Here is a 107,861-nt window from a genome sequence, read left to right on the forward strand (position 1 = left end):
TACTAAGTTAGTTTGACGAGAGACCCCAGGGAAGGGAAGTTTGCATGCCAAAGCCACCGAGGTGGCAACTCCCATGCTCAGGGACAAAACAGTTTCATTCTTTCACCTACAGGGATTCAATAAAGCAACCTTTTGTTTACTAGTCAGATGCTTTAACCGTCCGGCCACCTGATGCACCAATGCTGCCAGGTAATTTCATGTATTCACTTTTTGGCCTAAAGCTCACAAGAGCATCCGGCAGGTGGAGTTACTCCAGTCAACCTTATAATATATCTCTCCACACTGTCACATCATTGCAACATGGGGACCAAGGACTTAAAGGGCAACACCTGCCAGACTTCAGTTCGTCTCAGCAGTAGCCAAAGCTCTAATAACTCCTTAAGCCCTGTCCTGTGCTCTCCCTGCACATGGCTGAACTGAAGACGGCATGTCCAATCAGAAATAATAACACCAGAGCAAAAAGGAGCTTACGTATGTTGGTAAAAGCAAAACTAACGGATGGGTGCAAGTCAATTAGAGTATGGTCACACGACGTCTCTGTGTGTGTGTGTGTCTGTGTGTGTCTGTGTGTTTTATGTAAATCAGAAAATCACAAATGCAGAGCCATGGGCCCTGCTATTAAATTAACATTATCTCTCACACAAGAACATCCATATTACCCTGAATGTTTGCTGAAAAATGTGTTTAATGGATCCATAAAAAGTGGGTCATTTATGGGAAGTGATGTACTTAAAAAAAAAAAAAACATAAATGCAGTGTTGGGTCCATGTTTCATGAGCTGAAATTAAAGACCCAAAAATGATCCATTCGCACAAAAGGCTTCTCTCAAATTTTGTGCATAAGTGTGTTTACATCCCTTGTCGTGCTGTTAAATTAGTAAGCTGATTTAACAGCGCGTTTATTGCACAGGTGCATACTGTGCTGGGGAGAATAGAAGGCAACTCCACTGAACAATAAAATGCGCAGTCTTGTCACAGTGCCGCTGATTTTTTGAGTCTTGAGTCTCGTGTAAATTCCAACGAGAAAAGGAGAGTGTGTAGAATCTTAAAACAACTAGCCTTCCTCCAAGATTTGCAAATCTGGAGGACTTAATAACACTCTTAGCAAAGCTCTCGATCCAAAGTTGACCTCAGGCCTGTATGCACTTAGTACAGCCCCTTCTGTGATAACGTTCCCCTCCCATGCGTGTTTAGAGCGCATGTTTCAGAAGCTGTTCTCCTGAGATCAGCATAACAAGATGCCTCCAGCCATTGAGAAGTTAGCCGAAGCTTGCTGTTGGAATATCCCGATCAGTTAGGAGAGCAGAAACACGCAGTGGTCTTACTCATTTACTTGATTATATTTCGAATTTCCATCTACCAAGGTAATAGGCAATAAGATAAGTACATTTTCCATCAAACAGAGTGTGCAATTGGCTTCAGGAACATCCGCCAAAGCTTTTGCCAACCAGCCTTTAAACCACAGACCGCATGTAACCAGCAGCCCGGATACACATGCACAATCATCCAAGGCCAGCAGCCTGGATTGCTGAACAAACTGTGTGTTTTGCACAACTGAAGAATGTCTACAAAAACAGTCAGAAACCTTTTCGCCAAAGCTGATCTCTACATGCTCATTGTCCTCATCCGGGCCTTGACCCAACTGCATTTGGGCAGCGTAACCAACCAGTGGGCAAACACTCACCTCCGGTTGGCACACAGAGGGAGTGTGTCCTTCCCGGTGAATCCCGGTTCCAGCTGTAATGAGCAGATAGCCGACGGTGTGCCTAGTGTCAGCTGGACGACCATGTCTGCTTCATGAACGGAGAGACCCATGGTTGCTCTGGGGTTAGGTTATGGTATGGCCTGGTGTCGTGCCATTCATCTGCACGTTATGATGCATTATAATGCCCTGTTCCAAGGATATGAACACAACTCCTAGAAGCGGAAGATGAACTTTACATGTTGTCCACCACTAGTAGTGCATTTACATTAGATACACTAACAATATTCTGATTCTGACGTTGACCTCCCTTGGGGTTGAAGGCCAGTTGTTAGGCACTTCAACCAGAAACATTTTTAGGAAAAGGTTTTGTAAAGTATGCAATTAGGATCATAGGGGAAACATTTTCTGTAAAGTTAACCTTTGACACAGTTTAATTCCTACATTGTCATCGAGAAGTATTCAGACCCCTTCACTTACTCATGATTGTGTTATAAACTTAATTTATAATTGATTTAATATATATTTAATATATATATATATATCTCAATCAACACACAATACCCCATACTGATAAACCAAAAACACATTTTTAGAAATTTTGCCAATTATTATTATTATTTTTCTTTTATAAATTGCTAAAACACTGAGAGTTTCCAGGGAGCACTGTGGGCTCCATCATTGTGAAATGTAAGAAGTTTGGAACCTCAGTTAAACTTCCTAGACCTGCTCAGTCATCATAACTTAGTAACCAGCCAAGAAGGTGCTTGGTCAGTGAGGTGACCAAGAACCCAATGACCAGAGCTACAGTGGTTCTCTTTAGAGATGGGAGAACCTGCCAGAAGGACAAGCATCGCTGCGGCACCTAACTAACTAGGGCTTTATGGCATAGTCACTATACAGAAGCCTCTCCTGAGTAGAAGGCATGACACTGACATCTAAAGACCTCTGAGAACATATGGAAAAATAACATGTCATTATTAGTCCTGAATGCCAAGCACTGCATCTGGTGAAAATAATTCATCACCAGGCAAATAGCATCCCTTCGGTTAAGCATGGTGCTGGGAACATGGGTAGTGGCAGGAACTGGGAGACTGGCCCAGATTGAAGCATGGACGATCAAAGCAAAATGCAAAGAATTCTTTGAAGAAAACGAAGTACTTGTGTTCATGAGGTAGTGGGAAACAGTTTTTGATTTGTCGTCATGGATTACTGTGTGTGAATTGATGATGATGATGATGATTGATTGATTGAAACAATGTAAACATAAACTGAACATGGGACGTGACATACAACAATATGACCGACCAGGACAGGGACAAAATGGATTAACTAAATACACCGACTAACAAGGATAACAGAAACAGGTGGGGGTTAAACACAGGTGAAAGGAATAAACTGATTAACTGAAACGAGAACAGGAAAGACCAAACAAGGACATGACAAATCAAGAACACACAGAAACCACGAAGCATAACGGTTCCGTCTGGCTGGGACCGTTACAATAATAACACAAAGGTTTTATATGCAAAGTCCTGTAAATATGCAAAGAAAATACATATTTTGAGGACAAAAAATGCCTTCTGCTGACCTTTTAAAAGTGACCAAAATACAACGAATATTGTATATTATATTGTGAGAGCACTCAATTATATTTTGGTTTCTATGTGATGTTGGCTGCATTATAACTGATGTTTGAATTTTGCTAATCTCCCATATACAGTGAGGGAAAAACTTATTTGATTCCCTGCTGACTTGGAGAAGATCTGCAAAGAGGAGTGGGCCAACTACAAGAAACGTCTGACCTCTGATTGCCATCAAGGGTTTTGCCACCAAGTGCTAAGTCATGTTTTGCAGAGGGGTCGAATACTTATTTCACTCATTAAAATGCAAATCAATTTATAACATAGATTATGACATGCGTTTTTCTGAATTTTTTTGTTGTTATTCTGTCTCTCACTGTTCAACTAAAGCTACCATTAAAATTATAGACTGATCATTTCTTTGTCAGTAGGAAAACGTACGAAATCAGTAGGGGATCAAAAAAACGATTCCCTCACTGTATAATTTGCTAATATTGCTCTCTCTCTCTCTCTCTCTCTCTCTCTCTCTCTCTCGCGCGCTATATATATATATATATATATATAATACACATACATACACATGGTCATGCTGATGGATTGAATATAGTATAATGAATAAATAGCTGTAGAAATAGATATAAGAAATAAGTATTTGAGGCAATTAAAATGCAGTCCTTTGCGCAAGAACAGATTAGCAAGAGGCCTGTCTCTCTGAGTGGGAGATTAGTTGGAAACGGAATGGCAGCGGGCTGGGCTGTACACAAAGCTCTTCACGTTCATTGCCATCCCTGACACTGCACAAACCTGTCCCTTTGCCTAAGCACATTGCAATTAACCTCCAGCAGCAAAGGGTCAGACAAAAGCCGAAAACATGCAACAGTCAAAAAGTCATTTCCGTAACTTCAGGATGATGACGACGCCAAAATCTTAATTTCGAAAATGCTATTGCCCCTTGTTGGGCTCAAACACGCTGAAAACTGAGCCAGTGGTAGCGATATGTGCATATGCAGCCCAAGGCAAGGAACAAGTGTTCTAAAGGAAAATAAAGGAGAAATGGTATTACTAGAATTTCAGGGGGGTGGTTTCAGAGTGTGCCTCATAAGGGAGAGAGTGCTAATGCAAATGACTGGAGAGTTATGTTGTTTATCCTCGGTAACCTAGCAGTTCAGCACACACTGACACCTGGATGATTTCAGCGGTTTGGAGTATTTTTCCTAGCCATCTTTCTTTTAATTTTAATAACCCAATCATTCTCAAAAGACTGAGTTCTGTTGCTCATCATCCATAAGCTAGCTGTTCAACACCTGCTGACACCAGGATTACTTCAATTGTTTGGACTCTTTTTCTTCTGGTTCTTAATTTCTTCATTTATTTTTATAGCCCACAAATTCTCAAATGACTGGAGTGTTCTGTGGATTATCATCAGTAAGTTAGCTGTTCAACACATGCTGACAACTGCAGGCCTTCTGTGGTTTTTATTCTTTTTCCTCTGGTTCTTTAGTTCTTTATTTTTTACACAAAAATGGTTTGATAATCAGTTCCGATGCTGTGTCCTCCAAATGGCCCTCCCTAGAAACCTGCACTAAATAACAGCCTTGTATTCTGCATGTACATACAGTGCTCAGTCTCGTTTTAAAAACGTTAGCCATTTAGTCAAAGCTCTTATCCAGAGTGACTTAAATACATTATTGATTGCATTCATTTAACGCCTAAAGTACTTTTCATTTATTTTTTTTGCCAAAGGGCACAGGGGAGAGGATGAATGAGTCAGTTGGAAGCAGGGGATGATTAGGTGGCCGTGATGATACACTATCATGTCCAAGACACCAGGGTTAACAACTCTTACCATAAGCGCTATGGGATCTTCTCTGGCCGTGTCTGGAGTCCCCTGTTTAACAATTGGACAGCACCCTAGATAGGTTAACAAGCTGGGGTATTGGGATAGGATCCTTGGACCTGATTGACCGTAGATGTCACCTGTTCTCCTGTCCATAGACCGACCCTGTTTAGCCTCAGAGGCCAGCCAGCAGTGGGAATCAGGGTGCTATGCTGCCGGGGCAGGGCAGGAATGGCTCGGTGGCAGGGTTTGTGAGTAAAAGCCGGCTTTGAGCTTGGCGGTCCGAGACCTGACACCCCGATGCATTTAGAACAAGTCCAATTAGAACAAGCCAAAAGAAACGCTATGGGGAGAGTCAAAGGTCAAACTCCTAGTCAGAATCACATATTCTGACCAGCACCCCTGTCAGAGTTGGGTTGTCAAGGTAACTCGTTTGTATTCTCTGAACCAAGGGCACTTTATCCTAGTGGAACTTTTCAGTCCTTGAACCTACATCTCTGTATCCTGCTGTACACACTCATTTAAAAAAATCACAAAGAATTTTCAAATGCCTTCTTGTATTCCAGACACCGAATCAGGAAAGGGCTGTAGTCATAATTCATGGACAGGTATTTAACTCCGAAATGACACCTAATCAAGCTTTTTAAAAGCGGCATTATGTTAGCTCAACATTCTGGCATCCATATTAGAAACGCTCAAAAAAAATTCCAGACCCTTTTTTGGCACCATAGTGCCACTTTAACAACCAGTGGCAAGAGATCCCGGAATGATGGTTGTAATTCAACGCTTTTACTTTGGAGTTGGAACGGTTCAATGCTAAAACATTTAACTGCATGTTTTCTCCATTTACCCAATGGGCAATAGGGCTGCCAATCACTACTCACCTGGAAGCTACATTGCTAGCCCAAAGTTGTTGCCGTGGCGATCCACCTGACAAACCTGTGACAATCCACTGTCTGACCGCATAAGTGCCGGGACATTGTTGTGGCACTGAAAGGTCTGACACAGGGCTTTCTCCGCCCTCCTCCTCGGATTCTTGGATCCTGCCACCCCCAAGGGCAATTTTGCTGTCGCGGCACAATGAAACTATCTGTGCCTGTGCAGCTGTCGCAATTCATTCTCTACGGCTGCCGAACGCCTCGGGTGCAAACACATATATTTTTTGCTCCATTTATTTCAGCGACAACATATTTTACCCCGTAGAGGTGCCATCACACAATAATAAAGTTGCACGTTCCGTTCTTGTGTGCCTCCATACCAGTAATCCACTTCAGAACATCAGAACACTCAGAATCCTTTTGCCCCAGTAAAGTGTATACCAGCATACTGCCTTGTCATTGTCCTTCAGCGTGAATCTATATCAGTACAATGATGAAATCACTTTGTTTTCCTGTCCAAGGCTTGGAGGATAAGGCTGTCTTGCATTCTTTCCCACTGGACTTCTAAAACATCACTGCTAACCAACAGAGGACTGGGGTTAGCATGGAGCCCATATAGCTAACATTTATAGCCCTGAGACATATTTACAGAGTTTGGCCACCACCACTGAACGTTCTCAGAACATGGCTTTCTTCTCCACGGCTGTGGCTAAGTGATAATTCACGCTTACGCGTCCAGCGTTTTTGATTTTAAAAGTTTGAAAATGTCCAGTGAAAATGCGGTTTGCTATTTCAATAATATTATAACGGAGCAGGCTACTGACTTGGAACATTGTGCCACATTCTAATAGATCAAAACATCAGTAAAACATGCTGCTCGGTTTTGCTTGTTGATAGCGGTGTGGGTTGTCATAGGGGGCTGCTCCCAAACTGTTACCATAGAAAAAGCACTGATATGGTGCCTTGGCCCCTATGTTATATTTTAATTGGCTTCCAGTTAAAGGCTTGTTAGCACATGGTCCATGAGCATTTCTAATGATCAGCAATTTGTCCTCCTGGACACCGACACATAACGAAAACTAGTCTTCCTGTGGTCCGATACGAAACGCAAAAGGCATTAAAGGCAAACAAAACTGCCCTATACAATACAACAGAAAATAATAATTTCCATGCTGATATTACAGATAAAAGTACACTACAAATGAATGTGACAATTTTCCCACACCAGAGGGGACTGACAGGATTATTGAGCTGGACAAAACCAGAGCTGCATTCCCACTTTACTGACAGAACTCCTCCCCAGTGAATGTTTTTGTTACTTACACAAAGGTAATATGGAGAAGTTGATATGACTTTTCCGTGATGACAGTGCAAAAACACAGTGACAACACAATTAGTAAGGTAACAGCTCGACAACATAATGGTCAATGTGATGATGTAACAACAAGACGATACAATCACCAAAGTCAGGTAATGTACTGTTTCAGTATTGATATTGTTAAATTAACACCCTTGTCTCAGGTTAAAAACATTGGGTTGACATCACCTTCCTCCCAACTTTCTGTGTTAACCTTCACTCCCTAGCCCCCCTGCCTCCACTGCCCCCTCAGCTCCTCCTGCCCCCCCCCCCCCCCCCATCCCTGTCCCCTGTTGGTAACCACCTTGGAATGAAATAATCACCTAATGACATCCTGTCAGCGGTAGATCACATTAATCTTGGCATAAACAGCACTATCGGCAGAGCCATTTTTAATGAAAGGCAGCAAAAAGGGAAGCCAGGCGGCAGTAATTGTTCTAATTTGGAGTGGATCAATGGATTTGGCAGTGTAGAAATCACCTAGCCACACAGGCGTGCAGAAATCTGATGGTCAGGGGGCCGAGCTTCCACACCAACGGTCATTCAGCTTATGCACGGCAGCTGGCACGTTTCAGCTGGGGTGAAGGTCTCTCTTCCTTCCTGTATATGTTCTGATGATGTGATAGGTCAAAATAGTTGTCTCAGCCTGTTGATCCGGCTGTTCTGTAGGATGGGCCCTGATGTTTATTGATAATCACACAGCGATTGTTATGGTAATGAACAACCTTTGCCACAGTACGCAGGAGAAGTGGAGTGAAATGGATTAGCTGTGTATTATATTTCCTTTCGACTGCCATATTTCAGTAGGTTTTTTAAGAACGAGCCAAGCTCATTGCTTATTCCATCAAGCACATATGGTGTTTTATTAGAATGTTTGAATTAAATTCAAAGTTAGGGAGGCCCAGTGCAGCAAAACAACTTAATGTCACTCACTAATCCAGTTGCAGATGTTCCAAAGGCTTAATTACCTGAAATTGGGTTTCACAGATTTATTCAAATTAGTTTAGAATCACACCAAAGTAAATATGCTTACCTGGGCAGAACGCATCCAGGGTTGTTGTTTGTTTCACTCAACACGGAGAGGCTCCCGTCGAGGGCTTGTTGAGCAAAAAAAAAAGAAGACATTTAAAACAGCCTGGAAACTGAAACCTGGTTTGGGCCCGTGTAACCCTCAGCCATAATCAAAGCTTTGATATGCTGTGACGGGCTTCACGGGGTGTTGACATGCATCTCAAGAGAGGAGGAGGATAATCAGTTGTTAATACACTAGCCTCCGTTTAATTAGACTGCAAACATTGACTTCCTGTTCCTGCAGAGCTCCAGCCCACTAAGCCAATCACATCCGCTACCCCTTCATGGACAATGCACACAGGACCGGAACCAGCATGGGCCGTCTCCTAGTTACTTGGCAGCAGAAAAGATGTTGTATAGATTGGCTGTGTTTGAACGGCCAAGACCAAAGCAATAAAAGTGACAATATGACATCTGGTAATTCAGAACCAGCAGCATAGCTGCACGCATCCGGATCGGTGCTTGTCGGTACCTGAATGGGAGAACGGACGCTGCAGGAAGTGGTGTCGGAGGGCCATTAGGGGGTGCTTTTCCCTCTGGTTTTATTACCAAATCCCATCGCTCCTGGGCAATGAAGGCAGCCTTTCCCAGCACGGGGTCCAGGCTGTGGGAGGGGCTGTCCAACTGGTGTCGGGACTCGGCACATAAGCATGGCTTCATTAACCGTCGGTGTCCTGTGAAGATTTTCAATTCTACCATCATGGCCATCTAATTATCCTAGGCTTCCAGTTGATTCATTCTTCCCCTCAGCTCCCATCTGAATTATGCACAGCTTTTTAGACAACAACCCAGCGTTTTATTAAACACGAGCTCAAAGCTTTTGAGAAAAACTGAGTGATTGTTTATTTACAGTGCCAAGTATTTGCCCCTTTCCTGATTTGATATACTATTGCAGATTTGTCACACTGAATGGTGTCAGATCTTCATACATACAAGTGTACACTATGTAATATAAGACAAAGAGAACCTGAGTTAAAACAAAATAAAGTGAAAAACAGACTCATGACACCAGATTCTCCAGACATTTCTGGTAGAGAGCATAATTTGTGCTTCCTTCACTGATGGCAGGTCTGTCAGGACCTGAGGCAGCAAAGCATCCTCAGACCATCACACCTCCACCACCATGTTTGACTATTGGGATGATGTTCTTATCAGGCGCAGCGTAACACCGGGCCCCCTCAAGCATTTTAGTATTCTAAAAAACTTGAACCTCCGTACAACTCTGAAGTCATGAAAATCGTATTGGTCAAGCTGCACCTTATAGCTGAGAATGAAAGAACCCTGACGCCATTCCTGGATCTTATTGTGAAATGCTGTGTTTGCTTTACACCAGACCTAACGGGGACTGTGTCTGTCCACAGAACATTATCCCAGACGGCTTGGCGGTCATCAATGGAATTTCCTGCAAATGTGAGACAAACACTAATGTTTCAGTTAGTTAGCAGTGGTTTGCCCCTTGCAAGTCTCCCATGAATTCCATGTTTTCCCAGTCTCCCACTTATTGTCAAATCATAAACATTGATATTTGCTGAGGCTAGATGTGATTTATGATTTTAACCCTTTCCAGGCAGATACATCTCAACAACTTTTTTTCTCATCACTCAAATTTCTTTCGATAGTGGCATGATGTACTGCTTGTTAAGATCTTGTAGCCTAATTCACATTGATGGTGAGGATCTGTATAAGTCATGATTAGATTTAACAGGGCTAACAGTAATCACGCCTGAGTGTGTCTGATGTAATTGAATCTAATGATCAATTGAGTTTGGTTAATGTTTGATTGAGTAACCAAGGAGACAATCAAGGTATTCCTTAAAAAAATACAATTATCACAGAATTTTGTGTTTACAGTGTATTAAGTTTGAGTCTGAACTTTTTTATGCTGGTGTTGATAGGTTTGATAGTCAAAACCTCAATACTATGAAGGATGAGCTGTTGTGTGCAAGACTATCTTCAGCACAAGTGGAATGTCATTTAGCTACAGAGGATTCATATGGTAATAGAGTATTAAAGCATCAGTGAACCAAGCCTCTGGCCCAGATAACATCAGCCACCATGTTCTGAAATCCTGTCACAAGGAATTATCAGGTGTCTCATGTGAGCTGTTCAATCACTCTCTGAGATAGCGCGTAGTCCCAACTCTGTGGAAATAACCAACTGTATGCCAAGTGCCAAGAAAGAGACGTCCATCTGTCCTCAATGATAACAGTTCAGTTGAATTAACATCTGTGATAATTAGACCTTTTGAATGCTTCTACCACATACAAAACAAGTTATGAGACATCGTAAACCCCCTTTACTTTGCCTATATGAAACGGAGAATGGTGGATGATACTTGTGTTACTACTAAACCTGGCTCAGTCCCATCTTGAGAAACAAAAGACCTAAGCCAGGAGGTTTTTGTGAAATGTTACAGAACTTCTAACTTCCATTACTAATTAGTCAGATACCTTTGGATATGAAACTTTTCAATACAGTCTAAAACATTATTTGTTTTTGTCAAATAAACCAAAAGGGGTAAGACAATGGTGAGTGAGACACAAAGAAAACTATCTCAACCAGATCACCACATGATTCTGTCATTTTTCCAATTTTCATGATATACTGACGACTGTAGAAGCGCCCGACTTAGGTGGCATGGTCACCGGCCTACTGTTGTTACCCCATTATTTCTGACCACATTCATTAATTAAGGTTACAAAATTCAACAAATCACACAAAATGAATTTGAAACCATTTATGCAATTAATCAACCATAATGAAATGTCATCATGCAGAAAAGGTATATCACGTATGCATTTAGATTTCAAGAAAATGTAAAACTAAAGACTAAATTATTTTCACTGATACCCCAAACCCTCATCCAGCCTATTGATTCAGCTTCGCAAGGATTCCTGGAAGTCTCATAATGATGCTTCTTTGGGTTTCAAAACTGTACAAATATCTTCTGTGACAAAAATATTCCGAAGAATCCCTTTAATTTTGCTACTTCATAATTTCCTTTCATGTGTTCACCCCTAGAGAGCTGCAAAAACATACTGCGGTATTGTCGGTAGAATTCTAATTTGGCTTATTAACAAATGATTTAGAGCTGAATCAGTAAGGGCTGAAGTGAGAGAAGATTAGATATTGAAGTCTGGAGAAGATGACGGCAAATTACAAAGCTGACCGTGTAGACACAAAAAACGAAAGGCTAAAATGCAATCAGAGAAACTGAAGGGGAGGGCGTTGATACCCCTTTCAAAGGTTACCAAATGGCGAGTTAAGAACGACAGTTGATTAAACCATTTACAGTGGGGTTTACTCCTCATTCTTGAGCCACACTCTGGCCCACAATCTCTCCACTAGAAGCTCAGCCGCCTGGTGAATAGGGGCTCAGCGGTTGGGAGAACTGTGGCCTATCGGGGCCCTTTAACACTAACCAGGTATTTTCAGCCAGGGCGGCTGATAGACGTGTGGCCAGATGAAATTTGCCACAAACTCCTTATATTTAGATCAGGGAAACTACACTGCTGAAAAGTGTTAAAAAGAGTTGTTCAAGTGCTTCCTCTTAAGTCGACTTGCCGCGTGATTTGTCACCTCCAGTGCACGTTCTCTGTCCTCTGCGTTCGGAGTGCTAATGCATCCATAACCAAGCTCAGCCATCGCCAGACGCTGGGTATCTCTCTTGGTGTTGCGCTGTGTTACAGATATCATACAGTACAGGTGTCCTGTGTGTGTGTGTGTGTTGTCCTAACCACAGGTGTCCCTTATGCTCCTGATTGTTGCTGGTAGGTGTTTTCCCTGTCTTTCAACATCAGTTCACTTGTTTAGTTGCTTCGTTTGTTTACTTCAGAATTCATTCTGCTGATGCCATCAGCAGTTACATTTCAATGAAAACAAGTTACTTTTTGGTACCTTTTGTGCTAATGGTAACCCGGACAGTTCTTGAGACTTACTAGTGAGTTGCATCTTCTGCTGTATCTTCTGAAATTCTGTTAGTGTAATCTGTGTATGTTCGACACACCTATGCCTAGCTCGCTCAGAGTGTTCCTGATCTGTTGGACTGTTGTCTGTCATCTTCTATTGGCCTACCAGGTCGAATGCCATTACTGAGCTCATCAGGGCTTTCTCTCATCCTAATCTACCACACTGTTGACTTTTGCACTAATGTTTTGGCTTTGTCTCTGGTCAATTTATTCTGATTTATCTGCCTCATTATGGCCAGTTTGACTCTATGAAATGTCTTTGTCCTCACATTTTTAGTCTCCAATAGCTGACTCCAAATGCAAAGCCTAGCACTTTTGTGCATGCATTGATACACACCCACCTAATAATAAACAGCTGTTGAAGCCAGGTGTCTAAATATTTTTTTCTACACCCCAGAAGAATATTATATCACCCCAGAAGAATATTATAACACCCCAGAAGAATATTATAACACCCCAGAAGAATTCACCGGACCCTAGATGAGTATTACACTAAAATGGGACCTGACATCACTGTGCACATACAGTATCTCCAGGACAGTGCAGGGTGCCAGCTGTCTATACCAGGCCTTATCGACGTTTTAATAACTTCCTAAATGAAAGGGTTGTACTGTGGATAAATGCAGCCATGGGAGTCGTAACGAGCAATTTACTAATAAAGTGGGTGTATGAAGAGATCAAACGGTCACATTCGTCCATGCACCAACACTTGTTATCGTTTGTTGATCCATGTAACTGGGCCAAACTGTGTTCCTCAACAGTCCCAAGTCTTTTCAATCAAATTATTCAATGTAAAGACATTGGAGGAAAGTTGTGAACAGAAGCTCAATAACTTGAGCAAATGTAATGACATGTTGTTGGTTTTTCTGGGGGGGGGGGCTATCGCATCGAATTTGTTAGTTGACAAACAAATGTCAATAATTTGTAAGTCAACATAAACTTAAATCAAAGCTAGATGTTCAAGTGGCATCTGTGTCCAGTGGGATAGTCTGACCGATTCGTCGATTTCATCGTAGTTTACAGGATTTGTCAAAACTGAAAAGAGACTGTGAGAATGCCTTTCAGCATGTCTTGATAGAGATCAGACAATAGTATGTCACTGGGTTAACAAGAGATCAACTATCCAGTGAGAATATTCTGGACAGGTCCGTAACATCAACCCATCCATTAAGATGATTCTGTCACAATTTGCAGAGGTTGCAGGACACAGGCGCAGAGGTGGTGGAACAAACGAGAATTCATTTCCAAACGCTTGACATGACAAGTATGACATCCAACAAAGACTGACAAAACACCCTGGGGCAGGAGGAACTTAAATAGGGACATAACGAGGGGGCAAACAAGACACAGGTGAAAGCGATTACACTGACGAGACTAAACTGAACATAGATACAGACAAACTAGAACTAAAACACATAGAGCATAGAAATGGAAGGACCAGCATGGCACAGGCCATCACCGGCCATTACAGATTCAGACAAACATGGGTGTGCTAACAACTCATATGGTATATGCAGGAGTTGGTTAAAACTATTACACATATGCCTGTGTATCCCTACTTAAAAGTTTTTAAAGGAATTCAAACATTGCTGAGGTTTCAGTTTCCCCACATGACCTCCAGTGACCTCCATTCTGAGGGCTTATTGTAATACACTGATTTAGATTGCACTTTTCTGGGACCAAAAAAACATCTATTTAGAGTGTTTTACAGCAGCTTGCATCACTTTATGATGATAATAAGTTTCAGCAAACTGTCTGGTTCTATCAAGACCTATTAGTATAATGGGAAGGTATGAGAGAACTCCTCTCATTCGGATGAGAGGAGTTCTCCAAATTCATTACAGGTTATCATGCATGTCCCCTTCTTACGCATATCACAGGTTTGCTTAGATTCAGTGATTTTTATCCGATCTTATTAAGCTTAATCATCAATCACACCTGCCAAATGCATGAGAACCACGCAGGCCATATAACATACCTACCTGCAGAGGATTCTCTTACTGTGTCTTTGCTCCAAAGTATGAAACAGCCCAGTACGTTGTCAAGCATTACATTCAAGGACACACACCTATGGAAGAATCCATACAAAATCACCCACATAATGGGTTTCAACCACTGAAGGACGTGTACATCATCACGTCCACTCAGAAGAATAAGTTATTCCATCCATTGTGGCTAACCAATCGGTATCTTTGCAGCCCAGTTGTAACCAAACCTTGGTTTGGGTAACATTGATGGGTTTCACACCAGAATGTCTCTTACAGAGGAAACAGTGAAATCTGTGCCACTTAAGTCACTCTACTATCCATTAAGTCCAATGATGATTCATTATCATGACAGAATACTGACGTTGGGCTCCTGAGATTGTGTCCTCTCTCTAATAATCTTGATCGTCCTTGGAAGAACGACGGTCCAATCTGCTAAAGGACAGAGGGAGTTTTCTATGTTAGGCCGAGTAGGCCACCAGCCTGGTTAAGTCCAAGAACTGAGGCTGCAACTCGGACAGAAACCCATTTTGAAACCCAACACCAATAGAAATGTATGGAAGCCCTGAACCAAATTATGTGTACAAATTAAAGTAAACCACTAAGTTTATCTCCTTATAACAAGGCAGCTATTTCCTAAAATAAAAATATCTATATTGTTATAACAAATTGCTATTTTATAATAACAACACAGTTATCGTATACATGCTTGTCCCATTCATTTATATTCAGAGAACACTATGCACTGATCATGTTTGAAGGACTGTATACAGTGGACGTGTTATCACGATTCAGCAGTAATATGTCTAATGAAAAGCTGCTGTTTATAGACCTGTCAATTATTTTATTCTCTGTTTATCATCTGTTTTTCTGTGTACATCTGTACACGTGTTCCATATGATGCATTGCTTTTCGTTATGCTTATTTCATTCTCGATCACTAAAACTATATGCAGGCTGTTCATTCACCCAACCTCTCCTCAATCAACGTATTCAGCTTTTTAAAACGTGAGAATACTGTACTTTGGTGATACAGTTTCCAAGAGCTCAGACAAGGGCCTGAATTGGAACAGAAATGAATGCTGTTGAGACAGAAATGCGTATTAATTACAATGTAATGTTTCTAAAGAGTCTATCTAGTGCATAGTATTGGGTGGGTGGTAAGTACCGTATAAAACATATTATATCATATTAAAAATATTAATATAAAGTGCGTTTATAATTAACTTAACCAAACGATTACTTAAAATGTTCTACGCCAGCCGTGTCATTTTAACAGGACAGTCTTGGTGGCGCCTTTTTTTTAACAGTTCAGGGCTTCCGTAGAAATCTCCTTTTGACTGCATCTGGTAGGAGGATGAGGAGAATTATGTAAAAATAGGGTCTGGGATTCCCCATCGGCGAGAGCCTACAGGGACCTGATCAGTGCTTGACTTGGGCCAGAACGGTGGATCTGATGTGATAGATGAACCTGCATGCCCTTCAGGATGTTAGTATTTTAACCAAAACATCGTAAACAGACAGCATGAAATCCATATAAGATTAGCTGGTCTGTCCCCTATCCTGATGCTGCAGTTATTTTCTGTCCGCAAGTCTCACGGTCTGCATTAGAGCTGCGCTGTGACAAGGCCACATCCATCACGTAATAAAGTGATGCAAGTTACTGCAAAAACGGCATAAATGGATGTCAACCCTGAATCCCACCAATTGGAGAAGAATTGTGACTGCGTTGCTGCCGCACAGCCACGAGTGTTGTTTGAACTTCCGGTAGTGTTTTATTTTTGGCCTGCCGGACCCGTGTCATTTTCTGACTGTGAGTGCGGGAAACTTGCCGATTCTGACAAGCAGTTTGCAATAATGCGTCTTCATGCAGCCCTGAGTACTCCGTAGGTGATGCGTGATGGGTGTTTTGTCAACTCTATATCGTTCAGGTGTAAAGCAGTGGGCGCTTTTTTCTTTCGAGTGTGTGCGTGCGTGTGCGTCATATCTGTGCCACAGTCCTGCCGCTCTGCAATTAGACTGGACATTAAACTGCATCCGACAGGAAGATTCATACGAGGAACACTGGTGTCGTCAAAAAAAACACCTCTGGCACCCACATCAAGCTCATGCGAGGATGAGGGGATTAGATTGGTATAAGAATAATGGCACAAAAACCTCACAGCCAATCACAGGCCAGGGGATGGAACTAAGGGTTTTCTCAGGCCACGCCGTCTCTTGACAGTCACAGCGTCAAATACATTATAACCCAGTTTACAAAATGCTCTGAACATAAAATTTGCTTAGAGACGCTGATTTTTGGCCACTGGTTATTTTTAAGGGGTGCTGTCGAGCCAAAAAGGGTCCCCGAAAATGGTTTATTCGTGTATGTGCTAATTTGTGATTATGTCATTAGAACCACTCGCTTTAAAACTTGAAACTTGAGTGTGATAGGGTTTATAGTTTATGCATATGTAAACAACATATTACAGGTCAACACCAGGATGGGAGGTGAAAGACAATTATTTTATTAATGCCAAAAGACACAGACTGAATCTTTAAGTGATATATTATGTAGGCCCAGAGTAATTTAAACGAGTAATGTTCAAGACAGTTTCAGTTTAACTGTAATTGACTCAACCAAAACAGCAGAGGCTTTTCACCCTTGCAACATCTCATCTCCTTTCTGGTGTTCTTCCAGTGCTATAAAAAAATGACAAATTGATTTCCCATGTTAAATCACAGACAGAAAGCATCTGTAGATAAACAAAATTTACAATACTGGAATGTGGGTTCCATAATATATTGCCCCCCGTTGGCTGTGGTAGATTCCAGAGGTATCCACACAATCCAGGACTTACATCCAGTGGATTTCAGAACATTAGTTGACAGTGTTTTATCAAACCAGTTTGTGTTGTTGGTCAGCCTCGTGTTATCATATAATTCTCCAGGTTTTCAGTATCAGGTGAATTCTAAATGTGTGCATGGGTATTAAATAACGGCACTTGCAAACACACAGGGTCATCTCACATACGTTTTAATAGAACAAAAAGCAAGTAGGGAAAGTATGAACCTAACTCTTTTTCTGAAAATGAACAATCCACTGCTGCCATCCATAGGTTTCACTGGAAATATACACAGATGTGAACATCGAGCACATCAGTATTTTTAAACTTTAAAGATCATACACAGAATGGCCTTGAGTCACATATTTCTGTACCCAGCGGTGATATTATATCAAATTTCTGCTAAATTTAAAGGAATTTATTGTGACAGTAGAGCAGATTCCTTTACATTTTAGTCATTAAGCTCTTATTCCGAGTGCGTTGCAGTAAGTGCTTTCAACAGAGGATGGCTATTTGGGACAACCATACAACCCACTAACAGAACATTTTCCTCAAACAAACCACAATCAACAAAGGCAGTGCTAACAGGGAGCAAGTTAAGTGCAAAAGCATTAGTTCGCGGAAGGCAATGGTGGAAGAATTAGCTGTGGAATTATTTGACATACACTACCATTCAAATGTTCAGGGTCACAGAAAGACCCCCAAACTTTTGAATGGTAGTGGACTTAGAACTTTTCAGTCACATGAAAATCCCTTCTTCAGTATCACCTATAAATACAGCTAGTCTTTCCAGAGCGCAGATTATCACAATTGTCACATCTGACAGAGTCACAATGGGAAATTATGTTTTATCAATCAGCCAAGTTCCTCAAGTCGAAGTTCAGAACGTTGTTAGCTTCCGACCAGGCTGCGTGTTGCGCCCCATCCATCTCTGACGCCACAGTGTTGCCACTGACCAGAGCATGGTTGGCCCCTCCAATTGTCGCTTTGCACTCTGGGCAGCTACGACTCTCCATTGCGCCGCCACATTCCCCGATGGCATAGACATGATTGTTGGGGCACTTGTACCAGTGCCCTTTGGGCAACATCATGGCCGACACGATCATTTGTCTCTCCTCGTCGGTGATCCCCAGGCCAGTCTTTGGAAGCTTTTGATCCAGGTCTTTCAGGGCCTGCTTTACCAAGCTCTCGTCTAGCTGACTGAATGGTGCCATTCTATTCAGAATGGTCCTTATGGCTGTGACCTCAGCCAGAACTTTGACATCACTGGCTTTGTTTCCAGCATTCTTGCAACGGATGTTGAGCTCGGCCAAAAAGGAGAGTCTCCGTAGCTCATTCTGCAGATCTGATGCCTGCTGCTCTGAGAACTTCTGGTTATGATCCATCAGCCACAATAGGAACTCCTCCACTTTCTCTTCAAAGTCAAAATCTTCTAGACTTGACAGGTTTCCTACACTACTCTTTAGCTTGTGCAGCTTCTCAAGGAACAACATCTGGTTCTCTATGACCCACAGCTCCTTGGCTGTCAGGTGGGACGCGTTCAGCTTCTCCGTGATCACCAGGTACTCCGTCAGTAGGAAATGTTTCAAGTCTTTGTTGTCGCTCCATTGCTGCTTAAGGATCGATTTCTGTCCCTCAATATCTGACTGAAGCCCATTAATCTTCTCCTTCACTTTCTCAATTTCCGCCAGACTCTGATTGACATGAACCCCATATCGGAGATTCCGCCGAATCGGGGTGCGGCACCTGGGGCACTCCTTTAACTTTATTGCAATCTCCTCCCGGGCGTCCTGTTGTGTGTAGTCGTTCCCCATGTACCTGTCCATGGCCGTGGATTCAAAGAAGTGTCCGCAGTCCTCCAGCTGAATGAAGCAGGCATCGGCATCGTCCTCCGTACCGAAGAAGATCTCCCCCACCTCATCTGGGTGGCAAACACGGCACTCGTCCGGGCAGGTGTCTCCGCATAGGCCGATGCAGAGGTGCCCGCACGGCAGCCGTTTGTTGCAGGGCTGCGTGCACGGCAGGCGGTCACAAGGCTCGTGGCAGAGCTTACTGCAGCGCAGGTGCGCGCATTGCCAGGCGCAGGGCTCGATGCAGGGGACGCAGGGTTGACCACAGGGCCTCATACAGGCGCTGTGGACGCAGCGGTTCCTGCAGGGCATTGGACAAGGCGGGCATTCACGCGTGCACGGCTCCTGGCACTCATGAGAGCAGACTAGGAGGCGGCTACATCGGTGGGAACAGGCCACGTGGAAGCGACCCTGGTGGCACCTCCGACAGGAGCCGGGACAGGGGTGGCCACACTTCAGCGTCTGGCGGCAGGTGGCCGTGCATTCCGGCAGTGTCATGGATGTCTTGTAATGACAGGGACATTGTTGTTGGTGACCGCACTTGAGCTTCAGGGTGACCGTCTCCATGCAGGCGGTGGTGCATGACTCCCCACACACCGAGGCGCACTGATGACCGCACGTCAGCTTCTTCTCACAGGGCTCCTGGCACACAAACGTCTCTGGATCCTGGTGACAGGGCACCATCTGTTTATGCTGGCACTGTGGCACGATCTTCACCAACCGCTGCCTGCAGATAGGAGGGCACTCCTGATAGCACTGTTTGGGGCACGGATGGCCAAGCTCACAGAGGATCTTTGGGCATTTCTTGATGCAGTTGTACTTTTTGTGCTCTTGGTCGTACGGGTGGCAGACCCTGGTACATACGTGGCCACAGTCCAAGCGAAACTCGCAGAGCAGGTTGCAGCCTCCCTCCGGAGCATTTTTGAAGTCCTCTGCGCAGGATGCTTTAGTGAGCCGCTCGGGGTGGTTCTGGCAGCACAAGGTCAGGGCTTTACCCACTTGGTCTTTCTCTCGCAGTGTTTGCAGGATGTCAGTCCAAGGCTTGACCTTTCCCAACATGGCCATGTTTCCGATGCAGTAGAGGCCCATCTTAGCCCGTGACAAGGCCACGCAAACACGGTTCGGGATACTCAAGAAGCCCACCTTGCCCTCTTTGTTACTTCGCACCAGGGATAACAGGACAATGTCATTCTCCTCCCCTTGATATTTGTCCACAACATGAACTTTGACCCCTTTAAACTCTTTCGCTGGCATGAGGTCTCGCAGACAGTAGAGCTGGCCTGTGTAAGTGGTGAGAATGGTGATCTGGGATGGATTGTATTCCTGTAACAGGAGATACCGACACAGCGCCACCACAAACTGGGCCTCGTGAAGGTTCTGGTGACTCTTGCTATCATTGATGTGTTTCTCATAGTGGTTATGGTCCACAAAGAACATGTTTGACTGAAGCCCCTGCAAGACAAAAGGAGGGTTAATATCATGTGTATTTCAGCACAACTAAAGCCCACTCATGTGTACAGTACATCATACTTTATTAATGTACATTAATATTACATTGTAGCTATATTTTTATATTATTATTACTATTACAAATGTATGTTTTAACTTTAAAGTGAAAATCCACCACTAGAAATTATCTGGGTTGTTATGTTTCAGACATAATTATATACCAAAGATAAAAAGAATTGCGCCAAGAGAGTTCAGTCAATAACATCACTGGTTGATTGAGCCAGCTGGCTGATGTAAAAATTATTTGAATCATGTTTTGTATAAATTATTGTGGTCTTTGTGATTCGCCAATTGCTGCAGTAGTGGTGAGTAGATTTGGCTGTCCTTGTTCAGCAGTCATGGGACGACCCTGGCTTTGTACAGAATATAGCCTTACTTTCACAGGACCCCTACATCCTTGTCCAATTGTGTCTAAATTCAAAGTTGCGCTATTAATGGGCAGTATAAGTTCTCAAATATTTTTGGGAGCTCGCTAGCTAGTTAGACTTTTTCAAGTTGCAAAACAATGTCTGCTTCTGATGATTTTAGTCACTCGGAAATTGCTATGAATTCTGGAAATGTTTGTGTGGTTACAACCAGGAAATGTAAATGACCTGTGAAAAGCACAAAAGCTTGTATTTTTTTCATCACTTGAGGAAATTCCCCAAAATAATGTATTAGCAAACAATATAAATATATTTCTTCATCTGAATGTATCGACTAACCTTGATGTTATCATACTCCATCACAGAGGGGTGGTTCTCTAGCTCAGTGTAGATATGAGGGACCAACAGACGGGCAATGTCTGGCCTCATACGATGCTGTGTGGGATAGTCCAAGAGTGAGAGTTTTGGTCAATGAAAAAGGAAGAATGAGGATAATTGGTTAATCAGGGTACGTTCATACAGTTGTGCTCAAAGGTTTGCATACCCTGGCAGAAATTGTGAAATGATTGCATTGATTTTGAAAATAGGACCAAAAACATTGTCTTTTATTTAAGGATAGTGATCATATGAAGCCATTTATTATCATATAGTTGTTTGGCTCCATTTTAAATCATCTTGATATCGGAAATCACCCAAACAGCCCTGATCAAAGGTTTACATACCCTTGAATGTTTGGCCTTGTTACAGACACACAAGGTGACACACAGGTGAAAATGGCAATTAAATGTGAATTTCCCACACCTGTGGCTTTTTAAATTGCAATTAGTGTCTGTGTATAAATAGTCAATGAGTTTGTTAGCTCTCACGTGGATGCACTGAGGAGCAGAAAAGAACTGTCAAAAGACCTGCATAACAAGGTAATGGAACTTAAAAAAAATGGAAAAGGATATAAAAAGATATAAAAAGCTCTAAAGTCACAGGGAATCTTGTGAAAATGTATGGCAAGATTAATGCAACATGTTATCAAAAAATACTGGCAGACAATTTGCATTCTTCACCACAAAAGCTGCGCATGGGAGGTTCTTGGACTTTACAGCATGACAATGACCCTAAACACAAGGCCAAGTTGAACCTCCAGTGGTTACAGCAGAAAAAGGTGAAGGTTCTGGAGTGGCCATCACAGTCTCCTGACCTTAATATCATCAAGTCATTCTGCGTAGATCTCAAACTTGCAGTTCATGCAAGACAACCAAAGACTTTGCATTACCTGGAGGCATTTGGCCAAGACGAATGGGCAGCTATACCACCTGCAAGAATTCTGGGGCCTCATAGACAACTATTACAAAAGACTGCACACTGTCATTGATGCTAAAGGGGGACATACACAGTATGAAGAACTAAGGGTATGCAGACTTTTTTTTTTGTTGCCATGTTTTGTTTTATGATTGTACCATTCTGTTATGACCTACAGATGAATGTGAATCCCATAAGAAATTTAGCCTGCTCACTCATGTTTTCTTTACAAATGGTACATATAATACCTATTTTCTTCAAGGATATGAGAACTTTTGAGCACAACTGTATATATTTCCTTCCTGATTCCCACACGTACCTGATAGTTAAGTTTGACATATGGAAAGTCCATCTTGACCAGCCTTTCAAACATGGACACCTCAAGGTTGAAGTTTCGGGCAAGATCGTACACTGTTGCGCTGGGCCGGAGCTACAGGAGTACATAAAAAAGCGATTATCAAACAGATAATAGATTCCAGAGGATAAATCAGTGAAACCCTACAGGTAAAAATGAGTCATTCAACAAAGTTGGCACATTTGAAAAGGAAAAAATTATGAATGTCTGAGTCAAATTAGTAAGATGAAGTCAAATAAAGAGTGTAGATTGGAAATAGTCTTGTGAGTAAATTATCTAGTGTTGCTATCTTTTCTATGTTGCCATTTCTTGTTAAAGTGTAGCTACGTTTCTTTTTTTGGCATTGATATACAGTATGTCTACCTCCAGAATTTACTGAAAAGTATGTAGGACAGGTGGAAACACAATCTTAAATAATGTGAGTAATTGTGTCATTCTGACTGTGTTTAAAGTTAATCAAATGAGATTCATGAAACTGAAACACTGAAAAGACAGATACTTTTCCTATCAGTTGTGTGGTCCACCGACATTACTTGAATTTCACAAAAGCGAATTGCACATCTCAAGAACATCAGCCTTGAATAAAGTGGAAGACATTGAACAGAGTAAAATACTATTTTCTCAGAGTACTGTAGCTTTTCACAAAAAAGACGAAAGTGTAGTTATGTAAGAACTTACAGCTGTGTGAACTCTCAACTCCCAGCCAATTAATGAAACAAAATGTAATTAAAATCAACAGATAGCCCATTCACATTTTGAAGATCTTTTGAAGTCAATCAATCCCTGGATTACTGGAAATTGACCACATCTTTCAGAGGATCTTGACCACGCCTAACGCGTCAGTACCTGCTGATGGTCTCCGATGAGGATCAGGTGCTGGCACGCCTGACTCAGAGTGGTGATGGTGTGAGCCTCCAGCACCTCTGCGGCCTCCTCCACAATCACCAGGCGGGGACGCACTTCCTGCAAAACTTTCCGGCACCTAGCAGCCCCCGTGGTTGTCATGCCAATGACCTTGGCGCCCTGCAGAACACATATGTCCTCACGGACACGGATCTCGGCCAGACGATCCGAGGTGTCCTGATAGCGCTGCTCCGCCTCCTGGGCTCGCAAGACCAGGTCCGCACGGAAACGCCCAACCCATAATCTACGGAAAAACAGCGGCAACCTATTAGCTCTCTAGCTCTGTAATTCACTTAAAAAATTGGTCGCGTCTTCAGTAGTAGTAACTGTACACACACTGCATTAGGACCCCTTCACTTTTTACAAATATTGTCACTTTCCGATACGTCATCAATCAGTAAACCATAACGATGAAGGAAAAATAGGTTTTAAATGTTTTTGGATATTTACAAAAAAAGATATAGAATGGAAATATAACATTTATATAAGAATGGAGACCCTTTACTATGACATTCCAAATGTAGCTTAACCAAAAATTTAGCTGTTTCCATTGATGATTTTTGAGAAGTCTCTACAACTTGATTCGTTTCCACCTGTGGTAAAATCAATTGATTGGACATGATTTGGGAAAGGCACAAATCTGTCTATACACTCACCTAAAGGATTATTAGGAACACCATACTAATACTGTGTTTGACCCCCTTTCGCCTTCAGAACTGCCTTAATTCTACGTGGCATTGATTCAACAAGGTGCGGAAAGCATTCTTTAGAAATGTTGGCCCATATTGATAGGATAGCATCTTGCAGTTGATGGAGATTTGTGGGATGCACATCCAGGGCACGAAGCTCCCGTTCCACCACATCCCAAAGATGCTCTATTTGGTTGAGATCTGGTGACTGTGGGGGCCATTTCAGTACAGTGAACTCATTGTCATGTTCAAGAAACCATTTTGAAATGATTCGAGCTTTGTGACATGGTGCATTATCCTGCTGGAAGTAGCCATCAGAGGATGGGTACATGGTGGTCATAAAGGGATGGACATGGTCAGAAACAATGCTTAGGTAGGCCGTGGCATTTAAACGAGTCCCAATTGGCACTAAGGGGCCTAAAGTGTGCCAAGAAAACATCCCCCACACCATTACACCACCACCACCAGCCTGCATAGTGGTAACAAGGCATGATGGATCCATGTTCTCATTCTGTTTACGCCAAATTCTGACTCTACCATCTGAATGTCTCAACAGAAATCGAGACTCATCAGACCAGGCAACATTCTTCCAGTCTTCAACTGGCAAATTTTGGTGAGCTCGTGCAAATTGTAGCCTCTTTTTCCTATTTGTAGTGGAGATGAGTGGTATCCGGTGGGGTCTTCTGCTGTTGTAGCCCATCCGTCTCAAGGTTGTGCGTGTTGTGGCTTCACAAATGCTTTGCTGCATATCTTGGTTGTAACAAGTGGTTATTTCAGTCAAAGTTGCTCTTCTATCAGCTTGAATCAGTCAGCCCATTCTCCTCTGACCTCTAGCATCAACAAGGCATTTTCGCCCACAGGACTGCCGCATACTGGATGTTTTTCCCTTTTCACACCATTCTTTGTAAACCCTAGAAATGGTTGTGCGTGAAAATCCCAGTAACTGAGCAGATTGTGAAATACTCAGACCGGCCCGTCTGGCACCAACAACCATGCCACGCTCAAAATTGCTTAAATCACTTTTCTTTCCCATTCTGACATTCAGTTTGGAGTTCAGGAGATCGCCTTGACCAGGACCACACCCCTAAATGCATTGAAGCAACTGCCATGTGATTGGTTGATTAGATAATTGCATTAATGAGAAATTGAACAGATGTTCCTAATAATCCTTTAGGTGAGTGTATATCGTCACAAAGTTTCCTGGTCATGTCAGAGAAAAACCAAGCCAATTGAAGGAATTGTCCTTAGAGCTCTGGGATAGGATTGTGTCGAGGCAGAGATCTTTGGAAGGGTACAAATACATTTCTGCAGAAGTGAAGGTTCCCAAGATACAATGGTCTCCATCATTCTTAAATGGAAGAAGTTTGGAACCACCAACACTCTTCCTAGAGCTGGCCGCCCGGCCAAACTGTGAAGTCGGGAATAAGCAGGACAGGCAGCTGGCCAAAAATCTGTTGGTAACTCTGACAGCTCCAGAGTTCCTGTGTGGACATGGGGCTACCTTCTAGAAGGCTACCCATCTCTGCAGCACCAATCTGGCCTTTATGGTAGAGTGCCCAGGTGGAAGCCACTCCTCAGCACATGACAGTTTGCTTGGAGTTTGCCACAAGGCACCTACAAGACCCTCAGAAACAAGATTCTCTGTTCTGATGAAACCAAGATTGTACCCTTTGGCCTGAATGTCAAGCATCACTTCAGGAAGAAACAAGCTGTCGCTCATCACCTGGCCAATACCATCCCTACGGTGAAGCGTGGAGGTGGCAGCATAATGCAGTGGGGATGTTTTTCAGCAGCATGGACTGGGAGTCGAGTCAGGTTCAAGGGAAAGCTGACGGGACAAAGTACAGACAGTTCCATGACGAAAACCTACTCCAGAGCACTCTGGACACTAGACTGAGGCAATAGTTCACTTTCCAACAGTACAAAGACCAGAAGCACACAGCCAGGACAACACAGGAGTGGCTAAGGGACTGTCTGTAAACATCCTTGAGCAGCCCAGCCAAAGCCTGGACTTGAACCTGATCAAATATCTCTGAAAAGGCATGTAAATGACTGTCCAGCAATGTTCCTCATCTAGCCTGACAGAGCTTGAGAGGATCGGCAGGTAAGAATGGGAGAAACTCCCCAAATACTGGTGGTTCAAGCATGTAGGGTCACACCCAAGAAGACTTGAGACTGTAATCACTGCCAAAGGGGCTTCAACAAAACACTTAATAAGTAAAGTAGTGTAAATACTTGTGTGAATGTGATTTTTCTTTTTTATGAAATTGCAATAAAGTGTATTAGTGATGTTTTTTTAAGCGTGAAAAAGAGTGAAGGGGTCTGAATATTTTCCAAATGCACTGTGCATGTTCATCTGTAATGTCTGTCATCATTTGTCAGACACCAGGAAAACGACTGCCATTGAGGTCCTAACAAATAAAATAGATCATGTCCAGAATAAGCAACCTTGTCCCTTGCCTTTGATTTAGCCATTGTGACCAGGTGTTTTAAATTCAGTCAGTCACTTGAACTGATTGATTAGGTCAATTCACTAACTGAGTAAATACAAAACACCAATAAAGTATTCCAGCAATCAAGTTTGAGGAGTTAGCAGAGTGCCATTTTAGGACATTGGGTAACATTTCACAGACGACTACGGATTGAGCTCACATAGGTAGGGCGGAAAAACAGTTGTGTTAACCTGATAGAAACAGGATACAACCCTGAATGCCGACGCAACCTGAGGTGCATGTAGCCTAGTCTTTCACTACTGGTGTGCTTACTGAGTCAGACAAGCTGGAGCTGCGAATAAAAAAAATACTTTTAAAGTATAATCCTACATTGCCTTTTGGCTGGCATACAACTGGGCCCTGAATTAGTCTTCCCCATCCCCGGGGGCAGATCAAAACATTTGTTTGTGCCTGAAGGCGTTACCAAGCGCACACCCGTGTGATTTGCGAGGTTACCACCGCAACAGTTACTCTAACGTTGCCAAGGTGACATGAATCGTCTGCGGCAAAATCTGCCCTCAGAGGTCAGGCTCGCGGCGTGCCTTTTGAGACACATTTTCTCTGTAATTAGTAATAATTACGTATCATAATTATGTGCCATGGGAATGTTTGGCTCTCACTGACCAACGTTTCCTAGGGGATGAGGGGGTGTGTTACCGGTAAAGCCGCCATCTGTCTGGCTGGCTGAGGGTCCACACGTTCAGGGTGGTGTCTTCCTCCACCTCCGTCATGGCCGAGCTCTTGCCGAGCTCCCTGCTGATATGACGTTTCATCTTCTTCTTTTGCTTGCGTTGCATCTGCGGGCACACACACATGGAGATGGGCTGGACCTTTCGAATCACTTCGACTTTGGATCAGCACCTGTCTTTCTGTGGTACTCCTGAATTAAATACTCTGAATATGAAACAGCATGTTGTCACTTCAGGTCAACAGCAGTGCCGGCCCGTGGCATAGCCGGAATAGGCAAATGCTAGGCGTGCCCAAATGGGTGAATTATTTTTAAACTTTTAATTTTTTTTACTAATGCTATTATAATACTATGAATTTGAAATGTTACAAAAAAGCAGCATCAAACCCTCCTGTCCCCTTTACCTCAACACAGCCCAGTGAAGCAGCATCAAACCCTCCTGAACCCTCTACCTCAACACAGCCCAGTGATGCAGCATCAAACCCTCCTGTCCCCTCTACCTCAGCACAGTCCAGTGATGCAGTAGCAAACCCTCCTGTCCCCTTTACATCAACACAGCCCAGTGAAGCAGCATCAAACCCTCCTGAACCCTCTACCTCAACACATCCCAGGGATGCAGCATCAAACCCTCCTGTCCCCTCTACCTCAGCACAATCCAGTGATGCAGCATCAAACCCTCCTGTCCCCTCTACCTCAGCACAGTCCAGTGATGCAGCATCAAACTCTCCTGTCCCCTCTACCTCAGCACAATCCAGTGGTGCAGCATCAAACACTCATGTCCCCTCTACCTCAGCACAGTCCAGTGATACAGAATCAGGCATCCACAAAAAGGCTACACCAATAGACCCTACTGACTGGCCATCTGTTTTAACTGATAAGGTAAGAACAAAGATTGTTCTCAGAGGACCCTATCAAATAAAAAACATGTTTCATGTTTCTGAAAACCACAAGTCAGGAAGACTATTTCAATAGAGAAAAAAATCTAAAAATGCTGCAAGAAATCCAAGGCGAGTAAAGCTGTAGGACAATGTTACATTATGCATATTTCTTTGAAATATATTTTTTTTGTTCAATACTCTTATTTATATTGCATTTACAATTTGTCTTATGTCACTTGTTTCTTTAATAGTTTTCTATTTTGTGTTTTTTCTTGTTTCTATAATAAAGAAAATCTCAAAGACAAAGCTATGCAGTTCCTGTATGACTGTATAAACACAATTATTTTCTGCGATGCAAGAGGCACCTGCAAAAATGTTGCCCAGGGCATCAAATTAGTCAAGGCCCTGGTCAACAGCCAACCACATTGGCTGATGAGGCACAGTCAGATCTCTCAATGCACCTCATTAGCCAGCGGGGGGCAGTGTCGAGTCTGGTGCTCTGTGTTTTAACATTACTCTGTTATAACTACACGGCTGTGTTCCGGGTCTTACCTCCCAGACTTCGTGATTCTGTTCTGGTTGTATCCCACTGTCCTCCAGGTTCATGGCCAGCATCAGATTCGACATATCCCTGATAAAGTCCTTTGTCTTTTTCCGATTATCGTCCCGGCCATCCCCTGCGTGCAAGTCTTCCCCTGTGTCCAAGTCTTCCACGAAGCGTTCCTGCTGAATCAGATCTGCCTCCTCTGCTATCTCAATCAGGTCTTCTTCTTCCTCGTTCTCAGCCTCATCCATCTCCTCATCTGTCACACGATGCGGGTGAAAAAAAGATTTTGAAGTTACAGTGGTTGAATAAAAGTTTAATAAAATTGCACGATTTTAGTCACAGTATTTGCAACATAATGCAGTTATACTGCGACTTCATCTTATTCATTTGGGGCGGAGTTAATCAATTCTACTTGCAGTGAGCACTGGATTCTCTTCACACAGTTACAGTTCAGTAGTTCACAAGACTCGTCAGACTAATAGCTAGTTATGTGATTTACAATCGTAACATATTCAATGGTGACAACTACAAGACCACAGGGAGATCGCATGCTAGGCACCTGCTTAATTTTTTCTGTCTGTCTGATCACGCTGTGACAAATATTACATTTTGGGTGGTGATTAATTGCCATGCAAATGCCCAGGGCTGTTATCAATATTTTTAAAGAATATTTTTACTTGTAATAAATCATAATTATCCTTTGGGAATTAGATATGATACTGTACCTAATAAATTCAACACAGCTTTGGTGATACCTGAGTCCCAATAGCAAGTACTTTTGACAGCTTGACATTTTTGGTCATAATGCCCCTCCAGTGGTGTAAAAGGATTGACAACTTGTAGAAACATAAATATTTTTGGGTGAAGTGGGTAGAAATAGTGTATGTAGCAGGAATTACAAACACTAAATATATTGTTGATTACAGTGTAACTGTGTCAGCTCATGTCGAATGGCTGTGAAGTGGCCTCTTCACCTGTATTTCCATTTTGAGGATCTGGTGCCATCTGCTGGAAAGCAGTGGAACCAACTCCCAGCCACTCCATCAGAATTGACATCCCGCCATAGAGACCCTGTAGACAGTCCCATATTAGAAGTATTAGAGTAATTATTAGAGTAATGCCTCCTCCACACCCTGTGACAGGTTATCACACTTCAAGATCGTGTCCTAACGTTGTAGTCACAGGAATGTCAGACCCGTCCTTTTCTTTTTACACAACAGTCACATGACCATCCATCTGAAAAGTCCCACCTTGGAAACAAACCACTGGTTCAGAAGACTAAAAGAAGAGTGACAAACGATTCCAGCCTATTGAAAAACACAGTGCGGTGCATGCCCCTCCCACACCTCTGACTGTGAGAGGTGGGGATACGCCAGAGGGCGGGGTCTCTTTTAGACAAGGATTTGAATGGGTTGACCGTGTGACTGTTGTGCACCTTTAAGCTGTAGATTCAGTACTCATTGCGGTTATCCTGTGCAACATAGTAGTATAGCTTCAGTCGGGAGCAATTACTCATAGCAGTAGTTTATCCACAGCATTCTATCTAATGTGTGTTTATATTTTACTCACAGAGTTGAACATCAGGCTTTCCCAGTGTCTCTCTGACATGAACGTTTTGAGGAGTTTCTCCCTCAAGACGCCTTGCAGGCTGCACTCCATCTGGGCCCAGTGATCCTGGATTTTGGACTCTTCTGTCCGCAGTGCATCATAAATCTGCAGGGAAACCGTTTCTAAAACATCAGTGTGTTTACCACTGTCTAGTCTCATACATCATGGCCCTAACAACACCATCGCTGGGGCGGCTTTGGCGGCAGGATTTTTTTTTTGAAAATGTATGAAATTATAGGCATTCAGTACTGTAATATATGGACTAATTACTGTAATATACGGACTAACAACTGTTATATATGCACTCACTACTGTAATATATGCACTCACTACTGTGAGTTCTCATGAATAGGAATATTTAATATGGGATATAAATGTAAATAATATTTATCCAAATAATTTCCCAAAAGATCTGAAATTGTCTGTGACATTCCTGGCACATACAAAACACAACCCATAATCGACTTGTGTCGACAGTTTTGCCTTGTAATCGTTATGCTTTTGGCCTGACTGCCAGTGTGAATGACGACTGGCTCTCCATCAACCTAGATAAATAACGGTGAAATAAAAAATAAAAATTAAGCCGGAGTAACTCCGTAATGAGTTCTCGATAGCAGTGCGTTCATGTATCCCACGGTAACTCTCACCTCGCCGTTGGCGCGGCGAAGGTGTTTTGGTAGCTGGGTCTTTTTGGACATCTTCAGCTCCCTCAGAGTGAAGCGCTTCAGTACCTCACTGCTGCTACGACCCCCCACTCTCACAATACCGTTGGGTAAAAACCCATGGATGCCTGTGGGTCAGAATGGTAAATAATTATAATTATAATTATAACAGCACAGTAACCAAAGTGCCCTCTGGAATGATCTTCTGTCAAATGTAAAACGAAGGAAAGTACAGAGCACTCCAGAACTATTGGAGGTACAGATAAGCAACAAAAAACAAAACATGATCTTACACTGAAAATATGAATGAAATCAAACCTTTTAACAGACGTATAAGGGAAGAAAAGCGAAACAAATCCTTAATGAGTAGTTTTAAGGATTTGTGTCACAGTTATTGGCAGGCCTAGGAATTCTCTGAAACAAATCTAATAGAAGTTTCTTATCCATTTACATTTAATTCATGTGCCAACAATTCTGAAGGGCAGTGTTCAGTATATTAATATACTAGTTCATCTGAGTCAAGCATCCATAATCCAGCATGATGGGAGGAAGTAGCCCAACCTTCTAGGAATTGATCCAGAGCGTGGTTGGTGTAACACACGACCAGCATCGGGGAGGGGCCAAGGTCATCACTCCACAACTCCTGATTGGTCAACAAAGCTTCAGCGATCTTCAGTCCTGTGTACGTTTTTCCTGAGATTAGGAGAGACGACAAAGAAAAGTTCAACAGTTTTAAAGTGAACAACCAAAAAAGTTGGAATGCTGCATAAAATGCAAATAAAAACTGAATGCAATGATGTGCAAATCATTTATTCCTGTATTTGATTGAAAATAGTGCAGAGACAACGTATCAGATGTGTTCTATTGTTTTTGGAAAAATACATGCCCATTTTGAATTTGATGCCAGCGACACATTTCCAAAAAGTTGAGACAGGGGCATGTTTGCATTTCAGCTGGTCATGTTGTGGAAATTTCTTTAACCAATGTATTCTCACTGGTTAACGGACTGAGTCCCCTTGTTCAAATTAGAAAAGGAATGTGGGGGGATCTGGTATTTGCATAGGGGGCATCATTGACTGGTATCAGCAGATGAAATGGTTATTCTTTATCTGCGCATCTGTATAACTCATCAAGGCATCTGTTGTCTGTCCAGTTAAAACCTGTATATATGGTTCAGCATTAATGATGCTTTCACAGATGTGCCCATGTCAAGTGCACTAATGCACCCCCATACCATCACAGTGCTGGCTTTTGAACTATGCGCTGATAACAAGATGGATGGGCACCCATGATTCCCAAAAATAATTTCATTTTGATTTGTCAGACAACCCTAACCCTAATCCACAGTCTTTCATAGAGTGGTCAACCCCTCCCCATCTTAACTTCTGAAAGACTCATCTTCTCTGCGATGCTCTTTTTATACCCAATCATGTTACTGTTCTGTTTCCAATTTACCCAATAAATTGTGAGATGTTTCACCAGGTTCTTTTTGCCAGCCCGCGTAAGCGGAGCCGGCCTAGAAGAGCTAATGTCTCGTACTGACTGACTGAGTGAGTGCCTGACTGTCTACCCCCTTGTTAAATAGAGTAGTGGTTAGAGAGACAGGCTACGGAACAGCAGGTTGCGCGTCCGACTCAAAAAACTTTGCTGACTATAACTTCATGTAGCTACGTAATAGGAAGCCTAAAATAAAACAGTTCTGGTGGATATTAGGATTTGTTCAGGAAAGACAAACACTTCGCTGGCTACACGATTCTCTCGTCTTTTCAAAAGTCAGTAATCGTCACCTATATTGAAAGATATACTGTATCAATGTCATTCACAAATAGCTTAGCTGTTAAAACGGCCAGTGGCAAAAGAGGATTTGTTCAGAATACACAAAAACTTTGCCTTGCTACAACCTTCAGTAGCCATGTTATGGGAAGCCTAAAATAAAACTGTTTACTGTAATACTGCGAATATTTCTGGTGGATTTTCAAATTATGTCTTAGGATTTCTTCAGGATAGACAAACACTTCACTTGCTACATGATTCTCTCGTCTTTTCACTTGACAAAAAGTCAGTTATCGTCACCTATATTGATAGGCACTGTATCAATGTAATTCACGAATGGCTAATTAGCTGTAAAAACGGCCAGTGGCAAAAGCCATACAGTTCATAGATGCTATTTGTGGTGGAGGTAAACTTCATAAGAAACGTTGCTCAGTTTAACACAATGCTTAATGGTGTCTATTGAAATATTAAAACGTGGCATGATGTTAATGCGTGACAAAATTATATAATGTCAAGAGGCAATGCTAACCCCCGAACAAATGTGCAGCTCTGTGACATAGGTGTCTAGTGACATATTACTGGCTAATAAGCTTTTCAAATGGCCAGTGGCAAGGCATAGTGGTTAACGACACAGCCTTTAATGTGGGCCACCCGGGTTCGAATCTCGACGATCAACATTTTCGACTGCCGTCTGAACTAGGCTTGCCTGGTTTCTTGTTTGTATTACACAGCTTTTGTCTTTTGTTGCCCCTGTCCCAGCTTTTTCGAAACATGTTGCTGGCATCAAATTCAAAGTGGGCATATATTTTTCAAGGAACAGTAACATGTTTCAGTTTGAACATCAGATATGTTCTATTTTCTATTGAATATTGGGTTCAAATGATTTGCACATCATTGCATTCTGTTTTTCTTAACATTTTACACAGCGTCCCAACTTTTTTGGAAACCGAGTTGTGTATTACAACCCTCCGAGATGTCTCATTGCTCTTACACACCGGGTACCAACGCAAGTGGGGCAATAAAAAGTGATGTCATGTCATACCCGTGCTATACGGTCTCATATAACACGGTCAATCAACATTCAGAATTAAAACCAGCCGGTTTATAAGAGACCATGTAACACGGTTATAATGCCAATAGACTGTGGTGGCATGCTGCCGCGCTATATTGCCAATAGACCACGGCTAAGCGCTGTGCCTAAGAACAGCTCTTAGCCGTGGTACATCAGCCATAAACCACATCTCTCAGTGCCCTACTGGTTAAAAACATGTTCCACCTGTGCCTGGCGGCCCCTGGATGATGGCCAGCTCCTTGGTGAGGGCGAGCTGAAGGGCTCTCATCTGGGACTCATCCAGTCCCAGCTGCTCCCTGGGGGGCCAGGCCGCGGGGTCCAGGGCGCGGAAGGGATGGATGCTCTTCATAAACTTGGGCCTGGCGATTGCAGACAGGTTGTAACTGTCCGCCCTGTGCAGGTAGGCGGGCGGATGGACATCTGCGCTGCATTCTACTATGTACCTGAAATGTACATGTAGTCGTCAATCAAACCAACTCCATGCCTGATTGGATGACGGCATCCATGTTCTTCATTATATTCGCTGATGAATGAATACATAAAAGAAAACAGTAATTGCCATTAATCAGAAATGTTTTACAAAATAGACATGTTTTTTTTAAAGTATCGGGTCACTTAGAAATGTCCTTGTTTTTTAAAGAAAAGCACACTTTTTGTCCAATAAAATAACATTGAATTGATCAGAAATGCAGTGTAGACATTGTTAATGTTGTAAATGAGTATTGTAGCAGGAAACAGCTGATTTTTTATGTAATATCTACATAGACGTGCAGAGGCCCATTATCAGTAACCATCACTCCTGTGTTCCAATGACATGTTGTGTTTGCTAATCCAAGTTTGTCATTTTAAAAGGCTAATTGATCATTAGAAAACCCTTTTTTGATTATGTTAGCACCACTTAATTTTTTTTTTTGCTGAGTAAAGAAGCAATAAAACCGGCCTTCTTTAGACTAGTTCAGTATCTTCAGCATCAGCGTTTATGGGTTTGGGCTCAAAATGGCCAGAAACAAAGAACTTTCTTCTGAAACTCATCAGTCTATACTTGTTCTGAGAAATGAAGGCTATTCCATGTGAGAAATTGCCAAGAACCTAAAGATCTCATACAACAATGTGTACAACTCCCTTCACAGAACAGCGCCAACTGGCTCAAACCAGAATAGAATGAGAAGTGGGAGGCCCTGGTGCACAACTTAGCAAGACAAATACATTAGAGAGTCAGTTTTGATAAACAGACGCCTCACAGGTCCTTAACTGGGAGCTTCATAAATTACTACCCACAAAACACCAGTGTCAATGTCAACAGTGAAGAGGCTCTGGGATGCTGGCCTTCTAGCCAGCGTTCTTCCTCTGTCCAGTGTCTGTGTTCTTTTGACCATCTTTTCTTTTTATTGGCCAGTCTGAGATACAGTACGGCTTTTTCTTTGCAACTTTGCCTAGTTATCAGCGGTGCTAACATATTTGCAAAAAGTTTTATCAGTAGAATACATCCTTTGGGGGTCCCAGACAGGCAATAATTCCTGGTCTACCGTTGTTGAAACCCCTGGTCTACAGGCGTTGAACCCCTGGTCTACAGGCGTTGAACCCCTGGTCTACAGGCGTTGAACCCCTGGTCTACAGGCGTTGAACCCCTGGTCTACAGGCGTTGAACCCCTGGTCTACAGGCGTTGAACCCTTGGTCTACAGGCGTTGAACCCCTGGTCTACAGGCGTTGAACCCCTGGTCTACAGGCGTTGAACCCTTGGTCTACAGGCGTTGAACCCCTGGTCTACCGGTGTTGAACCCTTGGTCTACCGGCATTGAACCCCTGGTTTACCGGCGTTGAACCCCTGGTCTACTGGCGTTGAACCCCTGGTCTACCGGCATTGAACCCCTGGTCTACCGGCATTGAAACCCCTGGTCTACTGGCTTTGAACCCCTGGTCTACAGGCGTTGAACCCCTGGTCTACTGGTTTCTCTGCAATGTCAAAGAGCCCACCAACCTCAGGAAGGGCAGGTCCTCTACCTCCAGTTCCTGCAGCCCTTCGAGGACGTAGCGGTAGGCCTCGAAGTAGGCAGTGGTCTCCACCATGAGGAAGGGCTGACGTGTCTCCAGTCCGGCCAGGGCTCGCCTGCTCTCTGCCGACAAATGGAGCTGGACAAAGCCTTTCTTTAGCTCCTTGGGGTCCCGGTCCGACACAGTGGCAAACAGGCAAGTGACAAAGTTGTCACAGGACATGCAGACCAACGAGCCGTAGATCAGCCGCTTGGAGTTCTCCCAGCGGATAGACTGTGTGGAACAGAATAAAATTAAGATATATTGAACTGTAACTGGGAAAAACAGGGTATGTATTCAAGTCATTTTAATGAATATTTTACCATATATCTGCCTACATTTTTCTTCACAGAAATATACAGAATACAAACCGCGCCAAGTTCTAATGTTCTATTAAAATACTCCTGATGAATCTGACTGACCTTCAGTGGTTTTGAATCAAAGTGGACCTTATAGGTTAAACCCGACGAAGTGCACACCGGAACCCCAATTCTGGTGTCAAAATACACCCTGATGTCGTCAAAGCGCCTCATCTTCAGCTGGACTTTATTGTCCGTGTCCTGCAGGCTATGTAACAGCTCCTGGATGCCCTCTCGGAGAGGCCTCACAAAGTCCTCCCGCATGAGCCGGAAGTGAGTGTCCAGGTACAGCATAGCGCTGCCATAGCGATGGGACGTGAGGTTGGGCCTGAGGAACGGCTTCTCGAACTGATGGAAATCTTCGGGGGTGGGATAGATGGACAGGGTCCTGAAGTCGGCCTCCCCAGGCGGAGCGTCCCCTTCTGGGGTGATGAAGGAGTAGCTGTCTGACTTCAAGGTGCCCTCCCTGGCTTTCTCCTGGAGCTGGTCCACCAGGGCCTGGATGCTATCCAGGTTCTCCTCAGTATGAACCAGGATGTTCACCCCCACTGCTCGCAGGCTGGTGATGACTGGCCTGAAGAGGGCCACTATCATCGACACAACCTGGACCGAGCTAGCTGGGAAGATGCTGAGTACCTCGGTGAGAAGGGTTATGATGTTGTCCAAGTGCTTGGGGTACTGTTCTCGGCGGGTGACATTGTGGTCTGACCCCATTCCCATTACGTGAAGGGGCAAGATGGATCGGAGGAATCCGGAATTCTTGATATAGTCAGCCAGGTGCTGTAAGGTTCGGCGGTCACTTTTGGACAAAAAAGCCTTGCAAAGGACCTGGCAGAGGAGCTGAACCAGGTCTGTTCTAATCTCTTTCTCTTCGAGCAGTGCTTTCAGTCCATAGCTGGAAGCCAGAGTTATGGCTATTTCTGAAGGGTCTTTCGCTGAGAGCTCCTCCAAGGCTTTGAACCCTATTGGATTCGCCCGAGGGGCACCAGCATCTGCAGATATTCCTCTTCCCCCTCTTCCCGCTCCTCTCCTGCCTCCTCCTCTCTCTTCTCTTCTCCAGCCACCTCCTCCCCCTCTCTCTCCACCTCCTCCCCCTCTCTCTCTCTCTCTCCCTCCTCCTCCCCCACTCTCTCCACCTCTCTCTCTCCCTCCTCCTCCCCCACTCTCTCCACGTCCTCCCCCTCTCTCTCTCTCTCCTCCTGCCCCACTGTCTTCTCTTCTCCTCCCTCCCTCTCTATCTCCACCTCCCCCTCCCCCGCCTCGTCTCCTTCCTCTGCGCCCCCCCTCTCCACTAACTCCTCCTCCCTCTTCTCCTCTTTCTCCTCTGTGTCTTCCTCCTAGCCCATTTACTTCTTTGTCTCCCGCTCTCTCTCTTCCTCCTCTGCCACCTCCTCTTTCACCACTACCCCTTCCACCCTCTCTTGCTCCTCTGCCTCCTCCTCTTTCACCACTACCCCTCCCACCCTCCCCTGCTCCTCTGCTTCCTCCGCCTGCACCATCACCTCGTATTTTTCTGTCCTTCCTCGGGTCGCTCCCACTAACACCTCCTCTCTCCCCGCCCCCTTCAACTACTCTCTGACCACCATCGGCACCTGGAGGAGAAAAACACAACAATCTAGATTATTCTGATGGACTAAGCCTTTTTACAGTACAATAAATCAGATTCAGGATTTCGACTCCTTACCTCGTCTGTGAGCAAGGGGGTTCGCTCCACCTCGACTACCTCTTTCTGGCATCCCTCTGAATAACTTGTCCATTAGGTTTGACTCCCTATTAGTCCTTTAAGAAAATGAATGAAGTACAGCAAAATATTAAAAGTTTATCTGCAATTTCAACAGGTAAATGTAATGCAAATCCAGAGCAACCATAAATTAATGCAATTCACAATGGAACGTTTAAGTATTTAACTTTAGCTCACATTAATTTACACTTGTACGTGATGACAGGCTAAATAGAAGAATTAGAAGCTAAAAACTGAAGAACTAATAATTTTATTTTAAATGTATTGGGCCACACATTTGAAAAACACTAATATCGTACTTTGTCATCAATAGAGGACCCTCCAGATACAAAAATATCCTACAAACCTTCAGAGATGTAACTTCTCGATCGTCTGCCGTGACGGGCTGTTACGACCTAGTTTTAATAAAAACCTATTAAATAGAATGACTAAATGTTTTGTGTTATTTGAAGTTTAAGCTGCCAATTCAATTATATTTCTAATATACTTCCTCGTGACAAAGTTCAGTTAAGCACTGCCAGTAATGGACTGATTTCAGTCACAGGACTGCTGATATCCTGGCAATTTCAGATCCGAGTAAACAGTAGGTGACAGGATAATTTACACTGACGGGCCCTTAATGTAATTGACCTTTGTCCAAACTACCTGTAAGGTCATATAAATAGTATTTTTCTAGTGGAAGATGTAACCCACCCAGTGGGGAAAAAACGACGTGATTTCCACAGCATTGCGTCACTTGGATACAATGAATAAATGATACATCGTCACATGCGCACCACCTTGGGAGGTGTTATGTCCAAGGCGCTATGAATCCTTAATCTATTTTCAATTTCTGAATTACGAAAGGGAATTCAACCATTTCTCAAATGTGTCACCAATGATGTAGCACATCCTGTAGTTATACTAAATCAACGGTCAAAATATGGCGGACGATGTGATACGTAGATCTTCTCTAAAAATAATAAACCTACCTTTATATCACTGTGAACTTTGTTGGTTGAGAGGATACCATTCCACATTTGTAAAACCGAAGCAATGTTTAAAGAAACGTATTTCTGTTTCCGTTATCTGGTCGACCGTGATGACTCGCTTCTTCGTCCGTGCCTGCCGGTGTTTGGATGTTCTGTAAGGCGGTCCTCGAATAAAACCAGTCAGGTTTCAGCTGTCAGTTTCGTTTTCCAGACATCATTCCATCCGGTACAGCTTCGTCAGAAAGGAAACTTAAAAACCTTGCTATAGGTACTATTAGGTCTAGATGGCTAAAAAAATGATACTATTGATACATTATTATACACTATTGATACGTTATTATACACTATTGATACATTATTATTATACTATTGATACATCAATGCAGCTGGTAGCCACATAATGGCTTTATGGGGGCAAGACCACTATGTAAATACTATTGAAATAGTTTCAGTATTAAAGAAAAATACACACATTTGGATAATACAGATTCAACTTTATATCTTTATTAACACAGTGAATAAATCTCAGCACTGAATGGTTCAGTGGTTACATAACCTCAGGTGTGTCTGATGAAAAGATTATGGGGTGACAAAATGCGGGGTTTCAGAAAAATTCTCTTTCTGTGTGTAGTCAGGGCTACCTCTTTCCGTTATCCCCTCACTGACATGTATAAAAGCACTGCTTTGAGAAGACAGACCGCAATAAAAATACAACGTAGGTCAATCCGTCCGTCCATATTGGCAGGTTTTGGCGTTTCCCCCCCTCCATCGATGCGGCTCCTACCTTCTTCTAAACCTGAAACAGTTCAAATGTGTCAGACATTTACCACAGGGCATGTTATACATTTAGAAACCATTGGAGCAGATGTTAGGGTCATTTGGAACATGCCAAATGGGGGTTACTTACTTGGCCTTGGACTTGAAGCGTCCCCCCTTCTTGTTTGTTGAAATTCCCAACCTCTTCTTATCTTCAAAAGATGGTCTGAGGGGGGGATATAATACTGTACATGTCACATGCATACACAACATTGAAATAATTGAAATTATTCTGGGTAACCTTCCAAATTATTCTTGGGTCACCACAAAGCAGAGATGTGGTATCTGCTCCCCTAGCTGTATTTCAGCCATAATTGCAACCATGCGGCAGCAATGTTGAACTACATAATCTAGTGTGAATAAACTGGTGTCAAGGCCTTAATATCATGTTTTTACCAAAGGCCCCTGGTGTTTAATAAACCCTTAAATATACAAAGGGCGTACCTCCACCAAAATATAATAATGTTTTCCATTATTCCATTAATGTTAAAATCACAACATCCATTTACGAGAGACACTTACCCGGCTCTGTACTGCTTGAGTGCTTTCTTACTGGTGTTTGTAAGTTCCTTGTCAAATACAGACGGGTTGCCTGGTTTACTGGCTTTCTGTTTCGCTCCTAAATGCAAAAAAAAAAGTAAAAAGAATTGTGAATCATTTGGTCCGGTAAGTTTTCCATCCACATGACCAGATGGAGCCAGAAACATGAGGTGAATTGGACAGTAGTCAGTAAGCAGGCATCTACCAGCCAATAGCCACAACTGAACCCGAGTCACCACAGTGAATCACCAGAGCGTGACAAAGTCCGTCCAGTCCACCTGACATCCACCCCTCACTGGGCTACAGAACCCCTACAGCTACTGTCAGTATGCCACAACTAAGACTGCAATTACTGGCCACAGGCCTCAAGCTGTACAACAAAGCACTGACTCCCAACCAAGGCACCATACCGAAGCACCATGGCTGAGATTTAGTTTAGATTCAGTAAATAAATGAATTAGCTCACTACCGTAACTCCCTCCGGATAAGAATGTCTGCAAAATTATTTAAATGTGAATAATGACACGCGGGGCACAGGACGCCTCGTTCGGCTGGGAAACTGGCTAATCTAGAGAGAGGATGAGACGACGCACTCGCTGCTGTATTTTACTCTCAATGAGAGCTAAATTACTGAAATTAGGTTGGGTTGTTTACAGGTAAATCCAGGAACAGATGTTTTTTTATGAAGGTACTTGGGGAACCTAACAACCAGGTCATAAGGGTTGACCGCGGCATTGAGGCTGTAGTCAGATACGTAACTCAGTCTCCTGGTGTTACTTCTAAGGACTTTGGGGATTCCCATGTTTCCATGTGTTGCAATTTAAAGAACTGCGTGTTACGCGTCATCTGTCGAAGTGTCTGCTAGTTAACGGTCAGAAAGACGGAACAAAGATGGATGTGCTCCTGCCGCTTAGAGAGCATTTGGGGCTGTGCAATGTTTTACAACATTTGCACTTCCCGTTCGCCAATGACATTTACCGTTTTAACGTGTGGTGAAAACCTACCTTTTTGGACTGGCTCGTCCGCCGGCATGGCCCTGGCTCTTTTGGGTTTGCGGTCCCTCTTGGCAGAACGCTCGGCATACATCTGGGACTTGAGGATCTCAAACTGGGCTCTGTCCTCCGGCTAGAAAGATGGACAGATCCACAGCTAACTGTACAAATTGTATTTAATGATGGCACAGGAATTCTGTAATTAACATTAAGAAAACAAAAAAAAACACAAAAAACAGCAGCACCTAAACCATAACTAGTCAACAAGAAAAATTGTCTAACAATGTTTTTCATGACTAACCAAAACCTAACCTAAACTTAAGACTAAACCTAATCCCAATGTTGATAACCTTACCTGCAATGCCCAAACCTACCTCTGATTCAAGACTGGCAAAGCTTTCTTTTGTCAGGAAAGTTTGAATTTTGGTCTTGAAAGGGTAGGCACGCACGCACGCACACTTTACTATCAAGGTGAAGACTGGAATTTGACTGCCATTAAGAACTTTTGGCCATAACTACACCTGTATCTAACCTCAACTTTAATTAAAACACTATAGTTAACCAAGTCAGATGTTGCTTCTTGTCAAAGTGAGGACCACCCAAACAGCCTCACTTCATTTCTTAAAATTTGATGGTTTGCCTATCTTAACGAGGACCTCCCTAAGACAGTAAAAACATCCAAACACACACATACCGACAACTCTTTCTTTTTTCCCTCCTTGATGAACTTTTCCCTCTTCTTCTTCCCTCTCAGGGCCAAATCAAAGTCTGCCAGAGCTTTAGTCACTGGCGAAAACAGATGAAGAGTCAAAAGTTAAGTCACAAACTTTGCAGATGGTGCCTCATAAAGTGCTCACAAACCACACAAACACCTTCTCACTGTTATACCATAAAGGCTTACAAAAAGCAAATAATTTTGTTTTAAAACTGAGGAAAATATAGAGTCAACTAGAGTCAAAAGTGGTATTTTGAACCAGCCATTGCAGAAAAAAATTGCTCTATAAATTTGCTCTACAGTGCAAAATGATAGCCAATTCTGGGGCAGTATTTTCAATAAACTACACTATTAACTGCAGTCTTTTTCTGCAAACACTGAACCTGGCTGGGTCTTATTCCAGGGGTCCCATCTTGACTAACTTGTAGAGCTCAGAGGCGCCAGTACAAAATGAACTGCATGCACTCGCTGAGTCACTCTGGATAAGAACACCTACTAAATTACTTAAATGTAACCATAAAGAGAGTGTTTGGCAGGTCTATAGCGTGCAGTAATGTTATGACAGTAGTGTGTCTGGCAGATCTACAGCGTGCGGTAATGTTATGACAGTAGTGTGTCTGGCAGATCTACAACGTGCGGTAATGTTATGACAGTAGTGTCTCTGGCAGATCTACAACGTGCGGTAATGTCATGACAGTAGTGTGTCTGGCAGATCTACAACGTGCGGTAATGTTATGACAGTAGTGTGTCTGGCAGATCTACAACGTGCGGTAATGTTATGACAGTAGTGTGTCTGGCAGATCTACAACGTGCGGTAATGTTATGACAGTAGTGTGTCTGGCAGATCTACAACGTGCAGTAATGTTTTGACAGTAGTGTGTCTGGCAGATCTACAACCTGCGGTAATGTTATGACAGTAGTGTCTCTGGCAGATCTACAACCTGCGGTAATGTTATGACAGTAGTGTCTCTGGCAGATCTACAACCTGCGGTAATGTTATGACAGTAGTGTGTCTGGCAGATCTACAACGTGCGTTAATGTTATGACAGTAGTGTGTCTGGCAGATCTACAACCTGCGGTAATGTTATGACAGTAGTGTGTCTGGCAGATCTACAACGTGCGTTAATGTTATGACAGTAGTGTCTCTGGCAGATCTACAACGTGCGGTAATGTTATGACAGTAGTGTCTCTGGCAGATCTACAACCTGCGGTAATGTTATGACAGTAGTGTGTCTGGCAGATCTACAACGTGCGTTAATGTTATGACAGTAGTGTCTCTGGCAGATCTACAACGTGCGGTAATGTTATGACAGTAGTGTCTCTGGCAGATCTACAACGTGCGGTAATGTTATGACAGTAGTGTCTCTGGCAGATCTACAACGTGCGGTACTCACTGCGCTCTTTCTTGCGCTCGTCATGCGTTTGGAACCACGTCCTCTGGAGGTTTGTCTCTTCTGCTTTCTGCGTCAGACGCTTCTGTGCAACGCTGATCTGAACGAGGCACAAAATGCACATACATAAATGACCAACATAGGAAGGCACTGTTATCCAGGTACACAACACTGACTACACACACAGCTTTATACCTGAGCCTCTGAATGGGCCATGGCCCTCTCCTCTTTCTCCAGCCGCATCACAGCGTACACGTCCTTCTCCAGCTTCTCAATCAGGTCGCGGAACTTCAGAATCACCTCTGAACACAGAATCACCAGTCACCATGAAAGCCCAAACCCAAAATTAAATACTATTGGAGCCGAAATAAAAACGCTCTTTTCAATTAATGTGGAACAGACAGTTTTTTAAAATGAAAATCAACACATTAAAACTCACAGCGCAGCTAACAAGTCTACAGCAGTAGCAACACACGTATAGATCCTTCCTCAAAGAAGCAGGGAAAGACGCATCCAGGCAGAATTCTACCACCGTCCTGCCGGTGAGCTTTTACCTTGTGGCAGGACTCGGGCCTTCACAGGGGCCTTGGCCTTCTTGACAATGTCTTTGAGCATCTTCCTCTCCAGCTCACCCACCAGGGACACAGAGCGGCCCACTTTGCCGGCGCGGGCAGTGCGTCCAACCCGGTGGACATAGTGCTTCACGGTGTTCGGCATGGTGAAGTTGATCACCTGGGAAGGACCGCAAGACTTTTAGCAGGGACTTAGCCATAATCTACAACGGTCTTAATGGCGCAGTTGACCACCTGGTTTTTTAGAAAGGAATGTGTTAGAACAAGGAGGTCATTAAGACACTGTCATTTCATGAAACTGACCTAGATAGACAGGGGTTTGCAATAGTCCTTCATTTATAGTCTTTTGACAACGTGGAAACTGCGCTTGGTTGCAAATAGCTAATTATGCCCTTATGTTGTTAAATTCATCACATTTTTCATTGCCAAGATTTAATAAGGATTTTGTGGATTTAACAGTGTTTTCTAAGCCCCCACACCGATGGTGCCCAACAGGTTTTATAAAAATCTGCAGAAATGAAATACTCAATAAAGAGGTCCATGGAACAATCTTGGTGTTAAGTTAAATGAAGCTCTCTGATGTGTATAGGAGGAATGTTCCAGAGCAGAGGTGAAACTCACACGTGGCCATGCTGAACGGAAAAACTATAACAACTGCACACAAGCTGTTCAGATCAAACCATTAAAGAACCTGTATGTATACATTTCTGTCCCAACACTCAAGCAGACAATATGTCCAGTCTAGTTCACCTGTAAGATGTTCTCACTATTACAGCATAACAAACACTGAGGTATTCGTTGAGTGCAATGCTCAGATATGAGGCCAGATATGGCCTGGCATTTTTGTGAAACTTTACAATCAAACCGATGAATTGAATTACTATAACCAAAACATGGAATAACTAAACCGAAAACCTAGGATCCATAATCAACATTTCTCCCTGTGCGCTGCTTTGATGCCTGTTCCCACACTCCGTAAACTTAGCTGATCATTCCTCTGCATTCTCCAAATGGAAACCAAGACTACACTTCAAATATTCTTTAGTCACAGCACTACAAACATGTTATTTTGCATTGTTGCACTGTCAACAGGACGATATTAAAGGTTACAAACACCTGTGAAGAAACAGAACGAGTTTTCCCTGCCTACAACTCCCAGAGGGCCACAGGTGCTGCCCAGTTACGACCCAAGTAGGAATTAAAGCCTGACCAACTGAGCTAACGGATCAGATTGAGGAAACGTTATTAATGTCCATATTTCAGATCTGCCTGCATGATGAAACCACCATTTTGATTTGATTACAACACAGTAGATCGCGTTTCCCGTGGAACCCTCACCGTTTTGACTCCGTCGATATCCAGGCCTCTGGCCGCGACGTCTGTGGCCACCAGGATGTCAATCTGTTCATCTTTGAATCGCCTAGGGCCAAGACAGAGGTCAGAGTTCAACAGTGACCAGGGTATAGTGGTCATCCTCCCAGCTGCAACGGAACATAATCCCCCCCCCCCCCAATACTAGTAGCGATAATCAGCTACTAATATTGTGAGTAACAAAGATTCTGGGTTCCTGTAATTCAAGCCAAGCCAGCTTGGCGTTGCGGGCCGGGTGTTGGTCGGGTCCATGTACCTGAGGCTCTCCAGTCTCTGGGTCTGGGACAGGTTCCCGTGCAGCTCTCCCACCTTCAGGCCCATCAGGCCCAGCAGGATGTGCATCCGGTGGGCCTGCTTCTTCGTCTGGGTGAACAGCATCACGTGGTCCTGGAACGTCCGCGTCAGCAGGGCTGAAACACACACACAGGTACACACGCTAGCTGGCGAGTGGCATACGACCCGGAGTGCCTGCATACAGCACTCAGCCGCAGTACATTGGCAAGACACCCCAAACCCCTGGGGTTTCATGAACGGTCTCTTACAACTCTTACAGACCGCGCTGTTATTTACTCACATTTAGCTCAAACAGTGTTTATAACTTTATTTCCTGATTGTAATTGTTTCAAGACCACACTATGATATTAACCAGGTAGCAAGCATTCAAATCAGGACAAGAAGTCTTACTTACGTACCAACAGACAGCCAACACTAATACACAAAAACTAATTATATTAGCGACTACTATAGAGCATCTTAACATTTCCTGGAAGAGCTGACAACCGATCAAAACCATTGTAAAAACCTTCTAGAAGTTACGTTACCCCGTTGTGGGTGCCGCTATGCTTTTTATATATTTTACTCTTACAGGCCGCGCTGTTATTTACTCACATTTAGCTCTAACAGTGTTTCTATCTTTATTTCCTGATTGTAATTGTTTCAAGACCACACTATGATGCAAAAAAAACTCATGCTGGGGGGCCGTTAAGGAATATTTGAAACTCACGCGTGAAAAGGTTTAATAACAATAAGGCATCTCGGTGGATTGTGAAATATCATTAACATACCACAGCTGAGCACTGTGTCCATGCACTCCACAGCGTGGCGTGCCTAAAAGCTCCTAGCCGTGGCATATTGGCCACAGAGCGCACCCCGATGTTCCGTATTGCTTACATATACCACAGCTTTTAGCCAATCAACATGAAGGAGCTGCACCCAGCCGTTTTCTAATTCACAGCGACAACCTTCTCACAGCAGTGCACTCACCGGCCACGATGGCCTCCCTGTCACCTTCCCGGGCCGGTCGAATCCTGACAAACTCCTGTCTGAGGTAGGGCGCCACGTCTGTGTTGCTGTTCACAAAGATACGCACTGGCTGCTTCAGGGAAACAGATGCCAAGTCTTTCACCTGGACGAAGTACAGACAAACAAATGCTTAAGTCACTGGGTGGAAGAGTAATCTGAAACTAAGCATCGATATTCAGTGTTGAATTATATGGTCTAGAATTTTGTGTCTAAACACAAAGTAAAACGCCATTTTGGTCGGTGGTTCTCAAACGCCCAGCCGTTCCACGTATTAGATATACACCAGATACAGCACATGTAAAACAATTTGTCAACTAATTACTATTATCTGTGAATGAACATCATCTGACTCGGTCCACACCCCCTGTCTGACTCGGTCCACACCCACTGTCTGACTCGGTCCACACCCACTGTCTGACTCGGTCCATTAATGGACAACAGGCTCCAGGTCCTTTGAGGAGGAATGCAGGTTGTGTGCTCACCTCGTCGGTCATGGTGGCCGAAAACAGCATGGTCTGTCTCTGGTACGCACACATCCTGATGATCTCCTTCATCTGCTCCTCAAAGTACTCGTCCAGCATCCTATAATTCAGGTAAACTTTTAGGACGCATGGAAATCATATAATAGATCAAATCTGGTTATTACAGTTACCGACTGAAAAACAGCATCGTATTTTTCTCGTAGCCTCTACATTTTAAGTAGCCTCTACCTAAAAACTGATAGTATCCTATGGTGAAAATGTATTTAGCCCTCACCGAGTCCAGACATATAGTGTCTTATCAAAGACATTGATAACTAGACGGGAAAAATGACCAGGCATTCATTTGCAGGCAGGCGGCTGAAAAGTGGATGAGCACGAAACATCCTCACCGATCAGCCTCATCCAGGATCAGGATCTCGATCTGGCTGAGCTCAAAGGAAGGCGTGTTGTGCAAGTGGTCAATCAGTCGGCCCGGCGTGGCGATCAAGACGTCTGGTCCCATCCGCAGCGCCACCTCCTGGGATTTCAGGTCCAGACCGCCTACAGCCATCCGTCCAAAAATCAATCGTGACTCATTGCCCGGACATCCAGGTGAACCAGTACACATCACAGTCACACATTATTCACAGCAATTCACTGTATTCATATATCCCGATAACTGATCACTGAAAAGCACTCCACTCAAACGAAAAAACAGGATCCAATTAAAAAACTCCACTAAACTCCAAGGCAGGAAGATGGTCACCTTAAGTATCAGACTTAACAGAAAAGCCTGAGCGAGTGATGTCCGACCTCTGATTTTCAGTACAGACCATGTTAGGCTGAATAGCACCTATTCAAACAGAATGCTTCGGATTTCCTCTGACACCATTGGGGGAAGATGGGAGCCAGGTCCCAGCTGCTTGTGCCGATTAGCAATGCATTATGGTCAAGGACCAGTATAGGATAGTCCCTGAAGCGGACCCTAGAACAAGGCTAGCTACATTAAAACCGAGACAGACACTGGCTCTCAATCAGCGACCATTTTGGATCTCCGGTCCAGTTTGCTCACCAACGGCCAGGCAGGTGGTGACACTGGTGAACTGGGCCAGTTGCCGGGCAACAGCGTGCACCTGGATGCCCAGCTCACGGGTAGGGACCAGAACCAGCACACGGGTCACCGGGGCTTCCTTAGGCTTGTAAATCAGCCGCTCCAGGACCGGAAGCATGAACGCGGCAGTCTTACCTGGAAGGAGGGAATGAGGGAGAAACACATGAAAAGAGTTGACATTCCTTTCTTCACAGACTAGATTGTTTACTATATGGCCTTTTGGGTCACCCTCAGCCGGACCCCTGAATACAGTCAGTACATCGCAAGGAAAGTATTATTTTGAGTGTGCCAGGTGTGTCGTGTGCCGCATCTCCTTTACCGGTGCCAGTAGCCGCACAGGCGCAGATGTCTTTACCCAGAAGCCCCACAGGCACACAGGCCTTCTGGATGGGAGTGGGCTGCTTGAAGCCCATAGCAGTGATAGCCTGAAAACAGACAGAGTGTCAAACCCCAGAAGATCAGAGACCCGTTCCATTAAAAAAAAAAAAAAACTTCCTGCTAAATAACCTGCCCAATTTCAGCACAGCATAGTCACACGCTACGCTTTCAATTGACATTACGCAATAATTATTTTAATTTATTCATGAACTACAGCCTCAGTCACACACACACATGCTCCTTTGCTTTTTCTTGTCAGCCAATGGCGTACCGCTCCGCTTCGAGTGAAAACAAGTAACTTAAATTGTGACACACGCTGCTAGGCTTTGTACAAACACCCAAATGAACGTGGCCCACCTTCAGAATGGGCCGGGAGAGGTTCATGTCGGGAAACATGAGTTGGTCATCATAGGCTGAGGCATCAGCAAAGAAGGCCTCTGGGGGCTGAAGGCGAGAAAGGAATAAGGAAGGCAAACAGCCAATAGAATAACACACAGTTAAAAAAACAACTCAGACAGCCATTATCTACACGAACAGAGAGCTAGCAATATAAACAAACCCACGGCTGCCCATACACGCCAGCAGCATGTGAAAAGCTGAGGCAGGTTTGAGTGTAGTGTAGGAATCGAGCGCAGCTCACCTCTTCGGCCTTTTTCTTCTTTCTGCCTTTGTCTCTCACAGTGTCTGTCAGGGAAATCATGTTTAACAAGTTAGTGAGCATCAACAGCAAACGCGCAAAAATTCAATTAGCTCCTTCGAGCTCAGCCCACCTGCTTTTGTGAGAACCTCTTCATCGCCTGATGTAAACTCCTCTTCGTCGTCAACCTCGTCTTCGTCATCTGATGCCTCAGCCCCATCTTGAGTGACATCAGGTTTCTCATCTTCCTCATCCTCTTCACCATCATCTTCCTCCTCCTCTTCAGAGTCCTCTGCCTCCTTTACGGGATCCACAGGTTTTTCTGTTGTCTTTGCCCCAAACTTCTCCTGTATAGACAATCAATTGTAAAGTGGTAATACAAACTCATAAATCAGACATCCTAGGAATTGTGGTGATTCATGGGCAAAATGTATAATGAAGCAATAAAAATCTGATGTTAATTAACTTCATACTTAACTTCTAACTACAGGTCTGAGCTTACCTCTGTTTTGCGCTTCTTGCGTACTTTCTCAATCTTCTCATCCAAGGTGGTTGGGGCTTTCTGCAGCACAACAGCCAGAAGAGATTTAAAATGTTGTACTAGTGACGTTTTCAGAAGTCATATTTACATCAGCATGTCGCTCGGCCATCAGCAGGTCTCTGCTCAGCCAAATGTGACAGTTACATTTAACTCAAGTGTTTGCTCAAGGACTTGACTGGCAACAATTCTACAAGCCTTAAACTTCTGTAGCCAAAGTTACAGCTGCTTGTATATTCTCGGATGGGCAAACGTACCCTTTTTTTCAGCTGTGCCATCACATCAGCCATTGCCCAGTCCTCGCTGTATAGTCCATCCTGCTCTCCAAACTCGAAGTCAGCACTGAAGTCCCCAGCACCGTGACCCTGTTTTAATGCTTTCTTCTTCTTGTTGAGGACAATCGGCTGTTCCTGTTAGCAAAGAGCTTGAGGCATAACTAACACTGCGACGCTGGAACTTCTAATCAGTCAAATTCAACACCAGTTATCCGTTGCCCTAGGTACGTCACCAACTATTTTAACAAAACTTGGGTCCCAGGTAATTTCTAATGCATTCATTGTCACATTCGTCTTTCTACAGTTGATAAAACCAAAGGACACCGTGCCCATAGGCAATACACACATGCATTATGTGTTAACAGACAGGACTTGGTTGGACAACTTCAGGTAGGTTGGTTGAAATTATTGTTTCTAAACTTACAGCTTCGTCATCAGACTCGGAATCTGGCTCCTCTGGCACATCATCATGGTCTTGAATGGTCCCGACCAGGTCCAAATCTGACAACATGTTTCGGTTTCTAGAGTTTCAACAAAAACACTTCTGGCTAGCTACCCAATGCAATGCTAAGGTCTGTGCCTAGCTGGGGATAGCTATTGTGCAAACTTAGTAAAGGCTAACAAAAAATGTTTTAGTTTAATAATAGTAGCAAATCAATCTGCACACGAATCCCGCTATATATTTAAGGTTAAATTAGACTTTACAATTGCGGTTGCATGAGAGCGTTGAACTCATCATGCTGGAAATCACTTGCCACACGTGTTTACACGAAAATAGGACCCCGACATCCGGTCCGTCATAGGTGTTACAGCGCCACCTACCGCATCGGGGTTTAACGCATACATTGAATAACTACATACTGTTGAACTGCAGTAGTCCGTAAAAAAAGTGAATGCTCTAACCCACAGGTGTCAAACCGGTTCCACGGAGGGCCGAGTGTCTGCAGGTTTTTGCTCTCTCCTTGTACTTGATTGGTTAATTAGGTCACTGATTGGTTAGTTTCTACCCTCACCTGGTTGTGTAGGTATGAACTAGGAACCAATTTATAGGAAAAACCAAAAACCTGCAGACACTCGGCCCTCCGTGGAACCGGTTTGACACCCCTGCCTAACCTAAAAAAAAGTTAGGTATGAATCCAAAATAACACATTAAGGACATTTGTCTATTTAAGCAACTGACTGCCACGGGACAGGTGATTAGCAACTGGCCTAAAGGACCATTTATTCACACCGATTAACTTCTCCCCAAGGCAACTCAAAAGATGTCCTTTTCTTAAAAACACCCTCATCCAAATGGAATTAGTTTGGCTAGTAATGGGCCAATCAAGGCTTCAGGTTATGCTGGCAGCACTCATTTTTATCACAATAAAATAAATGACATAAGGCAACAGTTAATTTAGACTGAAATAACATTGGAACAGACATTAAACAAAATGTAGAGTAGATTAACTACATTGTCATATATTCTAATGATTGCTTTTATGTGGTAGCATAATATCCTGCTGCTAGAAGAACAGTAACAAAGCCTCAAAAGGCCATCACTAGAGGTACAGATGTTCCTCCCTGATAATGTAACTCTGGCCAAAAACATCATAACAGACGCAAATAATGCAGTATAGAATTTAGTGTATATGATTTGAACAGCAAAACCCATTATAAACTATTACACTGTCACCATGCTCCTTTACAGACGCCACAGTCAGAGTTAAAGGATTAGGGGCATCAAATCAGACAAACAGTGGATTGAAAAACACAAGCAGCCAAGAATAAGCTTCCTCTGAGAAATTTATTAAGACCATAGTCTAACAACAACCATCCTCACTGAGCAACTACCTCAGCAAAACACAAATTCACAAACATACATCTGCATATCAAATCAGAGGCAGTCATTTTAAAACAAATTGTCAATGAGACTCTTTATTTAAAAAAGAAAAAGAAAAATACAAAAGTTGAACTATACAAGAACCCAGAAAGTCTGGGACATTTGTGAGGGAGTAGAAGACATCTTAGTCCAATGGACGGAGTCACGGCCTGGGAGGACGCATGCCAGGAGGAGGGGGGCCTGGAAAAAAAGAACAGACAAGGTTGACAACCACCGCAGATCAAACAGAACTTCACATGTTCTCTTTCCTGGTAGACTTGAAGGGAAAAATCACTGGTTGGTTGAGTGTGAGTGGTTCTGGGCTCAGAGTAATCCTGCTTCAATGAGCTTCATCAGCATCAGGTTCAGCTCAAATGAAAATCATCACCGCCTCAGAACCTACAACGTTAGAGATGCTCCAACAACGCATTATAAGTAAACTAACTAAATGATCTACTACTACCACCACGTAACACCACCCAGTCCTCCGGCAGTCATTTTGATTACCTCAAACACGACCCATTTCACAGACCGCATATACAGAAAACCCAATTCTGAGCTTGAGGCTGAAATAATTCTGACAATCACATTGTTAATTAGGATACCCACACAGGCAGCTGGGCAAGTGAAACTCAAAATGTATCCTCACCTCTCATGCCCGGGGGCGGCGGCCTCATGCCAGGAGGGGGCATGCCCATTGGTGCTCCGCGTCCAGGGGGCATTCCCATTGGAGGACCCATGGGTGGCCTCATGCCTGGGGGAGGGCCCATCATGCCTGCAATGGGTCAGACGGAGGATCATAATCATTGAAAGTATATTTCAGATGTTTAGAGGGACAAAGTGATGGTTGCACACAGTCAGACGTTTGCCATGTTCACCCAGCGCAAATCCCCCAACAGGACTGGACATCAGGCTACCTGACAGGATGTTGCCTTTCATCAAAACCAAAGCTGTGCCACAGTGACCATGTCAGTTTTGGGAAGGCCACTGGATTCTAAGTCCCAAAAGAACTACGATAATGAATCCCAGCATGTAAGACGGACAACAGCCCCCACACAAACACAAGGGAGAGGATTTTAAACGGAGCGACTGTTTCAGAACAGACGCAACCCTGATGAACTAATAGATCAGCTCTTGACTTATAAACGCTGCAACAGGACCAGTCTCAGATCACCCACGTGATCACCCCTGAAATATGCTTTGGGACGGTCTTTACCTGGGGGCGGTGCGCCACGACCCATTGGAGGGGGTCCTCCTCTTCCTGGCGGGTACTGGGTGGGGGCGCCAGCGAGGGTGGCCCCGGCTGCCGCGGCAGCGACTGTTCCCCGGCCCTGGGGGGTCATCACCTGTGGGGGGAGGGGGGAGTATTTAACACCATCCCGGCAGTACAACATGGTATAGAACCAAGCCGCCAACAGGGAAAGCTTGCCTGACAACCTTCAAAAATAATACCACAGCCTTGCTCACTGAAGCCTTTAGAGTGCTTCGGCTACCCTGCATGGACATGGAAAACCTCAGGCCGAGGGGGACCAGGTCTGGGCTCAGAGTAATCCTGCTTCAATGAGCTTCATCAGCACCAGGTTCAGCTCAAATGAAAATCATCACCGCCTCAGAAACTACACTTGAAAAATGTGACCTTTAAAGAACCAGCGGGTGGAGGAACCCTAGCGATCATCCACCACATTACAGGAAATAACCCCGTTACCTGTTGCGAGGGACCCCCTACTCCTCTGACCGGCCCGGCAAGGCCTGCGGGGGCCTGGGGCATGGGTGCGCCAGCTGGGACGCCGCGGCCAGCCGCTCTGCCCACTCCCGGGCCACCTGCCACACCAGCCAGTGGCACACGGGCAATTCCAGTCTAAAGCAAGGGGCACAAACAGGTGAGATTACGGCACCATAACTCTTTGCAGAAAGAAGTCCAGGTATGATAAAAAGCCTAAAGTATGACATGTGCTTGAGTTAGAAACACCAGAGAAGGCTTACATCTTTGGGAGGCGGTCCTTCCACGGTCATTGAGACTAAGTTCTCCCCTCTCAGTAACACCAGGCCCAGTACCCTCTTCTCTTCACGCTCAGGCTGTTTGGAATTCTTGGGCCTGTCAAGAAAGTGGAGGGTTAAAACCAGAAGCAGGCAGAATACATAACACACCCATGCATTTAAAAAAGGAAAAGCGACTGTGGGAAAAGTTTGATACTACATGCTTCAGTTTGAATATGATCGGTCATCAGGGACCATAACAGTTGCAGGCCCCCTTTAAAAAAAAAAAAAATCCACCCAAACGCCTCATACCTAGCTCATCCATGTTTACATTCGGATGCATATAGTGCCATTTCTATTTTACAAGTGTAAGCGGTACTCGTCAAAAGGCGACCCGATATCTTACTTGATCTTTCTGAACTCGTCACAGTCACACAAGATGAGGTTCATGTGTTTGTCGAAGGCCTTGAAAGTCCCGATGAAGATTCGCCCATCCTGGAGGATGCATCTCATCCTGAAGTCGATGTGTTGCAGCATCTTGCTGCTCTTTCCAACCGTCTGAAAAAACAGGCGCACATTGATTAATGATGAAAAACAGGATTTTAAGAGTCAACATTAATCCCAGTTCTGGGCTCAGAGTAATCCTGCTTCAATTGGTTTCAGCATCAGGTTCAGCCAAAATGATCATCAGTGCCACAGAACAAACAACCCAAAACTTCTAAGAGGCCAGGCCGAGCCTAGTCAGAGGTAAGAGACCCTGTTCCTGAAGGGACTCAGGGCTTTGGTTGTAGCATTTAGTTCCTCACGGGGGTCATTAAATCTGTCCTGTGATTGGCTAAATTCAACAGTTGGTCTTCCAGGTGAACCTGAACCATACGATCTCCAGCTTCCCATAAACATGGCTGGTGGTTATAAAAACAGGGAACGAAATTCACGTTCTGACCGGCAGAGAATCGATTACGTAGCAAGCAAACCTTTCTGGTGTGAATGCAGTTTTACGGAGTTAAATACTACATACTGCTGCTTTAATATATTCCTACTACTAAAAATATATATATATGCAAATGGATTCAGGGCAACGTTAACGTCCATTGCAAAGTTGGCGGGCTGGCTAGGAGTTGGAAGCATGATAATGTTTGTATGAACCAACTGTACCAGTAAGCCAAGGCTACAGTACCTAGCTCAAACAATGTCGGAGCATAGCAACTAAAGCCATGTTTACGCGTGGAACAGAAGCTACTGTCGAAATGTTACGCAAATGCACAATAAACAGAAACATAAAATCGTTTACAATAGTTAATAAATGCAGCCATTGGACCCTGTTTAACAAGAGTTGGGACAAGGGTGAAACAATGGCCTACAAGCCTAGCTACGTTGTACTGACGTTGACACAGGAGAGAAACATTACCAATCAATAAAAAAAACTAAAAATGTATGATAAAACAGATACATAACCACTCAACTGGTTTAAGAATAAAGTCTTACCATGGTTGCAGTTCAGATGGCTCCGATGTAACTCGGATGCCGCCAAACAAACTAGAAAAATTGACCCGCGAAGCACCCAAACTCGGTGCTGCCAGGTCCGTCTTTATCGATGAGATACAGGAAGTGACGTTAGGGTTATTGTGCACCCTGTTAAAAGAACCGTAGTTCATTCATTCTGACATTTCTAACACTAAACTGATATTCTCATTTCATAATTAATATAAACACATTTAAAACAGCAAAAAGAATATATACATATTTTATTTAACGCTCTGAATGTGGACAATGTAAAAACAATTTCGTCATTTCTAAATGGTAAACCAATCAGTACACAAATAACGTTAAATAAAAGCTTAAAATCTAAACTTTTATAACCTCATAGGAATTGTTTCATTTAAAATCCAAAGGTGCAACTGTTCCAATACTTTCAGAGTGAAAGTACTGAGACAATGACACGTATTTTCTGTATTCCAGCACATTGCTTTTGAACTAAACAATGACAGTCGGGTCAAAATGCAGATTGTCAGCTTATATTTCAGGATATTGTCATTGATATTGGATTAAACATTTAGCATTTTTTGTACATAGCCCCCCACTTTAGGTTATCAAACGTATTTGGACAGATTAACATTATTTAAAATAAGGTAGTCCTGTTTAGAACTTGGTGGTCCTTTGCATGCAATGATTGCCTGAATCATGATCACCAGACACTGGGTATTTTCTCTGGTGATGGTGTGCCAGGTCTATATTGCATCCTTCCTCTGTTCTGGTTTCAGGCCCTTATGAATTCTTATCTTCAGAATGTGAAACATTTTAATTGGTGTTTTCAAGCTTGGTTTCTGTAAAAGGGTTTCATGACAACTCCTGATGTATAACTGCTTTACAAAATACATTTGACTGATCGATTGAACTCCAATGAATTCGGAGCCATTTGGTTGTACTGAAACAGAAAAGATGTTCCTATACACGTCAGAATTCCTCCTGCTGCTGCTGTCTGCAGTCATATTCTCAAGTAAGGCCTGGAGACAGTTCCAGTGGTCCACATACACGTCCAGATAATAATGAGCCATACAAGGTATGGCAGTTTATTTTTCTCTCCTCACTTTCCTATTACATGTTCATCTGGACCTAAGCTACACGGCACAGCTTACCGCTTGCATAAATACGTAAAAAATCTATGCAAGACACTCAGATAAAGATATCAGACCAGGTTTTGTTTTATTAATAAGCAATATTGATATATTCATATTATTATATATTTTTAAATATTTTAACAGGATGCCCAGTCCTTGCTGATCAGAAGCAACCTCACTACATGATCCTGCCACCATCTAACTTAACGTTTGGGATGGTGTGTGGGCAGTGTTTGGTGCCACACAAAGCGGTTTCAGGTTTGGCCAAAAAGGAAAGTCTTGGTCTCATCTGACCACAGTGGGTCACTCTCATGCTTTCTGGCATGACTCAAGACATGCTTTGAGATGGTCCTTTTTTTGAGAAACTCCTTCCTTATTGGCAGCCATTCATAGAGCTCAGTGTTATGCGGAGCTTCGTACGGTTCACTGGGGCCCCCTTCCTCCACTCACAGCCATTAAACTCTGTAGCTCCTTCAACACGTTTTTGGCGTCTCTGTGGCTTTTGTCACGTCTCCTTGTTTGAGTGCTGCTTCTGGAAGGAGAGCCTTTTCTTCCTTACCTATGGATTTGCATAATATTATTTTCATGTAAGTTCTGTATAATGCTCTGGTCTGCATATTTCTTCAGAGTCTCTGCTTTATGAATGATCTTTCAACATTTGGGTTTTTATGTAGAACATGTGACTCTGACTTCTGTTGATTACAGGTTGAGGCCGATGGTATGGGTAATTGTGTCCTTGTTAAGACATTTTCTTTGATCTGCATATCAGCTTCCACAGCACACCGGTTGAATACTTACATGCAAGCAACATTTTTAAGTATTTTCCTAACAAATATTTCCCAACATAAAACCAATTATTTTGAGGATCAGTGTTTTAAAATAAGATATCAAAAGGAACGAAATGTCAGTGAAGGCTATCAATTGTAATTCAATGACATGACAAAATAGTTTTTTCCAGGCCCTGTTTTGCATTTTATTATATTTCAAAACACTACAAATAACTATTAAGTTTAATACCAAAATCAGTCTCTTCAAAAACAAAATGTCAGCCATACCATTGAAACGCAAGGTTCTGAGTCTCAACAAACTCGACCTAAGACACCTGAGCATAACCAAAAACATAATGCTCAGAACACATTCAGCAACAACCCAATACACTATTGTTGTGAGCGGATTTAATTAGCATAGTACAGTAGGCCTACATAGCCTACATGAAATGGGCCTACGGGTACCGAAGCACAAGATCTTTTATTGTTAATACGACAGCGCGCGTCAATCATCCTGTCACCAGAACACCTCAGGGGAAGTTACACAGTAGCGTCAAAATACGACCGCTAGAAACATTCCTCACTAGCCTTTAGTCTGTAACGTTAACACACTGCTTGCTTTCCCACGTCCAAATCAACAAACGCCCACAATTATCGCATGCAACTATTTAATAATTGCGCGATTCTATATTACGTTATTCTATCAATATGTATGCTTCGGCATTGCCATCTTTTCCCGCATAATACATTTAACCGAAACAAAAGAGGCCCACCATGTTGAATGTGCAAATATTTTCAGTCAACAAAAAAAATGTTAATGGAAACATGTTTGTATGATAAACATTAGAAAAAACTGGAAAATTATTGTAGCAAAGCTTTTTAGAAAACGTTTTTAGAAACTGGGCTAGAACAAGCTTAGCCTATATTTATTGTATAAATCCCACCCAATTGTGCTATGCAATATTTGAATGGACAAAGTTCCAATAATTGAAGGGCTAGTAAGGTAAGTAGGTTTAAGTAGCTTTTTCCCACTTGCCCGTTCTGGGCTAGCTTAATTTCCTTCCCCGTCTATATCACAGTCGTCAAAATCTCCTCCGAGGGCGTAGTGAATGCAGGTTTTCGTTTCTCTCTGTGTAGGCTACGGATAAATTAATAATGTCCACTGATTAATTAGCTAGGCTATAATCCTCTCTCACCCAAACATGTCACCAGACTACACCAAAAGGACGAGCCGATTTACTAACTTAGATTCCAGCCCACAACATGAAATAACAATTAAAACAATATACATATCGTGTTTCCCCTAATTTTCGGATAGTTTTTACTTGGTGCCCAAGTCAAGGGGACCGCAATTTACCCCCGCAATTCAAGAATGACCCAACTTGCACTTCTTGGTGTTGTTGCCACAGCAACCACTGAAGAGAAATCTGTGCCTGTCCTGATGCTACGGTGCTCGCCGTACCGCATTGAGGGGGATGTAGCAGTCCGACACGAGCAGATGGGAACCTCAAGATCGACAGTGACTCACCGACAGCGCGACACACATAGATAACCGACAAGGAGGAGAGACATGTGATAGCGATAAGCATCGGTTACCTCGCACCTTGACGGGGAGACACTGGAAAGACGATGTTGGACGGTGTACCAAGTTGTCGACCTACACTTGCGGATCAATGGTGAGTGCACATAACTGCGGCGAAATGTGATTGCTGGATTAGTCAAATAAAATAGGCCGAGCTGCTGAATGTTAATGAGGGTTTGTTGCGAGTGGGCTGTATTGGTTTGCGATGTATGCTTTAGCCTAATAGTAGGATATATAGGCCTATGCATGACAAGTCGCATGAAGAAGTAAGGTCTATGTTCTTGCAAATACGTGTTTTTTCTCAGTTAATCGAATAGTAGGCGACATCCAATAGGTCTTATTTTACACAGGAGAATAGTTAACAGAACGTTCTACATATTCGATTATGTTACATTAAATTATAATGACATGGTTACCACACAAGGGACTTAAAAGCAACAGGATAAGACATGGGTATCCGTGCTGAAACCTGATACATGGGTTCTGCTAGAATCTGACAAGTTTAATTGACAAAACTAAACACGGAGTCCATTATTAAAAGCGTTATGAAATCCCATGAAGTGTAGCCTATTAAAACAGGTATATTGCAACAGGAGTTCCTCTGCCGTTGATCCAAACTGCATGGGTGTGTGAGATGCTTACATTTGGAAGGAGACACGGCTACCTTTATTGAAATTGGCTTTAGGTTGAGAACCTCATATTATTTCGATAAGAAATGTTTTCACCCACAGAGTAGTTTGTTTAATAGTGTTTTACCATTAAATACAAACATCATTATATCCTAAGGAAATAAAAACAGTCATGGAGAGGTGTAAAAAAATGAAACACCATGAAATAGCAAAAATATGTATTTTTATTAAATGATTTAAAAACATCCTATAATTAAACCAAGGAGGAGAGAGTGGACTCATAAAATCACAGAGTTAATTATTATTGAAACAAAGTTAATATTCAACTATTTTAAAGGTATATTTGTTCCAAAATGTCTAAAAGATCTGACTGTACAGGTCTCACTATAATGTGAAATAACAGTGATAATTATAACATAATCATACAACATAATTACAAACATATAACAAAATTATAACAATCTAAAAACAATGCTGTTTATTTCTTTGTCTTACCCACAAAAACCTTCAAACTGCATTATACTCAGAGTACATTTGTTGAAACATGTATGGCACTGCTATTCAGACATTGTATGAAAAATAAAAATAAACCTTTTTTTTTTTTGCTGTTTGTGACTTCAGTTACTCTGACTGGGAAATCAGTGAGTGGAAACGAGTGGTTGGCCATTACTTTTCCCAGGTGCAATTCCTATTAACCTGTCTGATCACATCAAAACAGAGGCGACTGCTGTGTCTAAACCTAGAAAACCAGAAAAGACACAACAGGGTCTGCCTCATGAAGTATTTATAGTTTTTCACGGTTCAGTTTCAATATATTTCTGTTTACAGAATGGGAAGCAAGTAGTGCCGGGTAATATTTTTACATTCAAATTAAAGTAGCTTCGTCGCATCCCAAAAGTCAGCCACCCAGTAAACCTTTGCCAAATTCCTTTTGGCTCTTTTAGTTAAACATGTCCGATAAGTAAATGGTCTGCTTCAGCAAATATATTGTTTATCGTTAAAACTAGTTCTCCTGCACAAATGTTTGTTTACACCCTCCCTGTTCCTAACCCCCCCCCCCCCCCCCCGCACCCCTGTTCCACTGATGGCTTCCTCTCAAAGCCGGTGAGGTGACTGGTGCTCTCCGGTTATTGCCTTTAATGAGTCAATGGAGGGTTGTTATTAAGTGGATCAGAATTGAACATTATCATGAAAGATTAATGCCTGGGTTGGGTGGTGGGGGGTGGGGGGGGGGGGGCAACCTGTCATTATACCTCAAAGCTCCGCTTCCATTGTCTTTCCTACCCTGTAACCATAACTCATGGCACGCCATGTAATGCACATGCGTGCCAAAGTACTGAGATATGGGGAAGAAGTCCTGCGTTGGCTTTTATTATAAACCCTATATGATCACACGCCGTCAAGCCAACAGAACAGCACCTTTACTTATTCCTTATTTCCATTCACTTTTGCTATTCAGCCATGTTGTTGTTGCAATTTATTGGTCATGAAAATGCTTCGCTCTCATTTAGGGAGGGGCCTATAGGTCTTGCCGGCACGCATCTCAAAGGGGTTGCTAGGGAGAGTTTCTGACATCTGACGTAACCTACTTTAGAAATAGGGGATGGCTAATTGATGAAATGCAAAATACCTGAATGTTGCCCATTTAGAAATTGCAAAAAAATTATAATAATATGAAAAGCATATGTTGTTCCATTTGTTCTGAATGCAGTTACATTGTATCGAATGCAATGCTTCACTTTGGAATTTCTAGCCTTGGCCTGTGGGTGTCTGTGGAATATTGGTTGCCTTGTGGTTGGTGTACTGACGTGACACTGTTGTGTCCGTGCCAGACATGGAATATGGGGCACAGATGGTGTTTGTCTGTTGATCTGACATAATGCTGGCTTCTCAACAGGTATCGCTACCTCCAACACAGCGGGTCCACGGGCAAGGCTTTGATGCCGTGCAGATTTCCTGGCGCACAAAGGCCGAAGCCCTAGAACCTCTTTCAGAAAGCGTGAGATGTTCACACAGACTATTTGCCTCTTCTTTGTCTACAATGAAAGGCAGTAGTTGGTTTGTGTTAAAAGCAAGTTGGTAGGGTATTAAAGGGCCAGTCCAACAGTTGAAACCATAACAAACCACTGTTTTGGTTAAAACCAAAGAGGCGGGCCCGCATTAACCACTCTCAAATGCATAGACGGGCACAGGGACTTCAATATTATTGTTATTTCACCAAGTTATGAGGCTAAATAGTGTTTCTTTACATTTATTAAACAGTGTTTACATTCATAAAACAGTTTTAAAGTTGTGCTAAGCTCATGAGGTATTTCTTCAAGAATCAACGGCAACATCTGATTCATTTAGAAGTAAACCTGGCAACTAAAAGTAGGCCTGTTCTACTTACAGGTGTTTCACCTTTGCAATTGCTTATTTTAGCATCAAGATTCATTAAACTAGACTGTTGACTGTTGCCCTCCTGATAGGTCCATCCCTGGTGAACAGTGCTGCCTATGACCGCCTACTCACCAGCCACCCTAAATTGATTGTTTTCTAATCAGATATGGAAACCCACTATGCATTGTCATCAAGCATGTTAATGACCATGCAGTGAATCAAAACTGACACAGGGTGGAAATCGTTAAAAGCCTCAAGAAGAGCTGAATTTTCCTAGCAGGCACCTGTGATTTGAAATCCTGCGGCTGTGCACGCACACGCGAACACACACACAACACTGGCAGTTTATAGACCGTGTTCCTCTAACGGTAGCGTCCGTGTCCGTGTGGTAGCTGGACAGTCAGGGTTTCCTCAGCGTGGAGGAGATTTGAAGAGGTCTTTCTCGGCTGGTCTGATCTGTTGTCAGAGCACATAAACGTAGCCCGATAAGACCCTGACATCGGCCTACACACAAAACAGGCGAATTCTTCACTGTGACTGCGGGGTGCGTCCAGCACGGTGCGTTCTGTTCATTTCGCCGATTGGGTCTGATGATGAACGATCCACTTGTTGATGGGTAGGTTGTGTTGTTGTGGTCAACTCGAAGAAGTGCTTCATAATCTATTGGTGTTAGGAGAGGATGTGGCGAGACAGCTTCCCCGGAGTCTTGTAGTCAAATGAATGAAAGGATTCACAGCTGATGAGCAGCTTCATTTTGTTGTTGTTTTTGTGGTCCTTTCAGTTAATCATTGTTCTAGCTGCTCTCAGGTTTTTATGTGAGTGTGAGCCTAATGGGTGGGGGTCAGATAACCATGGGGGCGGGGGGGGGGGGCTGATATTAGAAGGAGATCTGTTTTTCAGATCTCCTTCTATGCACCTTGTTACTTTTACATTTTCTCACACAGCGATATTACAGCCAGCAAGTTGGATTTTTAATGAGTTATATTCCACAAAACAAACAAGTGGTTTGCTTAGGTTATTTTTGAAGGCATAAGATTCATGTAATATTAAATATTGGACACCCAGAGATTTGCAGGCAATGTTATGTCTCAGCATTATGCTTTGTAGTTTCCAAGACTCGTGGCTCCAGTGTTGACAGACATTTTAAAATAAATACAGCCTGGATATAGATTTTTTTTTGTATATATCAAATGTAGTAAAGGGGCATCGTTTTTAGATCTATGTTATTTTACTGTTTTAATCATAGCAACAGCTTTTTGAGGTGTTGATGTTCTGGGCAATCTATTTACAGAGGAGGGGTTGAAAGCACTTAATGATTACATTTAGTGGGTTACATTTCTGTTACCTAGTTCATCTTCTAACATATGTTCCCTGGGGTTCTTCCCTCCCACAACATAAATTACATACATTAGAATATTGGTTAGATGTGGTAACACAAAAGGTCAGGTCAGTGATGCGTCCTTCAAGTCCATGCCACTTAAGAGGCATATGTTCAGACACTGTGCGGGAGAGCATTGTACATTAATCTAAGAATCCCAATCATCAGCTGATACACGTTAATTTCATACACATAATATACATTACTTATCTATCACTTGATGAAACTTGTGTCTTGATGAAAAGCATGATGCATGTAACCAAGGTGCCTTGGGCTCGCTGAGGCTCATGTATTGGGAGGGCAGTGGAGTGGCGAGGTTTTTGAATGAGGTGTCCAACTCTTGCTGTTTGTCGCTTGATGTGTTTAAAAAGAAATTGATAGCAGTAAATAAATAAATTCCAGTGCATAATACATTAATTCCACACTTTTATCGCGTCTTGTAAGTGCATTTTACCTTATTTTCTCTTTCTGTTCGTGTCACCATAGACAACTTCCCACTAGCTATTGCCAAACAGCTGCTTTGTAGGGACAGGTCTATTTTTAGCTCATTGAAAAACTCTTTGAATGAGGGGAACTGCCCTTTGTGCTAAATAACTGACCAAAGGCAAACATGTCCTTCACTTCATCAAAGTGATTAAATACAGAGAGGCGTTTTACATTGTCTCGCTTCAGGATGCGTACCAGGAAATTTCTTTTTTTATTGCAGATATGGATGATAAACTTGCATCCACTAATTTGCCAAGATTCTTCTAACTGTAGAGCCAACCATGGACAACAGGGAAGCTTCTTGAGCCTCCGTGTGCCGAGCACAAACATCCATTTTTTACGTAACCTTGTGTTCTTGTTCACATCCCCGGGTCCCATAGAGACAACCTGCCATCCCATGTCACTGTCATTGTCTGTAGACGGCATCTCTCTCTTTGCTCGCTCGCCTACTTTCTGATCTCTCCATTCTCCTTTCCCGTGGCCCTGTTATCGGAGAAGGATAAAATGGGGGGGCGTTATATAAAAAGCATCCTGTGTTCTCCCCAGCTCTTCGGGCAGGCTATCTATAGATTCTAACATGCTGTGCTATGTAAAATCAAAATCAAAAAGACAAACAAAATGTGCAAAGTAAAATGAGGTATTAGATAATGAGTAAATAGGATCTGTGCACTTTAGTGTGTTGTGCTGCTTAATTTCTCTCTAATTCCTGCTGTAGTTGAGGCGTTCCTCTCTCTAATTCCTGCTGTAGTTGAGGTGTTCCTCTCTCTAATTCCTACTGTAGTTGAGGTGTTCTTCTCTCTAATACCTGATGTAGTTGAGGTGTTCCTCTCTCTAATTCCTGTTGTAGTTGAGGCGTTCCTCTCTCTAATTCCTGTTGTAGTTGAGGCGTTCCTCTCTCTAATTCCTGTTGTAGTTGAGGCGTTCCTCTTTCCAACTGACAAGCTGGTGAGTGTGACTTCAGTAAACTGGGGTTGAGAGAGAGAGTTAGAGAGAGAGATGGAAAAAGACAGAGAGAGAGAAAGACAGAGATGGAGAAAGAGTGATAGATGGGATAGAATGAGCGAGAGAGAGAGAAAATGGGAAAGAGGGAGATTGACACAGTCCTTACAGCAAACAGATTGTGCTTCTACCTGTTGATCGATTATGTTGATGGGAGGAACATTTTATAAAAAAAATACTGATGCAAAGATGAACTATGTAAGGAGGACCTCACATTTGTGTTTTCCAGTGCCACGTCAGTGCCTTTATTCACTCTTCATTCTTCTGTTCAACTGGATGCTCTGGTGCCTCTTAGGCATTTCAGAGTGAGGACACTATATGTTTGATAGATTTCTGTGGTTTATCAAACATATGGTGCACACTCCAATAACTGTTGGAGTGTGCATGTATGTGTAAAAAATAAATAAAATAAAATCATTATGATTATTAGGACGCAATTTGTGGATATTTACATAAACATCACAGATTGTCTGCTAGAATGGCCATGAGCACACCATTTTACCAGTATGAAAAGTAATTTGTGTGTGTTTTGGATGACATGGAGAAGGCGATGGATGTTGGAGATGGACGGTGGAGATGGACGGTGGAGATGGACAGTGAAGATGGATGTTGGAGATGGACGGTGGAGATGGACGGTGAAGATGGATGGTGAAGATGGATGGTGAAGATGGATGTTGGAGATGGACGGTGGAGATGGACGGTGAAGATGGATGGTGAAGATGGATGGTGAAGATGGATGTTGGAGATGGACGGTGGAGATGGACGGTGAAGATGGATGGTGTAGATGGATGGTGTAGATGGATGCTGAAGATGGATGCTGAAGATGGATGCTGAAGATGTGGTTCAAGCAGGTGTCAGATACTCACATGTCGTTGTACTTCAAAGTGACACGTTTCCTTCGCATCCATGATGGTTGAAAATGAGTAAGGGTTCAGGCAGACAGTAAATGTGCCGACTCTGGACTTGCTTGCTGGCACTCTAACCAAATCTCAGTAATTCATGGCATGTGGGTTAGCCGAGGCTACATGGTTATGGATAGGAGCAAGACTATTTTCAGCTGGCATCAATCATCATGTCAACAGAATTAAATGCTGGACAATTACTGGAAGGAAGTCTCAAGCTCATTGCGCTGCACTTTCACTGACCTGTTAAGTTAGGCAGAATCTGTAGCCCAATAAACTGTGTGGTTCTGACAAGTTGTCAGAACCACGGAGCCCCATTATCACAATACTCCCTTTTTACTTACATAAGACCACTCCATTCCAGCTAAACAATAGAGTTCCGCTAAATAAAAATGGCAACAAGAAAAATAATGAAATAAAAGCATTTGAAAACAATGTTATAACCAAATAGTAGTCCCCATTTCTGGCAAAAAAATAAAGTGAACAATTTGTGTATGTATCTTGGAAATAATTTATTTAATTAGATTTTCCAGGCTAATGTTTCCTTGTGTGTTTTTTTTTTGTCAGAGGACTGACCATGCTGCTGGACCGACGTCCTGGGAATACCAGTGGAGGGAATACCGTGCCATCGCTATAGAATACCAGTGGAGGGAATACCGCGCCATCGCTATAGAATACCAGTGGAGGGAATACCGTGCCAACGCTCCAGAAGTACAACACCCTCAAGATATTCTGAAGGATATAATCAAATAAATCCTTCCCTATTTGTATTTCAATCCTAGCAATATTGGCACTAGCAACTGTGAACATCTTTACTGCCCCCTTATTCTGTTGTATATTTCCGCTTCTTACCCACGTTACAAATGACTTGACTTTCAAATCTGGAATGTTCTTGTATTAAGTTGTAGTACTGATTGTTTCCCACTGAAAAAACATCAGCAGAATTAAGAATTTGTACAAAATTCACTGAGCAATGTTGTATGTGTGAGAATACTAAAACCATGAGTGTGCAGCGTCTGAGTAAATATCTCAGATCCATGTCTGGATGCACTATGTCAGTTCTAAACTAATGTAAACTCAGCACTATATGTTGTTTGCAAAGCAAAACCTATTGAGCATGCATACTGTGAACACGATTTGCATTATTTGAATGTAGTCAGGACCATTCAGAAATATTTATCAGGGCATGATTGTTGTCTGTGCAAAGTATACGTAATTTGTTAAGTAGCCTATTATTGTATGTAAATGCATTTTTACAGTGAAAAAAGTGTGCCATCATATCAGTTTTCTAGATCAGGATTCTGACCCACGTCTTTTGAGCTTCTAAATGGATGTTACCGGCTTACTCAAATTTACCGGGGAAAATAAATCGTACAAATCTTGAATCAGGGACAAAAAGTTACCAGAAACTGCAACCGCTGGTGATTCCCTGGTGCAGTCTTTATGTTTTCTGTGCCATTTAAACCCATTATTCCTGTATAGCTCTCCTGCATTACTAACTGCTTTCCTAGCTAGCTGGGCTTTGCTCCCTCTTGTCCCTCTCAGGATGAGCCAAAAGTCTGATAAGTTGGAAAAGTTGGACTTGGAGGTGAACCAGAGCTCCCAGCCTCTGGTCTACACCGTGGAGGAACTGGAGTGCAAGATTTGCTACAACCGCTACGACACGCGCACTCGCAAGCCCAAGCTGCTGGGCTGCCTTCACCGTGTCTGCGCCAAATGCCTCAAGAAGATCGTGGAGAACTCGTCTCCCAGCGTCGTCAGCTGCCCCTTCTGCCGCCACGAAACCCACGTGCCGGACGAGGAGGTCTGGCTACTGCAGGATGACAGCAACATCCTGGCCATCCTCAGCTACCAGGACCGAGCCAGGAAGAGTGGCGGCTCGATCCCCCCCGGCGGGGAAGTGCTGCTCACCCCCGGCAGCCTGAATGGTGACGGCGTGGGCGGCGGCTGCGTCAACGCTGGCGGCGAGCAGTCGCACAGCTCCTCGGACTGCCTGGTCATCACCATCGTGGAGATGCCGGGGGAGTCGCAGTCGTCGGACACCATGAGCATGCTCAACATGGTCCGGCTGTACCGCCCCGCCAGCATGGCCTCGCTGCCCTGTCACCTGCCGGTGCAGAAGTGCGGCGCATGGACCTCGCGCTCCCTGCCCAGCTTCCTCGTCGGCGTCCTGTGTCTGGTCTACTTCTCGTCGCTGCCGCTGGGCATCTACCTGCTGATGATCCAGCAGCTCACGCTGGGCGTCGTCCTGGTCAGCCTGGTGCCCTCCACCCTGCTGCTCTGCGTCTTCTACGGCTTCTGCCAATGCCTGTGCCAGGAAATCATCCAGTCCATAGCCACATAGCCACTGCCCCCCCTTCCCTCCCCCAACCACCCCCCAACATCCCACCCACCACCCTTACTCCGCCGCGTTACCCCGAGGCGTGGACACTGCATTAGCAAAACCTGTAAAAAGGCTGTAGTCGTGTGACTACAGTATATCCTGTCTTTGGCGTACGGTACAACCCCACCTTCCCATTGTAGTCCTTCAGATGATACCAGCACTGATATGAAGACTTCAGAGTGACTGTGTGGATTTGTACACGAAGGGCTTTCCACTGGAACAACCGTGACGAGTCAACCCGTGAAAGTTCGTTAAAATTGTTTTCTTATTACACAGCTCAACCTGCATCAGACTGCTGTTGTGTCTGTTTCGTACTGCTCGGCGGAATGGGCTTCAGTTATTACCGAAATGTGTTGTTAAAACATAGAATATAACCCCTCTCTCGTTTTCCCGCGGCAGTGACCGTACGTGAAGTGATAGCGCTGTAGGTGACCTGGTCTGCTGGGCACTCGGCCGCGGGACCATATGATGACGCATTGCGACGTTCAGCATTGGCTCTGTGTGTACCGTGGAACTTGCCTTTGTAAGGCGTGTCTTTCTGTGTTCCCGTAGTAACTTAACGTTGTAATATCAACCCGTCTTGTGTCACTGCATTCGAAACGGACAAACCGTCTAAACTGTTACTGGATATCAAATAAAGACTCAAGCCACTTTTGTGATTGTTGCCGTTCTTGTTTACATTTCACCGATTACTGCACGCTACACGGGGAATGGATTCCGGTCCCATGTTGCTCATCATTTGTTAAGAGCGTGCTGTTTTGCAACAGCGGGGTTTTGGGTTAAATTCCCACAGGGGGGCCAGTACCAGGAAGTATTAATGTTTGCGTGCATTCTGGTAAGTTGCCGCGGATAAAAGGGGATGTTAAATTACTGAAATTAAATTTCAACTTGCACTAACAGGCTACAATCAAATTAGTTATAATATTACAGTGAAATGGAATAAGTCTCCTGTAAAAAGCACAAAAAAATGGCTAATGATAAAAGTTGATTCTTGCATAATTTATTTAGATATGAAAACCAAGATGGGCATTGGTAGCTTAATTAAAACTATGCTCAAGAGGCTAGAGATATCAAAATAAAACCCCTGGTATATTTAGGTGTTAAAGGGGAAGAATTACCCCAAGTGAAAAGTCTATGATTTGGGGATGTGCTCACTGGGATCCAGCCCCACAAACACATTCTGATGAAGTGCTGAGGTTTTGCTAACACGATGAGCTAATTTTAGCCCCGTTGCTCCGGAGACCTGGCAGACGGGAGCAACACTGTGGCCCTTGGCTCCTCAAAGCATTTTGTTGAAATTATTCACCAGAGCCTAGAAAGTTATGTCAATCAAAAGCAGTATTAGGCCCCTAACGTGTGTGCAAATCCCAGGCTATTTGATCCGTGATTCCCAACCCCAAGTTGCCCTGACAGTACTAATTTTTGCTATGACCCCATATAACAAATCAGACTCCAAGACTCAACTAATCACTGTCAGAGGCTACAACCCAAGGACTAGAGTTTTTAATCTATTTTCAACTCTTGTTTACGATCGGGGAAAGAAATCATCTCTTGTGAATTGATGAGGTAAATAGCTGTTGTCTGTCCCCAATCGATGTGAACCACTCGGAAGAGAATCACGAGGACAAGTGGTTCCATGGGCCTCAGCTGCCTGGCTTGGCCTAATTGAAAAGTGTCTCCCTGTAGACCCGTTCCCACCACTGCCAGAGAGGAAACTCCACACAGAGGGCTGAGAGAAAGAGCACAATACCAAGGCTCGAGTGGTTCTCAGTTATATACTGTCTTGCATCAAAGGCTGTCAACCTGGCCCTGAGCTATAAGGTAGCATGACACCCTGACACTTCAAAAAGGAGGTGGGTTTAGTTGGATGTTTCGTGGTGCACAAGGCGGTAAGTAACTAATAACTATATTGTGTTGAAAATGCAGTGACGGGCGCTTTGGTAACTTAAAGGTTGCTTGTGTCATTAAAAGGGTCTAATGTGATTCGCAACGTTTTTTGCTTGTGAAGTCCCCTATAAAGAACTGATTTGAGGGTTAACTCGTCAGGATGTTTTTCATCTGCGCTGGCCCAGCAGATATTTAAGAGCTGGTAAAGTGTTAAAGCTGTCAATGATTTTGAGTGAAAACTGTCAGTTAATTATTTTGTATACATTATACAGACCTGTCAATCCATTTGTTTTTGATGAGGACAGAAAATGGACACATTAACCCCAAACTAGATGTGCTTGAACTGTTCTTTTGCTGAGGCTAATTATTTTTTTATTAAAATATAACAAGGGAGAGGATGAGTATCATGTTGCTATTTTTAACCCTGCTTGACACAATTTTAAGGAAATATAACTTTCCTTTTACAGTGAACATTGTTGCTTGCTAGCGATTTTAGTGATACTTAAGTGTTTGTGTCATACACTAAACCCACAAATCATTGTTACAGAGACTCTGAGTCAAGCATTATTTTTATCAGTTTGTATCTCCAACTGTTAGGCGCCTGCCTTCTATTTTGAGACATTACATAAAATGTGTCCATCGACTCCTCGCAGCTTCATAATACGCAGCTTAGGATGGCCAACCATTTGGGGACCACAGATGATGAACAAGCCGCTTGTCAGGTAACAGTTTGCTGTATATTGCAGGTTTCAGATGGACAAACACAGATAGAGCATTTAACAGAAAGTAAAATATATATATATATATATATATATTGCAGGAAAGTCAAACCTTTTTTAGGAGACAAGTTAAAAAAAAAAAATTCGCAAATAATACTTAATCATTCTCAAGTGTTTTAGGTAATGTTTGGCCCAAAAGTACCTGAATGTTGAATTTTAGCCGAGACCCTCACTTGTAAATTTGTCCTGAACGTACCCTCATAACTGGAAAGGGAAAAAAAACAGATGATTAATTAATAATGATGAGTGTGAAGGAAATTTAAGCTACAACAAAACAAAATGTATGGAATTAATCTGGACCTGTTAGCATTTATTAATATATATAATCTCCAAATCACCTGAAACCCACTGTCTATTTGGTTGGACATTACTCAAAAGACGATATCGCAATCAAGAAGTAAACATGAACACATTCCCCGATTAAATCCCTAGACTGTTCTCTTCCCAGGCTCAGATGAATCGGTGGCAAAGGACAGTGGGTGAGATCCAGACCAGGAAACGGCAGGTCGCCGAGTGTGAGCGGGCCCTGGAGGCCCTGAGCAAGGTGACCGCCTGCTTTCAACAAATGGCCACATCAGTCGGTAGCAGCTCAGACAGCAGCTCTCTGAGAGAGAAGACGAATGACACCAGAGCCCTGGCCCACAAAGTCTGCACAGGTTAGGCCACTGACAGTGGGGGGACCATTGACATCAATACCTCCCGTGTAGCTCAGCTGGTGGAGGCGTGTTCTGTTCCCACAGCAGACTAGTATGGAAAACACACACTACTATAAATATCTGGATATGAGTCTGCTCAAGACACTAAATACAGGATTCGACAACTTTCTCATATCTGGGGATAAATGACGGTTTCACCCAGAACAGTATGACAGCAAACCAGGCTGTTTATCCTTTTCTGGCACTTACAAAACAAATGATGGCACAAAAGAAATCCCACCAAAGCCCTGATATTCACTTTTTAATTTGTATAACATCAGAGGGTATTGGATAGCACACACCAACTTCTACATAAAAAAAGTTTCCTAAACCTCAGCAAGTGTCTTAAGTATCAACTTACAAAAGAAAACCGATAAACTAACCTGCAAAAAAGATTAAAAGGAAAATCTATCAGGCACTCTGAACAATTTTGAAAGCAAATATCTAAGCACCAACTTAAAACATTTTCTTCTGATGTATACTGGACATGTTTTCTTTTATGTACACTAGTACAGTAGGAGTCTTACATATGGCTCCTTTAAATCACAGTACCAGCATATTCCAATGTTTCATAACGTTAAATCAGGAGGCTTACAATTAATTATTCAACTGTATCTGCCGTGTCGTCACCTAGGGTTGCACAGAAAGCTGGTGCCTCTACTGGCAGAGACGGTCCCTGGCCAGGAGGACCGCGACAAGGTGGAGCAATTGTGGGTCCACTTCCTTACCGGATTAGAAAGTCTCCAACAGGACCTGTACAAATTTGGTGACTTAACCGATCGCTTCCCTTTGAAACAGAAGAATGACCGTAGAGCCCTGATCAAAACTGGGGCCTCGGATGAGTTCAGCGGAGTTGCTGCTCAGGCTGCGTCAACCCAAAGCCCCTGGGTAGGGACTGAGGTGGAGCAGAACCCGGACCTCAAGACACACATCACCCAAATCGATGCCATGATCAAGGAAATGCTCCAGAAAGTTAGTATTCCTTTCTGGGCGGTGGAGTCTACTCAAGAGGCCTGGACTGAAGGTGTTGACTTCAGCGATGCAGCAGACGATCAGGATGAAACTCTGGAGGTAGAGGTGGTGTCCCAGGATGGTAAAATGTCTGGGTGCTGTCACCCCCCAAATTGTAAATTTGGTTGCATGTTGTGCCTGCTCACCTGAAAAGCAGGGTGTGGTCTGAACGCAGGTTACCAAAGGTTGTCAGTAAGAATGAAGTAACTCCTCACTTAATCTGTGTACGCATAAACCAAGCACAACTAGCTAAAGTCTCCAGTAGTTACCTGTAAACATAGTCCTGCAATGTCATTCTAGCATGACATTCTTTTTACCCAGACCTCTTGTAAGAAACCCACGGTCTCAATGTCTTTCCCCCCTCGTTAAATAAAAAAGTATTGTTGAATATATGCTACATTCTAACCGAGGCATGTCATTTATTTGCCAATGAATAAAGATGAACTATAACAAAAGCCGGGTTTTAACATAAAGACATCTTTATTCACATAGAAACATAAAAATATTGTACAGACATACCCAGCATTTAAATTTACATTATCAGAAGCAGAGACAAACACAGAAATAAGACAGACTGTAAGATCTTGGGGTCAGTTCTCGTAGGTAGACATCAAATGGGCTTTGAAAGCTGCAAGGGACAGGCAACAGTACAAGGTTAACAACATGACCATAACCAGTACACACTGGACACCCCAAACGGCACCTGTCAGCACAGACACTTCCCCACATACTGACCTTCCTGGTTATCCCAAAGCCCAGCAGCAGTCGTGTTCAAGGGACTCTCATTGTTGGGCTCTAGAACAGACAGATTGGGGTGAGGCAACAAGTCAACAATGCAAAATCCCTTCAGAGTGTAACAAAAAGACTGTGATTTAACGATCCGTGTTGATTAATTGGAGCAAGCCAGCAGAATATGTTAACGTGAACATCAAATTCAATAACAGCCGCACCTCCGAGTAAACTCTGAATGGACAGGAGGATGGACCGCACGTCGTAAAGCGCAGACCATTTGTCTTTCAAGATATCCAGACAAATGAATCCTTGATCGTCGACGTTGGGGTGGAAGCAATGTGTGATGAACTTGACCCGTGGGGCTTTGTAAGGGTAGCCACTAGGAAACTCAAATGACAACTTGTAGCGCAGGCCTTCGTAAACCTAAGATGGAAGACAAGTTAACAACAATTGCTGAAGTTGTTCATGGCCATGAGGTTCCTGACACCCATATTAAGCCACAGGTTTTCAGGGGTTAAATGACAGACAACAAGCTTTAACAAATAAGATATGGCCAAAACAATATGTGGACATGGTAGAATACAGCACCTGCCATCTAAATTAATGATCATACCACCCACGCCTCTTTTGACACCTGCACTAGAAAGAAACCATGACGTACCGTTCCCTGTGCGCCGTCTATTGTGCCGATCCACTTAAAAAGGTTATCGGACTCTGGAAAAGCTGAAATCCCTTTATCTCCAGACATCTAAAATCACAGGTGTAAGTAAAAAACAAATACAAAAAAATACACATAACACTGCAAATTACCAGTTTGCCACAAATATAATTATAAAGAATTGTGATTAAAAAGTTAGGAGGGACAGCTTACCATTAGTGTCATAAGTTCTTGCTGAAGCCTAAGGGGAAGAAATAAATTATTTAAAAGGTGAATCACAAACTGTGTTCATTGACTAGTCCACACCACATTACCAGCAGTACAAGTAATCTCTGATGCTTATTTATTTCTTTTATATACAGGATATCATTGTAAAAGTAACCTGTTAATAACTTGCTTGATTACAAAAGTGAACAATGAATTGACGTCATTGTCAATTAGCAAACCAGTAGACTGTTACAGAAGAACACGGGTTCATTACAACATCTGAACTTCATTACGAATCTCGCGTTGGCACGTTTCCTTGAACTTGGTTTTAGAACAGCAAACATAACTACTAGTGTCACAGTAACTAGCTAGCGAATGAATGTCACAAACCTTTTGGTGACTGAGCCCTTAGCTGCGCTGCCACCAGTTTCATTGCCTTTCAGAGCTGCTGTGGATGAGGCTGCTTCAGGGTCCATATTTTGTGATGCCATATTTATACTGGGGGAACAAGAGGACAGTACAGTATTCAGCTAACTTAATCTTCTCCCGAATACTGACCGCTGGTCACCTACCAGTAAAGAAAGATTACATACCTAGTTAGCGTGCAACAATTTCCACGTCGTAGCGTTATTGTATAGACAAGGTATTTTGCTTCGCGCTAACGAGTGTGTTGTAATGACGTTAACTGAACATGTTAGCGAACGTTACCTAGAGACTTCAGCTAAGTTAGCAAGCAATGGTTAATGTAGCTAGTTAGCCAGGCGTTTAAATCGGCTGACTTGTACGGAGAGCCTATGAGCTAACGTTACTGTACATCTCGCTAGCAAGAAGTTTCGGGTATTCAGCCGTAGCTACGTACAAAGCTAGCTAGCCTATAGTTACATAAATCCATAGCTATATGGGGGTTAGCCAATAATAGCCAGCTAACACAGGTAAGTAACGTGTTAGCTAACTGGCTATATACTACAGTCATTTGGTTACAACGTAAGTTTAGTCAGCTAGATTACAGTACCTAGTTCGTGAACTACATTGAACAAAAGCTAAAATACTTAACTGTAGCAAGCGAACGTCGGTACCGTAGCTAGCTTCAGTGTCGGTGTGGCTAGCTAACGTACCGGTAACGGTTAACGTTAAGTAGTTTTGTGTAGCTATAATCAGAAAACGGCATTAAAATTATAAGTGTAGAGTCACATTGCTACGCTAGCAAGCTGATTTGTTTTACTGTCTCGCTACGGCGATGTAACGATGACTAAATTTAAACCTCCAGCCCAGAATACATATCTATCGATACATAATGTGTTACAATACTTGCCTGTTTTGTCTTCGCCGACTCTGTTCTTCTGCTACGGAGATATTCAAACTGTGTTAAATGTTTCTATCCCGCCCCCCCGTTTAAAATTGCTTTCTCAAATTCGGGTAACCGCCTCGTTTGCAAATACGCCCAATCGTGACTTCAGGTTTAAAACAAAGCAACCCGTAGTAACCATTCAGAAGAATGCGACTACGAAATTCCTCGATGTGATTGGGAGAAATATGATTCGGTCTTAAATGATCACGGTAGGTCCCGATATTATTTTTACAGTTCTTATTTTTGGTTTATTAAAGATTAGTCACACAATCAAGAAAGTAAGGAAAACGTTTTTATCATGTATTCCCCCTGAATTTACTAGTAATTTAAAAATCAACTTAGTTATTTTTTTTGTCTCTAGTAACTTTTCAAATTCTTACTAGTTGCTGTTCCATTTTTATTAGTTAAAAATGTATTCCGATTAAAGACATCCAGAACTGTAATAATTACCAGTAACAAAGAAAGTTTCGTTGGGTATTATTTTTTTTATCGTAACCTGTCTATGACATTTCACGAAGAAAAACTAGCCTACAAATAAGCAGTTATGTTGACGAACTCTAGCTGCCTGAAATAACGCAAAGTTTGAAAACAAATTATGTACGAGAAGTCTATTTGCAACAGAGACTTCCTCCCGGGCTGGGGACTCCCACGCCGTGGAGTACGGTCTCCACTGACTTGAACATACGCGGCGAAAGTTTGTGTATGAGATTGAACCGCTACATCATATTAAGTCATTTTTACTAGTTGTTTGTGATACTAGTATTTAATAGTGATTAGTAACATTAAGATATTGAGTACTAGAGAAAACCTAGACTATTCATTATGAATACGCACAATAACTATAACATCCTTACCAGTAAAATTGCCATTGTGACTAGTAAAGAATTCAAATAGCAACTAGTCCGGCGTTTTTTGTTGGTATCTGCAGTGCCCCTTCAAGTTCAATGTAAAAAACCGAACAGCAACTATTAATGATTAAAATGGAATGAGTGCTACTTTTACTAGTAAGCAGAAAAGGTTACTAGTAGTAGTCACTAAAAAAAGAGGTATCTAATCAGCTTTTACTATTAAAACAGAAAAGGTTTCTAATAACACATTGAATAATTACTAGTAGCAAAATAATAGCAGCTCTTAAATAATGACTTAAAAGTTCCAGAGAACACGTAAAAACAGCTTGCCAAACAAAACCTGAAACCATAAACAGTTGAAAGGGAAAACTTCAAAAATGCTTAGTGTATTTGCTGTACTTCAGCTTGCCCCAATGTTCCCACTAACCTCATTTCCTGGAACAACCATCTGCTACCAAGATCACAGCTAAAGCATGACCTTTTTCCAAAAAAATCTCAATAGAAAGGATATTGTAGTGCCTACCTCATCGCCCTTTCCAGGAAGGTGATAATGTTATAATCATGTGAGTGGATGTCATAGATCTGAAAATGAAGCAAGCTATATTTCCTGACTAGAAAGCATTTACAAGTCATAGGTTTGAGCTGGTTACATGTGTACTGAAGAACACAGCTGCTATTTTTTGTAATTTCTGCATGTCTACAAATCACAATGATGTTGGATTGTTTACAGGGGGGACTCAATGAAGAATTATTGATCTATTCACCTTTTAGTAATTCAGCAAACAACGTCATCAACAACTACTTACTGTGCAGTATTGAATGCCTATTTTAGCGATAACATTAGAGGTGCTGTACTTAGTCATGCATTGCAGATTGCATTAGACACAGCACATGTGGTACATTTAGTAAACATTTTTACTCACTTTAAAAAAACAAATCGATATCAGAATTTCCTTTTTAAAGGGATTCATAATCCACAGAAAGAGTGCTATCATTGTAAACTGCTATCACACACTCCAACAAGAAAGAAATCGACCCTCAAAAAAGAAATACCTGAGATTTCATCAGCCGAAGAGCTTGACCAAACCTCCTTACTCATGAACTAATAAATGCGGTAGAAATACGGGACATTGAAATAAAAAGGCTTCAGAGAAGTTAAACAAAAACTCAGGACAAACATACGGAATAAACTAGACATAGCCATAGCTTTATTTCGTGATACAGTTTGATTCACTTCTTTGCTAGAAAATTATGGTCTACTATGCCTGAAGTATAATAAAATAACCAAAACACCCAAAAAGTAAACAAAAAAATATAACTATGCTCATACAAAATACTTTAGATATTGTGCATCGAAATTACTTCACAATAACAAAATGATCACAAAGCACCTTTTTTTTTTATAACAGTCCGCTAAATCAAAACAAAACACCAGTCTGCTCTTGAAACTTCAGAGTAAAAAATCTAAACACAGCAAAGTGACATCGTAGAGACATATTCTACCATATAAAATTGAGAATGGTTTAGTAAGATCTGAAAACAAAATGACTGTACAACAGTAGAAATTACAATTTCATGTGGGGCAATGCACCCCCTTGCCATAAGAACTGTCCATTACCAAGGGACCCATAGGGCCCCTTTTACTGGTACAGTAAAAAAAAAAGGGCTAATTTCATTACCAAAAGAGCACTGATCAGTTGCTGCATAAAATCACACTGCATCCAAAATTACATGGGCAGAAAAGACATAGTTCAGTCGCCAGTGATTTTCTAGGACAAAGTGGCACTTTTTCTGGTCAAAAGAAGAGTTCTGTCTAAGGTGTAATTTGCTGAAGCAGACTAGGACTTTATTCCTTGCCTGAACTTTGGGCTTCCATGGCCTTCTGCATCTTCTCAATCATCCACAAGGGAACAGTGAAAGGCTTTAATTCAACTGGGGTCATTTTCAGGTCGGGGCAATCCCTGCAGAAAAACATCCAATGAACAACACACAACAGAATCCTAATTTCATCCTGACACCAGCGTAAGCCCTATTAGGCTTAATTAAACCTGGTCACCCAAGACATGTTTGGGCTTGAGGCTTCGGCAAACTCACCCTTACATTTTTTCACCACCTAAATTAGCCTAAATGATTAGTCTGCTCAATTCATGTATACATGTTATCCTATTGTTACAGCAAAATCCTCATAGAAAACTTTGGAGAACCCCTCCCCCAAGATATACTAGTATGCAGTTATCTGGGTTAAGAAGTCAATAACAAAGACCACTCAGGACAATGACAACTGATTAAGGAAATTGAGGAGTGAAACAAAATGTCTTCCTTACTTGTAATCGTCACTCAGAGAAAGGTCCTGGACATCCTCCTCAATAAGGAGATAAGCCTATGAAAACATAACATTTTCAGTTTGCTTCGATGTTTATCACTCACACTCATTCATAAAGTTTGTGGTCCAAAAATAAATAAAAGGTGCTATATGTAGAAACTGCCCCGTCCTTAACAACTGGAAAAAGATTTAAAAAGCGTCACATAGTCGATTTTCAATGACAATAACAGCCGTAACTCACAACTCAAATTCTACGTGAATTGGGTTAGACTTCCCACTAAGATCGGTTTGTGCCTTTTCCAACCCTGCATAGCAGAGTTTTGTGTTTCTTACATTTTCTATTTATTGAACCAAAAACAGAAAGAATCATACAGAAATTAGGGCAAGAGGAGTTTGGCTAAAGCAGAAAAAGACATTTGAGTTTGTTGCAGAAAGTAAGATCAAAAGGTAACAGTTTGTTAGAGAACCCTCACCATCTTTCCACCAGTGGCTCTCATATGCTGTCTTTCGGCCAACCAGTGTTTGTCCTGAGCATCAGCTGCATACTGAGGAAGAAAACAAACCATTACTTTACTGCAGTGATGACCCGTGGCAACTGGACCTAAGCCTTTACTGCAGTGATGACCAGTGGCTACTGGACCTAGGCCTTTACTGCAATGATGACCAGTGGCTACTGAACCTAGGCCTTTACTGCAGTGATGACCAGTGGCTACTGGACCAAGGCCTTTACTGCAGTGATGACCAGTGGCCACTGGTGGCCTTCTGTGTCGGATAATATCCTATGAAACGTTGTACTGAACTGAAAAATTACAGAATTAAAGCATTGCTCATTTACAGTGGGGAGAACAAGTATTTCATACACTGCCGATTTTCAGGTTTTCCTACTTACAAAGCATGTAGAGGTCTGTAATTTTTATCATAAGTACACTTCAACTGTGAGAGACGGAATCACATTTTATGATTTTTAAATAATTAATTTGCATTCTATTGCATGACATAAGTATTTGATCACCTACCAACCAGTAAGAATTCCGGCTCTCACAGACCTGTTAGTTCTTCTTTAAGAAGCCCTTCTGTTCTCCACTCATTACCTGTATTAACTGCACCTGTTTGAACTCATTACCTGTATAAAAGACACCAGTCCACAATCAAACAGACAATGGCCAAGACCAGAGAGCTGTGTAAGGACATCAGGGATAAAATTGTAGACCTGCACAAGACTGGGATGGGCTACAGGACAATAAGCAAGCAGCTTGGTGAGAAGGCAACAACTGTTGGCGCAATTATTAGAAAATGGAGGAAGTTCAAGATGGCGGTCAATCTCCCTCGGTCTGGGGCTCCATGAAAGATCTCACCTCGTGGGGCATCAATGATCATGAGAAAGGTGAGGGATCAGCCCAGAACTACATGGCAGGACCTGGTCAATGGCCTGAAGAGAGCTGGGACCTAAGTCTCAAAGAAAACCATTAGTAACACACTACACCGTCATGGATTAAAATCCTGCAGCGCACGCAAGGTCCCCCTGCTCAAGCCAGCGCATGTCCAGGCCCGTCTGAAGTTTGCCAATGACCATCTGGATGATCCAGAGGAAGAATGGGAGATGAGGTCTGATGAGAGAAAAATTTTGCTTTTTTGGTCTGAACTCAACTCGTTGTGTTTGGAGGAAGAAGAAGGATGAGTACAACCCCAAGAACACCATCCCAACCGTGAAGCATGTTGGTGGAAACATCATTCTTTGGGGATGCTTTTCTGCAAAGGGGACAGGACGACTGCACCGTATTAAGGGGAGGATGTATGGGGCCACGTATCGCGAGATCTTGGCCAACAACCTCCTTCCCTCAGTAAAAGCATTGAAGATGGATCGTGGCTGGGTCTTCCAGAATGACAACGACCCTAAACACACAGCCAGGGCAACTAAGGAGTGGCTCTGTAAGAAGCATCTCAAGGTCCTTGAACCCAATAGAAAATCTTTGGAGGGAGCTGAAAGTCCATATCGCCCAGCGACAGCCCCGAAACCTGAAGGATCTGGAGAAGGACTGTGCAGAGGAGTGGGCCAAAATCCCTGCTGCAGTGTGTGCAAACCTGGTCAAGAACTACAGTAAATGTATGATCTCTGTAATTGCAAACAAAAGTTTCTATACCAAATTCTGCCTTTCTGATGTGTCAAATACTTATGTCATGCAATAAAATGCAAATTAATTACTTAAAAATCATACAATGTGATTTTCTGGATTTTTGTTTTCGATTCCGTCTCTCACAGTTGAAGAGTACCTATGATAACAAAGCATGTACAGACTTCTACATGCTTTGTAAGTGGGAAAACCTGCAAAATCGGCAGTGTATCAAATACTTGTTCTCCCCACTGTACTTAATGTTCCTGACATATAGTCTAGCTCTAATGCAAGGGAATCACTGCTTTTTGATGACACCCTAAATGAATCAAACAGGCCTGGGGAAGGGAACTAGCACAGTGGAGATGCAGTGGAGGGTCTACAATTTTGTTAGAGTGCAGAGCTTTTTAATCAGTTTGCTTCATCACTGGAATGGCCTACATTTGTTGAAATGTTGAGCGCATCTTCTCAGTACAGTAGCCTAAAAACATACAAAAGTAGATGTAGTGTTACTTAAATTTAGTTTTTTTTTTTTATTGTACGGCGCAATTATGGAGAAAAGGTTTTCAGCGGAACGGGATATGAACATTGCGTGCCCGGAGAAGAGTGCTCAGTGGGAGATTAGTGGCCTGTGGTTTGGGAACCATTAAAACAGTATCCCACCAGCTCAGAATATTGAAACACCCATGCATTACACCAACATAGGACATCGGTACCTACATTACCACAACAGTCAAAGACACCATAGTTACGTCATAGCTAGAGAACCTAAATGATAGTGACCAGATTCACTTTATAAGGGCTAGGCACATTTTAATGAAACAGATCTAACAGGCTAACCCTAAACCAAAATAAAAAGTATTACATTCTATTCACTGAATGTAATAGTCAGTAAGATCCGAACATGATTACACAAAACACTTCCAGGTGTTTTCAATTTCGACCTGTCACAAGGAATTTAAGAAGAACATTTTCAAACACGTCGATGTGGACAATCTCAATGAATATGCTTCTTTTATACTCCACCTTGAATTCGATGAAAAAACGGTTGTGATAGACACAGTTTCAAGAAGGGATCTCGTTTAAAGTCAGACTCAAAATGTCTGTGACTCCGTAAGCGATGGGATAATCAGTCAAACCCAGACTCTCCGCCCCTGAGAATGTCCATGTAGGGCTGGAAAGAACCAGGCATACACTCCCTACGGGCACCACCGTTGTGGATGAGGACTCCAGCTCAGTGGAACAACCTCATCCTACCAGACAGGGATTCTACTTGTCAGGATCCACTTCTGATGCCCAATGACAGAAGCAAGGGAGGACAATGCAACGGTATTACCTGACTACACCTCAGAGCAACTGCAAACTATGGTCCAAATACGTGACGATTCCAACGATAAGAGCGTCTGCCAAATGACTTACATTTCTAACAGCCTAATGGTATATAGTCGAGGATATCAACAAGTAGATCTCCCCAGAAAACTTCCAAACGAGATGCTTCTGATATGAAAGCAGAAATATACTGATTTTGATTCAATGACAAATCAAAGGCTACTTTCTATAAGTTAGCAAAAAACAACACCATGTTCATTAAATACTTATTAAAGCATTTATGAGACAAATATTTTAGATTAGACTTCCTTAAATTTTACCGTTTTATTGTATACAAATATAATTATATTTATCACAAGAAAACATTTTGTGATAATTAGAGTTTGAGAGAGATTTACCTTGAAAAGGTCAGCATGTTTGATGTAAATCCGTCCTCTAGTACCACCCATTCCTAAAGCCCTACAGATGAACAGGTTTCAGGTTTTATTGGAAACATAAAATAAATACATTGAAATGCAAACAGTTGGACAATTCCTATGTAACTCAATTCTATTCCTTATTTAGTCCGTGTGAACTAAACATTTATAATAATTAATTTAACTTACTTGTTTGCTCTGGACCCAAGAACAAATGTGCTTGTTTCATTCAGTCTGGAAGGGTCCCACTGTAGAACATTTTAATAAATTAAAATGCACTAACCCATGGAACAAAATGCTAACTAATGACTCTGGAGTGAGGGGAAAGGTATACTTGTTTTAAAAAAAAAATTTTTTACTTCTTGTTATTTTTTTTAATTTTTTTTAATTTGTTTTGGTTTTCTAATATGTTAAAACATACATTCATGTTTTTACAATTAACCGCCTCAAAATTAATTGGATGGCACTCCTAATATAATGAATTCCCAAAGACACAAAATCTGAATAAACATACCTTTGGTCCCTCACGCTTCACAGGCTCGGAGGTCTTGGGCTTGGGCCTAGAATGCAGGAACAAATGTATCATAGCATTTTACATTCACTACTGATTTTACTTGTAACTTGACAATGAAACCAAAACTGCTTACTGGCCACAAAGTAAACATCTGGTCTGACATCCAGATACTCACGTATTGCTATATGTAACAGATTTGTCATAGGAACCAACAGGAACTGTGGGACGCCCTTTTCGCTGAAGAAAATAAAATAAAAAAACCTTCTCTGTGAATTCTATTCTATAAGGGTTAGAATCTGTGAGTCTAAAGGTTTAATATAGAAAAACATTACCTTTTTGGGAATAGGGCTGACCCGTTGACTTGAATCCTCCTCCAATTTTGGACGCTGTAAGAAAACAAATGATTGCTGAAATTGAAGTGACACCAATAATGGCATCCCTACAACAGAGGCTTGACCACAAGGTGCAAAAACACTAGCCTAAAGAAACAAAAGCAAGCTGGCTTAACAAAAACAGAGTCCGGTAAAAGATACGGTAGACAGATGAGACAAATACAAGTACCAGTGATGGGAACTGGGAAGTGTGGAGCAAAAAAAAAAATTACTGACCTACCAATTCCTCTAAGATGGACGGACTATGAATAAGAAAATGCTGTAATTCCTGCACAGTTCACAGTTTATGGATGCAAATACCCTCAGATTAACGAGGACTGTCTTGCAGGCACCTGGCCTACCACAAGGGGTCACTAGAGCATGATAAAACAGACCCTTTAAATCAGTCCTGGCCAACGTCCTACTCATCCACCCCAGGTGGTGCTGAGCTACATCTGCAGCTTCCTATACAGTCCTCTGGGCACCGTCTTTAGCCAGTGCCGCGATTTGAACTCCTGTCCACTAAATGTGTTGTGCGAGACGTAACTTCAATTAAATAAGATAGCATATTGTTTTAAAGACATGCACTGTTTTTTCTCCCCAGATAAGAAAAAAGGTCTGATTTAAAGGGGCGAATGATTTCAAAACGGGAGGAAAACGGGTGCATCTTTAATAAATACTAGCTATTGAGGGGAAGAGGTAACAATTCTGTTTGAATGGATACTAATTAATGACTTTGGCCCACATTTCGGTTTCTTGGTCAGGAGGAGGGATAGTGGAAGACAGACAGTTGCCCAAATTTCCTGAGTAAAGTCCTGAGGTCATCATGCTCCTTGCCTATTTCAAATCTTCCTTTACCTTGACTTGAGGCTCAAAGCCAGGTCTTGCCACTGTGGTTTTCTCTCCGTCTGAGAAAAGCTGCTTGGCCTGATCAGGGACAGGAAATGAACATTACTGACAGAAGTCTCTGTGTGTTAACCACATCTGAATAGAGACTGTCATCTTACATTCTCCAAGCAGTTTCTGCAGGCTTCTCGGATCAGCTGGTCGGTCTGGACGTCCTCCTCAACGTTCTCCTTCACGTTGCTGGCTGCTTTTTCAAAAAACTACCATAAAGAAAGCAGAACTTTAAAGGAAATGGCATTTGAGAGAAAATAAATGTCCATGTTGAGCACATAAATGCCAAAGCAGTTAGTTTAAGGGGAAATTAATCAAAAAGTAACAAAAGTACTAATATTACATTACAGAGTTATCCCTAACTTTAAAAAATCCCAGAAATGAGATGAATCACAATGTCGAACAGGTTACCAAACGTAATGGAGTACCTTTTTTTTTTTTTTAATCAAAACCTAATGTTGGTATACTTAAATCCCATTTCATCCATTACACAGTACACTCACCTTCATGTATTTTCTGAACACTCCCAGAATATCCTCATTGAAGCTGGGCTGTAGAACTGTTCGCAGGAGATCCATGGATATAACTGGATCTGTGTAGCTAGACACACAATGAGTGTCAGTTACAGTACCCTCCATAATTATTATGACCCAACGTGAATACACTGCTAAATAACCGGAACACTTAAATCACACACAATTATTAACAATGGCTACACTCTATTTCAGATCAATTGTATGTTCTTTTAATGCAATTCTCTAATGCTACGTGCAGACACCCGCTCGCTCAACTTGCAAATCGCCCAATCTCTGGCGAGCTGTTGCTGAGCCTTCCCTAGCGTGCACGCTGCCTGCTCGGTTGGGGCCTATTTTCCTAATTTATGCCAGTGACAATCAGTTAACCAGTATAAGGGAAACATCTGTCTCTGCGAATATTAATAAGTATTTAGTATTTGCGTGACTCCACTACTAAAAACGTATGACAAATCATTGACTTGGCATTGTCGTAAATGTTCAAATAGTAATTTACTTTGTTTTACATTATGCATGTATCACTCACCCGTGATCCCAATGATCTCTGAAAACTTCCATGCTTCCATTTTTAGAATAATGTCTCTGTATGAAGCCAGAGAAGCATCATAAATAACGGGGCAACCGGACACCGCAATTATACTTTTCTTGTCAATTTATTTTAGCTAGCGAGTGAGTTTTTAGGTAGTGAGTAGAAAAGAGAAAGGACTTTAAGATGCAGAGAACATCTGCCCTGCCATTGATAGTCGCCGAACTCCGTCACTGTTAATTAGATTTCTCAACTGTCGCTGGGAGGTCTGCCATGGCGGTGATTTGCTGGCTCTCGTTGGAAATGAATGAGAGCGTGCCGCTTTGCAGCACTAGCGAGCGGACAGTGTGCACGTAGGGTAACTGAAAATGCGTTTGCCACCATCCTTCTCAGAGTATGGGGAAAACAGACGTGTCCACTTCCAGGCAGGTTGATCTTATCTCCAGTCATTTTACATTTCTTCATTATTGCCCAAATATTGGAGATGGGTATTTTCAAGCACGTTGCAATATTTCTATAGCCAGTGGTTGATTTATGAAAATCAACAACCTTTCATCTCATTTCATTTGTATGCACTCTCGCATTTCCCATGTAGATGGATCACTAACCGAGTTCACATGTCACCTCATACTTATACCCCAGTGAAATGGGGTGTCATGGATGACCACTTAAGAGTTCCCAAAGAACTTAAGAGTAAAATCTTAATCATTCATAACATTTTCTAGGAGTGCCAATAATTGTACCATGTGTTTTTAAATTTAAAAATAATTCCCTTCTAACTATTCACACTCAGGTATTAATATGATTTTGTGATTGTATGTTTAAGCTGATAAACAACAATATTTTTTCACAACCTTATAGGTTTATATTTACCTAAAGTGTAGAAAGTCATTCTAAAAACATTGCAGTGTTTCAGTAGTCTTTTATCTTGAAACAGTGGAGGTTGTATTGCACAACTTTTGGCTATTACGTGCCAGAAATAATGAATATCAAATACACAAAAAAAAAATGTATGGGTGAACTAGCTAAACTTTTAACAGTGAGCCAACTTACCTCATGGTCATCTGTGAACGTCTGCCTCTTCGGTGGACCTGTCTGTGTTTTATCATGACGTTCCATGGATTCTGGAAGGAAAACCCGAAAGATATCGCACATTGAGACACCACGGACAGCTGATTCATCATCCCCATTACCATCACATGAATTATGACGATAGCTACTTTTATGATTTTCACACATTTCCTTAGGTTAAGTGGTATTAGAAATGTTAGGTGCAGATACATTTAAATGAAAATCAACAATGGGCGGACTGTTCAAATGGCAATCGCGAGCCACATTATCGACTTGCATCCACTCACGAGCTAAGGAACGGGCTTAAACTGTCAACCTGTGAAAGTTAGCTGTTAACATTGTTCATCGCAATACACTATTTCTAAAATGTAATGCATCTCAGTGCTCACCATGGTTTGAACAGGCGGCTGTTCAACGTCGTCTTGTTGAAGCCAGTCCCTCCGTCCCTCACTTCGATGGGCACCCATTTGACAACAGCCTTTCTGGTATATGCCTCGAATGGGTTGATTGATCCGCGATGTCGGTAAAAAAGCAGACCGCTAACAGGAAAACCCTTGTTGATCACTTTTGATTACAGAACAGTTCGACAACGCTTAGACTGAAATGAACGTTAGGTCTTCTTAGTGGTTTCGCTTTCAACAACAAAGCTCGCTAAAACTATTAACGTTTAGATAACGTCTAGATAACGCGCTATCAAATTCAGTTAGCTAAGTAGTCTAACTTCTACAAAATATTCGTACAATAAAAAGCAAACCCCTGTTACAGCAACAATTTCGTAAGATGTTTTCTAAAAGACAACGCAAATACGCCATCTGTTGTAGTGGAGGTGAAAGACAGTCCTTAGCGCACGCGTATAAAAATACGTGGGCGTGTCTGCGCCACGACAGTTCATGAACTGTTACAGCCGCCATCTTCGTAGAGGCTAAATGAATAAACTGATATAGGTTTTTTGAACATATATGCTGATTTAATCTTAAAATAACCCCTCTCTGGATGCATATTTGACCTTAATATTGAAGTTATTGACTACCGGTTGCAACATGCACTATTCTTCCAATAAAGTAATATTCATGTGAGAGATCAGAGGAAACTTTGACCTTTAAGACTTCAACATAGAATGTCTACAGGAGAGTCTGCATATTTAAAAGAGCTTAAAAACTACAGGTATGGTACGTCAGTTTATTAGAAATTCAAATTACATACATGGTTTGACACATTTTACTGGGAGCAAATGTGATTCAGCGCATCTGTATGCTAGTTCCACTGGAGAGAATGCCACAACATTGATAATATACTCAGAGGATACGTGGAAAATGAGTTCAGTACAGACAGTATTTACAGTCTCCTTATTCTTGCCCATAAGAATCATATTGAGAAAAAACAGTAATGGTATTACAAATGATCTACAGACAATAAAGAACCTTAAAGGTTAACAGATAGGGATAAATATAAGATACGTATTCACACTTAATGTAAAAAGTCTATGAACTGATTTAAGAATACAAAGATTTTATGATTTAAGTGTCAAAAGTGTCATGCAAAATAAATTCCAAACATAAAATTCGCTCTTACCAGAACAACAAAAATATTTATAAAAATAAACTCAAGGAGTAATTTTGCTGGTTACAGCTTATGCATTAACTGATGCAATCATACACAAGCCTACTTTTACATACAAGATAGATTTTTTTCTTTTAATAACACTTTGGTTTAGATTAAAACAATTTCTATGTAATAAACTGTATAATACATGAACAAATCAATAAAAAAAAAAATGTTAAATTAACTCAAAAAAATAGCACAGAACAGACAACATACAATTATAATTATTTTCCATCAGCGCTCAATACAATTGTGTAGCATAGAGAAAAATAATACATACTTCATACCAATTTTCTGTACAATATCTACAACTTGTTTTGCTGGTGACAGAAACATACTAGGGTTCAGGTTATGCGACTGATGTTTGATGCTCAGGTGACAAAGAACAAAACTGGCTAAACTTTGTATGCAGGTTCTTGGGCGCAACGCTAGGTTTACTGTAGTACTTATGTTCAAAGACCAAAGATTACTGTAATTTGTTTGCAAGAGCATAAACAGAGCTTTGCCTTGTCCTCCAGGCCTGCGCCTGCGGTAATAGTTCTCTATAAAAACCTCACAACTAAGTATGTACAAATGGGGCCAAGGCAAGTGATGACATCTAGTAAGGAACTGTCGAAGCTCACTGTACAAGCGTATTGTCTTCTAGTAGTTTATTTTTTTATTTAAAATACACAATTTCTCTCCGCTTGATGAGTGAGTAGAGTCTCTCGGAGAATGTATCCCAAAATGACACCCTAATCCCTTCCTAGTGAACTCCTTTGGACCTGAGCTGTACCGGCCCTGGTCAAAACAAGCGCACTACATATGGTGGGGTACTGTACAGAGCCACGTCCGGGGGCGCAGTGGGGACCGTCTATTTTGCCTTTCAGAATGTACATTCATTGTGCTGCCCAGTGATGCTTTCTAATCTCATACTGGTGTAAACATATAAAAAGAAAAACACATTTGAGATTGGAGGGATTAAAATGCGACGTAACCTTTCTGTCTCCTAAGCCAATGGTTCCCAAACCCTTCCTGCCCCACCCCCCCATTCCATATATTAGATATATCCCAGAGCTAGCACACCTGAATCAACTTAACTAATTAACAAACCCTTACCTGTTGAATCAGGTGTGCTAGCTCTGGGATACATCTAACTGATGGAAGGGGGGGGGGCAGGAGAGGTTTGGGAACCACTGTCCTAAACCATACAACACAACATACTACAATGTCAAAACAATGTGAAAGGGTGAAAAACATTCCTATGTTTCAAGAGGGTTTCATTTACATCAGGTATTATCAAACTGGGGGACAGGATTATAGCAAGGGGCACGCATTTACCTCAACAAGCCAGATCAACCCAATTCATAGTTGTTGCGTGAGACTTACACACAGTGTAGATCGAACATTACAATAACACATCTATTGTTTGGGTCTACGCTCACTAGTGGTCTAAAACATATCACCATTGGAAGATGCATTGATGGCCTGTATTAATCAATAAAGAGAACAGAGAGTTCACCATTTCTAACTAACAGTTAACAGTTCCATTAGTTGGCTTCAACGGCTGATGTAACAACCAAGGTAGTTTGACTTGGCCAGTATGAAACCAACTCTCTATGGTATGTGACCTGCATAACAAGTCCACAAAGCACCGTCTATGAAAGCCCTTACTCTCTCATTCAGTACTCTGACTTTAGGATTTCGTATGTACAAGGATGGCCGCTAAACTGTTGGCTTGGTGGTGGTGGGGTTAAAAACGTAGCTGCCTTAATTCCAACAACACATCTCCCCTCTGTACCTGTGAAGCAACAAAGGAGATTCGGACAAACAAAACAAGCCTTTCCAAAGACACAGTGTTCCATTCCACCAATCAAAACCCGACAGCCAAGCGCCGCTGCTCAGAAGCAGAACACCTTGGGGGTCGCTTAGAACGCACCCCATCTCAATAAAGGCCAACGAACAAGGACTAGAATCACCTGATAATGACGACAACAGCAAACGATGACAGAAAAAGGAATCCTAGTGAACATTAACCACTAGCTACATTGTTAAAAAGCAACAAGAGCTACAACAGTAAATAACATCCAGAATAATAAAAACCCAGTAGAACTTATATTAAATAGTACAGGCAGAGAAAGTAAACATATTTTAAGACCGCCACCCACCCTCCCTCCTAAGACACACACACACACACACACACACACACTCTCAGCACCATTTGTAGTCTGGCCCCCCACCCACCCCCAAAACACTCCCCACCCTCAATCATGTTCCCTCTCGTGCTTTTAAACGCTTGCTGCCTCCGGAGGCATCTTCTCCACAGGACTGCTAATACTGCTGTTATCCTGGCTAGCGGTCGACAACGTGTCCAAACTGGCTGATCGCTCAGGTGCAGCCCTGGCGGAAGTAGAGTCTTTGTCCCCCAACCCGCCCACACTGGCCGGGGAGGGCATAGTGGGAGTGGAGGAGGGACCTGGGGAGCCCAAAGCTCGCCCGGAGACCTGGTATGCCGCCAGCAGCTCCTGGATGCGCTCCAGCGTGGGCTCCCACTTTGCGAAGCCGGCAGCGTTCTGCAAGAAGACGACAGCCGTGCCGTGGACGGCCTTGTAGTACATCTCCTCCCTACGAGAGCGAGACACACAGACATTTACATTTCCTTCCTAGAGTCTTGTATAAAACGCAAACTTAGCTTCAGGTGGGACACACACACACACGCAACAAAAACTAAACAAAACACAATGAGCAATTGGAGCAAAGACTGTCATGACAAAGCACTTTGTCAAACACTGTTTCGTATGGCTTAAAAACAAACTAATGTGCAAGAACGTTTTCCGGCACTTGGCATACTGGTATCCTCACAACACTAAGTCAATGCAAGCGACTCTGTGGTCGTTGGACACACTCACTTCTTGCAAATGTGCTGCGAGCCGCTGCGGTACTCATGCTCGAAGGCGGGGACGGACATCTGGTGGCGGCGGTAGATGCTGGTCTCCATGCGTTTGAGCGCCGGGGTCAGTGGGTCTCGCCACTCCGGGACAAAGATGATGAAGGACAGCGGCTCGCTGGACTTCTCCAGCAGTTCCTTCAGGACACAGCACACGGTTCAACACAAAACCCTCACAGGAATTCAAAGTCAGCAGTTAAACGTTTTAACGTCCCGGTAGACCGCGCCCGTGCAGGATTTTCTCACTCTATACAGTGGGGTCTCCACAAAAAAGGAGGTTTATGGATTAAGTTCAAACACTTTAATAAGGACTGAACAAACTGAACGTTCAGTTACTCTAAATAGTCTTTAACAAGTTATGAAGGAGAAGTACCTCAAAGTGTGTAACCATGGCATCCATCAACTCCTCGCAAAACGGAGGGTTGGCCTCAAAGGAACCACTAGCCGGTGAGAAGTTCAGGAAGGGCCTGGCAGGTAAAACATTTAACACGGTCAAACTAGAAGCCAATAGATAAAACAACGACTAAAAGTAGACTAGGTCCCTGGGGGGTCTCTTTTTAGTAGCGATGGGGTCCAACCGGCGTTTTTCAACTATTACCCCTTTTTCAGGATCGGCAAGCGGTTTCAGAGCCTTCTCGCTGAAACTAGCATTTTAAAATGCAGTAAAGTACACCGTTTCCAAATCAGAGAAAAAGTCTGAGTCTTCGGTAACAGACCACAGACTCCTACACCTGTGAGATTCCCAGAACCCACACCTACCCCCGGGATCCGAAGAAGCCGTCTGTGTCAGGGAAGGCTGAGCAGAACTGCTTGAAGTAGGAGTTCAGCGGCGAGGCGAAACACTCAAAGGTCACTCCGAACTGCTTGTTGAGGGCTTCGAAGACAGGCACAGGGAGAGCCCCCTGTAAGCCTGTACCCTCATTTACACCGGCGCCAAACATCACCTGCACAGTATACAATAGCTACATCACCACGATTGAAAGATGACATCAGCAGAATTAAGGACGACATCAGCACAACAAAAGGATGACGTCAGCAGAACAAAGGTTGGACGTAGCCAGACAGGACAGACGAGAATGAGCAATAGAAAGGTGGATGTCAATATGACAATAACAACAATTTACAAGCAGGAGAACGAAATTAGAAAGACAATCAATCAATCAATCACATTTATTTATAAAGCCCTTTTTACAACAGCAGTTGTCACAAAGTGCTTTTACAGAAACACCCGGCCTTAAACCCCAAGGAGCAAACAACAGTAGTGTTGAATTTCAGTGGCTAGGAAAAACTCCCTAAGAAAGCTGAATTTTGGAAGAAATCTAGAGAGGACCCAGGCTCAGTCCTCTTCTGGCTGTGCTGGGTGAACATATTAAGAGTTCAATTGGAATATTTAATAAATGCATGTGGGCTAAATCCAGAGTCTATTTAAATTTCGACCAGGTCAGAAGTATGACCAGATGGACAAGGATAGGGACAGCAACAAGTAGGTGGAAGAGGAAAAGGGAGATCAGTAGCAGGGATCAAGGACAAATTTACCTGATATCTCTTGATCAGACACCACACTCGCGACAGGAACTTTTCGAACCTGGGATCGTCGATGCAGCTGTACCGGTACAAGAGCTCCTACATGGCAAAAAGGTTGACAAAGAGGTTTATCATTTAGCAGCGGGAATGCCCTGAGGCCACACCAGGCAATTACATCCACCACACCTTAAAGTAAACGGTTGGACGATCTCTGATCATACATAACCTCCGTTTGGATGAATCAGAACAAATGGTCGTGTGCAAGTTTCAATGCTACTAAAAATGGTGTGTGACAATGTGGTGTAACTATTGGCTCATCCCATCTACACAGAACTAAATTCACATAACATCATAATTTCATCCAGGCACACCAAACAATGAGAGTATACTTGAACACGAAAAAGAACAACAACAAGCACATTCTCTGTTACTTCGTATTCCTCACCAGCTTGGCAAAGTATCCGCGGTTGACCTTGACCATCTCACCCTTGTAGCGCAGGCAGGCAATGTCGTTCTCAAAGTGCAGCTCCACGCGGGGCTGGGGCGGCGAGGGCAGGGCCAGCCGGACTGGGTAGCAGTAGACCAGCCTATCCTGCAAGTCGGCTGGGTCCGGGTCTGAGGGGAGGAAACACAGCGTACACAGGCCGGACAACAGGAATTTGAAATCAGTGGTGACCAGCATGGGCTGCGCTGTGGCTGTAAAATTCTGTCACAATGATTAACACCAAGTGCCAAGAATCCTGTAGGCAATTCAAGCTATTTTTCTTCAGCGGCATGACTGACTTTAAAATTGGCAGTACAACCTCCGGACTGCAGTCTAATGAAATTTTGCAACAGCAGGAAATGCACGTTATTCAGTGGGCGCATCAGTTCAGACTACAAGTGTAGTAGCTGATTAAATTCCATAAATTACATTGACTTAGACGACTTTTAGTGTCGGCACCCTGAAGTTCAGAAGTACAACCTGATAAGGACAGGAGCATTTTATATGTAAATGCATGCAACTCTTTCAGTAGATAAGTTAATACATACACTGCTCAAATAAATTAAGGGAACACTTAAATCACAAATCAAGTCTCAACTCATAATGTGACTCAGTAGTTTGTATGGCCCCCACGTGCCTGTATGCACTCATGACAACGTCTGGGCATGCTCCTGATGAGACGGCAGATGATGTCCTGGGGGATCTCCTGCCAGACCTGGATCAGAGCATCAGTAAGCTTCTGGACAGTCTGTGTCCAGTCAATGGCATCAATGCCTTCGTCATCCAGGAACTGCCTACACACTCACATGAGGCCTGACATTGTCCTGCACCAGGAGGAACCCAGGGCCCACTACACCAGCGTAAGATCTGACAATGGGTCTGAGGATTTCATCCCGGTACCTAACAGCAGTCAGGGTACCGTTGGCTAGCACGTGGATGTCTGTGCAACCCTCCAAGGATATGCCTCCCCAGACCATCACTGACCTACCGCCAAACCGGTCATGCTGGACGATGTTGCAGGCAGCAAAACGTTCACCATGGTGTCTCCAGACTATTTCATATCTGTCATGTGCTCACTGTGAACCTGCTCTCATCTGTGGAGAAAAGGGCTCCAATGGCGGATCTGCCAATTCTGGCTTCCTCTGGCGAATGCCAATCGAGCTGCACGGTGCTGGGCTGTGAGCACAGGTCCCACTAGAGGACGTCAGGCCCTCATGACACTCTCATGGAGTCTGTGTCTGACAGTTTGGTCAGAAACATACACACCAGTAGCCCGTTGGAGATCTTTTTGTAGGGCTCTGGCAGCGCTCCTCCTGTTCCTTCTCACCCAAAACAGCAAATACAGGTCCTGGTGCTGGGTTGATGCCCTTCTACAGCCCTATCCAGCTCTCGTTGTGCAACGGCCTGTCTCCATTAGAAAAACTAGAGAAGAATCAGTCAGGAAGGATAAGGAGAGAACAATTGTCTGTGGCCACCCCCTGCAAAACCATTCCCTTTTTGGGGGTTGCCTTGCTGTTGCTTCTCCAGTGCACCTCTTGTCACTTTCATTTGCACAAAAACAGGTGACTGATTCACAATCACTTATGCTTCCTAACTGGACAGATTGATATACCTGAAGTTTAACTGACTTGGTGTTATACTGTGATGATTGTGTTCCCTTAATTTTTTTGAGCAGTGTATTTGTGTTAAATAAAAAAATATTTCCACCCCTGGCAAAACCAGTAATGAAGAAAAACCAGTACAAACTTAGTCCAACATTGATATTAAATAGCTGAAATTGAGTAAATAAAACCTGCAACAGAAAATTCTACTTTTATTTCAAAGAGGTGAAATTTGTTTGGCGCACAGACAAGGAATGACAGGAGGAGGGACCATTCCACTCCAACTCCATACAAATCCATGGCTGTTTTAAAATGTAAAACGTTACACTCAATACCTGCACTTTTCCGCATCCCCCTAACAGAGGTTGCGGAACAGCTGATGTGATTCGGCTAGTTAGCGCATCTCACCTGTGATGTTGCAATCCTTCAGCAAGTTCAGGTGAGTCTGGCGAATGCGGCGCACGTACTCTGCTGAGATGTGGTAGATCTTCGTACAGATGCCCTCCACAGAGTCTCTGGCCACCGCCGCTACATGGGGGCCGCACTGCTTTCGCAAGTGCTCCAGACGATCCTAACGAAAACAAACATTTTAGGGACAGTCCCTCACAAAATAGTTATTGATTAATTAGAAATACAAAACAGATATACATATTTGGTTTTGTGTTCACCATCAGTCAATATCTGGTAGGGGCAACTTTGCCAGCAATTACAGCCATGAGCTTAATCGGATAAGTCGTTACCAGCTTGGCCCATCTGGACACAGCCTTTTCTGCCCATTCTTCTTTGCAAAATTGCTACGTCAGGTCGGATGAGGTTAAATTTTCAATTCTTCACTCATTCTCAATTGGGCTGAGAGCTGGTCCACTCAAGGACATTAACTGACTGGTCCCATAGCCACTCTAGCATTGTCTTGACTTGGTACTTTCGGACATGGTCATGCAAAACGATGACTCTTTGCCCATTCTAAGGTCTTGTGTGCTTTTTCATTTTCTCCGTATTTCGCTCAGTTCATCCTCCAGTCTCCCAGTCCCAGCTGCTGAGAAGCATCCCCGTAGCATGATGCTGATGCAACCATGCTTCATAGTAGAGACGTGTTCTCAGAATGGTGTACAATGTTAGGCTTGCAGCAAACATGGAGCTTAAATAAAGCTCTATAATGGTCTTACCAGACCATCTGCTTCCACTTGGTCAGTCTCTAACTTGACTTTCTGTGATTGCCTTCTTATCTCTTTGTGAAGCATCCACTATAGTTAGAGTATCGTTGCACTCTATTGCCCCAGCTCTGCCATTGAAGACTCCCTGCCTCCCTGACTGGTGCCCAATGTTCTCATATCCTACCCGATTGGTGCTTTTGAAAAACCTTACTCCAGACTTGCTATTAATGTTCCTTCGTCTACCTGATGTTGTATTTGTTAGGTTTTGTGCTAACTACCGGCGCAACTTCCTACAGACTGGTGTATTTAAGCTTACGTCATGTGAAACCTCTTATTTGCATAATGGTGGAACTAATTAACTTCTGAAAACAGTGGGATGGACCACAGCTCATTCAGGTGTGTCATTGGTGGAACTAATTAACTTCTGAAAACAGTGGGATGGACCACAGCTCATTCAGGTGTGTCATTGGTGGAACTAATTAACTTCTGAAAACAGTGGGATGGACCACAGCTCATTCAGGTGTGTCATTGGTGGAACTAATTAACTTCTGAAAACAGTGGGATGGACCACAGCTCATTCAGGTGTGTCATTGGTGGAACTAATTAACTTCTGAAAACAGTGGGATGGACCACAGCTCATTCAGGTGTGTCATTGCAAAGGGGGTGAACACTTAACACAGTTATTTTCCGTTTTACACGTCTACTTAATTTAGAACAACTCGCAGATTTTATTCTTTACTTTGACACTATGGACTTGACGATGACCAGCAAAAACTCCTAATTAAATCCATTATGATTTTGTGTGGTCACACAGTGAAATGTGGAGAAATCCAAGGGGGTTGATACTCTTGAGAAGCACCGGTACATCAGGTCAGTGAACAACCTGTTGATCACAATCGCACACCCTATCTTCTCCTCAGACACACACCATGTAGTCTTCTTTACTGGCCGAGTGGTCTCTCCGCAGCCAGTTCATGGTGTCCTCCGCATTCCATTTCACTACTTTCCGGCTGTCTGGTGAAGCATTTCTGTCGGGGCATAAAACACACATTGGTCATTCTCCAAGCAAGACGAAGTGTCTCTGACCACAAAAGGCCACTGAACTTCAGGCCGGGCCAGTTGAGATCAATCCCTGTCTTGGCACCCAAACGATGAAACCAGCTTTGCCCTAAAGCTAGGTCAGCAGCCCCCAGTCCTTTGGCCTGAAACATTTCGAAGTGCTTTCTATTCATGACGCTTAAACAGAGATATTGGGTTGCCATTGAGGGCAATGATCTTGCACCCAAGGCAGTGATTTTGAAAGAAAATACTGAGTCATCACTTGAGTAGTATTACCCACTCAAGAAAAACCTCAAAATATTGATAAGGATTCAAATGCCATCTACCAGAACGTATTAGTGGTTGGAACTTTTTAAGAGAGCATCCCTCACCTCATACTTTTCATTTCAAAGCATATCAGGACATATAAAAAGGGAATACTGCTGATTAACTCAAATGTAAATTGCAAAATAAATCTTGGGTGCCAGAAACACCTACCTGGAGTCAATCATCTTCTTGGCTGCTTCGGCGTACTTGAACAAAAGCTTTCGGGCCTCCTCTTTGTACTTGATGCGGGACAATCTGGCATGAAAAAGGTTTGCAAAATAGTGGTTAATTAAACATTTTTGGCAGGCAATAAGACGGGGTAAATTGCAGAGACAACATTTAAATGTGTTGATGTTTCACATAACAATGGAATTGCTTTGACTCTTCGTGGCCACTGAGGAACCCGTCGCGCTGACCCCAAGAGTGCAGCTGTTATCGGACTCATCGTAATTCCAATCCTTGCCACTCCCTGTCACTGCCAAAAAGACGGTTCTCGAAATTCTATATGCAGTGGGGTTTACAGCAAAGTGGCTCATTGATTACTGAGACATTAATGTTTCCCATGACAGCGTGCAGAGTCTCAAACTGAATTACAAACACTCCAAAAAACAGCAAACTGTTAGCTAAGCAAGTTGTCAAATTGGTAAATGATCCATGTTAGTGAAAACAATTCTATATTTGGTATTATCTCTGCTAAAATTGGTGATAAAGTGAAGGGTGCACTGATGGTTAATAAAACAATGTTCATTTTAGAAGACTGAAGAAAAGCCAGACTCTTTGGCATGTGACATGGGGTACTCACTGAACTGTAAGCTAAAGAGTCTGGCCTACGATTGATCTCAGGATCCAGACAAAATGTCCAATCTGGCCCTCCTACATTTACAGCCACCCAATCAGCCCCAGCTTCCAGTTGGCTCTTGGTTCCCCTCGCCTTATAATACATTGCAAAGCAGTGTAGCTACTAAAAGTAACCAATAAGAAAAGCAGATACAATTTATATTGGACCACGGTTTGAGTAGTACAAGAAAATAATGAGCTCGGCCTGACTTGGGAGAGTCCCTGACTTGGTTTGTTTTTGCCCCACCAAGATCAATCAAGCAGACATTCATATCCAGGACTGTTACTGATATGATTTGCCCCCAATGACCTGATGGGGATGTCGTTCATGACCTCTCTGAACATGGACGGGGATATGATGGGGTCACATTCGCTGGGCAGCAGGGGGTCCGGCCCTTTGTCCAGCACCTTGCGCTCCAGCAGCCAGCGGTTGAAGGACTCCCGCGGCGGCTCGATACCTAGCAGAAAGGAGGTGGCGGTCAGACGTACCCCTCGCTAGGCGTTATGAAAAACACTGTAAACCATCTCAAGTGCAGTTCGAATTGACTCAGTGTCAGTTGTGTGGGTAACCTTCTCGTTGGTAGCATAGCTCATGATAGTGTTGGCGTAGCTTGGTAGTGAGCTGGGCACGTTGGAGCTCGATCTCCGGGTGAGGGGGTAGGTGGTCGGCAGGAGCTCGTTCTTTGATCACAGCATTCGTCTGAATGTCCAAGTCCCAGTATATTCTGCCACAGAAAAGAGATAGTTATTCTCCATGGAATCGAATGAAGTTTGAAATGAAAAATGGATTATAGACTTTGGCCAGCACCCCCATACAAGGAGCAAAAACCTGACATTCATTAGGCCTATTCCTAAAAAGGATGGCCAAGAGAGAATCACCACTGAAGTAGCTTTTCAGTGCAGGACTAAGCTTAATCTGTGCCTGAGAAAACACCCCAAAAACTGTCAAACTAAGATTGAGAATTTCTATCCACTGAAGTGGACACAGAGCAAGGGGTGTTTACCATTCAATTCAATTCCTACCATTTTTAACTATTGCGAGGCCTGGTGAAATCCTCCGTTAATTTGCTAGCATTTTTAACGGACACACCCATCCACTCCACTCCTACCGACCAGCAGAGTTCAACCCCAGTACTTGTGACGGGTGGATCTACTCACATGGTCGGGCGATACGGCGCCGGTGCAGGCTGCCCGGGCTTCTCATCTGTGCCCGTGGCAGAGTTCCACGGTTTAGTACCGGCGGTCAAGGGCGAGATGGGAACAGTGGGAGTCGTTGGGGTCACCGGTACGCCAACCTCAATCTGCCGACGACACGGCCAATGAGTAGTCAGCACCACGCCGTACTCCAGTAAATATAACAACGTATTCCCCATTTGTGACAGTCTGTGTGGCACTTCTAATGCCAGGGTTGTAGGTTCGATTCCCACAAGGGGGAAAATTGGAAAATGCATTCGCTATTGTAAACCACTGAGTGCCCACCAAAATGGACTGCATTTAAATGTCAACCCACCTTGGGCCTTTTGAAGCTATTGGGACCACCCAGAGAAGCCTCGTCCGACAGGCGTCTCTTGCGCTGCCCATTGCCTAAGCCGGCGTCTCCTGCCCCCTCTGCTGAAGCCGGTGCAGCGTTCAAACCCAACGGGTCGGACTGCAAAGACCAGAACAGGCAAGGCAGCCACATTAGAAAGGGGTCTGAGAGTTCAGCCAAGACCCAGCCGGAGACAGAAAAAAAACGTACTGAGAAAAGGGTTCCCACAATATGTACAAGTAACGGATCTAGACTGAAGCATGCTTTCACCCGCTGTGAGCTACACGCATTTTGCACTCACTATGACATCATGCTGTCCCAGGACCGGCATTTCCCACAGCGATTGATTGGTGAAGCGGTTGAACCAGTAAGGCCTATTCTCTCGCTTGCTCCAGCATTTCGACCAGCCTGCCTGAACGAGCTCATCTGCACAAACAGGAAAGGTGTGAGAAATCAAAAGAAGAAAAAAAAAACATAGTAGCATTTGGTAACAGATGCAAAATATTTTCAGTGATCAGTACTATTAATTGTTGTCTAAATTACTCACTTGAATATTGTATTATTTTTTTGTTCTACCCTACTGTTCTTATAACAGTAGATCTATGTGACAGCAAACTTGGTAGGTCAGCATGCTATGTAGCTTTATTGCATTGCGTGTGTAAGGTATACTACACTGTACAGCAGGAAAGTTGTCTGTCAAATGAGACTGTGCAAGAAAATGGCAGAATAGGAAACTACTTTCAAATATCTGAATTGTGTGGGGGGAAATTAACTATGGGTTTATCCATAAAAATCAATGCTTGGTGACCGGATCTTTCAGGTTGTATAGCCGGGTTTAGGCCTTATGCACTTCCAATTGTCATAGCAGTAAGAATACCTCACCTGGCAACTCTGGCATCGGTTTACTGGTCGAAGGTGAGACTGGAGACCCCTGGGTAGCAGAGCCTGTGGGAGACATCACCAAAGCGGTGTCTCCCTTCAATGTTCCATGGTTCTCACTTGTCATCTCTCCTCATCTGTCCTGACCTGAAAAGACATGGGGGCAAATTAGTTGAGGGGCATTAACTTTGCTGAGTTCAGTGTACAGTGAGTTGGCTACTTCACAGAAAACTGTTAGTTGACTATTAATTTATGTGATCAAACATTACACAAATCGCCAAGGTTCCCAAGGGGTGATTTGAACTGCTTCCCAAATTGCAAAAGGTCAAGGAGGACCTATTGCTCCCGAAATACCGTTGCTTATAGTATCGTGTGAATGGTGGCATACCCATTCATTCAATCAAATCCCCATTCATCCAAGACCCGTAGCGGAGTGCGCGAACTGACAAGTAAACAACAACAGTTGTTCGCGAGACATGGGTCAAAATTTAACAGTGAAACATAAATTAGATGATTAGCCAGAGTATTGAATAATCTAGCCACGTACCTATATTGTATTATACTTGCACAATGTACTATAGCCAACAGTGTACAGAAAATACAATTATATGACAAGTTCATGTCCATCCTCATAAGGATCCATCCGAACGGTGATTGCGCTGGTGAACATTAGCTAGCTAGCTTTGAGCTAACATGAATGTGTTACGGATGGGACATACAGCTAAAATGGCTAGCTATACCTTCACGTTGTGTGTGTTAGTTGGTGATTTATTGTATGTACATTTGATGAAGTCATAAATAAAATGGACATCTTGAAGATTTGTTTCCATCTTTGCCGTTAATAACAAAAATGTGTAAAAGGAGGGTACGCATGCGCCTGCTACACCGCCCACCCCAGTTCGAGCCGCCCGAAAACAAACACGGAGGAGGGGAAAACGTCGGGCAGCACCGCTACACAACAAAAGGCAACGGCAGCACCTCGGAACCCAGGCGGTGGATATGTGGAATAACATATAAAATACGGTAGGATACTGTACGAAACAAGGTTATTACGACATAAAAATGACGAGGATTAGTAAGAGTACACATGTACGCTGTCAAAACACAGAATCAAGACCCAAAATGTGTATCTAACGTCCTTTTATTTCAAACACATACACAATTTTAGGCGCGCACTTTGGTTGAGACAAGATGGCGCGCGCTCTTTAGTCATAGCCAATGCACCCTTGTAGACAATATTGTTTGTTTATTTCGTGCATTGACAATACTGGTCCATTTTCAGTGCATAATATGATACCCCGCATATTCCGCCACCAGTCAATGCCCTTGCCGTAGCGCTAAAGCAGTTATTCCCCTTACCTTAAATAGGTTTGTTGGAAACCCTGTATAGCCTTTGCTTTATTCAGTCCGGACCCGCCTCCGCCTCTCCCTCCCCACCTTCTCCGCCATCTTGTATCGGGGACTCGGGCCTTGGTATTGCGCACGCGCCAGTTTAGTTGTCATTCTGGGAAACATTTGTCACCGAGAAGTAGCCATATGTAGAAGGGCAGTTGTAGATATCAACATGCAAAAGTAGCTCAGTACCGTGCTAGTTATTCGACAATTTAGTGAAAAAAGGAATACCAAAGTAAATCCTGTTGAATGGATAATTGTTTACTTTTGCTACGTGTAGTGCCTACTTACATACATACCTTTTAGCGACGTACAAATAGCCTTACTGATATGCTCAGTTCTGTAATCTCATTAGAATATGTTGCATGATGTGTTTTTTGTTTTAGCTATATACATTTATGTATTCTTAATGGGAACACGAATAAATTAAAAAGGTTAAACTAATTCTGTTGTTTCGTCTTTTTCTTTGTTTACTTACAGGGTTGGACAAAATAACGGAAACACCAAATGGAGAAGGAGTGTTACTTTCAAATACAAGTAAATTACAACTGCAAATGCACCTGCTGAGGTCACATTAAGTTGATTGAAAATTAGCAGTAAATGTGTCAGTTGTAGAAGAGGTCTGACAATTCGCACTTTTGATTTTTGAGTTTCCAAAGTGACATGAGGCAACTAACAGAGTTTGAAAGAGGCCAAATAGTCGGTGCCCGAAGTGCAGGTGCATCAGTCACAAAAACTGCGGAATTATTCAATGTGTCAAGGGGAACCGTTTCCAAAATCATGACAGCGTATGCCAAACATGGACAAATAGCATCGGCCAAGAAGAACAGTGGTCGTAAGTCAAAGCTGACCGACAGGGACAGACGGACACTTAACAGGATAGTTGCTCAGTGCCCCAAAAGCACAGCCTTGAAATTTACCACAGAATTGAATCAGAAACTCCGTAAGCCAGTCTCAACAAAAACTGTACGTCGTGAGCTTCACAAAGCTGGAATTTATGGCAGGGCTGACATTGACAAACCCCTTTTACCTGAAGCAAATGCACAAAGACGCATTACTTGGTGTAAGGAGCAGAAAACGTGGACACCTGAGCAATGGACCCCTTCTGCCTCTCCCTCACCACCTTCTCCGCCATCTTGTATCGGGGACTCTGGCCTTGGTATTGAGCGAGTGCCAGTTTAGTTGTAATTCAAGGAAACATTGGTCACTGAGAAGTAGCCACATGTAGAAGTGCAATTGTAGACGGCGAGAGGCACAATAAGTTCAGTAGCTTACTAGTTATTCAAAACTTTTCTTGTGAGAACAAAGAATGCAAAACCTCTTCTGAACTATTTAACCCAGAATGAATCCTGTGGAATGGATAGTTATGTTCATTTTGAATTTGGGCAGTGTTTATTTACAAGAATACCTTGTAGCACTGCTGCACTACCTTGTAGCACTGCTGTCATTTATTTTCTCAAATTATGAGAACATTTTGCATTAAACCTGTGATATGTTAAAAAAAATTTAACTATATACATTTGCGACTTCGTGTATGCTGCATGGGAACACTAATAAATAAACAACTTTCAATTAATTGTGGTGTTTTGTCTACTTAGTAGACCTATGGGGGATCATCAAAGAAATGTAACCACCACATAAAAAAGGACTGTTACTTTGAAATAACTAAATCACAATTACAAACGCAGCAGCAGAGGTCACATTAGGTTGATTTCAAATTAGCAGGTGTATCAGTCACAAAAACTGCAGAATGATTCAATGTGTCTTAAAAGTCATGACAGCATAAGCCGACCTGGAAGAATTCCGTCTTACAATAGGAACAGCGGTCAAAAATTACCACAGGATTGAATCGGCACATCTGTGACCCAGTCTTAACATAAACTGTACATTGTGAGCCTCACAACGCTGGAGATTATGGCTGACATGCCCAAACCACTTGTTCCCAAGGCCCACACACAAAGACTTAATTGGTGTAAGGAGCACACAACCTGGACCCTGAGCAATGGAACAAATTAAATTGGTCTAATAAGTCCTCCTTCACCATATTTCCTACATCTGGATGGGTTTTTCTTTTGGAGAAAGCTAAAGGATGCCTTCAGCCCACAAAGTCTGCTGCCAACTGTTAAATTTGGTGGGGGATCAGTAATAGTGTGGGCAGCCACCTCATGGGAGTCATTGGGTTTGATGATTGCTGTGTATGTTTGTATAACAGGCCAGGAATGAGGCCATTTTACAGGACTCAAGCACTGTTCCCTCATGATGTTCCAATATCCCAGAATAACAATGCCCCTATACACTGCTAAATGAACACAATGGTGGTTTTATAAAACTAGGAAGACGTTGAACATCTTTAATGGCCTCCTTAATCACCAGATCTGAACATCATTGAGCCTTTATGAGGCTAACGAAGTTACAGAGAACTGAATGCAAAGTAGATTTACAGCAAGGTATCCAAGTAGTGATTTGACATGCTTCCCAAATTACAGTGGCGAAGACTTCTTCCCGTTGGTTATAGTAGTGTGAATGGTGATATACTAACTACTCATTCAAATCCCCATTCTCATTTCCCACTCATCCAAGACCCGTAGAGCAGCGCGCGAACTCACAAGTAAACAACGTTTGTTCGCGAGACATGGTTAAAAACTGAACAGTGAAACATAAATTAAATGATTAAAAGAGAGAAGATTTTACCAGAATACTGATTATATCTAGCGACGTATTGTACTTGCACAAGGTGTTACTACCAATCAAGTGTAGAATGATTACGCTGGTGAACATTAGCTAGCTTGCGTTTGGCTAACGTGAATGTGTTACATGAGACATAATAACTTAAATGGTTTAGGTGTTAGTTGGCTAGTTGTTGTATGTTCATTTGATTTAGACATGAATAAAATGGACATATTGCAGATAGGTTGTCTATCCTTGTCATAATAACATTCGCTTAAAATAAAATAAACAGTACGCATGCGCTTGCTACACGCCCACTCCAGTTCAAGCCGGACGAAAACAAACAGAGAAAACGTCGTGCAGCAGCCACACATAACAAAAGGCAGTGGAAGCACCTCGGAACCCAGGCGTTGCAAATGTGGAATAACATAAAATACGGAAGGAAACTGTACAAACATGGTGATTAAGTCAATCAAATAACGAAGATTAGTAAGAGTACACGTGTATTCTTTAAAAATAGTCTACATTATTGAGAACAAAGATACTGTAACGAGACCCCATCACTACTTGGTATTGCGCAAGCGTCAGTGAAGATGTCCGTCTAGGAAGCATTTGTTACGAAGAGGAAGCCATGTGTAGAAGGGGATTTGTAGACATCGACATAACCAAGTAGTTCGGTAGCTTGAAAACCAATAATGCAAAAATCCGTCTGAACTACAGGTGCTGGTCATTAAATTAAAAGTTGATTTATTTAAGTAATTACATTCAAAAAGTGAAACTTTTATATATATTATATTCATTCATTACACACAGACTGATATATTTCAAGTGTTTATTTCTTTTAATTGTGATGATTATAACTGACAACTAATTCCGTATCTCAGAAAATTAGAATATTACTTAAGACCAATACAAAATTATTTTTTTTTTAAATGTTGGCCAGCTGAAAAGTATGAACATTAAAAGTATGAGCATGTACCGCACTCAATACTTGGTTGGGGCTCCTTTTGCCTGAATTACTGCAGCAATGTGGCGTGGCATGAAGTCGATCAGTCTGTGGCACTGCTCAGGTGTTATGAGAGCCCATGTTGCTCTGAAAGTGGCCTTCAGCTCTTCTGCATTGTTGGGTCTGGCGTATCGCATCTTCCTCTTCACAATACCCCATAGATTTTCTATAGGGTTAAGGTCAGGCGAGTTTGCTGGCCAATTAAGAACAGGGATACCATGGTCCTTAAACCAGGTACTGGTAGCTTTGGCACTGTGTGCAGGTGCCAAGTCCTGTTGGAAAATTAAATCTGCGTCTCCATAAAGTTGGTCAGCAGCAGGAAGCATGAAGTGCTCTAAAACTTCCTGGTTGACAGCTGCGTTGACCTTGGACCTCAGAAAACACAGTGGACCAACACCAGCAGATGACATGGCACCCCAAACCATCACTGACTGTGGAAACTTTACACTGGACTTTAAGCAACGTGGATTCTGTGCCTCCCCTCTCTTCCTCCAGACTCTGGGACCTTGATTTCCAAAGGAAATGCAAAATTTACTTTCATCAGAGAACATAACTCAGCAGCAGTCCAGTCCTTTTTGTCTTCTGATGCTGTGTTTTGTTCAAGAGTGGCTTGACACAAGGAATGCGACAGCTGAAACCCATGTCTTGCATATGTCTGTGCGTGGTGGTTCTTGAAGCACTGAGTCCAGCTGCAGTCCACTCTTTGAGAATCTCCCCCACATTTTTGAATGGGTTTTGTTTCACAATCCTCTCCAGGGTGCGGTTATCCCTATTGCTTGTACACTTATTTCTACCACATCTTTTCCTTCCCTTCGCCTCTCTATTAATGTGCTTGGACACAGAGCTCTGTGAACAGCCAGCCTCTTTAGCTATGACCTTTTGTGTCTTGCACTCCTTGTGCAAGGTGTCAGTGGTCGTCTTTTGGACAGCTGTCAAGTCAGCAGTCTTCCCCATGATTGTGTAGCCTACAGAACTAGACTGAGAGGCCATTTAAAGGCCTTTGCAGGTGTTTTGAGTTAATTAGCTGATTAGAGTGTGGCACCAGGTGTCTTCAATATTTAACCTTTTCACAATATTCATATTTTCTGAGATACTGAATTTGGGGTTTTCATTATTTGTCAGTTATAATCATCAGAATTTTAAGAAATAAACACTTGAAATATATCAGTCTGTGTGGAATGAATGTATACATTATACAAGTTTAACTTTTTGAATGGAATTACTGAAATAAATCCACTTTTTGATGATATTCAAATTTTATGACCAGCACCTGTATTTAACCAGGTGAAAGTCACATGGAATGGATCATTATTTCCATATTTGTTTTCGTGCAATGATTACTTTTTCCATGAATAGTTTTTAGCGATGGGTAGATAGCCTTAGCGACATGCTCAGTAGATTTTTCTAATATCATGATGTTGCATTAAGTCTACGTGTCATGTTTTTTATATGCTTGTTTTAGTAATATGCATATGCCTTTATGTATACTGCATGGGAACACTAATAAATGAAGAACTTCCAATTCATTTAGTGGTTTCGTCTTTGTAGACCTACAGGGATGGAGAAAATATCGGAAACACCACATGGAGGACTGTTACTTTAAACCTCATCACAATAATAAACACACCTGAAGTCACATTAGGTTGATTGCAGATTAGCAGTACAAACAGATGGGTGACAGATAAATTGAAAAACCTGAATACATGAGTGGAGGAACATAACCCAGTTGACCTTGATTTAGGATCAAGATGACAAGAGGAAAGGCTCTAAGTGACTTTAAAAGAGGGCTCATTATCGGGGCACGGATGGCAGGAGCTTCATTCACAAATAATTCTCAACTGGCTGGTGTTTCAATAGGAACAGAGACTAAAGTTACAGCTGCATTTAAATCTATTGGAAAGACATCAGTAAATAGGGTCGGAAATTGTGGTCGAAAGCGCATATTAGATGACCGCGATTCCCGTAACCTTACTGCAATATGTAAGGAAAAACAGAAGAGTTACTATTTCCCAGGTGACTGAAAATGTCAGTGCAGGACGTGATAAGACTGTGTCGGCAAGAACAGTCCTTCACAAACTACAAAAACTGTACGTCGTGAGCTTCACAAAGCTGTAATTTATGGCAGGGCTGATATTGAGAAACCTCTCGTATCCAAAGTCAACGCACGCTGGTGCTATCCTTGGTGTAAGGAGCCCAAAAATGCCACCCCTGAGCAATGGACCCCTCTCGCCTCTCCCTCACTATCCTCTCCGCCACCTTGCACCAGGGACTCGGGCATGGTATTTAACTACTTCAGGAGTAAATCCAGTGGAATTAATATTTCTTAATTAATGAATTGATCTAATGTGTCATCCTTCACCCTATTTCCTTCACCCTAAAACCAATGTGTTTTCTTTGGGAGAAAGCTAAAGGATGCCTTCAGCCCACAAAATCTGCTGCCAGCTGTTAAACATGGTAGGGGAACTGTTAGGTGTGGGCAGCTACCTCATGGGAGTCATTGGGTTTGATGAATGTTGGGCATGGTCATATAATGACCAAGGAAAATGAGGCCATTTAGTTTTTTTCTTTTATGTTTTTCCATCCACGGCT

The 107,861-nt window shown here is 42.8% G+C and overlaps 9 protein-coding genes and 1 long non-coding RNA gene across 15 annotated transcripts; 3 read left to right on the forward strand and 7 right to left on the reverse strand.

The window, feature by feature from the left end:
• Positions 1-18,055: 18,055 nt before the first annotated feature.
• On the reverse strand, positions 18,056-36,999 carry znfx1 (zinc finger, NFX1-type containing 1). The gene is made up of 13 exons (XM_013138094.4): positions 36,343-36,999; positions 35,868-36,154; positions 34,093-34,331; positions 31,605-31,736; positions 31,029-31,171; positions 30,343-30,486; positions 29,748-29,844; positions 28,779-29,029; positions 27,318-27,457; positions 23,423-23,723; positions 22,541-22,651; positions 21,268-21,363; positions 18,056-20,506 (listed from the first exon to the last, which is right to left on the reverse strand). The coding sequence occupies exons 1-13, from the start codon at positions 36,997-36,999 to the stop codon at positions 18,056-18,058; spliced, it is 5,049 nt and encodes a 1,682-aa protein (XP_012993548.4).
• Positions 37,000-37,544: 545 nt separating this feature from the next.
• On the reverse strand, positions 37,545-39,172 carry LOC106024712. The gene is made up of 3 exons (XR_001198487.4): positions 38,992-39,172; positions 37,964-38,058; positions 37,545-37,871 (listed from the first exon to the last, which is right to left on the reverse strand). It is a non-coding gene; the product is annotated as an uncharacterized LOC106024712 (long non-coding RNA).
• Positions 39,173-39,473: 301 nt separating this feature from the next.
• Positions 39,474-50,886, reverse strand: ddx27 (DEAD (Asp-Glu-Ala-Asp) box polypeptide 27). Its single transcript, XM_010880734.5, has 21 exons — positions 50,515-50,886; positions 50,073-50,225; positions 49,780-49,839; positions 49,411-49,624; positions 49,281-49,324; positions 48,998-49,084; positions 48,582-48,687; positions 48,224-48,397; positions 47,562-47,712; positions 47,173-47,272; positions 46,652-46,793; positions 45,645-45,798; positions 45,356-45,437; positions 44,000-44,177; positions 43,641-43,747; positions 43,449-43,545; positions 42,034-42,125; positions 41,352-41,472; positions 40,330-40,426; positions 39,899-39,973; positions 39,474-39,787 (listed from the first exon to the last, which is right to left on the reverse strand). Exons 1-21 carry the CDS (start codon positions 50,599-50,601, stop codon positions 39,772-39,774), a joined length of 2,337 nt encoding a protein of 778 aa, XP_010879036.1. The 5' UTR covers positions 50,602-50,886; the 3' UTR covers positions 39,474-39,771.
• Positions 50,887-51,857: 971 nt separating this feature from the next.
• snrpb (small nuclear ribonucleoprotein polypeptides B and B1) lies at positions 51,858-55,559 on the reverse strand. The gene is made up of 7 exons (XM_010880733.3): positions 55,414-55,559; positions 54,335-54,486; positions 53,935-54,046; positions 53,657-53,809; positions 53,168-53,297; positions 52,601-52,726; positions 51,858-52,152 (listed from the first exon to the last, which is right to left on the reverse strand). The coding sequence occupies exons 1-7, from the start codon at positions 55,414-55,416 to the stop codon at positions 52,115-52,117; spliced, it is 714 nt and encodes a 237-aa protein (XP_010879035.1). The 5' UTR covers positions 55,417-55,559; the 3' UTR covers positions 51,858-52,114.
• Positions 55,560-58,367: 2,808 nt separating this feature from the next.
• LOC105016712 (E3 ubiquitin-protein ligase RNF182) lies at positions 58,368-68,705 on the forward strand. Of its 2 annotated transcripts, none has more exons than XM_010880732.5 (2): positions 58,368-58,989; positions 66,236-68,705. In XM_010880732.5, the coding sequence occupies exon 2, from the start codon at positions 67,215-67,217 to the stop codon at positions 68,010-68,012; it is 798 nt and encodes a 265-aa protein (XP_010879034.1). In that variant the 5' UTR covers positions 58,368-58,989; positions 66,236-67,214; the 3' UTR covers positions 68,013-68,705. The 2 variants fall into 2 exon arrangements, with proteins under 2 accessions (XP_010879034.1, XP_019910708.1); XM_020055149.3 differs by lacking the exon at positions 58,368-58,989 and adding an exon at positions 65,569-65,617.
• A 904-nt stretch (positions 68,706-69,609) lies between these two features.
• zgc:109913 (regulator of G-protein signaling 9-binding protein) lies at positions 69,610-72,779 on the forward strand. 3 transcript variants are annotated; one of them, XM_034287508.1, is made up of 4 exons: positions 69,610-69,940; positions 70,536-70,660; positions 71,166-71,373; positions 72,047-72,779. In XM_034287508.1, the coding sequence occupies exons 2-4, from the start codon at positions 70,613-70,615 to the stop codon at positions 72,571-72,573; spliced, it is 783 nt and encodes a 260-aa protein (XP_034143399.1). In that variant the 5' UTR covers positions 69,610-69,940; positions 70,536-70,612; the 3' UTR covers positions 72,574-72,779. The 3 variants fall into 3 exon arrangements, with proteins under 3 accessions (XP_034143399.1, XP_034143400.1, XP_010879033.2); XM_034287509.1 differs by having other exon boundaries at positions 70,592-70,660; XM_010880731.3 differs by lacking the exon at positions 69,610-69,940 and having other exon boundaries at positions 70,495-70,660.
• Positions 72,780-72,882: 103 nt separating this feature from the next.
• ube2c (ubiquitin-conjugating enzyme E2C) lies at positions 72,883-75,455 on the reverse strand. 2 transcript variants are annotated; one of them, NM_001303965.1, is given in 7 exon segments: positions 72,890-73,051; positions 73,159-73,218; positions 73,374-73,578; positions 73,817-73,903; positions 74,027-74,054; positions 74,411-74,518; positions 75,333-75,359. In NM_001303965.1, coding segments are annotated over 6 exon segments (519 nt in total). In that variant the 5' UTR covers positions 74,512-74,518; positions 75,333-75,359; the 3' UTR covers positions 72,890-73,013.
• A 1,947-nt stretch (positions 75,456-77,402) lies between these two features.
• On the reverse strand, positions 77,403-87,127 carry LOC105016709 (deoxynucleotidyltransferase terminal-interacting protein 1). Its single transcript, XM_010880728.4, has 13 exons — positions 86,697-87,127; positions 86,290-86,360; positions 84,681-84,777; positions 84,288-84,386; positions 84,139-84,207; positions 83,242-83,295; positions 83,085-83,146; positions 82,910-82,955; positions 82,585-82,643; positions 82,378-82,438; positions 79,013-79,084; positions 78,541-78,596; positions 77,403-78,177 (listed from the first exon to the last, which is right to left on the reverse strand). The coding sequence occupies exons 1-13, from the start codon at positions 86,772-86,774 to the stop codon at positions 78,063-78,065; spliced, it is 939 nt and encodes a 312-aa protein (XP_010879030.1). The 5' UTR covers positions 86,775-87,127; the 3' UTR covers positions 77,403-78,062.
• Positions 87,128-87,472: 345 nt separating this feature from the next.
• On the reverse strand, positions 87,473-101,697 carry pcif1 (PDX1 C-terminal inhibiting factor 1). 2 transcript variants are annotated; one of them, XM_010880727.3, is made up of 16 exons: positions 101,567-101,697; positions 100,211-100,354; positions 99,630-99,754; positions 99,311-99,448; positions 98,959-99,101; positions 98,371-98,525; positions 98,111-98,258; positions 97,135-97,218; positions 96,527-96,626; positions 94,853-95,015; positions 92,805-92,974; positions 92,372-92,458; positions 91,595-91,779; positions 91,209-91,302; positions 90,798-90,973; positions 87,473-90,513 (listed from the first exon to the last, which is right to left on the reverse strand). In XM_010880727.3, exons 2-16 carry the CDS (start codon positions 100,332-100,334, stop codon positions 90,177-90,179), a joined length of 2,229 nt encoding a protein of 742 aa, XP_010879029.1. In that variant the 5' UTR covers positions 100,335-100,354; positions 101,567-101,697; the 3' UTR covers positions 87,473-90,176. The 2 variants fall into 2 exon arrangements, with proteins under 2 accessions (XP_010879029.1, XP_019911522.1); XM_020055963.2 differs by lacking the exon at positions 101,567-101,697 and adding an exon at positions 100,755-100,839.
• On the forward strand, positions 101,127-103,175 carry LOC109616826. Its single transcript, XM_020055964.2, has 2 exons — positions 101,127-101,230; positions 102,080-103,175. Exon 2 carries the CDS (start codon positions 102,263-102,265, stop codon positions 102,779-102,781), a length of 519 nt encoding a protein of 172 aa, XP_019911523.1. The 5' UTR covers positions 101,127-101,230; positions 102,080-102,262; the 3' UTR covers positions 102,782-103,175.
• The last annotated feature ends 4,686 nt before the right edge of the window (positions 103,176-107,861 follow it).

Source organism: Esox lucius, chromosome 17, assembly GCF_011004845.1.
Source record: "Esox lucius isolate fEsoLuc1 chromosome 17, fEsoLuc1.pri, whole genome shotgun sequence".
Taxonomy (NCBI): Eukaryota; Metazoa; Chordata; class Actinopteri; order Esociformes; family Esocidae; genus Esox; species Esox lucius.

Coding starts and splice junctions, on each gene's coding strand:
- LOC109616826 (XM_020055964.2), top strand. CDS start 102,263: ATGAGGCAACTAACAGAGTTTGAAAGAGGCCAAATAGTCGGTGCCCGA.
- LOC105016712 (XM_010880732.5), top strand. CDS start 67,215: ATGAGCCAAAAGTCTGATAAGTTGGAAAAGTTGGACTTGGAGGTGAAC.
- ddx27 (XM_010880734.5), bottom strand. CDS start 50,601: ATGTTGTCAGATTTGGACCTGGTCGGGACCATTCAAGACCATGATGAT. Junction 49,325..49,410: donor AGAGGTTCTCACAAAAGCAG/GTGGGCTGAGCT, acceptor TTTCCCTGACAG/ACACTGTGAGAGACAAAGGC. Junction 45,799..46,651: donor CAGGGAGGCCATCGTGGCCG/GTGAGTGCACTG, acceptor TGTGTGTTTCAG/CCCTGCTGACGCGGACGTTC.
- pcif1 (XM_010880727.3), bottom strand. CDS start 100,334: ATGACAAGTGAGAACCATGGAACATTGAAGGGAGACACCGCTTTGGTG. Junction 97,219..98,110: donor ATGAACGACATCCCCATCAG/GTCATTGGGGGC, acceptor TTTTCATGCCAG/ATTGTCCCGCATCAAGTACA. Junction 92,459..92,804: donor GCGGATACTTTGCCAAGCTG/GTGAGGAATACG, acceptor TTTGCCATGTAG/GAGCTCTTGTACCGGTACAG.
- snrpb (XM_010880733.3), bottom strand. Junction 53,810..53,934: donor AAGGACCGCCTCCCAAAGAT/GTAAGCCTTCTC, acceptor CCCTTGCTTTAG/ACTGGAATTGCCCGTGTGCC. Junction 53,298..53,656: donor TAGGGGGTCCCTCGCAACAG/GTAACGGGGTTA, acceptor CTCCCCCCACAG/GTGATGACCCCCCAGGGCCG.
- zgc:109913 (XM_034287508.1), top strand. CDS start 70,613: ATGGCCAACCATTTGGGGACCACAGATGATGAACAAGCCGCTTGTCAG. Junction 70,661..71,165: donor ATGAACAAGCCGCTTGTCAG/GTAACAGTTTGC, acceptor TTCTCTTCCCAG/GCTCAGATGAATCGGTGGCA. Junction 71,374..72,046: donor GGCCCACAAAGTCTGCACAG/GTTAGGCCACTG, acceptor GTCGTCACCTAG/GGTTGCACAGAAAGCTGGTG.
- LOC105016709 (XM_010880728.4), bottom strand. CDS start 86,774: ATGGGTGCCCATCGAAGTGAGGGACGGAGGGACTGGCTTCAACAAGAC. Junction 86,361..86,696: donor AGCCGCCTGTTCAAACCATG/GTGAGCACTGAG, acceptor TTTTCCTTCCAG/AATCCATGGAACGTCATGAT. Junction 84,778..86,289: donor CGTTCACAGATGACCATGAG/GTAAGTTGGCTC, acceptor TTGTGTGTCTAG/CTACACAGATCCAGTTATAT.
- znfx1 (XM_013138094.4), bottom strand. CDS start 36,999: ATGGGAATGGGGTCAGACCACAATGTCACCCGCCGAGAACAGTACCCC. Junction 31,737..34,092: donor CCAGGGGCCGCCAGGCACAG/GTGGAACATGTT, acceptor TCCTAATCTCAG/GAAAAACGTACACAGGACTG. Junction 22,652..23,422: donor TCATCGGAGACCATCAGCAG/GTACTGACGCGT, acceptor GTACTCCTGTAG/CTCCGGCCCAGCGCAACAGT.